The 124,273-nt window shown below is 35.6% G+C and overlaps 2 protein-coding genes across 4 annotated transcripts; both read left to right on the forward strand.

Moving 5' to 3' along the window:
• Positions 1-255: 255 nt before the first annotated feature.
• Positions 256-64,235, forward strand: LOC111505812 (probable peptidoglycan muropeptide transporter SLC46). Of its 2 annotated transcripts, none has more exons than XM_074174382.1 (7): positions 256-412; positions 26,529-27,513; positions 51,037-51,138; positions 51,311-51,448; positions 58,034-58,117; positions 59,562-59,718; positions 63,706-64,235. In XM_074174382.1, the coding sequence occupies exons 1-7, from the start codon at positions 368-370 to the stop codon at positions 64,019-64,021; spliced, it is 1,827 nt and encodes a 608-aa protein (XP_074030483.1). In that variant the 5' UTR covers positions 256-367; the 3' UTR covers positions 64,022-64,235. The 2 variants fall into 2 exon arrangements, with proteins under 2 accessions (XP_074030483.1, XP_074030484.1); XM_074174383.1 differs by lacking the exon at positions 256-412 and adding an exon at positions 9,367-9,533.
• Positions 64,236-68,844: 4,609 nt separating this feature from the next.
• LOC111507234 (probable peptidoglycan muropeptide transporter SLC46) lies at positions 68,845-98,858 on the forward strand. Of its 2 annotated transcripts, none has more exons than XM_074174385.1 (7): positions 68,845-69,012; positions 86,212-87,197; positions 87,960-88,061; positions 89,047-89,184; positions 92,145-92,228; positions 97,631-97,791; positions 98,170-98,304. In XM_074174385.1, exons 2-6 carry the CDS (start codon positions 86,234-86,236, stop codon positions 97,789-97,791), a joined length of 1,449 nt encoding a protein of 482 aa, XP_074030486.1. In that variant the 5' UTR covers positions 68,845-69,012; positions 86,212-86,233; the 3' UTR covers positions 98,170-98,304. The 2 variants fall into 2 exon arrangements, with proteins under 2 accessions (XP_074030486.1, XP_074030485.1); XM_074174384.1 differs by having other exon boundaries at positions 68,847-69,012; positions 97,631-97,787; positions 98,170-98,858.
• Positions 98,859-124,273: the final 25,415 nt, after the last annotated feature.

Below are 124,273 nucleotides of genomic sequence, written 5' to 3' on the forward strand. Positions count from 1 at the left end.
ACTTATTCACTTTTGAGGAATTCTTATTACACCACACTTTCCATGATGAACCTAATGACACACAATTATCCATTTCTCTAAAGGTCAATCGACGACAAATTCCACACACGAGCTTGTCTCATCAACTTGTTTTCGTTTTCCTTGAACGTCCAGAAAATCATCTACCAATTACCCATTATGTAAGTTCCAAGCTTCATAGGAAGTTCGCTAATTCGTAGGACCATGAAGCTCAATATCTCCATCGTACAATCACTCACTGTGAACTGGCCGTTTAAGGCCCATTCGTGATGTGAACGGTGTTTAACGAATAAGTGAGGAAGTGGATTTTTAGTGAATTAAGTTTTCAAACGGGCGGATTTGCATCACGATGAGGCAGACGCAGGCTAAGGCCGTAGCTGGCGTAACGTCTGAGGTAATAATTTGACTTTTTCTTAAAAAATCTGGATTGAAATTCCTTCTACCAACTACATCTTTGAGACAATGAACAATCAAGTTATATCCGGTTCTTTTTCGTTGGTGGATTCAATACAGAAAGTTTCGGTTTGTTGTAATGAATGTATGGAGTTTCTAAAAAAGGATCTGGCATTCATTTTCAGTACTTTTCGGGTCCCTCATTTGAACCCTGAAATCATGGTTAGAACACATTACATCAATATCCAGTGATCTCAAGTTTTGTCCTGGTCGGGTACAAAAGAAGCCGTCTTCACTGTTTTTGATCTCATTCTTCATTTGTTTTCAAATGAAGGAAGTTTCCTTTCTCATATTTCATGATGATCTCCAACCACGTAGTAACGGCTACATCCATCAATTTATTTTCATAACAGGTCTCTGAGAGAAATAAACGATAGATTTTGTATTCCTGTCCGTCGTTATTTATTTTTCGAAGCATCCTCTTTTACTTATCTGCTGAAAAATATGTCCTCAGAGTATCGTAATTTATTTGCACCTACTCTGAAGAAAAAAGGCTACCCTGAATGGGCAGCTGAAATGAATAAATTTTGACAAATTCTGACACTGCCAGTTTTTAACCTGTTTTTAGGCTAGGCAACTTGTTTTTTCGTGTGTAATTCATGACACAATAAATACTTACTATTATTATTAAAATTATTATTCCAAAAATCTTTCCAGTACATGTATTTCGATTGTCATATTCGTGAGTACATAAATTTGGATTATCCTCGAATCTAACACTTCTCATTCTAAATGGAAAACGGTTTATTTTCCTTTGAATACTATAATCATTCTCCACTAATTTTCTAGAAAGTCTAATCGTGCGTGTCCTCATATATATCATCCAAGTACTCTTCATGTTTCTGATTAAGATATTTTTTGAATTTGCTCCATATCATAATTTCTGCTACAGCTGGTTCAGGGCCTACATGTGAAGTTGATGATTCATCTTCAGGACACTCATCAGTTTTTTCGTGGCCTATGATCCTTGATTATCCAATATAGAGTCAGTCCATCCCAGTCGGCTAATTCCAAAGCGTTTTTACACATCTCTTGATGGTACTCAATGTCTCCAAGAATATTGATCTCATTTCAATAAGAACTCAAATCAATATTGTTTATATTGCAAGATTGCTCATACCTCCACCAGGAAGAAGAAGAGTATTGACTAAGAGGAAAGTTATAATGAAAATTTCTGATCCCATTGAATATGCCAACTCCTGCTCTCTCTATATTCGGTATTCAAATCGACCCTATCCCGGGTTTGACCGATACCTTGGAGTTTGGTAACGTTATTACTGAATGTGAAGAGGGTATACAGGGTGATTCAAAAGTACTTTGACAAACTTCAGGAGGTGATTCCTCACAATATTCTAATATGAATTGTCTAAATAAATAAATGTCCGGAAACGCTTCGTTTCCAAGATACAGGATGTTGAAGTTTTATTTTTATTTTCGTTTTTTTCAAATAACTTTTGAAATACTGAACTTAATTAAACGAAACTTGATAATAGGAGGTTTTTGAGGTGTCGAATTCGAACCTGATGTTCTTATTGCTCTTACTCGTAGGGGGCGCCACCTACACGTATTTTTTTAAAAAATTCATAACTTTTTTGGGCGTACTTCTAGCACATTTTTCAGTAAAAAAAATTAATTCCTCTATCATATCTACGTAAATAAGCTACCCTTGTTACTAGTCGCTGTAAGCAACCGTTTTCTAAATATTTGGACTTGAAAACTTCAAGTCGATTATTTGATAATCGATGCATGTTGAAGTTATTACGAATATTTTGCATTTTTCACAAGAATGCTTTGGAAATAAATTTGACGTTTGTGAGTAGTTTTAGTAATTACATATTTTGTGACAGTTAGACGTTTTGTTGAAGTTTCCGTAAGTAGAAGTAGAAAACACTTATTTTGAAAAAATGGATTATTTAAACAATAATGCTCATTTAGCCGATATGCATTTCGTTTATGGCCTTGCGGATGGCAATGCGCGCGAAGCAAGACGTATTTACCAGGAGCGATTTTCTAATCGAGTACTGCCTTCAGCTCCAACATTTGTTAGTCTCCACCGTCGTTTGGCAGAAACAGGTTGCTTTAAGAGGGCAGTTGATATTATTGGAAGACCACGAGCAGTCCGAACCCCAGAATTGGAAGAAGCTGTTTTGAACGCTCTCGAGGAGAATCCAGAAACAAGCACAAGAGTAATTGCTGAAGCTGTCAATTCTACTCAGTCCACAGTTTGGAGAATTATCCACGATCAACAGTTTTATCCATACCATATTCAAAGGGTACAAGCTCCTTTGTCACGAGACTTTTCCCAACGCATTACTATGTGTCAATGGTTTTTGAGAAAATTGGCTGGAAAAAATCAATATTTGAGATATGTACTCTTCACGGACGAGGCAAACTTCTCCCGAAATGCTATCACAAACTTTCATAACAACCATGTTTGGGCTCTCGAAAATCCGCACGCAGTTAGTGAAAGGCATTATCAGTATCAATTTTCTGTAAATGTATGGGCGGCAATAATTGATAATTACTGAATAGGTCCTTTCTTTCTTCCGCTCCGACTGAATGGCGCAACTTACAGACACTTTTTAGAAAATGAATTGCCGGGACTACTTCAGAATGTACCATTAGAAATTCGTATCCGCATGTGGTTTATGTATGATGGGTCTCCGGCCCATTTCAGCGTTGTAGCCAGGGAATTACTTAACACAGTCTATCCAAATCGATGGATCGGTAGGGGTGTAGAAGAACCTAACCAGGCGTGGGCACCAAGGTCCCCAGATCTGAACCCGATAGATTTTTATTTTTGGGGACATTTGAAGTCACTAGTTTATCAGACTCCAGTAGTGAACGAGGAAGATTCAAGAAACCGAATAGTAGACGCCTGTGAAACAATAAGAAACACACCAATAATTTTTGAGCGGGTACGAGATTCAATGACTAGACGACTGACTGCCTGTATCTTCGCTGAAGGTGAACACTTCCAACAATTTATTTGAATACAATTTAGTTTCGTTTATTTTAGTTTATTCTACATATTCAAAATTTCCTGAAATAAAATGTTAACATTTCTTGCAAATTTTATTAAAACAAATACTGATTATGCACCCTTGATACAAAAATAACTATTTCGCTCAAGGATGTCATAAAGGAACGTACCCAACAGTAATTACCTCTTCAAACGAGTAAAACGTCAAATTCATTTCCAAAGCATTCTTGTGAAAAAAGCAAAATATTCGTAATAACTTCAACATGCATCGATTATCAAATAATCGACTTGAAGTTTTCAAGTCCAAATATTTAGAAAACGGTTGCTTACAGCGACTAGTAACAATGGTAGCTTATTTACGTAGATATGATAGAGGAATCGATTTTTTTACTGAAAAATGTGCTAGAAGTACGCCCAAAAAAGTTATGAATCTTTAAAAAAAAAGACGTGTAGGTGGCGCCCCCTACGAGTAAGAGCAATAAGAACATCAGGTTCGAATTCGACACCTCAAAAATCTCCTATTACCAAGTTTCGTTTAATTAAGTTCAGTATTTCAAAAGTTATTTGGAAAAAACGAAAATAAAACTTCAACATCCTGTATCTTGGAAACGAAGCGTCTCCGGATATTTATTTATTTGGACAATTCATATTAGAATATTGTGAGGAATCACCTCCTGAAGTTTGTCGAAGTACTTTTGAATCACCCTGTACATTCAAAGAGTGTCTCCAATGCAGCTGTTGGTGTCACTCTCCAACGCTTCCATTACTCCCTCCTAAGCAAGTGCTTGTTCAAATTTTATCAACAAAACAAAATCCTGAACTAAAATCGCTATGGTTGATGTTGCGTCGCTAGAAATAATTTAGAATTAAGCTTTCATTTCGGGAGATTTTAATGGAACTTAGGTTGGGAATTCCATGGCTTGAGGGCCTGCATTTTGACCGCCACTTCAATGAAATAATGCAATTGTCCAGACAGATTGCAAAAGGCGACAGCTGCAGGCTCATATAATCCTAAAGTAGTGAGAATTTCAATCTTTTTTGCCTTATTATTCACCTAATCATTCTATTTAATACCTTGTTGTAATGCCTATTCAAACAAGAAGAAAAACATCTTTATTATTGTGCAATTTCAATATTTTTCTTGAAAGTATACGGTCTGGGAATTTTACCCCTATATTATAACGCTCTGCCAATGCATTTTCTATACAAGTAGTGGGTTTTTCCAAATGCCCATGCCCCAGGCCCAATCCTAAATTTTGGCTTTTCCCACTTATCATACCTAAGACCCAACCACACTTTTTGAAAGCTTGGAACATTTTTGTATTGTAGTCACAAGTCAATTGTTCGTATATTCATTTGGTACAAGTCTTATTACTAGACTTGTACGTAAGTGACCTAAAAAGTAACTCCACAATTCTCATGCACAATTGTCGGTTTTGGAATAAAATATAATTATTAATCTTATTCATAACATCACAACTGGCCATAAACTAATAGTGAGTCAAACAAAAATACACATGAGGAATTTCTACATACATTATGCATGTGAAGTTACCCACCACTCATTGTCTGTCAATTCTTGCCTCTTCATTCACTTTATTACTATTATCCCATTTGCGCTTCTCCATACTTTTAGTTTCATCTATGGTATATTTGGTCTTACTTGCTGTTTCATTTTCTTGGTAGCTGCTTTGTTATAGGTTTTTTGAGCAATTTTGCGATGTATCTGGTTCATTTTCCGGTAGTTTTTTGACTTCAGAAAATAATCGCATTCATTATTGTTGGCAAAAATGCATACGCCCAGGGCTGTACCCGATGGAAAGTACGCTTAACAAAGAGCTAAATCCATTCAAAAAATTCTTTGTTGACCCAGCCATTCTTTGATATTTCATGTACAGCAAGTATTTCATTATTGTCCTTCCAAAGATGAATATAGTGGGAAACATAATCTCCAGGTGCATAGCTCAATATCAACAAGGCGTCTGGCTCTGATGAAGTGCCCGTCATCGTACTTAAAAAGTGCGCAAATGAACTCGCATCAGTAATTTGCAGACTTTTCAACCTGTCTTGTTGGAAGATTGCTAGCGTTCAGTCTATTCCCAAAAAGGGCAAGAAAAATCCTCCAAATATCCATAAAACTCGCATCAGTAATTTGCAGACTTTTCAACCTGTCTTGTTGGAAGATTACTAGCGTTCAGTCTATTCCCAAAAAGGGCAAGAAAAATCCTCCAAATAACCATAGACTAGTCGCTTTGTTATCACTGATATCAAAAATCATGAAGAAAGTCGTAAACCACCGTATCCTCAGATATTCAAAAGGCTTCAACATATTGGGCGATCATCAATATGGCTTTCGGAAACAAAGATCAACAGGCTACCTTCCATATTTGGAATAACGCAATCGAGAAACATGGAGAATCAAGAGCTGTTGCGCTTGATATTTCTAAGGCCTTTGACCGTGTGTGGCATGAGGATTTGCTGGCTAAACTTCGATGTTATGGCTTGTCGGATCATTTTTGTGTATGGCTCTTCAGCTTCCTGAAGGAACGTTTCCTGCAAGTGGCCGTCGATGGATATCTCTCGAATAATTTCACCATCAACGCTGGTGTTCCCCAGGGATGCATATTGTCACCAACCCTATTTTTATTGTATATCAACGACATCGGCTACGGAGGCACATTTTCTCCGGTAGCAGGAGGTTGCATATCTTAATGAGGATCTAGAAGTGATTTCGAATTGAGGTGAAAGTAACCAGGTTCAATACAATGCCACAAAATCCCAGACATCGGTTTTCTACAAGAAAATAAATGTCTCCGAACCGGATATAATGATGTCAGGTCAGACATTTCCGTTTACTGCTTCGATAAGTTTGTTGGAGGTTAAAATGGACACCAATATGTCCTGGCACAATCATGTCGCTGGAATTGCAAAGGCTGCTTCTCAAAAGATTGGAACACTATTTCGAACACGAAAACTGTACACACCTCAGCAACTTTTGGTACTTTCTAAAGCTCAGATCAGACCTTATTTGAAGTATTGTTCTCATGTATGGAGCTCTGCCCCCAAACATACATTGAAGTTGCTGGATGGAATCCAGCAACTTCAGACGGTAACATATCGTGCAACCTTGATAGCTTGGAACATCAAAGAAATATTGGAAATTTGTCTCTTTTCTATAGAATATTTTTGTAACTTCTGACTCATCTAAACGCACATCTGTATGATAACGTTGGATTCTTCGTGAAAAAATGTTTTTGAACTGCCGTGATAAACGAATCTAAATTTCACTCTCTTGCTGAGCTAGGTTAAAAAAACTAATTGTACAAGGAACGTTCATCACTTGTGACGGTATCAAGTAAGAACAAGTTGGTACCATCACTTGTGATTACAAGAAATGGTACCAACTTGTCGTTGTCACTTCCGCTTCAGTTGGTAAAGAAAATAAAAATATAGTGAAAGCATCACTGAGCCATAACAATGAATTCCAACTAACGGCTAGTATTTACCAAAGTAGAAAAGACGACGTGTCATTGAGTAAATCAGGATTTGAATCATGCCAAAAGGCAGTTACAAATCTAGTTTGAAGTTGGTAAGACTTGCGACAACAGAAGGAGCAATAGTACTGCATTTCTGTAGAGTTCATCATCAGTTGTAATGTTTTGATTTGTTACTGATTCTAGAAACTTTGTGACTGTGGAACTGGTTGCAAAAAAAGATGTGACTGACGAAGAAGATACCTAATTATAGTGGTATATTTCTCTGCAAAAAAACATAAAGAGGGCAATTTACTGAAACACAAATTCTGTATAAATTTGGACTTTGTAGAGCAATGAATCACAATCTGTGAGTGGAAAATCGAATACTTATAGCTAAAGCAAAACACTTATCGCTATACTATTCAATAGTAATCTCATTAATAAAATTTACTGTAATTATTAAAATTCAATTCGATCAACATCATTACTTTTTTTTCAATCTTTTTCGGATATTTACTCCTTCTACAATCTGAATAAATATGAACATTGTAATGGAGAACTGTATAAACGTATAAAAAGGGCAAAACTATTGACCCCGATAGCTTACTGCTTTAATGCAAATAATTTTTCATAAAAAAAATGTTCCAGTTATCGATAACTTGTTTTATTTGATAATTTAGCTTATCAAAAAAAGGGCTAAGAAATTACGAAGATTCCATTACTTCAGACTTCCATTGTCTAATATGATTTAATATGATTCTAAATCCCTGGAACAAAAAATAAAATTGAAAATTAAAATGAATAGCTCGAAATAACAATTATAATGAAGAACTGAAATAAAAATAAAATAAAACTTAAACAAGAAATTAAACAATTAAAATGAAATAAAAATTGACAGATTTCAAGCTAAGTTACTTCACGGCGTTTCGATTGTTAGTATCCACAATCGTCTTCAGGAGATGACTGGACTATTCCTCCGACCACTTCATAGCTCATTCGAGTGCTTTCATCTATCCCCTTTTCCTTCTCTCCACTTCATTTTTAGGGATAGATGACCGTTTGGCGTGAGTTCACCGGTTTCTACTTGATTATGGGTCTCCATATGTTGCGTATCTCTGCGCTAGCATGGCTGAATGTGTCTTTAGACAACATGTATGAATTTCCTCCTAAACCAGTGTTCCTCTCTGAGGATGATCTCAGATTGGGACCACTTGATGTTATGTTGATGAGTCCAAACATGCTCTGCTATTTCCGTTTTGCTAGTTTTCCCGTGCTGTGTGTTTCTTGTGTTCGGCAATGTGGACTTTCAATAGCCTCTTAGTTTCACCGATATATAGGATTTTTCGTACTCATAGGGTATCCGGTAAATGCAATCCTCTGACGTAGCACTGGTTGTGACGGCTTCTCTTCCATGTGAAGCTCTTGCTGCCTTTCAGCTAAAGCCTGTTCTACCATCACTTTGGAGTAACCATTCCGTTGAAGATATTTTTCGATGATGCCCAGTTCCTTTTCGAAACTTTCCTTCGAATTACAGAGCCTCGAAAGCACGGTCTACCACAGTATTGATGACTCCTCATCTGGTCCATTGATTCTTAGATGTATTGGTGAAGATGTCGAAGGAGTTTCGAAATGTGAAATATATCAATGTTGTTGAGTGACTTCTGAAACATTTCATACAGTACCGCATTGGGTGTTCTCTAATATTAAGTCTGTTGCAATTTCGCCACTATCGATGTTTTTCTTCAAGACTGCTAGCCAAGTAAGATCCATTTTCAAGGTCTTTTCGAAATATACTCCTCTACATATATGAGAATATAGGCAAATTCTTTGAGTGAGGTACATTGGCAATCAATCTCGTCTCGTTCCATTCACCTCGATGTTTACTGTCTAATTTCATAATGTGTTCTGATAATTTGGATCCTGGTAATTGTCTATTTCTGATGTAATCTCGATGTTCATTCTTACGCAATTTAAATGGTTTCGAAGTTTCACCAATATAGCTTTCAACACAAGAACAAGGTATATTACCTATACAGAAGGTCGCTGAAAAGTGAACTCCTCCACAAAAAACTACTTTCGTTCAACATTATAATTATTATTATTCCGTTGTTTTGAATTATGATTTCGAAGTTTGATTGATTATCCATGTGAGTAATACAGAAGTAATAAATAATGGAACGTTTATTTATCTGAAAAGTCGCGGCCTCTGGAAAAAGGTGAAATTCAGGTGTTCAATTGATTGATAGAACTTTCTAGATAAGTCCGAAAACCATTTTACATTCCATTGCATCCTTTTTGATAAGAACTGTTCACTGCATGAAAACACCGATAATTGCAATTAGGATTACGTTGAATTGATGACTTCTACAGGTGTTATAGAGGGGGTCGCCGAAAAGAATGGTGGGAGCGCACTGCACTCGGTACCATGATAGATTTTCACCTCATTTGAATTTGTCGATTTTCAGTAAGTTATTCAAACGTCCGGTCATTCAGTTTTACGGTTAGCGAAAGTGAGGGCAACTAATGTGTAGTTGGCCTGTATTCAAGAAATTGTTGATTGGAGATCCATCACTGTCCCTTCGAAGTTTTTGCTTTCATACAAGGTTAGTCATTATTTTTCTTAGCAATTAAGATTGATTGATTTTGAATAAAAAAATTAAATTCTTCATCAATTTAGGAATTCATTTCCACACTATAATGATATATAATAATAATAATAATAACGTTTATTTTCAAAAATTAATAAATACAGAAAAAAAAGGCTATCAAACTTTGAAAGTAGATATGAAACATCACTGAAGCTTTAAAGCTGTGCGTGATATAGATGATAATATTTATATAATATTTATAGGATACAACAGTAATACATTATCAGTAATATTAGAACAACAATTATATATTGTAATATTTACATAGGTACTATTAAACTAATTTCATAATTTTTTATTGTAGAAACTTTAGGTTCATAAGGTTATTGAATATGTTTCTGTTTCTGTAGTGTTCTTCCATTGTTTTACATTGTATTTAAAAGAGGTATAACATTTGATAGATTTGAGATTTTGTGGCAGTAAATTGTAAATAAAGCAAAGGTTGCAAAAACGCGATAATTTGAAAAACTGCCGAACGGATTCTCAAACGGTCTTCTTCAATGGATGGAGTGATTCAAGAGGGAAAGGTTGAAAAAATAATTGAAATTCCAATTTTTCTCTAAATATATTCATTAATTTTTCCTTGTGCCAGCGTTTATTCAAATCTTCCAACAGTTGAATACCAAATAAAGGAATCACCAATCAAAATATAATATACCTATAAATAAAAAAATTAACAAATAAATGAAAAATAAATAAATAAATGAATAAAAATTAATAATATGTTCAAAATATGTTTTCCGTTAACCAGCTGTCGTACCCCTACGAACGACAACTCTCAGAAGTTGAGAAACTTGTGCGAGCTAAGGACTAACGAGGTCTCATCTTTTAACGTGTGATTTCTAACACGGGTTGGACGATAGCAAGTGAAAATAGATCGCTCGATTGAGAGAGTGAACAAAGCACCCACGTCGAACCGTCCGGCTACCAACCTACCAAAAGCACTCCTCAATTCTACTCATATATCCAAAATACCCATATATCATTTTTCAAATCCTCTGACACGATTAGTTTACACCTCTCTGAATATTACACATTTAAAAAAAAACAAAAAAATACCTTTTCTCGTGCAGAAATGTGCACTACGAGCATTCATGCTCAGGTAATTTCAGTACAGGATTATGTAATCTGTAACAACTATATGAATTGTGAAAATGACAATTATGGAATGGATCTCCTCAATCGTCGCAAAACAGCCGTGCTTTCATGGGTCTCTCCAATCTTGGAAAAAGGAAATAGTCACCGGAGGCCAAATCTGGTGAATACGGGGGCCATGAATTGTTTTTTCACAATATCGGACATTTTCTCCATGTTGCTTCTCGCAAGCGGAGCACAACTTCAACACAACACTCCTTATTGAGCGTACGACCATGTGACGAGAACTCCTGATGCACTACGCCACGGTAATCGAAGAAAACGGTGAGCAAAACCTTGACATTTGATGGAACTTGGAGTGCTGTTTTTGTCTTGGCTCTTCATTAGGACGATTGGACTTTGGTTTCGATGTCATAACCATACACCGATGATTTTTTTGTGTCATCAACTGCTAGGTTATTGGCCTCGTGCTTGTTATTTGTTTTTCAAATTTCATCTATTATACCTGCGGCTTTCAAGAATGCCATCAGGTTGCTCAACGTTCGTCCATCATCGCATAAAATTTCATTCATTGTCCCAATTATGTTATATTGTCTCCTGGTTTCCTCATATTCTGAACATTCTACAAGTATATGTTGTACTGTTAGCACTATTTAGCATGTAGGTTAGGTTAGGGTAGGTTCAAAGTGAGTGGGTCCATTCGACCCTCCACCACAACCCACAAGAGTTTATTGTGGCGCACACCTATTCACACTCGACCAAATGAACCCAGATTCTTAACGAGGCCGATTAGTTTGTATGGTGAGTGGTCTTTCAGGTCAGATAGTAAGAGTACGAACTCTAAAAACCTGATTCAGTCCCCAGCAGGGCAGGAACAAAGTATATGCTCTACTGTTTCATCATTAATGAGGTAGTCGGATAGTCAAGGTGCAAGATTCCCACCTTGATACCCGCGACAACCTTTTCATATGAGGGTTTTTCCACGTCAGCTACACCTGACGATGCCTTAGATTCAACGGTGCACGGCTTTTTCGCCTCTTGTTTTGGTGAATCATCACTTGAACGCGAACGTTTGTTAACCTGCTCATGGGGCACCTAAGACAGATTCTGCGTAAGCCGCTCAAGAATTTGGTGCAAGGCGGTTTTATAAGGTATCCCGCTCTTCAGGCGACGACTCAGTCGTTTCCTGGCAGCACCACCAAAGCTTCTTTTAGGTTCAGTTATTGGATCAGAAGTTGGAGAGCTGAGAAGCTCTCGCTGCTGAACTAAATTTATCGGGAGGTCAGTTGGAGTCGTAAACTCGACATCCATCTCCTCTATAGACTCAGCGTCAGAAAAAATGTTAAAGGTTACTCTGTCCATAAAAGTCCCACCAGTAGCTAGGGAAAGAAGGTCAATCACGGCAGAGCCCCGCATTACCGTGACAAGGCGATGCTACGACGAGAGGGCGCCCGAAATCTCGAAGGCTCCGTAGAAACAGTTGATAGGCTCAGTGTCATTCATCCTCTCGGCACGGATACACACACCTTCGGATTAAGCCATCGTTGGGATGCCTTTCAGTTAGGGAAAAACAGAGTGATTCTGTCATTCCCGTATCCAGCGGGGCTACGTGGAAGCAGGCATCCGATGGCCGGTTTGCTCAACCCCCACATTCCAAGCCAATGCACTCGCCAAAAACAGCATGCACAGTGGTTCAGGCAGTGAAAGATAAACAAAGACAGCCAACCCGCCATTTGGTTGTTGTTCTCCTAGGAGCAAGTATAGGTGTGTCATTTTTGTATGGCCAATTCGCAGACGTGTGAGAACAACTTGTTCTTTTCTGGTCAATTTCAATGGTGAGATTCGTTATTTGTACCAGTTATGACACTTTTGAGCAAATCTGGATCGCCGTTGACGTCATTCAATAATTCCTGAGCGATGCACGTGCGACGTAGTCAAAATTCAGCAATTTTGGATCGTACTTTGACGCCACACGCTTCTTTTCCAAAATTTCCGAAAACATTACACAACATGACCCAACTGATATGCCGACATCCTCAGCAACTCCTCTAATAGTAATTCTCCATAACTTTTTTATTACTTTCTCAACATTTGCATCGATTGTTGATGTGCTGGGGCATCCAGGGCTATGAAAAGCTTGTACCACTTGTAAACATTCTTCTGACTCAGAGTACAATCGCCGTATGCCACTGTCAACATTTTAAGTATTTTTTGAGCACTTAATTCCAAATTCGATTCAAATTCTCTGCTCCATTTTGTTCGATAGCATTAAATCTTTGTACACGCAAAACACTTTCAACTTGTATGCCTCTCACCAATAAACTAAACATGCTAAACAGCTGAAACTATGAATATATAATTGAAACGAGTGTACCAACATGAAAAATGGAAAAATCGCTAATCGAATGTATGTAGCCCGCGAAATTTAAATATTCACCTTACTTTTTGAACAGTCCACGTATAACTCTGTAAAGTTTGTAATATGTGATGGAACTGGCCGATGAGAATCCATAACCTCATCAAATATACTTTGATTAGCATTTTTTTGTGTATCAACGCAACATGGAATCTTACATTTTCCAAGTAATTGAAGTGAAAATTTATATAAATTGCTTTTAATTTCACATAATGAAATAATGAATGAATCGAATTCGAGTTTTTTTTGTTTTTTTTTTGTATTTCCTGAGAAGATGCGCAATGGTAATGTATATTTTTTCACACCATTAAAAAATAGAGATCTCAACGAACAAGAAGCACACTGTTTTCACCAAATTCGGCCAAAAAAAATTGTAAGAGATAAAAATCCCAAAAATCTGTTATTTGAATTTCTGGATGAATTTTGAGGTATGTGAAAAAAGTGTGACTACAAAAGTTGTACACCTTTTCATTACCCACAACTTTGCTTTTCAACTTTTTTCCATAGGACCCGTAGTTTTTCCGGAAATCGCGATAAACCATTTTTTACCCTTGAAAACTCATCCTCTTCCACTTGCCGACCTCAGCTCGCCTGTAAATCATTTTTCCTTCCATTTTTATCATATTTTCTTTCTTTTCCAATAATTATTGGAATATGCCATCACAACACAACAAAGTTTTTGTTTCGGGGTTGAAATTAGATGATTTTAATGTATTTCCACGTGTTAAAACCGAAAGTGACCATAAAAATTATATATTAGCTCTTGTTTTCAAGATATAGTATCATTATATTATATATATGTATATTGAGTTTTCAACAAATGAAATATTTCATCACCAACAGTTGGTACACATGTTTGTTTACATAACACCCCTCTCATCAGCTGTTCTCAAGTAGTAAACATAACCTATGTGAGTTTGTCAATTGTACGCACGTGGTTGCTATTGAAATTATCGTGTGAAGTTGATTTTTAAATTAATTTAAGTGCTGATCTGAAATGCCTCGAAAGTGTGTGAATTCTGTCGATAGCTTTTGCTATATATGTGGTGAAATAACATTTAAGGCTCAGAAACGTAAAATGACACCTATCGTTAAGACAGCCTATGAACATTATTTTGGTGTGAAAGTTGGGGACCAAGATAAATCATGGGCTCCTCATATATGTTGTAATTCTTGTTCCGTCATATTGCGAGAGTGGCTGAAAAATAAAAACCGGGCAATGGCTTTTGCAGTACCTATGGTTTGGCATGAGCCTACCAATCATACAGACGACTGTTATTTCTGCTTAACTCCTCCCATTAAGCAAGGTTTATCTATGAAGAAAAGAGGAACGGTTAAATACCCTAATCTCCCATCTGCCCTTCGGCCTGTACCACACTCAGACAATTTGCCAGTCCCTTCTCCACCCCAAAACTATGAAATTTTAGAGGAAGGTGATGAAGACTGTTTAGAAGGAGCAACCCATCCTTCTACATCCTATGACCCTGATTTTGAGGTAAGCGATAGGTCTAGTGATCCGCACAGAATTAGTCAAGCAGAGTTGAGTGACCTTATAAGAGATCTTCGCTTGTCTAAGGAAAAGGCTGAGCTGTTAGGGTCAAGACTACAACAGTGGAATCTTCTAAAACATGATGTGAAAATATCTCAGTACAGACAGCGTCAAAAAGATTTGCTTCCTTTTTTTGAGAAAAAAGAAAACCTCGTAGTTTGTTTTGATGTTAATGGTTTGATGGACTGCTTGAATTTGGATCACACTCCATCTGAATGGAGACTGTTTATAGACTCTTCAAAACTAAGCTCAAAAGCTGTACTTCTGCATAATGGAAATCAGCTACCCTCTATTCCTATAGGTCATGCAGTTCACATGAAGGAAACGTATATAAATATGAAAACACTTCTTCAATCAATCAAATATGAACAACACAAGTGGCACATCTGTGGTGATCTGAAAGTCATTGCTATACTCCTAGGAATGCAATTAGGGTTCAGCAAGTACTGTTGTTTTTTGTGTCTGTGGGACAGTCGGGATAGAAAATCTCACTATAAAAAAATGAACTGGCCTACACGAGACCTAAACCCTAATGAGAAAAATGTAGTTTACGAGCCTCTTGTAGATCCTAAGGATGTTCTCCTTCCCCCATTACATATTAAGTTGGGACTAATGAAAAACTTTGTGAAGGCCATGGACCAGGAAGGACAAGCTTTCAAGTACTTGAGAGCAAAGTTTCCCAGGTTGAGTGATGCTAAAGTCAAGAAAGGCATCTTTATTGGGCCTCAAATCCGTGAAATCGTAAATGATCCTGCTTTTGACATGATTTTAACAGGAAATGAAAAAAGAGCCTGGGAAGCCTTTAAGGGGGTTTTACATGGGTTTTTAGGTAACAAAAGAGATGATAACTTCACAGCATTGGTTAAAGAGCTTCTTCAAGCTTACCACCAACTTGGATGCAACATGTCCTTAAAAATTCATTTTCTTCACTCTCATCTTAATTTCTTCCCACAAAACTGTGGAGCTGTGAGTGACGAACATGGAGAAAGATTCCATCAAGACATTGCCTTAATGGAACAGAGATATCAGGGCCGTTGGAATGAAGCAATGCTTGCAGACTACTGCTGGTCTGTGTGTAGGGATGCTCCAGAAGTGTTTTATAAAAGACAAGCTAAACGACAGCGATCTTACAATGAATCGGATGGACTTAATTGAAATTTGGTGGTACAAACTTCTTTTATTTGTCAAAATACTAAGAATAATGTTTTTTTTTATTAATTTTGTACTTAAAATATTCTAAAAGAAACATAACAATATTGTTTTATGTACTTTCACTTTTCACGTATAGTATAACTACTCTTTAAGATTAAGTACTGTGTATCTCAAAAACCAGAGCTAATAAAAATTTTTCATTGTTATTTTCGTTTTTATCACCCCAAAATTAGTAGAAATTGACTAATTTAGTGTAGGAAACAGTCAAAAAATATTTTTTTGTTGTGTTGAATTTTCATCCTACTACTATTCATCGGCACTGAACTAATACTCTGTACTTGCTTTACTGAGGATCCCCTGTAAGTTTCGGAAGTCTTCATTTGATTTGTTTTCCGTTCATGATGCAGTCATTGCCGGATAACAGTTACCGCAATCGGAATGGGCAATCGAGATTGAATGATTATGTAAATCAACAGCAACCAACTTTGTATGTCAAGGTGTTCCGTGATCATCGGTAATGTTAAGTTCGTGCCGGTTACGGGGGTTTCTCAAAAAGTTTCTGTAATATTTGTTTTCAGTATTTTTCATACAATTATTCTGATTTTCATTTCTGTCACGCAAATTCTCATTTTTTGGTATATGAAACTAACTGGTAACATATGAAGAGACTAATGATGATAATAATAATAATACTAATAATAAAATTGCCTTTATTTGAAGTGGGACAAAAAATGTACTTTGAGGAGCTCCAAGGGAAACATTCGCATCATTGGAAGAACGATATTTCATTACTATTCGTTGAATTCTATTGCATAGAAATAATAGAGAAACTTGGTGTACATCAAGGAGTGGTTTATGATGTCAAATGCCTTGCTGTAGTCGAGAGATGGAAATAGGGTTGTTTCTTCTCCATCCTTTGCTGAAAAAATGCAGTTCAAAAATGCAGTCAATGTGATATAGTTATGCTATAGTCAGATTGTTATTACTGGGGAAAGCATATTTGACTATATGCGACTTTTTCGACAAATCTTGAAATTGCGAGAAGAATGAGGGATTTTCTCCAGCTTTTCGAAAAAGTACATATTTGCATCAGGCATTATTCTTTCGTTATTCAGCTTCCTGTAAGAAAGTTCCGTGCAAGTGGCCGTCGATGGATATCTCTCGAAAACTTTCACCGTCAACGCTGGTGTTCGCCAGGGAACCATCTTGTCTCCAACCCTCTTTCAATTGTAAATATATCAACGACTTGTCAGAAAATACCAAAAATCTAATTTATTGCTTGGCTGACAGCAGCACACTTGTCTCATTATATTTGGACTCCAGGACAATATGGCCCAAGACGTTGAAAACACCATTCTGGCAAGCCATGATGAATACCTCGGTTTTCAACTTCAGTTCACTTGATCTCAGGAACACAAAAGTAAGATTGTTTGAGAAAAGCTTTTCAATGTTCTAACAGAAGACTTCATGCTTCGATTTATCTTTATGTAGTCTTAGGAGAGAGATCGGGTTTCTGCTGAAGCATTTCAACTTGGTGGCAGAATTTTGGTCAACTTGTTCAGTGTTGTAATCCCTGCTTCTTCATGATCACGGACCATTCAGAGGAGAGTATTCGAACTCTTTGATTTTGCTAACTCTATAGACACGCGCCAAACTCAAAAGTACACGGCCTCCTTGTTATGGGGGAATGTGAAATTAACGAAGGGACGATTTAGGATGCAAAATCACTTCGAATTGGAACAACTCCAAAAAAATGAAGTGAGACCAGAACAACAAGCATATTTGTACTATTTGTTCTCTTACGATAGTTCAAATAATGACCAGTTGTTCTTCATTTCGCTGATTGGAACACTTTTAGGAGATGTTTACAAAATTTTGGTACCAGCTAGAAGTAACAAGTTTCTTTCAAACCAGTTAATAACTGAATATCTTGAATTCATGGATCAAAAATTCGTAGCTCTACGATTTCTTTGCAGGACTGGTGTGTGAGAAAGCCTAAAAAATCAGCCTCAAATAGTCTCTCAACTCAGGGAGGTAATTTTCAACTAATTACTGTCTGGACTAGTCAACACAGAAAATCTTGTGATGAGATTACAGAAAATATTGAGTGTGCTATATTGAGTTTCGTGCTTTCCAAGAGGTAGCTGAATGTGATGACGTGATGACAATTTCATGACACAGCTATCTAACGAATAATTTATTCGCACTATGGATTAAATTCATCAGGATTCAAACCAGCGATACTAATTAAACTGCATGCAGTTAGTTACTATCATTAACGTCATCATCGTCCTTATAAGAATCTACACACTGAACTCGCTGTCGATCATTGACAATAGAGATAGTACTCCAAGGTTAGGAAGATATTTTTATCACGTTATTAAAAACACATTTTTCATTCCATTATGCACACAACCTAGAGAATATACTTTTTGCAAACCAATTAACGATTCTAACGAAGTACCGGTTTCTCAATTTAAACTCTATCAAGTTTTATCATATACTGATTATTTCTACGGTAACGAAAATTTCATTTTTCAACAAAATCAATTGACATTCCATCAAGTGAATGTTGATGACGTTTTTGTAATTGATTTTTCGGTATGGAACAAAAGCTATAACCTTGTAAAACGTGATACCTAATGTTTTTTATGGTCTCACAGAAAAATGGTGTACTCGTATTTTTATTGTTCCTGGCGATGCAGGAGTGGAACTGAGTGAGTCTGATTCAATTTCAAATGCTAAAATGGACATTTGAACTGATATTGGGATAATCGTATAAGTAAAAACTACATGTATGATAGTTCATCGTTCAATATTTTTTTGTCACCAGTTTCTTCAAATTCGATTATCCGTAACGATGGTCGTGAAGTCACTAGTATTTGATATGAACTTGGCAACACCATACGTTTACAGAAAAAAACATATTTTAATATAGTCATTGAAGTTTTTCAAACTGTGTATTTCACCGTAAGGTCCCCATTGGAAACCTCACGGTGAAATACACAAGTTCGTAGGGGTGCGAGAGCTGGTTAACGGAAAAACAGATTTTTAGATCAATATGTGCTTCTGAAGTCACGTAAGTTATTGTATTATTCATGGCTGCATATAATCCTTTTTCAATGAAACGAAATTCTAGCGGCAAACCTTGGTTCAACAAGAATTGAGAGCAAGAAGTCGCCTCCAAAAATCTGGCCTACCGGCAGTGGCGCAAAAATCCCAGTGCCGAAAACCGAACTAGGTTTTGTAATACTCGCAACAGCTGCAAACTTAGGATAAATGAAAGCAAAGAACTTCACAATCTGAGAATTAGGGAGAAACTGCTTGCCAATCTCAACGGGTCTAGATCCTCCTGGTCGGTATCTAAAGCTGTCAATCAGAACTTTACAAAATCCACAATTCCACCACTAATACAATCGGATGGTTCAATTGCAAAAACACCCATAGAAGAAGCACATCTACACGCTGAACAATTTGCGTCCCACTCCACAGTCGATTTTCTGGAAAAGGCACCACCCACTATTTCCACACTAGAATTCGCAATGCCGAAAATTGTCTTTGTACTCAAAAAGTACGCAAATAGTCGCACCAGTATTTTGCAGACTTTTCAACCTGCCTTACAGGAAAGGGGTTTTCCTTCTTGTTGGAAGATTCCCAAAAAGGACAAGAACAATCTTCCAAATAACTATAGACCAGTCGCTTATCAAAAATCATGGAGAAAGTCGTAAACCACCATATTCTCAAATATTTGGAGGGCTTCAACATCTAGAGCGATCATGTCATCAATATGGCTTTCAGAAACAAAGCTCGACAGGCGACCTTTTATTGTATGTTACCCAATCAAGAAACATGGAGAATGAAAAGCTGTTGCACTCGATATTTCTAAGGCCTTTGACCGTGTGTGATATGAGGGTTTGCTGGCTAATTGTGTGTTCATGTGTGTGGCTCTTCAGCTTCCTGAAAGAACGTTCTCTGCAAGTGGCCTTCGTTGGATATCTCTCGAATGCTTTCACCATCAACGCTGGTGTTTCACAGGGATCCATATTGTCTCCAACCCTCTTTTTATTTTATATCAACGACTTTTTGGAAAAAACCAAGAATCCAATATATTGCTTTGCTGACGACAGCACACTTGTCTCGTCATTCCATTTCGATTCCAAGACATTCGGATACGGAGGCACAACTTTGCCGGCAGCAGGAGGTTGCATATCTTAATGAGGATCTTGAAGTGATTTCCAATTGGGGTGGAAGTAACCAGTTTCAATTCAGTGCCACAAGCAGTCAGACTGCTTCTCACAAGTTTGGAACACTGTTCCGAACCAGAAAACTCTATACACCTCATCAACTATTGATGTTTTATTAAGCTCAGATCACACTTTCTTTAGAGTATTGTTGTCATGTATAGAGCTCTGCGCCCAAACATGCCCTGAAGCTGCTGGATTTCATCCAGAAAAGAGCCATCCGCTTGTTTGGAGACGCGAACATCATGTACAACCTTGATAGCCTGGAACATCGAAGAAAGGTTGGAGATTTACCTCTCTTCTATAGATACTTTCACGAGAGGTGTTCAAGTGACTTGGCACATTCAATTCCACCAACTGTGGCTGCTCATCGTTTTAAGGTTCAACTCAGTACCTCGATGTGGAATAAACTTCCTGAGAACGTTTTTCCAAATGGATTGAATCTCCAGCGATTCAAATCCAATGGGAATCGCTACTTTCGCAGAGGCACGCTCTGAGGGCGCCTTGAGAATTTTCCTGTAGTGCTTGTGTTCCATCCTGAAAAAAAATTATATCACCAAATTTCATTTTCAGTCATATTGTTATTCGAAATTCATAATAGTTACATTGAATTTGAAGTGTTCTAATTGTCCAAATGATGAAAATTAATATAAAAACTAATCAGCATGACATGAAGCGTACGAAGGAGTAAATTTGTACTAAATTTTCAAAGTTAATGCATTATTTTTCAAAAACGTCGAAAAAAGTCACCTAAACACCGTTGAGGTAGTATTGTATAGCTATTCAATAAATCTCACAATGAAGTGTTTCCTGAATAAACGTACCAAATCATATTTACGTTTCGGAAAGTACGTCCTCATACACGATATTACCTGGTCTAATCAACAAGTTCAAAAACATGAAAAATAGAGATTAAGGTCCTAAAAATATGAGCGATAGCTCATTCGATTCGGAATCACCTCTAGAAAAATGTTTTTGAAGGATTTCGATGCAGGTGAAAAATTGCAATTGTTATTAACAAAATAAGAAAAAAAAATGGTATTGACCTTTTCGTTAATAACTCCAAAAATATTAATATTTAGATAATTTTGAAAAAAGCTCGTTGAAGAGGAGGAGATATCCGATAAAAAAGTCCCAACTCCCGAAACTCTATCTCTATTTATAATTTTGATTTGACGTTGAAAATAGGGTTTCGTGCGGCTGTTACGGCATGCGCGCGCTGCCGCTAAAGAGAGTTTATCGAAAAAAATAATTTTTTCATAACATAAAATGTCATTATAAAAATTTGAAGAAAAAAGTATCTTCTTAACACTAACTATTGCAAAATGAAATATCTAAAAATTGTTGATAATTTTTTTTCAATTGATATTTAGCTAAGTCTGTTTTCACATTGAACCATGGCAGTTATTAACATAGGATATGAATTATTCACGTAATTTGTTTATTAAATTGTTGTAAACAAATAGAGAAAATCAATATCTTCGAAAAAATGTTTTTTGCCAATTTGTTCTTTAGAGATGATTATGATTTTATGAAGAAATATTTTTCTTAATTTTGATTTTTAATTGTTCAAAATCGAATTTTTTATATTTCGATTGTTTGAATGATTAGTTGAGAAATAATTCTGCTTTGAAAAATCATAATTTACACTTCTAAATAGTTTGGCAAAAAAATGTCTTTATCTATTATTTGATTGTTTATTAGTTCAACAATTTGTCATAAACAAATATTGACCAACAATATATTTTTTTCTGAAGCAGAAAAAAATTATAAAAACAGCTATATATAAAAAAGTGCCATTATTTTTTTCATTTATTATAATTCAATTAATTAAATAATATTTTTCTGCTTCAGAAAAAATATAACGTTGGTCAATATTTGTTGATAACAAATTGTTAAACTTATAAACAATTAAATAATGAATGAATTTTTTTTGCCAAACTGTTCAAAAGGGTGAATCATGATTTTTAAAAGCAAAATTATTTCTCAACTAATTACTTAAACAATCGAAGTATAAAAAAATCGATTTTAAACAATTAAAAATTGAAATTAAGAGAAAATTTTCATTAAAAATATCATAATTATCTCTAGACAACAAAATAGCAGAATTTTTTTTTTCAAAAATATCAAATTTCTCTATTTGTTTAAAACAATTTAATAAACAAATTAGGTAAAAAATTCATATCCTGTGTTAATAACTGCCATTGTTTAATGTGAAAACAGACATAGCTGAATATCAATTGAAAAAAAAATGTTCATCAACAATTTTTAGATATTTCATTTTGCAATAGTTATAAAAAATCATAATTAACAAATTGATTAATTTTTATGAACTTTCATTGAAGGATCGTTTGAAGTATATATATCAAAAGGGCTCCACGAAGTTTAAAATTTATAGGCCAATTATTTATACCTTTCATCCTATCATTTATACCAACGGAGATTGGGAAAAAATTTATTAGTTACCAATTGAATAACTTTTCGAAAAATGGTGATAAAACTTTTTTTCTACGGGACTCGATTCATTCAAGTGTTAAGAAGATACTAGATATTTTTCAAATTGTTAAAATGACATTTTATAATATGAAAAAATTATTTCTTTTGATAAACTCTCTTTAGCGGCAGCGCGCGCATGTCGTAACAGCCGCGCGGAACCCTATTTTCAACGTTAAATTAAAATTATAAAGAATGGAGATAGATTTTCGGGAGTTGGGACTTTTTTATCGGAAATGTTCTCCTCTTTAACGAGCTTTTTTCAAAATTGCCTAAATATTACTATTTTTTGAGTTATTAACAAAAAACTACATACCATTTTTTCAAACCCTATATTGTTAATAACAATGGCAATTTTTTACCTGCACCAAAATCCTTCAAAACATTTTTCTAGAGGTGATTCTGAATCGAATGAGCTATCGCTCATATTTTTAAGACTTTTATCCCTATTTTTCATGTTTTTGAACTTGTTGATTAGACTATAGATATACCATTAACTCACCAACTACTCAAATATTTACATTACATATACAACTTTGCAATGTGAAAAAATAATTGTAAAGCATAACGCAGCTAACGCTGAACTTCCTACACCACATACCTTTAGGTCAAATAGATGAAACACATTTTGTCTTTAAGGATAATGGTATAAATTAAAACTCGTATATGAGTATCCGAAGCATGAAATATTATCAGTTCAGATAAGAAACGTGACATAACGTCTATGAGTTGGTAAGTTAGTATCAACTATTAATTTCTTCAGAATCTTCACATAGCATAAACAGGCACTTATGCTACTAGTTTGGGTTTCCAAAAATTAGTATATAGTCGTTTAAATTTATAGACAGTTTTTGCATAACAACTACATTACTATTTCTATTGATTATGATATCGTGCACATATTTCCACATATAATCTATGAATGTAAGTAATAGATTTGAAATAATCTCTGAAGTCAGGAATGACAACAATTGGAAAAATGTTCGATGTTATCAAACATTCAATAAAAATGGCATGTGTTCTATGAATAACACATGATTAATCGATAATGGAAGGCGTACATGTTGTTAAAATGAATAAGTGGAAAATAATGAATTGATCGTTTTGAAAGAAAGAAGATTTTGTAAATATACGCCACTCTAATCAGAATTTTATTTTGAACAACTTTTGTTATAATTATTTTTTGGGTAAAATAAACAAACAATAAACAAAAATCAACCCTTCAATTCAAGATGGCGGATGACGAAAGAAGTCTGATACCATAGTCAGTGCCACTGCCAGTGACCGCCACAAAAGAATTCCAAAAGAAAATTGCTAGTGAAATTGTTTGCGTTGTCAAATTCGAATTCGACTGGGCTAATATTGTTTATTGATAAAGGGAACATGACATCCCTTGGAATTGTGTTTAATTTTATTTTTTGATAATTTTTTTTTAAGTTTGAAGATCTTGCAAGATTTTCCTAAATAGATTTTGAAAGATTGCTCGAGTACAGCCGTTGCCCAAAAAGGGCGAGAAAAATCTTTCAAATAACTAGAGACCAGTCGCTTTGGTATCATTGATATAAAACGTTATGGAGAAATTAGCCTTGAATATTTGGAAGGACTCAACATCCTAAGCGAACATCAATATGGCTTTCGGAAACAGAGATCAGCAAGCGACCTTCCTTCCTTCATATGTCACCTATATTTGGAATAACGCAATCGAGAAACATGGAGAGTCAAGAGCTGTTGCGCTTGATATTTCTAAGGTCTTTGATATTTGTGACATGAGGGTTTTCCGGCCAAACTTTTCTCCTCTAAAATGTGAGAGTCTTTCAGTTCCTTTTGTTTTGGGAAAAAGAAGTTTTTTTCAGTGATCAGCTTCCGAATAGTTGATCAAGGATTCGATTTTGTGAAAAGTTATGAAAGTAGAGAATACTTGAGAGATATATTACCTACTCTGATTCTGTTTTACTCTTTTAGATGTTTGAAATGATTCATATTTAGAGTTATTTTCTATTCCAATGGTATAATTTTAAGAGACAAAACAATATTCTGAAAACACGATCATGAATGGATTTTGTTGGAATTTACTCTGTGAGGATGTCAGGAATAGATACCTCTCCATGTTATTATATCATTTGAGGATTATTATAAAGGATTTCTTTGACTCTTCAATTATCAAAATGAGTTTGTGAATAGTGGGAGAAGATATCGTCAGTTAGATGGTAGCTAGTTGTGATGGTGTCAATGTGAAGAGTTCTGTGTGTACTTTCTGACCCATGCTTGAACTCGCAGGTTGATCTTCAGCTCGAGGAAGATTCGACTTTTGGGTAATATCCTGAGCATTTCACCCAATTCAACTAATGTCAAGAGGTATCGTTCGTTTGAGATTACGAATATAATGAATGTGACCCACCACTCTCTGAAATATTGAAGGAGCATTCGTCAGTTCGAATGGCATTTTTACAAATCGCCGTTTCTTCATCGTGATGGTCTTATTGGTATTTTGGAGTTTTAGTTATAGAATGCCATTAAATGCGTTATGAGATGAAAAATGTTCTAGAAACACATTTGATTGTTCAGTTTTTGCATCAGTCAGATGATCAAACAAGAAATTTTGGATCGATTTGATATCAGTATCACTAAATTCTACATTTTCCGTTATGAAATTATGTATGAATGTGATAAATTTACCTATTCGGAATTAGTGATTACCGTATTATCCAAAATCCGTGGGGAAACTGAATGTATGAAATAAACTCATCCTTCCAGTTTGCCTTGAAAATAAATTGTTGTACATCATCTAAACATTCTTTAATGATATTGGAAATTTTGTTTTATGTGTTGTGGAATTAGCCGCGGTGGTAGTGCACCCGACTCATGATCGGAAGGCCGTGGGTTCGATTCCCGCCTCGACCAGATATTTTTCTCGAGAGAATTTATCTGGTTGAAGCTGAGATGATTCTGCACACGTTAAAAGAAAAGACCTCGTTAGTTCTTAGCTCGCACACGAGTCGTCGTTCGTACGGGGGCGACGGCTGATTAACGGAAAAACGGATCTCAAACAGATTTTTTAAACAGACTAGAGAAGTAGAAAGCAAAAAGATTTCAAATGATTGCCTATCAACAAACGAAACTAATTTCACAAATTCTATAAATACCAGGTTTGAGTCGGAGAAATTTTTACAATGGGTTCGACCTTTTCACAGAAGGTCGTGAAGATGTGAATGATGATGCTCGCCCTGGACACCTCAGCACATCGAAAACCGATGAAAATGTAGAGGAAGTGAACAAAAATGTTCTTAAGATTCGTCGAATCACTATTAGAGGAGTTGTCGAAGATATCCGCATATCGGTTGGCTCATGCCATGCAATTTTTTTGGAAATTTTGGACATGAAGCGTGTTGCAGTGGAGTTCATTTCAAAATTACTGAATTAGGACCAAAAAAACCGTAGCATGAGCATCGCTCAGAAACCGTTGAATGACATCAACGGTGATCCAAATATGCCTGAAAGGGTCATACCTGGTTACGAATCATGGCTGTATGGTTATAACATCGAAACCAAAGTCCAAACGTCACAATGGGAGAGCCCAGGAGAGCCAAGACCAAAAAAGCTCGCCAAGTTCAATCAGATATCAAGGTTTTGCACACGGTTTTCTTCAATTACCGTGGCGTAATGCATCAGGAGTTATTGTCACATGGTCGTACGGTCCATAAGAAATATTATCTTGAAGTTATGCGCCGGTTTCGAGAAACAATTTGAGGAAAATGCCTGGTATTCTGGAAACACGATTCATAGCTTTTGGCTAAGGCATAATTGCGGAAACACCGTAATTATGCCTTAGCCACCACCGTATTCACCAGATTTGGCCCCTCGCGACTTTTTTCGATTCCCGAGATCGTTTCTGTTCTTTTACAATTCCATTTCAATTCAAGTGGAAGTCGTTCAAACATTCAATGCGTCATTGTTTGAGACAAAAAAAATTTGAATATGGAATGAAAAATAAATTTTTGTTTTAGGTCTTGAAACAGAAGAAGATGGCCAAAGCAGCTGAAAAAAAGGAAGCCGAAGCCAAGAAAAACCACTCGAAAAAAGAAAATGAGACCTCCGTGAAATCAGTCAGTATAAACTCGATGACATGGAAAGAACGTTACAGTTTCTTCATTGAAAACATCACAGTCGAGCCTATGTTGGCGTGTTACATAATTCCCAGCGTTTTGGCCAGCCTTGCCACTCAAAACTTGAACCTAGAAAAAGCCTGTAGGGTCAACTTGGGTTACACGACAGAAGTTTGCGACGCTTTAACAGAAAGAAGAACCCAGAATTACACTATGGAGGAACAGCAAGTTCAGCAGTTGGTAGCTTCCATGGGCGTTTGGAAGACAATTCTACAGAGTGCCCTCCCAGCATTCCTCATCATGTTCATCGGATCCTGGAGTGACAGATGGGGCAAGAGGAAGCCTTGTATGCTCTTTCCCATTGTAGGAGAGTTCATGACCGTGGTTGGCCTGATGGTTTGCGTTTTCTTCTTCAACGAGCTCCCGATGGAAGTGGCAGGATTCGTGGAAGGGTTCTTTCCGGCTATAACAGGGGGTTGGTTCACCATGTTCATGGGTGTGTTCAGTTATATAGCCGACGTTACAACCGTGGAAATGAGGACCTTAAGAATCGGCATAGTGAATGTGTTCTGTTCGTTGGGCATTCCCATCGGACTCGCACTGAGCGGTATCTTGTACAAAACAATCGGTTTCTATGGGGTGTTTTCCATTTCTGCAGTGATGTACATTATTTCATTGTATTATGGGTACAAACATATCAAAGAACCCAAAAAAATAGACGAGCCCACTTTACCAGATCGTCCATGTGCCTTCTTCAGGGACTTCTTCGATGTGCAACATCTCATGGACACTTTCAACGTAGCCTTCAAGAGAGGAGAGAATAATAGGCGGACTAAGGTTATGCTTCTCATGTTGGTTGTTATGGTGGTTATAGGACCCATGCACGGTGAGTTTATTAGTTTTTAGAATTCTTGACTTTGATATAGAAATATCGTGAAATAACAATGGAATCAAAATAAGTAGGAAAAAAATATATTAAAAATTGAACATGATATGAAAATTGAAAAGGTTTCAAATCAAATTACTTCACCACGTTTCGACTGTTAGTATCCAGTGATAACTGGACCTATTCCTCCGAGATCTGACTATCTATAGGTCATTCGAGTGTTTTCACCCATCTCCTCTTTCCTCTCACCGCTTCATCGGTTTTAGCGGGAGCTGACCATTTTTTTTCTCAATCAATCAATCAATCAATTTATCCATTGTGAATGAAACATTACAACGTCGTTATTTCCTTAGTATTAAAATTAAAATACATATACACAGGGATGCACAGATCAAAATAAAATAAATATATACAAAATTATCATGCACATGTAAACCTACAAGAGATGTAGTACATGTATTATTCATTTATAAAATCTTCTATTGAATAGAAACATTTTTCTATTAGGACATTTTTCAGCCAGATGGAGAATTCATTCGAGTGTTTCTTTTTTGCAAAGTCTGGAATTTTATTATATAATTTTGCGTTCCAATAATCGCATCCTTGCTGTGTTTTCTTCAATCGATGAAGAGGAACTTGCAGTAAACCTTTATTTCTGGTATCATAGGAATGATTGAGTACATTTTTTGAGAACATCTCTGGATTTGCGTGAACATATTTTAGACAACTATTTATATATGCACTGGGAATGGTGAGGATTCTATGTTGACGAAAAGCCTCTTTGCAGCTATCTCTATATTTGCAAGTCCGCATAGAATTCTGATGGCTTTTTTTGCTGAACAAATATTTTGTTTGAATCAGAACTTGTGCCCCACAAAAGGATTCCGTAAGTTGCTATGCTGTGAAAGTTTGAAAAATAGGTTATTTTAGCCGCTTAATGTGTTGAAATTGTTTTCATTCTCCTTATACAATATATTGCTGAATTAAGCTTTTTACTCATTTTGCTTATTTGTACCTTCCAATTTAGTTTTGAGTCCAAATGTATTCCAAGGAATTTTAGTGATGTCTGCTTCGGCTAGAACTTGCTCTGTCTGTTGTCTTATGTCACCTTCATCTTTGCCTTTAACTAGAAAAGTTGTATCATCTGCATAAGCACTTGATGCATAAACCTTGATATTTTCGAGAAGATCGTTTGTGTAGATGATAAACAGAATAGGGAGTGCCCCAAGGTTCTAAAATAGAACCTTGGGGCACTCCCTGAGTTACCGGAATTGTCTGAGATAGTGAATTTTTCCACCATGTCGATTGGAAACGATTTGACAGGTATGACTTGAGCAGTTTATACGAAATTCCTCTTACTCCATAATATGATAATTTCTCTAACAGTATTTCATGGTCAACAGTATCGAAAGCTTTACTCAAGTCACGACTTAATATCTGGGAGTCCTCTTGATTATCAATGGCATCTATGATTTTTTGAATAATCTCTATCATTGCTGTCATTGTCGATTTTCCTTGCTGATATCCATGCTGAGAGCTGTTGAAAAATGCTGAACTGTCAAAGAACTGGACTAATCTCTTTTTGATTACCATTTCGAAAATCTTTGATATTACTGATAGAATTGAAATGGGTCCAAAGTTATTTGGAATATCTTCCCCTTTTTTAAAAACTGGTATAACTTTTGCATGCTTTAGTTCATCTGGAAACACCCCTTCGTTTATGCATTTATTGATTATTAATGCAATAGGTTGCGCTATTACATTACCTAAGTCCTTCAAAATTGTGGTTGGCGGGAGTTGGTCGAGTTCCGCTTGATTATAGGTTTCCATACGTTGCGTATCTTTACGCTAACTTGGCTAAATGCGTTGTTGGAGAACATATATGTGGCTTCTTTCAATTTCCTCCCGAACCAGTGTTTCTCCTTGTGGAGTTTCAGCTTGAGACCACTTGATGTTATGTTTTTGATTCTGAGCATGCTCTGCTATTTCAGATTTGCTGGTTCCTTCTCGCTATGTATGTTTTTTGTGCTCAGCAATGCGAACATTTAATGGCCTCTTAATTTAACCGATTTAGGATTTGTCCCACACACAGGGTGTTCGGTAAATGCAAAGCTTGGAATCGCAGTCCGCGCTTGCTGGCCTGGTTTTCGTGAGGCTGCTACGGAGCAGGTTCTGCTCCAGATCCGGAAACAGCTGGAAATTGGAACCAATTCTTCTCATCTTTTCCAACAATTTTCTAACGTATAGAAGAGTGAGCACTGGTTGTGATGGCTTCGTTTCCTTGCTGTCTTCTAGCCAAAAATCTGTTCCACAATGGAGAAACCCTTACGTTAGAGATCTTTTTTGATGATGCCTAGTTTCTTCTCGAGATCTTTCTTCATATTAGACAGCCCACAAATTCACCATGAAACATTGCCATTGTTCTAAGCAAACATTATTTCATGTTGAAAAGCAGAACCCAAACACAACTCATTTATGATTCAATACTAAACAGCACTGTTTTGATCAGCTATTGGTCTCATCAGAGATGCTGGGATGAACTATGAATGCGTTGCGGAACTCAAATCTCCTTGAAGGACAAGTCTGGATAAGTAAAGTACTTTCCTCATTTCATATTGAATGTTTCTTCATTATTTCAGAGAAAATATCACTTCATTGATAACTTTTGCAGAAGAGATGTCAAAATATCATAGAATTTTAGAAGAAAGTCAAAAAAATACTCTGTCTATAGCTCCAGTGCAATATTTCCTGTTAGTGCCAATTTGTTTTCATCGGTACTCGTTTTAACACCATGAGGTATGGTAACTTGTATTTATAAGGGCATTATAATTTGACTTTGAATACATTTGGTTTCTTCTTCATGCACATATATGTTCTTTTCATTCATCAAATCAAAAAAGGCTTCGATTTTGAAAATATATTGCTTTCATGGAGTTTGTGTTCATTTGATGAATATGGAATATGAAATCGAACGTGTTTCTATTCATACAGTTTCTAACATCTCTGATCAAACTAAGGTAATAAGCCATACCTTAAGTCTATCCTCCTATTTCAGGAAATGATGAAAATCTTCATAGGGCATTGATATACTTTGTTGAACTCACTGATGAAATCGCCTGTTTTTCGAAAAATAACGACTTGGCCGTGTAGGATAGATCAGAAATATATAAGTTAACTTGTTGTTCTTGTACCAACCTTCATATTGGCCAAACCGGAAGAACACTTTCTCAAATAATGAAAGAGCATAGGCGTAGGTTTTCGAATGTGGAAATCAATTCTACATTTGCAAAACATTCTCTTTATAAATTCCTTCACTGTTGTTTAAATTTCCAAATAGTTCACACCTGAACTCGAGTGAAATTTGTAATCATTTAGAATCAAAAATTTTCTGTTCAGATGAGTTTTATCCCGTTACTGTCAACAAAATTTTCACAAACATTTTAATTGTCTTTTGAGGCTACAGTACAAAATGCTACTGTTCTATGTCAATGAAAAACTGCAATGCCGTTCAACTGTTTACAATGAATGAATAACCAGATGAAATTTATTTTCAAATTTTGTATAAACTGAATATTTTTTGCTTTCAATTAGTGATATATTATTGTATTTAAGGTTATTCCTTTGACCGAGAAGTTTGTAGTATAAAAACCTGAATCGATAAAAGGGGACAATTGTTTATATTTTTGGTTGGATAGTTATTGGAGCCGCATTTTTTTATGAAATATGAATCAATTCATTAAAACTTTTCAAAAATGAAGGTAATATTTATGAAAAGATCGACCCAATTGAGTGTGATTATTTATATAATAACAATGGATCGTCACGGTCAATGGATCATTCAGTAAATGTTAATAATATTGGGAATGAACTAATATTAATAGTGAAATGATACCGCAGTTTTCATACGTCGAATGATCAATGTAGAAAATTATTCAAAATATTTATTTCAAAAAAATACTTCGAGAAAGTTTCATTACTTCAGTTTAGTTTTTTATTACTGAAGAATACGGTAATCTCGACTTTGTCTAAGCATTAACTTCTAAGAAGAATCAAATGATTCAAATATTATAATATAATATATGTTATGAGAATGGGAAATCAATGAAATCAGTGAAGAAATTATTTGTCATCAAGAAGTACCTGAATCCTTTGACTTTATACTCAAAACATCTTGAAGTTACCTTGAAGGTATCCTGAAATTTGAAATGATTTGTTCGATAAAACACTGCTTTTTTTCAAAATTCATATTACCTATTGATAGGACAAGTTACCAATGAAATCTCGTTCACACAAAAAAGCGTGGCTGGTTTACGCATTGATTTAAATACCTTTTCATGATCACATAGAAGGTTCGCAAATAAATTTCATTAAGAACGCGAAACGCGTTCCTAATGAAAGTAGATACAGTTATGACGGTAGATAACTTATTGGATGACTGATGGAAACCGGTAAATAGGTGGATTTTCAATACTGGGTGTTTTTATAGAGGTATAGAACTTTAAGTTGGCATTACTTTTCAAGATGGCGACCGATTTAACAGCTGTCAAGTGATTTATTCTTAGTTTGGTTTGGCAATTCATCATGAATAGACTCACGCCTGAACAACGCTTGCAAATAGTGCAATTTTATTTCGAAAATAATGGTTCTGTGCGGAAAACGTATCGCGCACTACGTCAATTTTATCGTCGACAAAATCGTCCATCAGAGCAGTTAATTCGATTAACCATGGAACGTTTTCGCACCACGTTTACTCTTATTGATAACTCGCATCCCCAGAGACGCCGTACGGTGCGTACAGAAGAAGCTCTTGCTGCTGTACAGCGTAGCATTGAGGAAGACCCGGAGGAGTCCATCCGCCATCGAGCACAGGAATTGGATCTGTGTCCATCCACTTTATGGAAGATTTTGCGGAAGGATCTTGGTTTGCGTGCTTACAAAATCCAACTCGTGCAAGAATTGAAGCCAAACGATCATCAAGTAAGGTGTAGATTCGTCGAATGGGCCCAAAACGAGATTACCGTTGTTCCCAATTTTCATAAGCAAATTTTGTTTAGCGATGAAGCGCACTTCTGGTTGAATGGCTACGTCAACAAACAAAACTGTCGCATTTGGAGTAAAGGTAATCCTCAAGTGTATGTCAAAACACCGTTACATCCACAAAAACTGACTGTTTGGTGCGCTTTATGGGCTGGTGGAATCATTGGTCCGTACTTTTTCAAAAACGATGGGGGCCAGAACGTTACAGTCAATGGTGATCGGTATAGAGCCATGATTACTAACTTTTTCATTCCTGAATTGAATAACATGATGTCCAGGAGATGTGGTTTCAACAAGACGGTGCAACATGCCACACAGCTCGTGCCACAATAGATTTATTGAAAGACACGTTTGGTGACGGCCTAATTTCACGTTTTGGACCTGTGAATTGGCCTCCAAGATCTTGTGATTTTATACCGCTAGACTACTTTCTGTGGGGCTATATAAAGTCATTGGTCTATGCAGATAAGCCACAAACGCTTGACCATTTGGAAGACAACATTCGCCGTGTTATTGCCGATATACGGCCACAAATGTTGGAAAAAGTCATCGAAAATTGGACGTACATTTTCTGCGTCTGGACTACATCCGCGCCAGCCGTGGCGTTCATATGCCAGAAATCATATTTAAAATGTAATGCCACAAGATTATCTTTCGGATGAATAAAATTCATGTCAATCGAATAATCCATCGTTGTTTTATTGCAACTTAAAGTTCTATACCTCTATAAAAAACACGCTTTACAATACGTTGTACAACACAATTGTATCCAATACGTTGTACAATAAGATTGTACCTCAACTACAGTAAGGCACAATAAGATTGAACCTTATTGTTTGATACACTTTGTACCTAATTGTACAATACGCATTGTAACTAATTGTTTATTCGAAATCAAAACAATAGGTACTAGAAAACAAGTATAAATACGTTGTATAAAATTAACTTGTACCTAATTATTTATTCAATATAAAAAAACAGGTAGAACAAAACAATTAGGTACAACACGCTGTAGGATATTGTTGTACCTAATTTAACAATACGTAATGTACCTAATTGTTTATTTGACATAAAAACAACAGGTACCACAAAACAATTAGGTACAGTACGTCGTAAACGTCTCAAATCATACAGAGAAAGCTATCCGAAGACGGGAACCTGAAAGAGAGAACGAATCTACCTATAGAAGTAATCATGGAATTACTAGGATGCTGTGTACGAAACTGTTATTCCCAACTGAAGGACGAATTTTTTACACAAGATGAGGGACTGCCAATGGGATCGCCACTTTCACCAGTCATAGCCAACATATATATGGAGTGGTTTGAAACTCTGGCCATTAAAGAAGCCCACAAGAAACCTCGAGTCTGGTTGAGATATGTTGACGACACTTTCATAATATGGAACCATGAGAATACTGAACTAGACGCCTTCCTGAAACACATCAACAGCGTGAGACCTTCCATCACTTTCACAATGGAGAAGAAAATCCACAACAAATTGCCATTCTTAGACGTTTTGGTGAAGAGGGGCGACACTAAGTGGGAAACATCTGTATACCGAAAACCCACTCATACGGGACAGTATCTGAACTACGAATCCAACCACCATCAATCGATTAAAAGAGGAATCATCAAGACTCTATTAGACCGTGCTTTTGGGCTCTGTAATACGAAGGAAGGTCTCGAGAAGGAACTAGACATCATCAAAAATGATCTTCAACGAAATGGCTACTCCAAAGCGATGGTAGGAAAGACTTTGGCTAAAAGACAGCAGGAGCCTCGCAAGGAAGAGAAGCCGTCACAACCAGTGCTTGCACTTTCCTACATCAGAGGATTATCGGAGAGGATAAGAATGATTGGTTCCAAATACAACATCAGAACCTGCTTCAGATCCGGTAACACTATCCGTAGCAGCCACTAAACGCGGACTGCGATTCCAAGAATTGCATTTATCGGATACCCTGTGAGTGCGGAAAATCCTTTATTGGTGAAACTAAGAGGCCATTGAATGTTCGCATTGCTGAGCACAAGTAACACACACAGCGAGGGGAAACCAGCAAATCAGGAATAGCAGACCATGTTTGGACCCATCAACACAACATCGAGTGGTCCCAAGCTGATATCTGGTGGTTTGGGAGAAAATTCAAGGAAGCCGCATACATGTTGTCCAACAGCGTATTCAGCCAAGCCAGAGTAGAAATACGCAACATATGGAAACCCATCATCAAGCGAAAACTCCCGCCAAAACGGTCATCTCCCACGGAACCAGTGAAGCGGAAAATGGAAAGCAGGGATAAGTGAAAGTACTCGAACGACCTATAAATAGTCATCTCTCGGAGGAATCAGTCCAGGCATCACCCGAAGACGATTGTAGATACTAACAATCGAAACGTCGTGAACTAACGTGACTTGGAATCTCTCCACTTTTTATTTTTATTTTCTTTTTCATTCCTTCATTTTTATTTATTCAATTGTTCTATTTTACTTGTATTTTATTTCAGTAATATTTCATTTCAGGTTTATTTTGCTTAATATAATTGTTATTTTCAGCTATTCATTTTCAATTCTTCTTTTTTTAGTTGTTTCAGGGATTTCAAATAATTTTATATGGTAGACAATGGAAGTCCGAACTAGTGAAATTCAACTCTATAATTATTATCATAGATAGGGTTATCAATTTTCATCAAGGAACAGATCCGAGTAATCATAATTTAAATACCTTTCCACACATAAATAAAATCGTCCATTACATTTTTTGTTATTTTTTAGGATTGTGAAAAGTAAAAGACTCCTAAGAACGTCAATAAAAACTTCACAAAATGGCTTTCATTCGAAAATGTATTTCTTCTAAAGGATAATTTCCAATAAATTTTATGAAAAGTTGATTTGTAACAACCAAGTCTTTCTCAAATCGACGGTAGGTTCAGTTCATATTTGTTTATTGATACGCTTTTCATAACTATAATTGTACACCTCTGGGTTCTTGAAATAAAAGGCAATCCTGATAGTAGTGTAGTCTAATCGGCGCATTCGGCAAAAACTCAAAAAAAACACGAAGAAAAGTTACCAGTTCTCTAAACACAAGAGGAATTGTCGTCTTGGGCAAATCGTCTTGGACTTCAGCCAATCGTGTTCAAATAAGGCATCCATATTACTTCGTTCTGAGTAACACAAATACAGAACCCAATCTTAAAGTAAATAAGGAGACAACATAAATTCATAGGCACAAAAAAATTCAACAGAAAGGAAGAAGAGTGAACGTGAATGAAATCTGCCTACCTGTCCTCAGTTGCATACTCAGGAGGCCTTTCAATCTAATCAATAGAAACGAAGCTACTCTCGACATCAATAGAATAAAACAGGAGATAAATTCCAATATGGTAGTATCAGCTGTGAGAATAAACCCTGTTTTTTTTCGTGGCCTCATCACCTTTGACAATGTCTACCGCAGTCGTAGACGAAACGTAAGCTATGAAACCTGCTGATCAGGGCTAACAAACCCGAAAAGAAGCTTTGACATAATAGGGATACATTTATAACGTAGCATTACTCATTACTTCCTCGTATTGATATATTTGAACAGTTTGAGCTATACAGGGCATTCCAACGAAAAGTTGACCTCCCTGTAAGTCAAAAACGGACGCATAATCGAAAATGTCAAATAACAGGTAATTTTTTTTTCTGGAGGGATTAATTCTGATATGGAAATCATACCCGAAACTTAACTTGGTGGTCAAGTAATACATCATTTGGAGGTCTTTTGTCCCTCTATTACTTTTGTAAGTTTTTTCGAAATTGGTTCATTTGTTATTGAGAAATTAAATGTTGAACGTTTTATTTAAGAAAAAACAGAAAATTCACGCTCATTTTATTGAGGCAATCAACAAAAGTAATATCAATAGCAACACAATCAACGGATAAAGTGTTCAAAATAACCTCCATCTAGTTCCATACAATAATACAGTCTACTTCCGAAAGCGTTCCTTACATTATTGAAAATGTCGGAAGTGAGAAATCGGCATTCCCGAACAATTATCATTCACAGGTCTTCTAGATTTGTAGATATTATTCAATCAGTAGTAAACGTTTTGAAATGGACAACACTGTTAGTTTTTTCTGCACTGGTAATGTTTGTTGAATGTAGTTGCCGCTGAACAAAAAGTAGATAGTTGGCCACTGTCATTTCTTCACGAATTATTATTTAGTCATCCTTGTTCACTCTCTTCCAACATGTTTTATTCTAATGAAGAAAGAATAGAAATTGTTGCAAGCTATTGTCGGAATAATGAATGTGCTAAAGCTGCTGCAAGAATTCATAATACGAATCATCCAGACGACAACGTGAGCCATAATACGTTAAACAGTTAATGGATAAGTTTCGAACTTCAAGTTCTGTTCACAACAGAAAACATGCAGTATCCCGTCCTGTCAGAAATGACATGTACAAATGGATAATCGACAATCTATCGGACGAGTAGCTAGAGCGTCTGGTGTATCAGCTACTAGTGTTTTTCAGATTTTAAAAGTCTACAAATTCAATTCTTTCAAAATAGAGCTAGTTCAGGAATCAAACGAGGATGATCCTGATCATCGACTTCAGTTCAGCAAAAAATTGACCAATAATCGTTATCTATTATACAATACGAAAGTTCTGTCATGTTGAATGGTGAAGTTACTAGACATAATTGTCGTTATTGATGGTGCACCCTCCAAATTTTGATGTTCGGGTGAAAGAGTTTTTGGACGAACGTTTTCGGCAGAAGGAATCCAGTGGAGTAGCCAGCTAGATCACCTGATCTCACACCGATGGACTTCTTTCTGTGGGGACACTTGAAATCGAAAGTGTACTTCACTGAGCCTACAAATCTAGAACGGACATCTTGAATAATGTACGGAACGCTTTCGAGAGTAGACTGTACTATTGTATGGAACTAGGTGGTGGTCATTTTGAACAATTCATGTATTGTTTTTTTGCCACTGATATTATTTGTTGTTGATTTCCTCATTGAAATGAACGACAGCGAATTTTCTCTTTTTTCCTAAATAAAACGTTCAACATTTAATTTCTCAATAACGAATGAACCAATTTCGAAAAAAATCACAGAGTTCATAGAGAGACAAAAGAGATTTCAAATGATGTATCACTTGGCCCCCCATGCTATTGAAAAAAATAGGGGGCAGTTGCTAACGGACGAGGGTGAAATTTTGGGTATGAATTCCATATTAGAATTGATCCCCCTAGAAATAGAAGTTGACGTATTCTTTGAAATTTTCGATTACACGTCCGTTTCTGACTCACAGAAGGGGTCAGGGGGAACGCCCTGTATATTCTCAACTGATCTGGGTTCTAATGAAAATTGAAACAGTTTATTGAACGTAATTTATTATAAAAAAATAGGTACGTCAGTATTTGCTATTAAAATAATTAGAAAAAAAAATTAAATGGCGATTAATCTAACACTGACTAAAAAAACGTATTGATGCTGAGAATCCGTAGTCACCGTGTTTGATACAATTTTCTCATAAAAAGTAACAACTTTCGCTTCCTGATTTCTTAAACACGTTATGTAATTCGAATAAGGTTCGAAAGGATTTTTTAGCTGCGGTCACTTCAAGGAGGCGTTTTTTGATACGTTCTTACATATCGATTGAGGTTCATATCGATTGATATTGTATTAATTTAACCTTCACCAATTGCAACCGCTTGAGAGTGTAAAAAATGCAAGACTTTTAAACAAGTTTTTTATTTGTAAAATGTCTAAACGATTAACTGCCAACTCATGATATCACGATCAAACCGTAGTCAGACATTGCCAAAAAATATAAAGGTGAGGTTTATGACACTCCGCCAACCACACTGGAAAATATGAAAGAATGAATAAGGGCTGCATAGAAACAGTGGATCTTTGTATTCAACAGGATAGTCGTCATTTCGGGCACCTACTTTGAATCAGATTCATTTGTGTTTCATAGTTTGTTGTTGTTTCAGTTTAATAATAAAGAATTGTATGGCCTGTTCATTGATATGAATGTAAATGATAACTTCATTTTCGATGGAGTAAAGTATAACAACTGTCAATGATAAGTCGGAGAGCAAATCAAATTAATGTCATTCAAAGCTATTTCGATTCGAAGAATGCATTGAAATAAAAACTACTAATTGAAAAAGCTGATATCTCAGAAACTATACAGGGCTTTTCATGATGAGCGTTAATTAGCCGTTTCTGGCAAACTATTCAACGGACCAACCTGAAAATTCCACAGTATGCATAAGTCAGTATGACCTACACGCCTAAAATATTTTAGCCGAAGCGACGTTGTCGCTTCTACTATAAAGTAGCGGCTTCTTTGATTTTTCAAATGGAACACCCCATATATAATATCATATTATGATTCATTATCACTTTGTCAACAAATTCATATACAATTTCCCTATACCTATCTATTACCGTTTAGAAGATATAAATTAATTTCGATATTTTTTTTACCAAACATGAACTTTTATAAAAGCTGATAATCTTGAACTCTCTTGCACTAAAACTATCAAATTTGAAATGGAGTGGAGTGATACTATGAGGATCTTCACTCCGAGTCATATTTTCATTTGCCTCACACAGGGTATTCAAAAAATGCAGATATTTTGATCTCATGAAAAAATGAGTGGAACTCAATTTTTTCAAATGGAACACCCTGTATATTTCAACATTTTTGAGCTCTACATCTAATTTTAGATTAACTTTGTTCAGATAATACTATTTCTATTCTGAACCGTTTTTGAGATAAACTGTTTCAAACGGAAATTGACATGGTTTCCTTGTTCATCACTCATTTTTGTAAAACAGATTTTGTTTGATGTTTCTCAATTAGTCCCAGATAATACAATGAAAAGATAATTATTGGAATACTCCTCAATCATCGAATGAAACTTCTCTTCAAACAATAGTTTTATTAACGCTGAAACACGAACTGAAAATAATAAACCCATAAATCAATGAGTTAATTTAATCGTCAGTGTTTTTCAGAATATGTTCAAACACATCTCCACCTCTACTTAAACAAACATGTAATCTCTTCAAAAGATTGTCATATGTAGCGCTTCTGATCAAGGCTGGAGTCAAACTATTGAAAGCAGTTGTAACTCTCGATTTCATATCTTCCATTGTTGTTATTGAAGTAGAGTCAACCATATTTTTAATGAAACCCCACACGAAATAATCTAATGGATTGCCATCTGGTGTTCTAGGAGGCCAACGAAAAGGTCCATTATTACCAATCCATCTGTCTTCGAAGATTTCGGTTAAAGCTTCGCTGACTGAATGAGAATTATGGGGCGGAGCACCATCCATTTGGTACCATACACGTTCTCTTCCTGGTCTATTACTTAAAATCATTTGAATTCCATTCCTCAGTAAATCTTCATATTTTGATGCATTCAAATTATCATCATAAAACTCGATATAAAAAATTGACTCATTCTTTATGGCACAAATACATTGAATTGCCATCTTTCTTGAAAACCCCTTTGGCGGACAACATGGGGATTTTCTGGCGCCCAATAATGACTGTTGTGTCTATAGAAAACTCCATTTTTTGTGAACTTCGCCTCATCTGTCCATATGATATTGTCAAGGAAATGTTCATCCTCTTGAGTCTTGACAAGTAACCATTCAAAGAATTCCACTCTACGAGGTAAATCAGTCTCTTTCAAATGTTGGACACAGTAGAACTTATAGGGATGCCATTTATGCTTATTGAGAATTCGACAAATTGTCAGGTAGGGTATACCTATCTCCCTTTCAGCCTCGTGCGGAGAAGCATTTGGAAATGCATGAAAGTATCCCAAAACTGTTATACCATTATCATCATCATCCACTTTAGTCTTCTTACGAATGATTTTTGGACGAACGGACAACCTACAGTTTTTTAGGAGTCGATTTATCACATTATTATTCGGCTTCGGAAGTTGTGGATATCTTTCATGAAATACTCGGCATGTTCTACTTGCAATTCTTTTGCACTCACCATAAATTATTAATAAATTCAAGAAATCTTCATTACTGTTACCTAATCTTGACATTATTCTATTACAATTGGTAGCTATCACAATCAGTCAAAACCAGCAACGAAAGTTCGATTTTAAATAATTGGTTTATTTATTTTTCCAAAGCACACTATTAAAAAATATTGATGTGTACTGTTGTACGTTAGAGACCAATACCTCAATGTATACAAATTGTAACTTTTTCTAAGGTAGGTACATACCAATTTCGAATTGACTGATCTGAGACAGTTAAAAAACTGGATCAAAAAGAAATATTACTGAGTATTAAAAAAAAGTTGAATATCCAAAATAAGTGATGAATTTAAAAAAACGAGCAAGAAAACTACGTCAGTTTCCGTTTGAAACAGTTTATCTCGAAAGCGGTTCAAAATAGAAATAGTATTATCTGAACAAAGTTAATCTAAAATTGGATGTAGAGCTCAAAAATGTCGAAATATACAGGGTGTTCCTTTTGAAAAAATTGAGTTTCAATCATTTTTTCATGAGATCAAAGTATCTGCATTTTTTGAAGACCCTGTATGAGGCAAATGAAAATATGACTCGAAGTGAAAATCCTCATAGTATCACTTCACTCCATTTCAAATTTGATCATTTTAGTGCAAGAGGGTTCAAGATTATCAGCATTTGTGAAAGTTCATGTTTGGTAAAAAAAAATATCGAAATTAATTTATATCTTCTAAACGGTAATAGATAGGTATAGGAAAATAGTATATGAATTTGTTGACAAAATGATAATGAATCATAATATGATATTATATATGGGGTGTTCCATTTGAAAAATCAAAGAAGCCGCTACTTTATAGTAGAAGCGACAACGCCGCTTCGTCTGAAATATTTTAGGCGTGTAGGTCATATTGATTTATGCATACTGTGAAATTTTCAGGTTGATTCGTTAAATAGTTTGTCAGAAACGGCTAATTAACGCTCATCATGAAAGCCCTGTATAGGTTAGTAAATTGATGGATGTAGCCGTTACTATGTGGTAGGAAAGCATTATGAAGAAAAGAGAATTGAAACTTCCTGTTTTTCACCACTTTCATTTGTAACTAACGTTACTGCAGTTTTTCCTATAAGAACGTTTTAGAACTTATACATTAAACTAAAAATGATTCATTACATCAGCCCTTATGTAACACACTCCAGATACTTAAGCTTATAAGTTCCAGATTTCTCCAGTTTGTCCACTTCATCTTTGGCATTGAAAAGGAAATCAGATAACCTGGCATAAAGTCTGAATGCCACTTCCACATTTTTTTTCTGAAGAAACGCGCAATTATATCTATTCCTTCACCAAAATATATTAGAGTTACCCATTTCTTGATTTCAGATTGTTTGATCTGAGGGTATATTGATATGTTAGTGAATTAACGGCTTTGTTTTCTTACTAACTCCTGGATTGTATCTGCGTTTATGATACTATTATTATAGCCTATTAGTGTGACTATTTTAATTTCCCTAACTAGATTGTTAGCAGAACAAGGCAGTGAGAAAGATCTGTGCAACATTGGGTTGTAGGCTACTAATTCATGAGTGTCTGGATGGAGTTCTATGCAAATCGATAGTCCAAAACCTCGTTTATGCTTGGTCAGAATTCGAAGCAATGATAACAAAACAATTCTATGTTATTTAGTTTCCAATTGTACCTAGCATTTTCATAAAAAAATCAATACCTCGAGAATGGTTCTAGTTAGGTACATAGTACTTTATACGAAATTATATTACTTTTCCTGACTTATTCAAAAGTCTAACGGAATACAGAGTGTTCCATTTTAAAAAACACAATTTTCACCTGTTATACTTTTTTGCCCACCCTGTAGATTCCAAAATAATTTTCTTCCATAGAATGGATCAATATAAATATAATGAAATGGAGAAATTTCTGAAAAAATTATTTGTTTGGTTTACAGGAACCGTATCGTATGGGATGCCCCATCCTGTATAACTCCGTTGAAGAAACATACGTAAGCAGATACGGAGGTTCGTTTTTTGTAGAAGCTCGGATTTGCAGAAGGTATTTTCCGTCAAAACCCTGCTGCTCAGCTTCAGTTAATGTGCCAGACAAATTAACTATTCTCTCGTGACTGGAAGATTTGAATTTTTTGTCTCGTATGTCTATTATCTAAAACAGATTCAGTAAAGTCTGGCCCAAGTACCTTTTCACATATTTTTAAGTGTATTTGACAATATCATCATGGTCAATATGAATAGGACTACCTACTTAGACATGCAATTACATACTTTATGAAAGTATGGATTTGCTAATAACTAGCATACTTTCCTGAACAGAATTCTCATGAATAATTCCATCTCATTTTGAGAGTAAGCGCCAATATGTTTATAAATAATTTTCACCTACATTTACGTATCCTTCCACTAAACCGGTTGCTTTAGTATCAAGTCAATAACCTAGCTTACTAAGATATTTAAATTAAAATTCGTTTATCACGACAGTTCGGACACATTTTTTTCACGTTGGAATTTAACGTGATAATACAGGTGTGCATCTAGATGAGTCAGAAGAGTATTTTGTTGGAAGTTGTAGAAATATTTGGATAAGAAAATCGTGCTCTACAATGTTTTTTTTCCTCGATAGGCTTTCTCTTCAACCCTGATAACTAGCATAATATGCTACTGCGATCATCAAGGTTATTCCATGTTAAATTCTGTAACAACAAAAAATTCTAGCTCCCAAAATTGTATCAGGTTTTTCAATACCATCAACAAATGGAAGAAAAAATAATTTGCTCGATTAGTACTGCTCGAAAATAACAAAGTTCCAGTTTGAAAAAGTTGACATTCATCTGGAATATTCTAAGCTAATTAAATTCGTCGACATAAGAACAAAATATCAATCCTCCAATTGAAACAACTTCATTACTTGAATAACGAGACATTTCAATAGGAACGTTTGTTTGAAATTATCACAGACATACAACATTAGGATTCAATTGTTAAAATCTACACTGTGTCCGTAAAGTACGGAACAAATTCATTTTTAGCTAAACAGGTCATTTTGAGAAATAATCCTGAAACACGTCGATTTTTGATGTTAATTTACTGTATTTTAAAATAATAATCTAATATACAGGGTGAATTAAGTTCGAGTAATGACGTCACCGTCATTTTTTTCAAATGGAACACCCCTATTTTGTCTCAATTTTCGAATTACTCTAGCTGAGCTTATTCCAAAAATGTATCACATGTTGATTCCAATTGGTACAGGGTGGACAAAAATACAGTAGTTGTGTGTGTGCTAATAAAGTAACGCGTAACATTCTTTATTAGGTAAATTAACAATGTTATCAAAACTACTTATTGTCTAGGCGGACAGAATATGCTGGAATACATGAATTTATATCAAATGTTCAAACTGCAGCCCTTGCTGTATTTGACAGTAACCCAAACGGTGTACAAATTCTTGTTGAACCTTGTGTATGGTTTCTTGCATAATATTGTTTATTTCTGTTCCAATTTTCGCTTGTACATCTCCAATATTTGCTGGTTTCGTTTTATCAATAACATTCTTCAGATGGCCCCACAGAAAATAATCCAAAGGATTTAAATCTGGTGACCTCGCTGGCCATTCAGTGGGTCCACGTCTACCAATCCACCTGTTCGGAAAAATTTCATCTACGTACCTTCTAACATCTACAGCATGATGTGGAGGTGCACCATCCTGTTGAAACCATAAACTTTCATCAAAACCTCCAGGATTACGTCTGCTGGGAAATAAATTACGTAAAGTAGGTACGAAATACCCTCTTAAAAACTCAAGGTACTTTGCCCCGTTTGAATTACCTTCGATAAAGTAGGGTCCAATGATTCGATTTCGTACAATTCCAGCCCATACATTTACCTTTTGAGGGTATTGTGTATGATGCACACGCATCCAGTGGGGGTTTTCTTTTGCCCAGTATCTACAATTCTGAAAGTTAACCTCACCATTTAACGTGAAAGTGGAAAATGTTTTGTATCAAGAGAGGGTCTCGGTGACATTTATCCATCATTTCTTCGCAAAATTGGAGTCGTCTATCGAGATCATCTTCGTTTAATTCTTGCACAAGTTTGATTTTATAAGGATGCCATTTTTCAAGCTTCAATAGTTTGTGTACCGTTGTTTTGCCAACACCAATTTAGCGACTAAATTTACGAACAGAAGTGTGCACATCTTCTTCAAAACTCAGTAAAACATCTAATGCTGTATCAGCATTTGTTGGAGGACTACCTGATTTGCGTACATTTGCAACCGTACCAGTTTCTCGAAATTTCGTTTCCAGCTTACTGACTGTTGAACGCGTTATAGGTCTTTCTGGATATTTATCATTAAACAAATTGCACACTTCCATCTGAGTTCGCGATCTGTCTCCATACCCAGTCATCATAAGTATTTCAATTCTTTGTTTTACACTTAACTCCATTTCTACTTCCAATTAAATCTAAGCAATCATTCGAATATTTACGAATACCAAAAATATTGTAGTACTAAACTGTCACTGAACATCAATAAATTACTAAACAAATAATAATATTTCACAAAAAACTAGACGACTATGTTTTTTATAAATGAAGATAAGAAATAATTTCTTTCATATTCTGTCTGCTAGACCACAAGTACCAAACATGTTTGGAAACAGCTCATTTGTATTACTCTAAACATGTAGCAAACTACGGGGTGTTACATTTAAACCAATTGCCGCTAGACAATGAGTATTTTTGATAATATTGTTAATTTACCTAATAAAGAATGTTACGCGTTACTTTATTAGCACACACACACAACTACTGTATTTTTGTCCACCCTGTACCAATTGGAATCAACATGTGATACATTTTTGGAATCAGCTCAGCTATAGTAATCCGAAAATTGAGACAAAATAGGGGTGTTCCATTAAAAAAAAATGACGGTGAAGTCATTACTCGAACGTAATTCACCCTGTATATTAGATTATTATTTTAAAATACGGTAAATCAACATCAAAAATCGACGTGTTTCAGGATTATTTCTTAAAATGACCTGTTTAGCTAAAAATGAATTTGTTCCATACTTTACGGACACAATGTATAGTGCCTTAATATGAGTCAGCAGAGCCGGCACCGTGCATCAACAGTATATCGCGTATTCTTTTCAGCTGCGACTAGAATTTAAAATGTCTTATTATAACAATAAGTTTCGAATAAGATATTGAGATTTCTGAGTATCATATATCAATTGTTGGTATTCGAAGTGGAGTTTGGTTATGTGAGGTTATGTGAATAAGTGACGTGTGGCAATGCGTTTTTCATTTCGGTCTCTTATATCTGTTTGTTGCGTTGACAATTTTCATTCGATTCACAAATTCATTTGAGTTGTCTCAGTGAACAGACTAGAGTCACTGTCATAATTCATAATCATAATAACAAAGTAAACCAGTGAATTTCTGTACAAGATTTAATATACCGTTGATTTAATTGGGATATATATGTATATTAGGGTTAACTATTTTCAAATAAAGATCTATTTATCTTATCACTATCAGCATTTATGCCAATTTTCAATATTTAGTCACAATCCCATTTGAATATTTGATTCCATTGGTTTAATTTAGGACTGTAACATTGATTGAAATTGTGAGATGCATACGAATTGAACCTGTGAAATTATGTAACAGTCTTTTTTTATTAGAGTCTTAAAAGTAGAATAAAAGTTACTTTTAACACAAATATCATACAAAGTTTTTTGTACAACTGTCCTATTTTCATAATGAAATAGATAAATTTGATAATTCTATAAAAAGACATTTTCACAACTCTTGTCAGTTAACTATTTTCATGTTATCGCATTTGCTGTGAAGTGGCCGTGTCAGGTGACGCCGAATCACATGGTTACCAACATATAGCTCACGCGTTTTATTTAAAGTCGCGTTACAAGTTTTTGCTGGTGTTTGAAGTCTTGCATAATGAAGGGCGATAGTGAGGAATTGTGTGTTCCTGACGATATTGAAGAGGCTGCAAAAAGAGTTTCAATTGAATTGTTAGCATAAAAATCGGCTCAGCAGTTGGACATCGCATATTCTAATTTTCTCAGCTAGCGTAGACTTAAAAACGTCGAAAGAAATTTCAGCGATTTCTCTTCTAGCCTATCTAGAAGAGAAATCAAAAATATGGAACTCGTCAACTTTGTGGAGCAAGTTTTCAATGATAAAGTCGAGTGTGCTCGAATGGTATCAATACAAGCAAATAGTTCAAGGTAATAGCATTCCTAAAGCGTAAAAATTAAAGTCACAGGCCCAAAAAATCAAAAACTCTCCTGTTTGAACAAGTCCAAAGATTTATAAATGAGGTGCCAGATGAAAAATATTTGATGATGAAAGTTGCTACTATTTTCGGAATATATGGAGCCTGCCGGCGTGAAGAGCTGTGCCATTTATTATTAGAAGATATCAAATCAATGGTTAGGTCATTGATTGTTCAAATTCTAAATACAGAAACGAAAATAGATCGTTCTTTTTGCATTGTTGAAAAGAACATTGACTATTTCAATCAACAAGTTGCATTACGCCCTTCTGTTATCAATCATCAACGTTTTTTCTGAAATGCTGAAATTATAAATGCAGTGCCAACCCAGTTGGTATAAACACGTTTGGGAAAATGCCATCTACTATTGATGAGTTTCTGAACCTCCCGGCACCAAAGGAATACACAGGTCACTGTTTCAGAAGGTCTTCTGCTTCTTTGCTAACAGAATCAGGAGCAAATATAACGGACATCAAGAAGCAAGGAGGATGGAATTCTACAACAGCAGCTGACGGTTACATCGATCAATCTATTCCTTATAAAAAAAAGGTATTGCTGGAATAATAATCTCAACAGCTAGCTTCAGCATTACAGCATCGTCCTGTTCACGTCAAGTAATGCCCATGAAGTTGTCAGCTCAGCTAGTTCAAACATATTACAGAGCTCATCAACATCGCATGGTCTTGGAGGCCTCAGCACATCAATAACCGATAAAAATGTTGAGAAAGTGAAGGAAATCGATATGGAAAATCGTCGAATCACTATAAGAGAAGGTGCTAAGGAAAAAAACCAAAAAAACCAAAAAAGGATCGCTCAGAATTTGTTAAATGACGTCAACAGTGATCTAGATTTGCTAAAAATGTCATAACTGGTGACAAATCATGTCCAAATGTGTTAATGGAAAAGCCCAGAAGAGCCAAGACCAAAAAACATTCGCCAAGTTCCATCAAATGTCAAAGTTTTGCTCAATGTTTCCTTCGATTACCGTGGCTTAGTCCATCAGGAGTTCTTGACACATAGTATACGGTCAACAAGGAGTATTATCTTGAAGTTATGTGCCGCTTGCAGAAAGCAATGCGAAGAAAACGTCTGGTATTGTAAAAAACATTTCATTGCTTCTGCATTACGATAATGTACCTGTTCACTCGTCTTTTTTTTGTAATATTTTGCCCAAAAGCAACACCGTTATCATGCCTCAGCCACCGTTTTCACCAGATTTGCCCCCCTGTGACTTTTTCTTGTTTCCAAAATTGAAAAGACCTATTAAAGGCGAGCGTTTTGAAAGATAAATCCGAATCGCTATAAGAGCTCAATTACATACAAAAAAGTGCATATCAGAACAGCTCCGAAGATTGAAGAAAACGATGGCACAAGTCTATGAAAATTCACTTCATTTCTCAAAAAGAATACAACGATGTGGACGTGAATAGTTCCCCACTTTCTACAATTCGTTTCCGTGAACAATTTTTTTCTCTCACACATAACAAAGTTTGTGTAACCTTTGATAACTAACTTTGGAGCAGTTTCAGTACCCTTTTGGTTGCGAAGTTACCAATTATCATTTCTCTTAGTCCCAAATCATGCACCAATAACTCCGCAAGCCGATTTTCCAAATTAAAAACAGTAAGACCTTCTTTTTTTTCCTTTGAAAAAAAGTTGATATTGCCCTCTCTGCAGCGAGTGACTTCTCACTATCAGTTTCTTTACCAGAAAGTAATAAAAATGATTTCTTCTCATACAAATTCTGTCCGACTTTAATATGTTGCCCCATTCACCTGTCTTTAAATCTGGAAATAGAAAAGATCCTAGTAACTGTCGACCAATTTCAGTTAAGAATAATTCAGCGAAACTTTTTGAGAAATGTCTGAAATCTAGACTGATTTAGTTTTAGAAATAATCCAAGCACAGAACACGCCATAATTGACCTCAAAAAAGATATTGTTGTCTGCTTAGATAAGTCAGATAGATGTTTATGTATATTTCTCGATTCAGCAAAATCCTCTGATGCAGTGCCTCATGAAATATCAATAGAAATACTAAATGAGGCAGGTATTCGCGGTCCAGCATTGAACATTTTAGAGAATTATTCAAGACACAAATATCAGAGAGTAAAAATTGATGCCACTTGCAGCACACCACTTGAAATAACAACAGGTGTGCCGCAGGGAACAGTTATGGGCCCAACTCATTTCCTTGTGTATATCACGATAGCAGAAATTAAAGGATTTCAAGGATACCTTGTTTTATACGTTGACGATACAAAAATTTTGTTCATTGATGAAAACTAGGATAATTCATTCGATGAATCTGAAAAGGGTCTTATGAAAATCTCACAATGGCTAAATTATGAATACGTCTAAAAGTAAATTTATAACGTTTTCTACAGATGTTGACAGATAACTAAACAGAAATAATATTATGCTTCAAAACCAACTAAACTGCAACTTACATACATTTTAGACAATCAGAACCTAAAACTTAGATACACATCGGTAATTGAACCCTTATTTGAATACTATATAGTAATATGGGCAGGATCATATGATGATGCAAGACAAAATTTGAGAACTACTCAAAACTATGTACTAAAAATAGATTAATAAGAAAAAACTTCTCTCCACTGACAGGCTTTACGGAGACCCATACATATTTAACTTTGATAAACCACATATGCACCAACGCTTGCTATATATACCTAAAAAAAAACAAATCCAACTATAAATACCAATGAAACTATTTCAACCCGATTTATCACGAACCAATCGATTGAAATACCGCTATTTAGGAAAAGTCACTTCCATATAGGTCTGAAAGTATATAATAAACTACCACTTCAAACAGAAAAAATATATGTTTTTTTATCGTTTTATAATTTCACAAATACATTCTCCAATAATTCAAACGTTCAAAAGAATATTATTTTTCCTCGAGCAGAAATATGAATTACAAGCGTTTTTGTTCGGGTAATTTTTGTACAGTATTATAGATAGATAGATAGATTTATTTGACTGTTTTACAATAAGTTTACAGCATGTCATATATAGAAAATAGTTATAGAGAGACAAAATGTGTGATTGATGACTTGTTTACTTTATGGTAATTCATGGTAATTCATTCAAACCCAAAACCGGTCGTATAAATGAAAAAAAACCAGTGGTATTTAGACAAAAGTGTTTTTATTCATTTCATTTAAGTTATAGAGAGACGTTCAATATATAAACTGATAAAAACTTTTCATTAGTTTTAGATTTGAAAGAACGTATAATCTGTAACAACGATATAAATTGTAAAATTGACAGTCATGGAATAAAGTTTATTGTTATTATTATTCAGAAGGTAAAAGGAAGGGGTTCATGAACGTAGGTACTCAATGTATAAGAATAGAATAGAATATAATTTATTCGTGCAATGTATACATAATTCGCATACGGCAATGGGATAAATAGTATATAAATTAAAATCAATGTAACACAATACAGTCAAATAAATAAATAAATATTGTTGTAAAAAATATATCTATTATTAGACACGCAACAAATTTGTCGATGAGTCGAAATAATTAAAATATTCTTCGAATGTGTAAAAGGCATTCTGTAAAAAAATATTCTTAATTTTCACTTTAAAAGTGTTCATACTCATGTCTAAAGTCTGAAACTCACGTTAAAAAACTTTAGAGATACCTATATATAAGTAAGAGTTTTGCGATTTACCTAATCTATATTTGGGTAGCCTTACATTTGTTTTGGCCCTGGTATCATGGTAGTGTATGTCCTGCTTGGTCAACAGACATTCATATATGAAGCAAGATCGCAGAGTTAATATACGGAGATTTTTGAAAAGAGGTTTACAATGATCGTCGTATTTAGCCTGTGCCATAATTCTTACTACTTTTTTGTAATTTTAATAGTATATCTAGATGACATGATGAACCCCAAACTATTAGTCCATATGTCGTTATGGTGTTAAAAATGGCTGATTGATAATTTGTGAATATGCTAAAAGAAATTCAGAGATGAGTCATAATACACGAAAAGCTTGACTGGTTCATTATTTTTTATATTATTCTTAGTTGAGAAATCTAACGTTTTGGTTTTATCATCATTATAGTGAGATAATTGATCATATAAACTGAATAAACCGTTTTTACAGGTGAAATGGGAGTCTCTTACTTGTTCACAAGGTACAAATTCAACTGGGATGAAGTGGATTTCAGCATATTTTCTACCTACAACATGGTAACGAACCTCATAGGTAAGAGTTATTGTTTATTATTATCATTATCATTATTGTGACCAATGACCACTTCTCACACAGTGGGATAATAATAATACATAAGGATAAGTGATCATTGGATCCAAGAATCATACGCCCTAAGCAGACGCAATGAGCTAATTGTTTATTATATTATTGCATTTCTTCACAGGTACATCTGTCTCCGTAGGAGTTTTTAGCCACGCCCTGAAAATTGATGATGCTGTTATAGGCATATATTCCTGTATGAGTAAAATATTGTCCGGCTTTGTTTATGGATTTGCCACCACATCACTGATATTTTATTTAGGTGAGTCCTTATATTTATGAATCGGTAATTTATTCAACATTACGTTAATAAGAATAATGGAAATGAGTAATTATTAGTTGGCATAATTGGTTCATGGAAGTATTTCGCAAAGCCTTTCAATCAGAATGTTCAGACTTCAATTGTATTATTTTACCGTTTAGATAGATCTTCATCAAGTTATATTTCCAAATTGAAGGGGGTATGTTTTTAGGATAGACTAATTTTAGAAAATGAAAGATTTTGGCTTTCTTTAGAAAATTCTCACATTTGTTGTATGAAGATGGATAAGTTAGAGAGTTATATTACCATTACATTATAATTAGGCCGTTTGTAACTCAGGAAAGTGAAGTAGCTAATTTGACCAAGGTCGCCATACGCCATACCGAATTTAACATTTTCTGTGGCTTATAATAGAACAATCTTTCAAACAAGATGCCGCTTCTGTACATAATTAATGAATTATAACTAATGCCCAATCCGGTCGCCAGCCAGGTCGAGTGATTTGTAGCCTATAGACTTTTTCATATGAGGTTATCTGAAGGAAAAAGGGTATGCAAGGGTTTGAATATCTGGATCAATGGATCTGTGGAAGGATTTTCTGCGAGTGTATTTCCATTTTTTTTGAATACTTATTTCAGATAGATATTTCTTGCCACAACATTTTTTCGAGGTAAATGTACTTCTAACACTCAATACCAAAATTTCCTTGTTCCGCATATACAGTGTGTAAAAGCCAAATGGAATGAATTCATTATTTCGCTTACGGTATACATATTTTAACAAAATCCCAAAACACGTCAAATTCAAATCATAATTTGACATACTTCAACGGAAAAATGGTACCCCTGCCTTCAACCCCAAATTTTTTGAACATTCTCTATTAAAAAATGTTATCGCTTTTAGGTTCATTGCAACAATTAAGATAAAATAAATTAAAATCATGTGCTTACCGAAATTCGACAAAATACACTCAAAACGTATTGCAATATACTCAAAACTTATTTCACGTTGAGGTTTTGATAATAAGAAAGTAAGCAAAAACCATAGTAATGTTGTTTTTAGATGGTATCCTTTAATAAACTGTAAATAATATCCGTAGCAACGTTAATTTTAAACGCCTTGCCAACATGTTTTGTATGTTAGAACATTAGTTAGTGTTTTAATTTAAGTTTGAAGTTAATTAACTTCGAGTCTGACAAATGGTTAGATTAACGGAAATGCAGAAAATAACAGTTTTACAAATGCTTGGTTACGGATCTAAAACCCGAACACAACAGCTTCTGGTAAATAGTCATTGGATGAGAGAAAAACACACGCAATACCTTCAAAAGGTTAATGTTTGGGCAGGTATTGTAGGAAACCATATCATTGGCCGTTTTGTATTGAGGGCAACTTGAATGGCGATAATTATTTGGCACTACTTTAAAATGATGTCATTCCAAGTTTGGCAAATTTATGTCCTGATCCAGGAAACTCTCAAGTTCCAGTTAATACGATATGGCTTCATCAGGAAGGAGCACCACCACATTACCAAGTTAATGTCCGGTAATACCTCGATACAACATTTCCCAATCAGTGGATAGGGAGGCGAGGATCGATTGAATAGCCAGCACGTTCACCTGATCTTTCATCATACGATTCAATTTCATGGGGCTATTATGTAAAGAGCGTTGTGTACAAACAAAACTTGATGTGCTATTTTTGGTCTTGGTTCTTTTGGGCTCTTCCATTGGGATGATTGGTCTTTGGTTTCGATGTCATAACCATATACACATGACTCGTCACCAATTATGACCCTTTCAAGCAAATTTGGATCGCCGTTGAAGCCATTCAATAGTTCCCGAGCGATGCTCATACTACGGTTTTTTTGAAAAAAAACCAACAATTTCGCTAATGGGGTTTCAACGATTTTTCCTAACCATTTTCTCCACTTTCTCAACATCTTCATCGATTGTTGATGTACTTGGGCGTCCAGGGCGAGCGTCGTCATTCATTTCTCCTTGACCTTCTGTTGAAGGCTTGTACCACATTTTTCTGACTCAAAGCACAATCACCGTATGCCATTGTCAACATTTTAAATATATTCGATCACCTGATTTAATTTTTCACACAAAATTTGATGCAAATTGATCCATTGTTTTCGATAGCAGAACACTTTTAACTTTTATGCCTCTCACCAACAAACTGAACATGTTAAACAACTGAAACTATGAATATATTTTTGAAGCAAGTTTGCTAACAAAAAAAAATAGAAAAAGACGATTGAATGGACGTAGCCCGCGAAATTTGAACAACATTCACCTATTAGTTGAACAGACTTTGTATTATCAAGAGTGCATGTGCAGAGCAATTGAAATGTCAGTTTTTGAACCGAAAAGAACAGATACAATTTAATTGTCTGAGTTGAAACTTGTGAAACTCTATTTGTTCACTGAAAAAACTATATAAGAAAGTGTGCTAGTCGTACCAGTGTTCAGTTATAATTCGAATTTGATTCCAATCGAAAATCAATTTTTCACTAATCGGGGTGTAACACTGTGGTTTCAAGTCCGCCTATTTTGATAACCAAACGATCCGCAAAAACGAAATTGTTCCCTTCATGCAACAGTTCAAAACTAAGAAAGCAAGGCACAACCCTCCGTACACAAACTAGTACAACTAATTTAGTCATACCGTGTATGTAAAAAAATTGAAAATCTTCATGTGCTTATATCGATTAAAATTAAAATACTCAAAAGGAAAGGTCAGGCACGTTATTGCAGAAAACCTTGTCTCCGTCAAACTTTCTAGACTTGATTTTTATGGCAATTACAATTTCGTCATGAAGGCTGGAATGATTATTTGTAATAACGGTAAAAAGATATTGGAATTTTCCTTGATCTTTGAGATGGTGTAATTTATTAGATACTAGAATATCTTCGAGTACTCTTCTTTACTTTCATCAGAAGATACAGTAGAAGTATCATATAATAATAATAGAGGAGGAAAAACGGATGAAATATCGAGATTTTGTCTTCGAACTCCGCAGACTCTATCCAGATCACTCTGTCAAGATGGTTGTTCTGATTATTGGAGAAATCTTAGCCGGACAGATGCAGAAGGCTGTCATTCTCGGCTCACTGCGATGGCTCAGGGCACATGATTCTCGGACCCAATTATCACTTACCCCACGGTGTGGGGAGTGGTCATTGGTTGATAATGCTGGCGCGCCCTCCCGAATGTATCGGGGCTTCGGGGGATAGGGCCTGACCAGCGCCTGCTTCGGTAAAAAAAATAATAATAATAATAAATCGGCTTTATTGACAATACAAAAAATAATACAAAAATACATTTGAAAATGAAAATAAGTTACAGGAGATTCTAGTAGTCATTGGCGAAGTCTAGCTCAAAGCTACTCTAACTCAACCAATAAGCACCACTCCATAATGCACATGAACATACAGAAATGAAAGACAATTAACAGTGATGGTACCACGAAATGAGAAACATAAATGAAAATAATAATTGTGATTACTCTCTGAAGAGAGTCGATAAATAATTAAATTTAATTGATCTGTTGTTTATTAATTTGTCCAATGAGCAAAAGTTGACATTACTGACTATCATAGATATAATTTTTATATTTGTATATTCTGATATTGAATCTCTTCAATTGCTCGGGCAATGAATTATGATTTACAGCACCAAAAAGAAATGATCTCTGAAACTGTGCAGTGCGATGTTGTGGCATAGTTAATTTGTTTTTATGTCTAATGTTTCTTGAGTGAATATTTTCAGGCAGAATTATTTTTTGTAATAAAAGGGGAGAATGCGAAACGGTAATCAATTTATGAACAAAACAATCCAAAAGATGAATCATACGGTATTTCATATTGGGCCACCGGGAGTTTTCAAAGGCTTCAGAAATTCAATCATACTTACGAAGTCCATAAATTAGGCGGCAACAAGAATTTTGCACTTTTCTGTATTCTCTTTCTATCTGAATCATATAAGTATGGAACATGTATGAAGTCACAGTAGTTGAAATGGCTTAGCACCAAACTATCACAGAGGTTGGCTCAAAATAAAACGATATTTTTCATTAAATTTTCAACATGACTAGTGAATCTGAGATCAGTGTCAAGCATCTTCCCCAAGTGTTTAGCTGTATTGACAGGAGTCAATATAATATGACCTAGTTCTAGATGGAAATTGTTTTCTGTAAATTTACGATTCTACTGCGATCCAAAATGCATCATCATTGTTTTATTAGGAAAAACTTTTCAAATCATGTCCACATAATAGCCCATTAATCAGATCAAGATCAGTGTCGAAGATATTTTGTGCCTCAGCACACTCATCGATTTTAAAGTGCATGTATAATTGTATGTCATCAGCATACGCCTGTATTTTACATTTCTTGATGGACGAGATAATGTCAGTAGTATAAATGATGAACAATAAAGGTCCCAAAATGGAACCCTGTGGTACCCCTGATAGAATATCAAGAGGTTAGGAGTGATGACTATCAACAACAGCTTTTCGAGATCGACCAAGTAAATAAGACTAGATGAGAAATAAGGCAGCATTATCAAAACCATAATATTTGAGTTTCATGCAAATCAGCTCATAATTGATGGTATCGAATGATTTCGAAAAATCTAATAGAACCAGAGTGCTAATCATTCCCTTATCAAATCCCTCAACAATGTCTTGTGTAACAGTAGTAAGAGCTGAAGCCGTACCCTGCCTAAAACCACATTGCGATGGTGATAACAGATTATTGGTATTGAAAAATTCATTAATTTGTAAATAAATAACTCTTTCAAAAATTCTACTCATGGTTGGGAGTATACTGATAATTCTGAGATCAGAATAACTAGCTGGATCATTATTCTTGGGAATGGGTTTCCCAACGGCAATTTTCCATAGGTCTGGGAAATATGAACGTTCAAAACAACAATTGATGATATGTGTGATATATTTATCTATAAACGGGCTACAAAGTTTCAACATTCTCATTGAAATATTATCAACCCCTGAAACTTGACTCTCAATATCATTCAGGATTTTATGAATAGTTTCTTCAGTAGCGAATCGAAATGAGAAATTATCTTGCCTGATCAAATAATTATTGTTATAAAATTCAATATTTTCATCACAATTATTAGAAACATTTTGTACAAATTGGGCAGAATGGTTGTGTATTTCATCGGGATTCGAGAGGTGATTGGGTAATGAATATTGTTTTTTTGAACGAACATTGAGGTTAGAAAGAGCATTCCAGGTTTTGCGTGGTATTTTTTCAGAACAGACAGACTTGAGATATGTCCTTTTTTCAGTTCTAACTATTGAAAAGGTATAATTTCTCAATTCTTTATACCTCATACGATCATGTCTGTCAAAAGTAGAGTTTGAAAAGTAATTGAAATTGGACAATTTATTATTAATATCATTTTCACTTATAATTTGGAACCACGGCAACTGGTGTAAATCTGATAAAATAGTATGCAAAGTGAAATTGTCGAAACAGCGGTACAAATTTGGGTTCTATTTTGAATTTCTTTGTTAAATACTCAACGCAAATTAGCCTGTGATCATCCTGGTTTTTTTATATCTTCAAAATTCTTATTTGTGGACAACTACAATGTATGTAAAATAAAAGGTACAAATTCTCTTATACATAATGTTGACATTAGAGTTCCTCAAGGGTCGGTGCTGACACCTCTAATTTTCTTTTTATATATTAATGACCTTCCTCATATAGGAATATCATCGATAACACTATTTGTCGATGATATATCGATATATCGAACAGAAGAAGCAAATTGCCCCCAATTGAAAGTAAATGAAACATGTTAAAGACTTGCTACTTGGTCTAGAAAACATTGATTGATAGCGTATGCTTAAGAAAACGATTATGCTGCAGTTTTTTCGAACAAAATATATAAAGAAACACATAAATGTTCAAATGGATGATCTATCCATTTGGAGCAACAAAATTTCTAGGGCTACACATTGATTCTGCCTTGATTTGAACTACATATATTTGCGAAAGAATGAATAACAGTTTCAAAAAGTTTTACAAGAGCAATATCTGAGGGATGTATGTCTATATGCAATAGTACAGCCAGTCTTGTCGTATGATATTTCATTGTGTCACAACGGTTAAAATATTGACCGGACTTTTATAGCTGAAAAACAAATAATTCGTATATATTTATATAAATATATATATATATATATATATATATATATATATATATATATATATATATATATATATATATATATATATATATAAATTGATGGATGTAGCCGTTACTACGTGGTAGGAAATCATAATGAAGAAAAGAGAAATGAAACTTTCTATGTATGTCTATTGTATAAGTTTGAAAATGTCCATATAGGACGAAACTGCAGTAACGTTAGTTACAAATAAAAGTGATAATTAGTATTTTATATGGTATACAATCTACATAATCATAGAGCCGTATTTTTTAATATGAATAAATTCTCACAAAGAAATACTTTACATTTGGCACCTGTAAGATAAAACAAAAATCATAATTTTATACTGATTCACATTTATGTTGAATTTTGCAGGATCAATTGTTGAAATATTGAATGGTACATCTTTCATCGCCATGAGATCTATTGCTTCAAAATTGGTTCCAACTGATGAGCTAGGTGAGTATACACTTCAACTATAGTAGATCACAAGATATCAGTTGAAAATGGATAATTTCCTCGGGTCATTTCATAAGGGTTCATATTTTTGTTAAGCCCAATAAGTTCAGCCGAAGATGAAACAAATTTTAGCCTCACTCATTTTGTTTAAGTATTTTACGATACTATATAATTGAGTCATGATACAGGGTCTAAATTGTTTGACATGGAATGACATATTTTAAATGGGATTTTTTTCTATTCACAATACCACAAAAATCCGTTTTGTTGCTTGAATTACTTCGAACAGAGCAATTACCTTTCATGGAGATTGCGTAACCCTATCTGGAATAAACTTTACTTTCGGAAAAAATTAACGTATTTTTTTTCACATACCTATTAGTAAGATGTTTCAATGGGGAATGTTCCTCAATTACGGTTATTACAGCAAATGCAAGTTTTAACAAAATGAAGTTGAGTTTAATTAATGAGTTTTTCAAATCCACTTCGAAAAGTATTCAAATTGATGTTTCAGATGTTGTGTTTCAATTTTTAAAGGGGTTTGTTTTTAATTCACATATTGGCAACAGCGCCTATATTAAGTTGAAATAATTTATACGTACCTAGATATTCTACTTTAAAAAAGAAAAATTATCTTTTATAAGTCAACAATTAGGGCAAAATATAAATTATAGTTCAATACTACCTCCACAAGCCACATTAACAACAGTTGTTTTGTTATTTATTTATACAGAGGAAGATAGGTTAGGTGCAAAAAATGTCATATGTCACAGAATGTCTCGGAACTCGGAACATAAGTAAACAGAACAGCACGCCCCTGAAATATGTCATCTTTGTTTGTCTCATACAGTTAACAGATTCATTGTCCTTTATTAGCTATAACCGATGTTGCCAAATGGTGAAATAGAAACGAATCCCTTTAAATGTTGAATGCAATATTTCATTTTTCTTTTTTGAGTATTTAATTTAATTTTTCAAAAAAAAAGGTTGAAATGATAAGTTTAAAATGCGTTGTTTTAGAGCTTTTTTATGAAAACTACTTGATTTTCGTCAGGAGGAACATTCCCCATTCATTTCAATTGGATACTTTTTCAACTGTAAGACTATTGGATATTTTGAATATAACATTTCAACTGAAAAGTTTAAACATATAAATTTTTTTATTGAATTTGATTTCATCATTCAGAATCATCAATTCTTTGTTGTTTTCGGTCGATTATGAGCTCGCGCGGCACCCACTTTGAACAGAACTTTGACAAACTCAAATATTCATGCACGATAAGTCCAACACGTTCCTTTGATATCTTCAGAGCCTCAGCTATCCAAAAATATTTTGTGGACTTTTTTGATGTTTTCGTCGGTAACAGCCGCTAAAACACTCGTTATTAGAAACAGCATTCATGAAACTCTCTCGATTCAGTTATAGAGTATTTTTCTTTTTCAGGAAAAGTGAATTCACTTTTTGGGGCTTGTGAAGCCCTCATGCCATTGGTATATGGCCCAATGTACAACGCTACCTACGCAGCCACCTTGAACTGGATGCCAGGAGCATTTTACATTTTAGGAGGATTTCTCACTCTGCCGGCAGTTCTCATATTTGCGTGAGTATTATTATTATCATTATTCAAATTATTGTCCCAAACAGAATTATCACTGTGATAAACTGAAACTTCCTAAACTTGCAGAACCTCAAACTAATTTGAATTGAAGGGGTTATATCTTTAGGAGTGATTAATTTTTGGGAAAGAAAGTTTTTGGCTTCCTAGTACTCCATCTCGATACAGAAAAAAAAGATGAGGGAATCTTCCAAAGAAAGGAAGGAAGTAATCAATTTGAAAATAAGTAACTCTATACATGGATGTGTAGATCATGCAAAGAAGTAACTTTCAGACACAAACTGAAAAAAAGTCCTCCTGAAACAGCTACTTTCATATAAACATTGAATTACACGAAAGAAAAAAATCTTTCGAAACAAATACTTCTATATGAACACTGAATTATACAGAAGATACTTTTCTTTGCTCAGTTTGTATTTCAAACATTCGTTGTGGAAAAAAAATCAAATATCATTCACATGAGTTCTACTTTGAAAGAATGGTAACAAATTGCACTTACATGGAACACTGTCATCCTCACTGGTATACATCGATGTTTCGCCGTTATTTTACCACTTCGACACGTTTTTCGATCACCAAGTGATCATTTTCAAGAGGAAGATCAAACTGAATATTCTTACAAAATCATCCTTATTTATACTATTCCAAATTCTCGACTTTGTCTTTTGGATTTCCTGAAAGGCATTCATTCCGAACCTAAACTTTTTCTTCATTATTATATCATCTACAATACCCCTCGACAAACCGTTAGTGGCTGCTATTTCCTGTATTGTATGTTTTTCTTTTGTGAACCTCTCATATGTAAGAGGAAAAGTCAAAAGACAATGCACTAGAAAATTCAGCCCAGCACGTTTGTGCTGTCCACAATGATTGAACTGTCAGGAATATACCTGTACGTGCTTGTTTCTTTTCTAAATACATCGTATTCTAACCCTCCTCATTACCAAAACGCCAAGAAATTGTCCTTTATTTTCTAACTCATACGTGAATTTTATTGATGGAAATATGTTATTTAAAAAGGAAACAAAATCCTCAATATTCGATTTTTTTGTTATCGAATATCGCGAAAACATCATCAACATACTTTAGCCATATCGATGAAAAAGAATTCAGAAAATTTAAAATGCCTACATTAGACTAATATTCAGCCCGAATCACAGACATCATGTGACCTCTTCAATCAATCAACTAAATTTGTTAAAAATGCAAAACAGAAGAGACTTGCATTTCTCTCGTTCCATTCACGAGCTGATTCAAAAACAACAACCCATTTATTTGGTAAAAAAAAATCTTCGTAGACCCCACTACAGCACTATTTATGAACGATTCTTCACGTATGATCTTTGAAAAATGTATTACTGCTACTCAAAAGTTAAGTGAAATTGTATTGCTCAGTTACTGATCTGTTGTATTAATTTTACTATTGTCCTGAAATTGGTTTATATCAGTGGTCGCCAACCTCTTCAATGTGTTGAGCTACTTTGTTAATTTTGGAATAAACAGCGAGCTACCCACACGGAAGCCACGTAACGCAACGTAAATGAAATAATCCACAGTTAATTTATCATTATATGTATTTATTTTACTATTTAACTGGTAATACATAATACATAGGTACTAATAATAAACTAATAACAAAATAACTAATATTACTAGTACGTACTTGTTCATAGCTACATTCCTACCTATCAAACGAAGGTGTTTGAAAAATGAACACAAACGTTTATCCAGCCACAACGGCATGTCACGTATGTTTTAAAAATAGTTAATAATAACAACAAAAAAATAACGCACTATCATGAACATAAACATTGAAAAATAAAAAAGCACGTTCAATGAGAAGGCTGACACTCAGACTCATCGATAATTTTTTTAATGTTTGCAGTATAATTTGATTCAGTCATTCGAATACAATTATCCAAATGTTCATCTGTAAGTAGATTGCGATATTTGTTCTTAATAAACTTCATATTGGAAAAAGAAGATTCACACAAATAGGTTGAACTGAATAATGCTTTCACTTTCAAGGCAACACGGCATAGAACTGAATATTTGTCTTTACTTACAATAGGCCAGATACATTCAGTACTTGAGACTAACGATTTTAAGGCTAAATCATTTTGAAACTCAATGACTTCCATTTCTGTTGTAGCGATGTCTTCGCCAAAGTTCTGCATAACACAAGTTGCAAACTGTTGGATATCAATTTCCATAAAGGGTGAAACAACAAACTGCGCTACTGAAGCCATTTCATTGAAATCCTTAAAACGATTTTTGAAGTTATTCTTCAGGGTAGAAATTATTTCTACATGATATTTGTTGTCATAGGGTTATAATGGATTTTGACATATTTTTTCTGAAAGAATAGGAAAATGCTTGGCATCGTTGTTAATTAGGTTTTGTTCCCAAAATTACAGCTTTTTGATAAATGCTTTTATATCAGTAATCATTTCCGATAGTTCTTTGTCTCTCCCCTGAAGCTGCAAATTAAGTTCGTTTAATTTCTCTGTAATGTCAACGAGAAAACCAAAATCTCTAAGCCAGATTGAATTTTCTAGTTCCGGAGTCGGTTCATCGCGTTGTTTGAAAAATTGAACTATGCCAGATAGGACATCATTAAAACGTTTCAGCACCCATCCTCTACTTAACCATCGGACTTCAGAGTAAAGGAGTAGGTCCCCGTATTGACAGTCAACTTCATCGCCAAGGTTCTGACTAATCTACTTTGTAACGCTTGAGCTCTTAATCTTGTTCACAATTTTTACCACCAGTTTCATAACGTTGTTTAGTTTCAGGAAATTTCCACATAATGCTTGCTGATGGATAATGCAGTGGTAACAGAGAAATTGCGGAAAAGTTTCATCTTTACGACATAACGCCACCAGACCTTTATCACAACCCACCATAGCTGGAGCGCCATCGGTTGTCAAGCCTACCATTTTCGATATTGGAATTTTCTCGGAAGAAATAATATTTTTTAAATGAGAAAACAACTCATGTCCAGAAGTGTGTCCTTTCAGTGTAATGAACTTCAAAAGATCTTCTTTAATCGTAAAATCACTAAAAACCATCCTGACGAACACGGCCATCTGGGCAGTGTCAACGACATCTGGTGATTCATCCAGTTGAAGTGACTGTTCTTAAAAATATTGATTGTTGTCCAATTAACTGCTTTTTTAACTGTTTCAGTTTCTTCTTTCTGACGGCAGAATGTAGTGGGAATGATTTTCCAAAATTAGAATGTACAGTTTTATGATGTCTCTCAATATTTCCTTTTTTAGCAACGGAGACTGAAGTATTACATAACAAACACACATTTTTATCTTTAACTTCTATTAAAAAGTATTGTTCTTCCCATTCCGAATGAAAGTGGTATGTCTTTACCTTCTTATAACTGCTTGCCATAATATTATTTTTGTTGTTCTCTACTAACCCAACCACTGGATGTTGGTTACGCGTTCAGTTTAAAACTAAGCGCAATGTCGCCGCGCCGTGCGTATTTATCTCGTTCAAAGCAATCCAGATCGTTCTCGAACACTAACGCGCTGGTCCGGCTGGTCGGTTCTAGCCGATTCTAGCTTGATGGCGTCAGCGGCAGATCGCTCACCGCAACGTTGCCGCTGTTTATGTTTAATATTATGACAATTAGATTTTTTTGTGGAATTTTCGGAAGCTTCTCTGATTTTTGCAGTTTGTATTTTTTAAATTAAAATCGTTGTGAGAGCTACCAGAATTGCCTCCGCGAGCTACTGGTAGCTCGCAATCGACAGGTTGGCGACCACTGGTTTATATTATGCCATTTATTCTGTAGTGTTTTTTTCCAAAGTGGCTGGGTGGAAGAATAGCGCTTTGCCAAACTCCGCCACGTGAAATAAGGAACATTCATTAATATCATCAATAATTCTGCTGGCATATGTCGCATATTACTCCAGAGACTATTGCTTATTATTTAACACCAATACCTATTTTCAGATGGATGTATGTTCAACACCGTAAGGAACGAAAAGAAGTTAAAATCGCCAGTCTTGAAAAAAGATCCAGCATTTCTATTGTAGCTGACGTCATCCTGTCCACTGTCCCAAAAGAGGCTCAAATAGGTTCTCCAATAGGTTCTCCTATGATGAACGGTTACAGAAAAAACGCGAACAAAGCAACCTTCGAAAGAAACGGGGTTATCAGTGGAACAATGGACAATCACTCCATGGAAGTGACAGATCATTCGAAATCTGAGACCACCGGAACTAACAAAGATGGAATTGACAATGCAGCCTTCAAAATGGAGGAATGAATCAATGGCACCATTCGTGTCAGTTATTTATTTATGTGATAATAGACTTAAGTTATATACCTAATTAGAATTAAGTTTTATGTATCTAGAATATACCAGCATTTCTCAAAGATAATCCGATACAATGCATATTTTTTCTTGTGATATTTTGATATTCTGTCTGTATTATTCCTGTTCGTCACTTCTGTAGAGATTAAATGAACTGAATTCAGTATACAGTGACGTTTTAATGCCTTATTATAGTTTAATAGTAGGAGAGCCCACGATGCAAAATGGGGATTTACTCGAGCGTCATAGAGACATATCATCTTCTTATCATCTAAGCAAAGCTTAGATGATAAGAAGATGAAAAATTTATATAATATACACCTTTTTATCTGTGGGGGAAGCGGCTATAGATTTTTGAATATGTATATGCGGGTGGTTGTACGTAAGGGTTAAAAGTGAAAAGAAAAAAAATTATTCGACGCGTCAGATTTTCTAAAAGGGTGTTAAGTGCAACAAAAAAAAGCTCTCATTCAATAATCTGACGATTTCGATCTGAAGCAAACTCGCGGCCATTATTATGATGTGCAAAAAATTCGTCATTTTGAAATACTCAAGCGCGTCAGATTAAGATATATATGGTTCATCTTTATATTCTAGACGTGTTGTCTCATAGTCTAACGATTATCTAGAGGGATTCGCCTAATATGACGGAAAAATATTTTTTTTTATTTTTTTTAAATCATTGAGAAGCTCAGGAAATAGCATACACATAAATAAGTGTATGTTTTTCAAGTAGAATACTTGAAAATCATTTTGAAAAAATGCTCAAAAAAAGTTATTTTTTTATAATCAATTGATTCATTAATCATCATCTTCATATTCATCACGAACGAGTCTCTGTGATCAGCTATGATGGCGTCATGTCAACAGAATTTAGAGTGGGGACGGAGTGAAAGAGTAATAGATAGAGAAAAAGTGAAAGAGGAATAGAAACTCGGAGAGGGAAATATAGGTTTCACACAGCTGCACGCATTAAACTTTCTCGAAGAATTTTTGTTATTTCGGCTTACGGAAATCGTCAGGTTATATATTTTTCGTGATTCTTGAATTATTTCCTTCAAAATAAAAAAAATTAGCTCCGCTCGAGTATATCGAAATGACGTTATTTTTTTACAACTTTGCTGCCCTCCCCTTTCTTTACGTCACTCTCAAATTGTCAGATTACTGGAATACACACTTTTTAGCATGTAATTAACTCACCCTACCTTAATCTGACGCGCTCGAGAATTTTTGATGATAATTTTTTTTTACTAATCTGATCCTTTATCCTTCGCGGGCGGCCTAATATATAGGGCTCATATTTGGTGGAGGTACTTAACCGGGTACAAGGTACCCCCTGTATATTAATCTGCCGCGCTTTGGTAAATCTCCAAATTTCCGCTTGGGCTCTCCTATTACTAGAAAAAGTGTTACTATTACAAGATGATAGCTTTGGTAGGAGACCAATTTCTTTATTTATGCAGATGATACACAAATGATACATCTTTATCAATATTTGCCAGCAAAAACTTTAAATGTGGCTCCAAATCAGACGCGTGAGCTGTAAACAAAACTGTAAACAATTCAGAGAAAATATGCAAATTTTTTATCAAAGAATAGTATTCACAATCTGTCTTAATTTTATGGTAAATGTTCGAGTCATTCGTGTAACTGTGTGTACTTTTACTTTAGGTATTAGGTTAAGTATGATGACTATTTCTATACAAATTTGAATCGATGAAGAAAATACTTACTACGTGGTAGGAACGCATTATGAAGAAAGTGATGCTATTACTGAAATATCATGATGATCATGCCAGCAGACTCTTGAAAAATAATTTATTCCTACTTAGGTGACATTGTCTGAAGAAAGGTGGTCTATAAAATTTCTTGAAAAATGTTTTCCCTGTTTTCGAGCACCTCAATACTTTGTGAGAATTTGAAGATCATTAAAGCTTCGAAACGAGTGAATTTAATGCTTATATAGTGTTTATCAAATATTTTGTCATTTTTTTCATACAACAATCCTTATATTTCTCATTTTTAAATGTTCGGTAAGACTAGTTGTCAGAATTTTGAAAAAAAAAATGACATTGGTTTGGTAAAACAAACGAACTAATAATTCCAAAAATGATTTGCTGAAACAGAATTCTGATCGAATTGTTGCATTTTTGGTCACGTGAATTTAATCTCCAGTGATTCAAATCTAACGTGAATCGTTACTTTCTCACAGGCACCGCTCTCAAAACACCTTACGCATTTTCCTGTGATGCTTTTGTTTAGTCCTTATTAAAAAGGAACCAATGATCAACATTACAATGATAATGTTTCAAATGAAGAGTCTTACGAAATGTCAAATGCTTGACAGTCATTATTCGGATTTTTCCATTGTTCTTTCAGTATCAGATGTCTTTGGCAGTGATTCGTAGGTTAGGTTGTCAGATGGATAATCAATAAGAGTTATTGACTATTCTTTAAACGACATTTTTTATGGAGGACTCAATATTTTATACTGTTTTTCTGGGTTCATATCCTACCACAATCTGAAAAAATAAAAGATAAATCAAGTTGAATCTAGTATGTGGGATTGATGACATGTTTATTTCATGGTAATTCATGATCACTTCAATGAAATGAAATAAACTTTTTAGTCTAATTACTACTGGTAGATTCTATTTATAGGACCGGTTTCGGGTTTGACCCCATTATCAAGTATAAAACTGAAACCTGAAACCTCGGTTATATAGAATTTTCAGGTATGCTGCAAGGACAGGTATTTGAAAGACAGTTGGGCGAACCAGGATGTCAACTTTAAAATTCCACACTGAAAATTCTAAGGGTTGTTAAACTTATAAATTCAAGAGAAGATACCTACATAAATCGAGTTGCTCGCTCAGGGGTATATATTTCTGGCTTTTAATTTCCATGGCCTCCAACAAATTCATTTTTTGGGGGGGGGGGGGAATTTGGAGGGAAATTTTCATAGTTCTTCACCAATTCTTTATCAGTGGGTTTATACCACGACACAGTAAAATGAATATTCATTGAGGTATGGAGCTACAAAAACACACAACATTGTAACAACCATAGACTGAAGTATGTTATACCTTCTGGAAAACAGACAAAGCTAGGTGATACCGATCCTGCATATACAAAAAATCATTGAAGGTTGGAAAAAGCTCTTGGTATATCACTTCAATGTTGAAGATCATCATAAAAATTGAAATTCAATAATCATCAATAATGGGATGAATATAAATGAAAAAAAATCGAAAGGTCTAAGGAATAGCGCTAAGAAAATTTGCAACAAATTGAAACCCAAAACCAAAATCATTGGAATGAAAGTGGGAAATGCAACTATCATTGCAAAATATTGCAAAGGTATTTAATGAACTTTCTAGAAAAACAGGAAAAAAGTATTCATTCCATGTTTTTATTCTCCACAAATGTCGATGGAGTTTTATACACCATCAAACAACACATATAATCATTCGATGTTTCGGGAATGAAATCTTCCTAATTATTTGTAAAACCAGTGTGTTGAAACATTTATATAAAAATAATGATAAACTCCAAATTGTCAATTATCGACCCATCTCACTTATTGTTAATGTAGCCAAAATATTGCAAATGAAGAAAAATTCACGAAAAAACAAGATCTTATCTGTAGTACCAGTGATAGCAAACTATAGTTCCCCACTTTTTTGAGATATCTTTGACGGTGGAGTTATATTTGGAATTGTTGTCGAAGATACTAGTTGAGTTATTGAAAGATTACCTTTCGAATATTCTAGGAAAACATCAGTATTTATAATGATGGAGCTCCGCCACATCGCAAAACTACGAGTATTTGCAGAGATTTTCTCAATAGGACTATGCCAGGACGATGACTAGAAAACAATGGTTCCATTGAATGGCCACCACGTTCTCCTGACCTGGCCCTTCTAAACTTTCCAAGACAAGGAATTCGGCTCCACCTTTGGAAGTATTGCCGAATTTAAAGAAACAATAAGGAGGGCTGGCATGGCTATAAAACCACAAATGCTGGAAATTTGCTATAGAATAATATTCCAAGAGAGAATGTGTGTTTAAAGAACTATGGACGGCAATTTGAACATTAAATGAAATATCATGAACGATGTAGACGGTTAAGAGTATTTCGACATCAATTTTTTTCTGTATGTTACTTTGTATATCACATGATTTTCCGATATGTGGAGTTCATGTATAGCTGTGAGTTCTAGACCCAAAAAATGTGGTCCCTACTTCTTTGAAATAGCTCTGACTAGGAATTGTATGACCATACATTGATGATGAGAAAGACGTCGATAAGCATATGTATTGTAAATTATAGCTGAATTTATTATTATAGTGCCTTTTTCATTTCATTCGAAATAGAGGCGGTAGAGCTGAATAACAAAATTCGAGCATTCTAATTTCAAAACAACCATCGATATTCTCGATCTGAAAAGAGATTCTTCTAGTTCCCAAACGGTTTCGAAGGTCTCACTATTTCTGGCCTTATTAAAAGTACAAGTTTCTGTTGAGTGAAATAATCAACAAATGTATCAGCTTTTTTATATATCAATAAACATTCCAAAGTTCAAAATAATCCAGATCCATTCCATTAGAACGACCATGTATATAAACAATAAACGATGCATTACATAACAACAACAATAATGTACAATAAACATTTGTTTGAAGTTGTTGCGATCCGGACAGGGATTTCGGTGGGGAGTTTGCAAAAATAATGGTGGGAGCCTTCGAATCGAAACATTCTGGCGAATTTCAACTTTATTCAACCTCATTCATGTTCCATCATTTTCAGTACGTCGTACAACTTGTCCAGTGCACCTCCAGTTTCAACGAAAGTCTCGTTCAATCATGGGTAGTGGGTCCACGACAAATTGTGTGTAGGTGAAATTTCAGTACCACAAAGTACTGTTGGAATTTTTAATAAGGTAAATATTTTTTTCGAATCAGGTTCAACATTGTTGGATTGATTCAGTCTATGAAGGTTCTGATGAATTTCAAGATGGTAGCATTCAGCCACATAATTTAGTGGTGAACCTTATATCTTCCTTCTCGTTAGTCCACAAGAAGCGTCTCAGACTTTCAACAGCGACTTTTAACAATCAAATTTTCATTTTAAACATACTGCAACTGAAGAAAACGAAAAAGAAGTTGAAGAAACACCAATAAAACAACCTAGAACTGAAATAAGTTTTCAATAATTTCAACAGCAGATAAGTACGATTGTATACTGAGATAAGGCTAGTCTTATGTTAACAACTACACTCCCCCTACGAATGGCAACCCTCAGAAGTTGAGGTTTATGTAAACTAAGGTGTAACAAGGTCTTCTCTTTCAACGTGAGAGTCGTAGCACGAATAGAAAGTGGAAATCGATCGTCCGGCCTCTGGGCTCAAACCAACGGGTCACACAGCAAGCAGTCGATTGAATGAGTCGAGTGAATCACTTACGCCATTCCAACTGGATATCATCCCTCTAAAGTTATAATGGGTCTTTGCCCATAAATCAGGCTGAATGGCATCGGTTATGTTAGCTTTGAGGTTTGGTTTGGTTGTGGTTTGTGGCTCATTCGCATACACCTGTGACTTGAGAAAACCCCCAAAAAAGAAAGTCAAACGGGGACAAATCGCATGATCTCGGTGGCCAGTTGACATCACCTCCACGTGAGATTACCATGCCCTTGAATCGCTCGTGCAGAATATCCAATGTGACATGAGCTGTGTGACACGTAGCTCCGTCCTGTTGAAACCACGTGTCATCCAATTCAGGCCAAAAGAAGTTGGTAACCATGGACCTATAGTGCTCGCCGTTGACATTTATGGCCTGGCCAACGTCGTTCTCGAAGAAATATGCACCGATGACTCCGCCTGCCCAAAATCTACACCAAACAGTGAATTACTAGGAATGCATTGGATCTCTAAGGATTGGTTTCGTCCCAAATTCGACAATTTTGTTTGTTCACGTACCTATTCATCCAGCAATGGGCCTCTCCGCTGAAGATGATTTTTCGATGGAAATTAGGGTCAGTTGCCAACTGCTCCAGAGCCCATTCAGCGAACACACGTCGTTGTCTATAGTTGTTTACCTTCAATTTCTGGGTCAATTGAATTCTGTATTGGTACAGGCCCAAGTCACGACGTGAAATTCACCAAATTGTGGTCCGTAGAAAGCAGAGTTCTTGTGAGCGACACGCCATCGACTAGCTTGGATTCTCCTACAGATTCTCACAGCCAGCGACGACGTTTTCGGCGGACCTTGCGTTTCGTCGACGTACGGGTGTCGGTCAATCGTTTACTGAAACAGTGCGAATGGGCAAAGCGCGCGGTAGGTTGCCCGAACAGAACACCCATTTTGATAAAACAATTTTATTAATCTTCAACAAGATGGCCGTTATCAATTGTCAATTCGAAAGTCTTTGTTGGAAGACCCTATACATTAATTCTCACGGTGGTAAAAAATAAAGGAAGTAATAAATATCATCGACATCCTAAGCACAACATCCATTATTGTGACTTGAACTGACTTCAAGAAACCTATTCTTGGTTAAATGAATTTTGCGATCTATTTTGTCGGTTTCTGCAATTATTGTAGTGGCATCTTTTTTGTCCAAAGTTGGCAACCGTTAGCAGCAGTGGGTCTTCCGGAATAAATTAATCTACAATGAGAAAAACGTTACTGGATATGAAAATCTGCAGCTTGAGGAGGGTTTATGGGGACTTAGCTTTCCCCATAATCAAAATAATATCACTAGTACACCATTCAGTCGTTTTATCACGCCTGCCCAGTTCAGATTTGGGTGATTTTCATAGACTTTCCCTTTTACTTGATCCGCCGCTTGAGATGAACCTGCAAATTTGTTTCTCCTCAGAAATTCTTCTGAATCTGCTGTTTTGAGAATCTAGGAAATACTGTTTGTTTCATTTTCTTTCATTGTTTCTTGACACCCAGTTTAACTTCTAGTTTGAAGGTTTCTTGTTAGTTGTGTGTCATATTCTTTTCAACAGAAGTTTTTGGCTTTCCATCAGTTGCTTGCCCTCTGTTCGCCTTGCCCTCTTTCCATAGGTAGAATTGAAACCTCTGGTTATCCAAGTTGGCATCATCAGGAGATGACTGAAATTTTTATAGACATCTTGTGATGGTCCTGACCTGGTTAGCGAGAAACAGTATTTTTTTGCTTTGGGAAAGGTGTCTTCGATAGATTCTGTCGCTTTGTTGCATTGCTGTCAGTCCATCATAAGTCCCTATTTTATTCAGGTATATCATTATCTAAATGAATAGTTTCTAGTGAGTAGCCCCTATTCCTAATTGTTGTTCTTTCGAAGCAGTTCTCTGGTTGCAGACAGTCCTTTGGACTCAGTTATGGGAAAAGTGTTGGCTTTCTACTGCTCCGTCTTGATACAAAAATGTGGGAATTGTTTAAAGAAAGGAAGCTAGCAAATTATTCCAAAATAAACTCTTTACAAAGATACGTCAATCATACAAAGATGTAACTTTCAGACACAAACTAGAAAAAAGGCCCTTTCGAAATAACTACTATCATATAAACAACTAGTTTTTTTATGAAAATTGATTTTTATCGACCTTTTTTTGGGTAATTGTTACCTTCCACAATCTGAAAAAATATAAAAATTATAATGGAGAACTTTATACAAGTGTAGAAGGGCAAACTTTTTAGTTTACCCCGATAAGTTACTGCGTAAAAGTCAAAGTATTTTTCACAAAGAAAAATCTTCTATTTATCAGTAACTTGTCGTATTTAACAATTTTGCCTATCAAAAAAATTATTAAGAAATAATACTTATCTTTTACGTTTCGGAGGCCAAAATCTGCCTCCGTCTTCAGAAATGGATAAAAATTCGAATATATACGCAGTTATTCCTTTTTTGAGAGCTTATTTCTTTACTTCTTCTACGACAGATGACATCTGTCATAGAAGAAGCGTATATATTCGAATTTTTATCCATTTCTGAAGACGGAGGTAGATTTTGGCCTCCGAAACGTAAAAGATAAGTATTATTTCTTAATAATTTTTTTGATAGGTAAAATTGTTAAATACGACAAGTTACTGATAAATAGAAGATTTTTCTTTGTGAAAAATACTTTGATTTTTACGCAGTAACTTATCGGGGTAAACTAAAAAGTTTGCCCTTCTACACTTGTATAAAGTTCTCCATTATAATTTTTATATTTTTTCAGATTGTGGAAGGTAACAATTACCCAAAAAAAGGTCGATAAAAAACTGATTTTTTCCTTCACAAAAAATGACTTTCATTGAATATGAAAATTAAGTTATATAAAAAACACAGGATTCCTACATAATATGATAACATGGAACACTGTCATCTTCAATGGCGTATATCGATGTTTCGGAATAAGACACTTGTCTTATTGCCTTTTAAGCACCAATCTGAATAACATTACAAGTTGAATGAATGAATTCATTCATAAAAATTATGACTTTTTGTCTTGAATATTTGAATATACTATTATATTATCATATGATTAAATCCCAGCCAAATGAATCAGGTTTGAATTGAAAGGGATATTTTTTCAGAGAAGATTCATTTTTGGGTTTGGACTTTATACTTCTCTATCTTGCATACAAGAAAATGTTTGGATTGTTAGATTCTGTTAGATAATGGGGTAGTATCGTGGACTGAAATTTTATGTGTATGCACAAAATCTTGTACAGGACCATTTTTGAATTAGATGTCACTTTTAGAAAGCTGTCCAGGTGAAAAGCTTTACTTGGTGTAGAAGATATGAATTTTGGTTAAGGGTATGTTTCTGTCGTACTTGTCTATCCGACAGGTTTCGCACATATTTATGTATTCTTCAAGGGTAGCTGGTGGTATTGTCTTCATTTACTTGATTCTGTTTTGTTTATTGCTGAATAGTTTGATCTCCCCTCGTGATAGTTCCAAATTATTATGAGTTGTTGGTCTTCGTTTTCAATATTTTCAGGATGTCGTAGCATTTCACCAAATTGATGACAGTGTTTCTGAATTGTAGGTTGACTTATATATAATACGATGTAAATTAGTTTTTGATTCACAAATGCTTGTTCTGTACAGATTGGCCCTGAATTGCCATGAACAAATGTCAGTTTTATTTGATTATGGTAATAATTGAGAGGTTTTAGTTTAGGCTGGTCAAAATTATCGTCAGTTGTGTCTTGGTTGGCCGAGATCGGAATTTTCATCAGCTGTCTCTGTTCATGATGTCATTTCCTATTGACGATGGTTCTTTCATCTGCAGTATTCGTAGCAGACGCCTCTCCGCTTATTCTTCTTCGAGGTTTGTCAGACAATGTATTTTTTTGTAACGAAGTCCTATCTTCGAGTTATTTGTTGAGAGGCTTCTAAAGATCAAAAAAATTAATTTTATTGAAACCTCGTAATACAACTAAGAGGTAGTAAGTCAGACTGAATATTGGGTATCAGAAACATCCACTGTTTCATAAAAATGTTACCAAAAATGTCTATATGTGTCTGCTGAATTCGTTTCTGAGTTATTTGATAGACAAACAATAGGAATTCAGATCGATCAACAATCAGAGAAGTTTCATTAATAAATCATTTGACCGTGAACATATATATCTGCTAGTGTTCCATCAACGTATTTGTAAAACAAAAATACCGAAATGTTTTTACACTCAGGTGGTTACTTCTGTCTTGAAATCATGGACGAAAAAACAAGAGTTTTCTTACAGTAGACCTTATTCTGTGGCAACACTTACATTCGTGGTACCTAAGTGTAAGATAAAACGAACATCATGGATTCATGAAGAAAAGATAGATGATGAGATTTTAGATATGAGTAGTGAGACATAATTCAAAATTAAATGATGTGAAACCAGTCTGAGGAACTGAAATGAACCATTGACAAGGGACGCCACGATTCAAAAAAATCTGTAATTTTTCAGTATTTTCAGAGAATCAAAAATAAATTTAGTCTTATAGGATCACTGTTTAACAGATTTGTTTGTCCAAGCTAATTGAGTCAGTGACCCGTATTACTGAAAGTGATCCGATTTTTTTTTTGCTTGGCCTTCACTTTTATGAACGGTTGTTGATCTCGTTTCACTCTTTCACTCCAGTTTTCGTGAAGCCCATTCATGAAGATACTCCAACTGAAATATTCACTTTTTTATGAGAATATGAACAGTGAAAACGATTATAATACAACTTGTTGATACTAAATACCGAAATAATATCCATATTAGATAATGTACCAGATCTACCCCGTCCTTTCGTGAAGAAAAACTTCATCTGGAAGTTTATCACAAACCAGTAAATAAATGATCATAAACCTACATCATTGATAATCACCTTGTGGAAAGTGAGGATGAAAAATGTTCAAACAAGTGGGAATACTACACGAAAAATTATTATTAGCCCGTAAGGCTGCAATAAAATCATCGTTGGCAAACATGATTTGTATTTTATATAATATTATCGAACCGCCGCGGCTCCGCACGGGTGCAATGTTGATACTAAATATAAATTCACCCACAGGAAATTTGAGGACATGAGAAAACAGTGATGAAAAGATAATTTTGTTTTATGGACGCACCTTTTTTCCCTACGGCTGGCACCCCAGTTGTAATGTTTGAAAATCCTTCCTTATTGCACATCTACAACATAGAACGAAACTTCATACACCATGTCAGCCTCCGAAATTATAGCGGTTCGGAGAAACAGTGATGAAAGGGTAATTTTCAAATGTAAACGCTCCCTTTTATTCCCAGTGGGGACGCCCCAGTTGGAATATTCAGAAATCCTTTCTCATTGCACATCTACAACATAAAACTAACCTACATACAAAATTTCAGCTTCCGAAAATATAGCGGAACGGTGAAACACTGATGAAAAGGTAACTTTCATATGTAAACGCGCCCCTTCTATCCCCAGAGGCGGGACCCCAATTAGAATATTCAAAAATCCTTTCTTGTCGCACATAAAGCAAACCTATATACAGGGTGTAACTAAATAAGTGTAAAATATTCAAGGAGGTGGTTCCTCATCAAAAAAAAGATAGGATCTTTCATATAAAAAAATTTCATTGGAACATCCCTTGTTAATATACAGCCTCTTAAAGGGGGTACATAAAATTTTTATAACAATTTTTTTCACAAGCACTGAAAAAGTTACAATATTGAAATCAACCTGACGTTTTGTACAACCAAAAAGACACTTAGCCAAAAATTTATTTGGTTTACCCCATGGTTGTAAGGGGTAGAGAACGCAACCCCTAAAATTTATTTCCAATGTAACTTTTTGTTTTATTGTGTGTTTACCATTTAAAAATTCATTTCCGATAGCCTGTTTCATTGTAAACAAATAATGTCTCTTGAGTTTTTTGCCCAAAATAAACCAGTTCGCAGCTAAAAATTATTTTAGGAACAACTACAGAGATACATCGTCATAAATGCGAAAATACGAAACTAATCTATCTAGTAGGTAGCTATTAGCGATAGTGACAATTAAATTGATGACGCTGTCAGTTTGTGAATTTTCGAAATTGAATTAATACTAATTGTGTGTTGTTGTTCCGTTCTTAATTTGTTACTTCAATAATTCACTTGTTATTAAAATCGCATACACAAATGAGGAAATGGCTGATATGCATTACGTTTGGGGTCTGTCGCAGGGTAATAGGTTAGAAGCTTCTAGAAGATATGCTGAAATGTATCCTCAACGGCAGCATCCTTCACATAGAGTACATAGAAATATTTGCTCGACTTCATCAACGATTACGAGAATGTGGTTCATTCGACAAAAGAACGCAGGATTGTGATCGCCATCAAGAAGTACGAACACTACAGCTTGAGGAAGCAGTACTTAATTTGATTGAAGAACAACCTACTACCAGTACTAGAAGGATTGCTTTTCAGCTAAATGTTGATCATATGACGGTATTTTGAATTATGAAGGAACAATTTTTATACCATCTGCAACGAGTACAGGCACTGTTACCGCGAGACTTTTCGAACCGTCTTGAATTTTACAATTGGACGCTGGAAATGATTAGAAGGCATTGTGACTTTCTGAAGACGATAGAAATCACAGACGAATGTAGTTTTTCTCGGGACAAGATTATTAATTTTCATAATTATCACATATGGGCTGATGAAAACCCTCACGCTATTGTCGAAACTAACCATCAAGAACAGTTTTCTCCTAACGTGTGGCTCGGAGTTATTGGGGATGATTTAATTGGGCCTCATTTTCTACCTCCTCGATTGAATGGTGAGGCATACGTTCAATTTTTGAGGGGAGTGCATCCAGTACTGCTGGAGGAAATTTCTTTGGGCGTCAGAAGAGATATGTTTTTTATGTAGCACGTCAGCATTTAACTGAAACATATTCAAATTAGTGGATAGGTCAAGGAGGACCACAGAACTGGCCCGCTCGATCCCCGGATCTCAATCCTCTCGATTTCTCTATTTGGGGCCATTTACAGCATTTGGTTTATCGTACTTCTGTTCGCGATGTAGAGGACTTTAGAAACCGCATCATCGATGCGTGCAGGGTGATTAGAGAGACTTCAGGAATATTTGAGCAAATACGTGGCTCACTGCGCTGATGTCTAGACGCATGCGTAATGTCTGAAGGTAGACATATTGAACATCTACTGTGATTTCTACATGTTGTTTGTTTTGTTATTAATAAATTAGTTTTGTTTATTACCCTTTAATCGTTTAATGCAGGTTCTAACTACAAAATAACAATAAATCCAGTTCGCCTTTATGACGATGTATCTCTGTAGTTGTTAGTAAAATAATTTTTTGCTGCGAACTGGTTTGTTTTGGGCAAAAAACCCAAGAGACATTTTTTGTTTAGAATGAAACAGGCTATCAGAAATTAATTTTTAAATGGTAAACAAATGATAAGACAAAAAGTTACATTGGAAATAAATTTTAGGGGTTGCGTTTTCCACCCCTTACAACCATGGGGTAAACCAAATAAATTACTGGCTAAGTGTGGTAGTACAACGGGAATGATGCTCTCAATGAAAGACCCTTTATAGTAGAGGAGCCCACGATGCAAAATAGGGATTTACTCGAGCGTCATAGAGACATATCAGGTTGCAAAGCTTAGATGATAAGAAGATAAAAAATTTATGTAATATACACCTTTTCATCGGTGGGGGTAGGGGCTATAGATTTTTGAATATGTAAAAAAAAATACTGTTGCATGGACATACTCGAGCGCGTCAGATATTGATAGCATCAGTGTCCCACGTATTTTTAATAATGTTCGTATGTTAATCTGATTGTTTGCATTATGCGGATGGTTGTACGTAAGGGTTCAGTGAAAAGAAAAAAAAATTAATCGAGCGCTTAAGATTTTCTAAGGGGGTGTTAAGTGCAACAAAAAAAAGCTCTCATTCAATAATCTGACGATTTCGATCTGACGCAAACTCGCGGCCATTATTATGATGTGCAAAAAAAATTCGCCATTTTGAAATACTCAAGCGCGTCAGATTGAGATATATATCGTTTATCTGTCTCATAATCTGACGATTATCTAGAGGGATTCGCCTAATCTGACAAAAAATATTCTTTTTAAAATTATTTTCAAATCATTGAACCTAATTAATTGAAAAGCTCAGGAAAAAAGCATGCAAATAAATAGGTGTATGTTTTTTAAGTGGAATACTTGTATTTATAAGAAAGTTATTTCAAAACAATGCTCAAAAAAATTTAATTTTTTATAATCAATTGAATAATTAATCATCATCTTCATCTTCATCGCGAACGAGTTTCTATGATCAGCTGTGATGGCGTCATGACAACAGAATTCAGAGTGGGGGCGGAGTGAGAGAGTAATAGATAGAGAAAAAGTGAAAGAGGAATAGAAATTCGGAGAGAGAAATATTGGTATCACACAGCTGCACGCATTAAACTTTATCGACGAATTTTTGTTATTTCGGCTTGTAGAAATTTTCAGATTATATATTTTTCATTATCTTTGAATTATTTCCTTCGAAATAAAAAAAATAGCTACGCTAGAGAATGTCGAAATGACGTTATTTTTTTACAACTTTGCTGTCCTCCCCTTTCTTTACGTCTCTCTCAAATTGTCAGATTACTGGAATATACAGTTATTAGCATGTAATTAACTCATCCTACCTCAATCTGACGCGCTCGAAAACTTCTGATGATCAATTTTTTTTTACTAACGTGATCCTTTATTCTTCACGGGCGACCTTATATATAAAGGGCTCATATTTGGTGGAGGTACTTAACCGGGTACAAGGTATCCCCCTGTATATTAATCTGCCACGCTTTAGTAGATCCCGAAATCCCCGTTTGGGCTCCCCTATTATTACATATTTAGTCCGTACGTTGTAAAGGATAGAAAGTTGAACATTTTACCATTATCGGCAATTTACATTATTTCTTGAACATCTTATTAAAACAACGATAAAAGTAAAATAAAAACAACAATAAAAATTAAATGGCGCTCCGGGCCGACTTCATTGATTCCAGTGGCGCATTTGCTTTTTCAGCTGCAGGAAAACCCGGAAAAACCTGCAGCAAAAATCCATTTTGTACATTGGATATATATTGGATATATTGGATATATATGAGTGTTATTCAACTCGAAAATATACAAAATTGGATTCCTCATTACGGGGTCAGTGATAGTAGTTACTCTCAAGTTTTTTTATGAGAACCACGCGGATGATATTCGATAATATTCTCGCATTAGGAAGTCATTATCTGTTACTAGTATTTGCGCGTTGAAATATTATTGTGCTGATAATGATGTTTTAATGAGATTTTTTTTTCACAAATTAGCTCTGAAGCAGCGAATAGATGGACTTTCAAAATTACCGCAGGCGTCTTTTTTATACCTATATTTATCAAAAGTTTATTTGCTGAATTCGCAAACGATGATGAACTCAGTTCACTTACCAGTTAATTGCAAAAAATCAATTAGCATCATGTCCGCAATACTTTCATTTTTGTATTTCACTTTACCACAATACAAAATTCGTTGAAATAGTCAAAAGGAGGAAATATAAGTCTGCCTCTTTTGAAAAGAGATTTGAACGAAATACATTCATTATAATTAGATAAATTATTGTAGAGAACGTGAAAAAAATGGTTCACGAAGTTCATCAAGCATTCTCGCTGTTTTTCAAATGGAAGTGTTGCTGGAAAAGTGTATGAGGTTGAATTAAATATACCTATCTTGCAGGAATGAAATAGTCGAAAGCTTTCTATGAAAGTGTCTGCAGAAGATAGATTAACATCCAACATTTTACGGTGTTAAACTATTGAGTTGATTAGGACATGTGCTGAAACTGGTAGCAAGTCCATGCTGATTTATACGGGATCAAAAATGTATGATAAAGTACAGTGGGAAGTTGCTTAGTATCCGAGTCATATGAATATATCTACGTTTTTTCACCTGTGACAATATTGTTTATAGATTTTGGAGTCCTCAAGTTTCGCACCAAATTGTGTAAAATCCATCTGTAACAGATCTTTTTCATACCCAACACTTTTTTTCATATCTGTGTGATATGCAAATAGATACTTTATTCCACAATTTTTCACACAGGCATCGATGGGTTTCAAAATCGTAACCGATTTTGGTCGCGATCAGGATGAAACTATGTAAACCAGTTGTTGACAGTCTTTCTAATAGTGTCTCATTGCCCAAAGTTGAAGAAAGTGTTTCTGTACATTTCTTGAAAACGTAAACGTCACTAGTGATTCATAATTTTCCACATATTTGTCTTTCTCAACATACAATGTGTTACCTTTGTATTCTTCTTTCTGTTTGTCGCCTGCTTTTACTGGAAATAGAAGTATATTCAATAAATTGATGGATCCAGCCGTTACTACGTGGTAGGAAATCATAATAAATCATAATAAAAAGTAACCAGAATATAAAAGTACAACTCTTCATCCTTCACCTTGACGAATGACGAATGCCACAAAAGATTGATGTTACACGAAAATTATGTACCTACTGATTATGTCATTACAAACAATAGAGGTAATAACTCATTTTATCCTACCGCTGATAGTTCCTGAAATTTTGTATATACCATATGAATATTATGACTTGAATCACGAGTTTTTGGGATGCGGTGCATAAAAAAAACGTAATATCTTTATGTAGAACTTCATGATGAACAAACAAGTCAATGACTCAGGTTATTCATCAGCATAAGATAGAAATTCAAATCGAAACAAATGTAGAAGGATAATTTTGCTCATTCAACATTAAAATGGACAGAGAATGTATTTCTAACATATTCAAAAAACACTTCATTATGAGATTTTCACTAAACAATTTTACAAAAACGCAACACGTGTTTCGCCATACAATGACTTCTTCGGGTGTTTCTTTACACATAAGCCCATGTTTTACACCTATCTGTAATATATTTGCCAATACTGTTAAATTAATTAATTGAAAGTGAAATATTTTTAAGACGGATACGTTTTTGGATTTCTCTTTCCCATCCTCATACAAAAAGCATTTAAATTGAAAATAAATTCTTTACAAACATGTGTAGAAGTTACTTTCAGACTAGCACTAAACAATAGTTACAAATCCTTATTGTAACTTAATATGACGTTAAACTAGTACATCATTACCTACTTTGTTTAATCTATAGCGATTGACTGAAAGTGAAACTTAGCAGTCAAGTTTGGAAATAGAATTTGATTAATGAATTTGACCCGTGCCACCCTGCATTTGATATGGACTGTTGCTTTTTAATCAGCCCAAAGCATTTGATATTGACCGTCATCACTTTCGTGCTTTCATGCTAATAACTTTCTCCAAGATCAGTTGTAGACAGTTAGCTGATAAATATTTTCTTAGCCCGATTCAATTATTTCATAAACATCTATTTCTAGAAATATGTACAAAATTTCAATTTAATGAATTATATTACCCAAGTCTCATTTCATTTCACATGGGAAGTTTAATACTGTTCATTTTTATAGTTCAAACTAGATTTAGATTGAAAAATTTCGAATATCATGATCTAAGAGAGAAATTGATAGTTTAACAGGAAAATATTGATACAGTTTCAAAACGAAAAGGAATACGAATAAAAAGAATGAAATAGAATATTATTACTTTCTAAGTAACTGCTAGCTGACCCTTCACACAGTAGAAATGAAACTGAAATTTGGAAAAACCAATTTATCATTGAAAAGATATTGTGGAAATAAATTGAGAAATACTACTGTTTGGTCTTCAGAGCATATTTTTATGTTATAGTTGTGTTTGAGAAACTGCATAACTCTCAGTTGCTGAGCAGTCTTTTTCTAATTTCTTTATTCGACTATCTTCCATTATATCTTGAACATTCACTTAAAATAATTGTAAAGAGAAAACCTATTTTCTGCAAAAAATATATTTGCTCAAACTTGCGAATAGCAATGGTTCTATTCTGTATTCAGAAAAATTCTACGTAATGTTTTTTTCTTGGAAATGGGTGGAAATGTAATTTTTTTTTCATATGACCACAGAATTCTTATATTTGCAACGCATGAAGAAAAACAGTATCGTGTGATCTTCTTCAGTAAGCGCGTGTTCCGCTACTGCCGATTTGTCTATTGGACCTAATCTACAGTTTCTCCGATGTTCATTCAGCCTTGTACCCATGGATCTTTTGGTGGTACCGATATAAACTTTTTCACAGGTGCATGGTATATGATATACCCCCGCAGCTGATAGTGGATCTCTTTTATCTCTCGCAGATCTAAGGCTTTGTAGTATTTTCCTGATGGGCTTGAATAATAATTTAATTTTATGCTTCCCTAAGATGTTTCCGATTCTGTCTGTACCCTAGGGATGTACGGTAGAAATGCACGTGCAACCGTTTGAGATTCCTCCCTATTTTGACTTGTGGAAGCCTTCAGTTTCATGGCCTTGTTGATCTCGGTTACACTGTATCCATTTGATCTCAAATTCATTTCAAAATGGTCCAATCCTTCTTGTAGGTGTTCCGATTCACATATTCTACGGGCACGTTCCGTCAGGGTGTTGATAATTCCCCTCTTTCGACTTAGATGATGGTTGCAGATATATGTCCGTATGTGTCGGTTTTCAGTACACTTTATGTATCAGTCGTGTGCCACGCCGTTCGACGAATACATCTAGAAAAGCAAACCGTTGTTCCAGTTCAGTCTCCACGGTGAACTTGATGCTAGAATATTGAGCATTTTTGTGGTCTAGGAATAGGTTCAGTCTGTTCCTTCTATGTCTCTAGATGATGAAGGTATCATCCATGTATCGTAGCCAAATGGTTGGTTTGAAATCGAATCCCTGACGTACGAGGTTGTTTTTCCAACATGAGGTTGGAGGAGGTGTTTTGACAAGTAATATGTAAGCGATCCCGGTGCATTCACTACGGACGGGTCAAGAGGTTATTCAATTTTTCCGATATATTCTTCTGTTTTCAAGAGCACCGAGGCATTTCCCTTGTCAGCTAGTGAAAGGGTAATCTACTCATCTGAGTACAGGTTTTTCAAAGACACAATTCATCCTCCGCTACAGTTCTGATTGCAAATTCCGTCTTAGCTATAATTTCTTCATTTGGTACCCGATCTGTTAGGTTCACGACTACTTTGGACTTGTCCAAGAATGGAGGTTTTGGGCTTTGGCCACTGTGAAATTTGTCATATTTCTTCCTGTGGTTTTCTCTTGATCTGTTCCGTTCACTCCTCTTGTACGAGTAGGATATGCCATCCAATTTGTTCCAGTCTTCAGATTCCATTCCATTGCTGATTTCCAGGGGTAGTTTCAGCAAGGCAATGTCCACCTCTGCCAGTTGACTCCGTGTATTGTGAGGGACTCTTAAAGATATCAGCTATAGTTCATTGGCTTCAGGATGATATGGAAAAAATATGTTTTTTGGGAAAGAAAGTTTTTGGCTTTCTACTACTCCACCTGATACAAAAAAAAGGATGATAGAATCTTCCAAAGAAAGGAAGGAAGTAATCAATTTGAAAATAAGTAACTCTATACATGGATGTGTAGATCATGCAAAGAAGTAACTTTCAGACACAAACTGAAAGAAAGTCCTCCTGAAACAGCTACTTTCATATAAACATTGAATTACACGAAAGAAAAATTATTTCAAAACAAATACTTCTATATACTTCTTCTCTACTCAGTTTGTATTTCAAACATTTGTTGTGTAATAAGAATCAGATATCATTCACATGAGTTCTACTTTAAAAGAATAGTAACAAATTGCACTTACATGGAACCCTGTCATCCTCACAGGTATACATCGATGTTTCGCCGTTATTTAACCACTTCGACACGTGTTTCGATCACCAAGTGATCATCTTCAAGAGGAAGATCAAACTAAATATTCTTACAAAATCATCCTTATTTATACCATTCCCAATTCTCGACTTTGTCTTTTGGATTTCCTGAAAGGCATTCATTCCGAACCTAAACTTTTTCTTCATTATTATATCATCTACAATACCCCTCGACAAACCGTTAGTGGCTGCTATTTCCTGTATTGTACGTTTTTCTTTTGTGAACCTCTCATATGTAAGAGGAAAAGTCAAAAGACAATGCACTAGAAAATTCAGCCCAGCACGTTTGCCGGGCTGAACTCATTCACATGAGTTCTACTTTGAATGAATGGTAATAAATTGTACTCACATGGAACACTGTCACCCTCACTGGTATACACCGATGTTTCGCCTTAAGACACTTGCCCTAAGGCTCTTCAGTACCAAATTGGATAACATTATAGAAAATACACACACTTCATCCATGAATTACGATTTTTCAATGTCACGGAATAAACTTGGTCTGCTTATGTATGTGTATTTTCTATAATGTTATCCAATTTGGTACTGAAGAGCCTTAGGGCAAGTGTCTTAAGGCGAAACATCGGTGTATACCAGTGAGGGTGACAGTGTTCCATGTGAGTACAGTTTATTACCATTCATTCAAAGTAGAACTCATGTGAATGATATCTGATTCTTATTCCACAACGAATGTTTGAAATACAAACTGAGTAGAGAAAAGTATCTTCTGTATAATGCAGTGTTCATATAGAAGTATTTGTTTCGAAAGAATTTTTCTTTCGTGTAATTCAATGTTTATATGAAAGTAGCTGTTTCAGGAGGACTGTTTTTCAGTTTGTGTCTGAAAGTTACTTCTTTGCATGATCTACACATCCATGTATAGAGTTATTTATTTTCAAATTGAAAACTTCCTTCCTTTCTTTGGAAGATTCTCTCATCCTTTTTTTGTATCAGATGGAGTAGTAGGAAGCCAAAAACTCTCTTTCCCAAAAATTAATCACTCCTAAAAATATAACCCCTTCAATTCAAAGGAAAAAATATATTCTGAAGATTTCATAGCACACAAAAAATTGCAATTTTCGTAGTGAATAATATACTTTGTGAATGTTATTTGCTACAAAAACTTTACTCAAGTGGTATCCTGAGAGACAATTGAAAAAGCCACTGTAATAACGTAAATATATTTGTGAATGAAGTTTTTGAAGATGAAATCGTATCTGGTGTAGTTTGTGAAATGTAGTTTTTCGTCAATAACTCAGAAATTATCAATACTTAATGATCAAAAATGAAAGATTCTGCAAGAGGAGGAGATTTAGAATGAAAAAGTCAACCGTTACAATATTTCGGGTTTATTTGTAACTGAATTCTTGGATAAAAAATAATCAAACTGGATAAAAATCAATTGAAAAAGAATTATAAGTGTGAGAGAGAAACTCGTTTATTCGATTATTGACATATTAACTTTCTCACCATCAAAATCTGAATAGAATGAAAAAACTAGATAAACTTTGCAACAACAAAGACGAATTTCCGAAAGTGTATTTATTTTTTCCTAATAACAGATCCACGTGGGTAATTTCTGGGTAAGATATGACATCGAAGTCTCGTAGTCATCAAAACTATGGCATTTTTGGAAACATTTACGAAAAATGATTTTTTGGTGATTTTCGAAAATAATGTCGAAATTGACAGGTTTAGAATAGTATATGATGAAAGAAAAAGAGCAGAATAATCCTGGTGATACCCTAAATCGAATTGAATTCATTTCAATCCATTGTTTAATACTCACTGAAAAAATCAACAGATAAATTGGTAAAATCAAAGTCTCAATATAAAAGAATCCAGAAAACACAGGTGAAAACTTAGAAAATGATGAAATGAAATGCAATATTCTTAATCAGTGCCATTGTTCACCGTTTTGTTACAGTTGCATTCATATTATGAGATACCTTATCTGAAAAGTAGTTAATATTCGATAATTATCACATATTCAAGCAACGATTCGGTAATTCAAGGCCTCAGAAACCACTGTTCCGTGAACTAACAATTACTCCAAGGTGAAGAGGATATTTTCCTCATGTCAACGGTAAAACATTTTTTTAATTCATTATTAATAATTACAAACATGACGTTCAAAACTTTTCGTAGAAATATTCACAATGGTAATGAAAGAGATGAAAAAATTCACTCGAATCTTATGTTATGATTTCAGTTAAGCTTTTAAACTCCACTACGTCTCTCCATTTGGGCATCGTCAGACTTGTTATTTTTTTTAAGTCTCCGAAAAACACTACAACCTCATTATATATGTTTGTTTGAAGGCGATTGACAATGTTTCATGATGAATTTCACTAGTTCGGACTTCCATTGTTGGGCTGAGAGTAAAAAACATAAATACAGACATACATTACAAACTTTACGCATCCGTAATATTAGTAGGATAACCAATGTATATCATTCTAATCCTTTCAGTTTTTTTTTGCTGATACTATTCAAGTACAAGTGGGTACCAATTGATTGACTAACACTTGAAGCAACTTGAAGCAACTGAACCTAAAATCTTGAAAATGCAGGTAGGTTCTTTGTATAGCGTAAATAAGCATCAAGAAAGAAAATCAAGAATTTTCACCGCCAAGGGGAAAATAGGGGTTTGAAGATTGTATTGAATTTCGTCAGTTTTGGAATGGAAAATCCGAAATTTTTGGCTAATAAAAAAACATTGTAACTATTTGTTTAAAATGTAACGCGGGTGGAGCCGCAGGCAACAACTAGTAGGCACCTTCATAATTTGGTCGATTTTCTGTTACAGGATCTCAAACTGACGAACGAAAATGAGCATTCCTCCCGCAAAGGAAGCCGAATCACAGAAAAACCAAACGTCACAAAACCATGACACCATCATCGTCAAATCCAAAACAGTTTCATGGAAGGACAAATGGAACAACTTCTTCAAAAACATCACAGTGGAGCCGTTGATGGCATTTTACATTGTACCATGCGTTTTCGCCAATCTAGCCACCCAAAACTTAAACCTAGAGAAAGCCTGCAGGGTGAATTTGCGATACCCGCAACATGTTTGTGATGCTTTGACAGACAGAAGGACAGAAAATTATACGTTTCAAGAAAAGCAAGTTCAGCAACTAGTCGCTTCCATGGGTATATGGAAAACGATCCTACAAAGTTTCTTGCCGTCGTTCTTCGTTATGTTCATTGGATCTTGGAGTGACAGATGGGGTAGGCGGAAACCCTGCATGCTCTTACCCCTCGTGGGGGAGTTTATGACGGTGATCAGTCTGATGGTTTGCGTTTACTTCTTCGACGAGATCCCAATGGAAGTGGCTGGATTTGCGGAAGGGTTTTTTCCAGCCATAACGGGTGGTTGGGTCAGTATGTTCACAGGAGTCTTCAGTTATATTGGCGACATCACCACCTTGGAAGAAAGAACATTGCGAATAGGCATAGCGAATTTGTTTTTTTCACTGAGCATTCCTATAGGGCTCGCCCTTAGTGGAATCTTGTACAAAAAAATTGGTTTCTACGGGGTGTTTTCCATTTCTGCTGTAATGTATATTATGGCTTTCATCTACGGGTACAAACGCATCCAGGAATCGGGAAAAGCACAAAAGTCGACAGCGACTCCACCAAGTGGTCCATGTGCCTTCATCAAAGACTTTTTCGATTTCCACCATATCACTGAAACCTTCAATGTAGTTTTCAAAAAGGGGGAGAACAATAGAAGAAGTAAGGTTTTGGTGCTCATGTTTGTCGTTATGGTTGTTGTTGGACCATTTCACGGTGAGTCAATTGAATATTTTTCATTCAGTTTCAATTTTGAATTTAGGGTTACAATTTAGGGTGATATCCTCTCTTTCATAGATACGGTGATATTTGAAATAGTAATGGTATATATTTGCTTTGAATTTAGGTAGATCCAAAGTGTGTGGATTAACAGAAACCTCCACTGAAGACCTCGAGAATTTATTGTAGCTCTCACCTATTCCAACTTGACCAAATGAATCCAACTTTCCAATGGAACTGTAAAATAACAATGAAGATCACACCGCAGTCGCGTGATGGGTATAGGAGTTCCTGACACAAGGTGCAGAGCCTAACACAAGGCCTATCAGCATGTCCGGCATATACGGCAAATATCCATCGACAAAACGCACCCCTAAGAGTGCTATTTACGGCACTTCTACGGTATTGACGAGACACCGATGTTGCCCTACGCTCCGAGGATATTGAATTCGTTGTGGAAAATGAGGAATACAACATTTATTGGAACTATTCATTCCCAACTCTTGAGCTCACGCAAGCTAATGAGCCAAATGTAGTTCTTTTCGACCAACATAGCATAACGATATTTATTGTCGATGTTATTATTTATTCGTTTCTTTCATCATACAATGCAAACAAAAAAGTTCGCAAACACCCAGATTTAATCTCACTCTCCAATATCTCCCATTAATTGGATTCCAATTCAAACCACATTGACTGTTTTTCGGCTGAACAAAATTTGTGGCAAAAAATCAAAATTTTTTATTCTTTTTTTTTCAGGTGAATTGGCTGTATCCTACTTGTTCACTAGGTATAGGTTCAACTGGGATGAAGTGGATTTCAGTATATTTTCAACGTATAGTATGTTGACGAATCTTCTAGGTGAGAATGATTATTTTTCAACAACCAAGATAGGGTTAATCCAATTGATGAATGTAATTCTGATGTATTTTTTCATGTCAATAAACACTTATAGCAAGACGGCAGGAAGAAGTAAATATTAAGAGCAGATAGTTGTTGGTTCATAGATGGATCAACACCATCTGGTTCTGGTGCAGGTGTTTTCAGTCGCAGATCCAGGACAGAGATATCAACCTGCCTAGGAATTTATGTGACTGTATTTCAAGCGGAAATTCACGCTATTGAATTGTGAGAGAGATTGGAAGTATCCAACCTCATGTTCATGTCGATAAAAATATTCTCGGAGAGTCAAGCGGCATTGTAAGCTCTTGGCTCTTACCGAGAAGTGTCTAAATTGGTAGCAAATTGCCAAAAACGACTCTCCTCAATAGGAAGACTTAACAGATTGTCGCTGGTCTGGATTCCTGGCCATACTGATTCGGACGACAAGCAGCAAGCAGCTTCATCGGACCAGAACCTGTCATTGGCATCGCTTTAAGCTTTGCCAAACAAAGATTAAACACCTGGATGGCAAGAAGATTCATTGACTTCTGACAGAATCTTCCAGAATTGGCTCACTCCAAGGCGTTCATTCACCTAGTTGTTGAATAACGGTAGTGCAAAAGTCACTGTCCAATATGGCAAAAAAGGGTTTCGTTCTTGTAATGACGAAGCGTCTATTCAACTCATTCAATTCATAGATTATGGAAGTAACAATTGACAAATCAAATGTCAGATTATTAGTGGCAGATTTGTTAATCGATAGTAATATATTTCCAATTCTACACTGAAAACTACCTGAACTGTATTCTCAAATTCTCGAAAAAATATTATCTATTCTAATAATATAATTCGCAACAATGCTTTGCTTCTATGCTTTGAGTAAATCGTTCAACCTTCACCTGAAACGAGCATTTAGTCATTTTGAAATTGATAGAAATGGCTGATCCATTAACTGTATTTTCAGGTTCGACGATATCTGTAGGCGTTTTCAGTCACATTTTGAAAATCGACGATGCTATTATTGGTATTTATTCCTGTATGAGTAAAATCCTTTCTAGCTTTGTCTATGGATTAGCAAAAACTCCATTGATCTTCTATCTAGGTGAGTAGGTAATCCATCTATATATGCAAGTAAGTATTAATCTCAGAGTAACAAAAGACAATAGAGATGCCTTTTGCATCCTTAGATTGAAGGCAGCATAACTTTGTTTGTAAGTTGGACTATAAAACAGTGGCGGTTGGTTTAGTTGATAATCGGAGGGATAGTATATATTTATAAAATAAATCATTTCAGGTGAAAATGTATTCTGTTCAAATATTTCCTTCAGGAAATCTGATTTATCATTAATGATTATGAAAATGAGGCCAGTTTTTCTACCACCTACCATTCATTTTCATTGTTCCAATCCTATCCGTATTTTGATGGAACGAGCCGTGCTATGATGTCCCGGACAAATGAGCGACACACTTTACGCAGCCGTAATATGCAGTCATCGGAGATATTAATTCATCTTCAGTATGCTGGTTGTAGCTGGACAAGTGGGCGATGATACTTCCATGCTGTGCTGTGCCGGACTAGTTTCGCGCTAGCGAAATGGAAAATAGTGACAGTGATATCGGCTGCGAAAGCCTTTAGTTTGTCGCCCACTTGTCGGGCACAGCACAGCACGGCCCGTCCCATCAAAACACGTATAGGATTAAAACAATGAAAATGAATGAACAACCGCCCACTAGCCCGGCACGGTGCAGCCAAGAGCGTTCGCCGCCGGATAGGATTCCAGATCTTGCCACCATCAACTTGTCCAAAAGTGCCTGGGGAGTTTCTGTCTCTCTGTTTTGCTGTTCCATCAGTTGACAGCACAGTTTCAGATGGTGTCTATGAAAATGGACGAGGAAAAATTGAGTTGCTCGTTAAGGCAGACTCTAGAAAATCCAGAAGTTCTGGAAATTCGCCTGAAGTCATTCAGAAATACTGAAAAAAATTCTCCTCGTCTTCTTTCAGGTCCTTGAAGAAATGCTGGAACTCTCCTAGATTTGCCCCCTTTTGATTAATGGGATGGACCCACAACATTCTCTTTTCTGACTATTTTCTTCTACATTCAATAATGCGGCCACTATAATGACGACTTCGTCAGAACTGCTATTGATAGAAATGTTTCTGTCACCGGTCGATGTCAACCACAATTCCCATGATATCTAACAAACAACATCTTCAGTACGCTGGTTGTAGCTAGACAAGTGGGCGATGCTACTACTCGTCGCCAAAAGGTGACGGACAGCGTCGTGCTGTGCTGTGCCGGACTAATAGGCGAAAAGTTTTAACAATTTTTTTGAGGAACGTTATAGAGGCCGTTTGTTTCCCAAGAGGCTCCTGAGCATCAGATAAAAACCTTCGCAGATCTCTCAGCGATCTCAGCACCTTGTCCACATTAATCAGCGCCTTGACTTCTGCAAAAGCAGAGAACACATCTGATTCTTGTTGGGTCAACTCTGAAGGGTTACGATGGCGCGCCTTTCAGGTGGGGGATCTTGGTTTGACTGCAATCGTTCTATTTGGTGTGGTCTTCCATATTGTTGTTCTCTATATTGCTGAGTATCAAGCTGTTGTGGTTGTCCTACTAGCTGGGAGTTGCCTATCCCGGCATTGTTTTTTGGTGGTGGTGCCGTTATATATTCTTGGAGGATTCACTTCCGTGCGGAGTGTCAATTCCGCGAGTTCATCTTTATGAGCTGACAATCCGCGCTATTCGCCAGATGTGCCTCTATACAGTTGAAGCATGTTCTTTCCTGTACATTTTGGGCAACTGCCCTATTGCAATTAGCCGTAGCGTGTCCCGATATTTGGCATCAATGGCAATGTACCATCTGCCTAGAACGTTTCCTCAGTTACCAAGTAATCCTCAAACGGAGGATAGACGGGCGTTGCTTTGTAGAAGTCGCCTTTGATATGTTTTCCAGTTCCAGCTGGTGTTTTTTCTGTAAATCGTCCATAATATCTTGTAGAGGTGGTTTTGCGTCCAACCCTCTTATGACAAATCCATGGGTTTACTGGTTTACTGAGTTGCAAAGTCTCAATTGATGTTTTGTGGTATTTTCTACATTGTGTGTAAAATATTGTTGACCTTCTATTATAATTTACAGCAAAGTCTTTGCGGTATGCAAACGTAAATGAAATAAAAACTGAATTGAAAAAAGGATACCCGACCGGGATTTGAATTCGTCTTTCCTGATCTTTCGTGGTATTAGTGCGGGCCACATTTTTTCAATTCAGTTTTTGTCTCATTCAAGTATACATACAGCACTCTTTCATGAAACACAAGTAACATCCAAGGAAAGCCACAAATGTATGTTATTCCTCTAGAATGCAGGGACATAGGAATTAGGTAAAACACATAATCTAAACCCAATGGAAAATAAGCCAACGTAGATTTTATTTTGGGAAAGAGATTTTGACTTCGAGGTAGAATTCGAAATACCTCTGTTAGTTATGTTCTTCAGATCAAAATCAACTTTGGTGTTGCTTCATTAGATAAGTGGACTGTAAGTATAACATAGGATTGTATGATTTGAGGAAGTTCCCAATAGAATTTTGTTCAGGACACAAAAAAAGAGCGAGAGAGATTACGTGGCTGTGGTTCTCACCTGAGTGTATGTCGGCTTGAGTAGCGGCTTGTAGAGAGACTTCTGGTTCCAGAAGGATGATCGTAAGAACCCTTTGAATCACACAACACTAGCTGGCCAGCAACTTTCTTAATTAATTGAGTAGGTTGTCGAATCATCTGAGATACTTTCTGTAGCGAGTCTATATATCGAATCCCTGTTGTTCTACTGCTGTTTCAGCGATCGACCAAATATATTGGTACGAGGAGCGCTTCATATATTTAATCAGAATAGGAAACAGCCGAATTTTGCGATTGATACAAATTTTGCAAATTGAGTGAATATCATCAATAGACAAATACACGAAGAGAAAAAATAAAAAAAGGAAACTGGTGAAGACGGAACATTTGGAATAATTCAAACTTGAGTTACAATGTTCTTATTGATATTTTATTTTTCCAGGATCAATTTTGGAAATACTGAATGGTACATCACTTATAGCCACTAGAGCCATAGCTTCAAAACTGGTACCGTCTGAGGAACTAGGTTTGTATTTACTGCTATAAATTAGAAAAAATATAACGTCATATTTGGGGAACTTATTAAAGAAATCAATTTCCGCATATAATTGACTTACAAATTGGTTTTTATGCATAGGAATCTCGTAAACGGTGAGAGAGAGAGTCGGTTAAATTGTAGCAAAAGTGACTATTTCAAAGTACTATTGAACGATGCCAAAAATCAATTTCCGTTTTTTGGTTCCAAAATGTATAAATTATATTTGAAGATATGTTCATACTCCACCAGGGGAACTCTCAGTTGACTATCAGCATATATTCATCCTCAACTTCAACGGTAGCTCAAAAATAATTGGGAAAAACTTCAACTATCATGTCTCTCCCCATTTTGGCTTTCGCAGTACTCAGAGACCAACATGTTTCGAAGAAATTAGGAAAATAGAACCAACTTTCAATTTCTGTATCTTTTATTTTGATGAATTTTTCGAATACTATTCAAAATTTCACTCTCAAGAAATTTATTCAGAAAAAAACAGAATCAGTTAATAACTCATTGTTCTAGAAACCGATTCATATGTAATTCACAGCAGTTTAATGTGGAAATTTTATATTACCATTAGAGTTTTGTATACACTCTTTTTAGTTCGTATATATAATGAATATAATATCAATGTTGTAATAATGACCAACGTTCAGCTCAAAATCAGTAAGAATTTCAATCCGCTTTCAATTACAGTTCCTTTGCTGCCATAACACAATTTTCAAAGAATAAAAATTAAGTACAGGAACTTAACCTAACAGGGAGGAAGAAACTTCATTCCTGCTACCTTGTTCAATCCCTTTTTCTCTTCTTGAATAGAATTTTTCCCATCGTTAACCAGCTCACCACTTTGTTTACTCAAAAATCCATTCGTTACTTCAGTTTTTATCTGCATTTTGGAATTCAGAAATTTCAAGAACGCACATTGTTTAGAATTGTTTTGAATAATCCTTTTTGTGTGATACATTTTCAAATCAGTAATATAAAATATGCTCAATTATCTTCTGTTGCTCTTCTGTTGCTCTGCAAGAACAACGGAACATGTTTGTTTCTGAAATACATTATAAAAAATATGGAAATAAAAACTGTTTTTGGGTGCTTCGGTATAATTTTTTTTAGACTTGGCTAAACCCCGGAGGCCTCACTAGTTTTTTGTTATACTCTATTCGTTTCATGATCTATCACCACCTCACAAATTGTTAAAGCTGTGGAAAATAATTGAAAAACGTTCAAAATGCAAATTTCTGACTAATTTGGTAGTGCTTTCTTTAGTAGAGGAAATCGTTTAGAGTTTATCTGTTTCTATACTCATATAGAAGTGAGTAGAGATATGAAGTTAGGACCTGGAGACATACTAGTGGGCTTTGACGTGGTCTCCTTGTACACAATGGTTCCGATCAGAGATACGATACGGCTAATTGGCGAAGTATTTCCAGCAGATATAACCGCCCTCTTCGCTCATTGTTTATCATCAACTTATTTCCAGTGGGATAATGTTTTTCACGAACAAACGGATGATACCGCAATGGGCAGTCCATTAAGTCCTGTTGTGGAAAAGTTCGAACAATGGTCCTCAGAGTAAGCGACCGTGAAACCATATTGTTAGCTGCGTTATGTAGATGACATCTTTGTAGTATGGCAAGATGATGAAAAAACACTAAACAATTTTCTATCACATCTAAACTCTCTCGGCCCAAAAATTCACAATGTAACGAGAAACCCAAGAGACTCTAGCCTTCTTGGATGTTCTTGTGAACAGATGTGAAAATGGTATATTGGGCCACATAGCGAACAGGAAATCAACACACACAGACATGTGACTGAACACTCTAACCACCAGTCACAACAGAAGAGAGGGGTAATCAAAACGTTGGTTTAAACAGCACGACATATCAGTGAACCTGAGAGTCTTCCTGAGGAACTCAATTACCTAAAGCGGTGGTGGCCAACCTGTCGGTCGCGAGCTACCGGTAGCTCGCGGAGGCAATTCTGGTAGCTCTCACAACGTTTTTAATTTAAAAAATACAAATTGCAAAAATCAGTGAAGCTTCCGAAAATTCCACAAAAAAATCTAATTGTCATAATATTAAACATAAACAGCGGCAACGTTGCGGTGAGCGATCTGCCGCTGACGCCATCAAGCTAGAATCGGCTAGAACCGACCAGCCGGACAAGAGCGTTAGTGTTCGAGAACGATCTGGATTACTTTGAACGGGATAAATACGCACGGCGCGGCCACATTGCGCTTAGTTTAAAACTGAACGCGTAACCAACGTCCAGCGGTTGGGTTAGTAGAGAACAACAAAAATAATATTATGGCAAGCAGTTGTAAGAAGGTAAAGACATACCACTTTCATTCGGAGTGGGAAGAACAATACTTTTCTACAGAAGTTAAAGATAAAAATGTGTGTTTGTTATGTAATACTTCGGTCTCCGTTGCTAAAAAAGGAAATATTGAAAGACATCATAAAACTGTACATTCTAATTTTAAAAAATCATTCCCACTACATTCTGCCGCCAGAAAGGAGAAACTGTAACAGTTAAAAAAGCAGGTAATTGGACAACAATCAATATTTTTAAGAACAGTCGACAAAAATAAGGCTGCAACTGAAGCATCGTACCGTGTGTCCCAGATAATTGCACAAAAAAAGAAACCTTATGAAGACGGGGAAATGATAAAATCGGCGTTTTTAGAAGCTGCTGATTCGTTATTTGCCAACTTTAGAAATAAAGACAAAATAGTTTCAGCTATAAAATCTATGCAACTTTCTGCTAATACAGTGATGAGACGTGTAGAAGTAATGAGCAATGGTATTTTTTTACAGTTAAGAACTGACTTAGATAACTGTGTTTATTTTTCACTTCAACTGGATGAATCAACAGATGTCATTGACACTGCCCAGATGGCCGTGTTCGTCAAGATGGTTTTTAGTGATTTTACGATTAAAGAAGATCTTTTGAAGTTCATTCCACTGAAAGGACACACTACTGGACATGAGTTGTTTTCTCATTTAAAAAATATTGTTTCTTCCGAGAAAATTTCAATATCGAAAATGGTAGGTTTGACAACCGATGGCGCTCCATCTATGGTGGGTTGTGATAAGGGTCTGGTGGCGTTATGTCGTAAAGATGAAACTTTTCCGCAATTTCTCTGTTACCACTGCATTATCCATCAGCAAGCATTATGTGGAAATTTCCTGAAACTAAACAACGTTATGAAACTGGTGGTAAAAATTGTGAACAATATTAGAGCTCAAGCGTTACAAAGAAGATTATTCAGAACCTTGGCCGATGAAGTTGACTGTCAATACGGGGACCTACTCCTTCACTCTGAAGTCCGATGGTTAAGTAGAGGACGGGTGCTGAAACGGTTTAATGATGTCCTATCTGGCATAGTTCAATTTTTCAAACAACGCGATGAACCGACTCCGGAACTAGAAAATTCAATCTGGCTTAGAGATTTTGGTTTTCTCGTGGACATTTCAGAGAAATTAAACGAACTTAATTTGCAGCTTCAGGGGAGAGACAAAGAACTAGCGGAAATGATTTCTGATATAAAAGCATTTATCAAAAAGCTGGAGTTTTGGGGACAAAACCTAATTAACAGCGATGCCAAGCATTTTCCTATTCTTTCAGAAAAAATATCCCAAAATCCATTAGAACCCTATGACAACAAATATCATGTAGAAATAATTTCTACCCTGAAGAATAACTTCAAAAATCGTTTTAAGGATTTCAATGAAATGGCTTTAGTAGCGCAGTTTGTTGTTTCACCCTTTGTGGAAATTGATATCCAACAGTTTGGAACTTGTGTTATGCAGAACTTTGGCGAAGACATCGCTACAACAGAAATGGAAGTTATTGAGTTTCAAAATGATTTAGCCTTAAAATCGTTAGTCTCAAGTACTGAATGTATCTGGCCTATTGTAAGTAGAGACAAATATTCAGTTCTATGCCGTGTTGCCTTGAAAGTGAAAGCATTATTTAGTTCAACCTATTTGTGTGAATCTTCTTTTTCCAATATGAAGTTTATTAAGAACAAATATCGCAATCTACTTACAGATGAACATTTGGATAATTGTATTCGAATGGCTGCATCAAATTATACTGCAAAAATTAAAAAAATTATCGATGAGTCTGAGTGTCAGCCTTCTCATTGAACGTGCTTTTTTATTTTTCAATGTTTATGTTCATGATAGTGCGTTACTTTTTTGTTGTTATTATTAACTATTTTTAAATCATACGTGACATGCCGTTGTGGCTGGATAAAAGTTTGTGTTTATTTTTCAAACACCTTCGTTTGATAGGTAGGAATGTAGCTATGAACAAGTACGTACTAGTAATATTAGTTATTTTGTTATTAGTTTATTATTAGTACCTATGTATGATGTATCACCAGTTAAATAGTAAAATAAATACATATAATGATAAATCCACTGTGGATGATTTCATTTACCTTGCGTTACGTGGCTTCCGTGCGGGTAGCTCGCTGTTTATTCCAAAATTAACAAAGTAGCTCAACACATTGAAGAGGCTGGCAACCACTGCTCAAAGAATGCCTCCAAAGGGAATTGGTATAGCGAAAAAGAATTCGAGAGGGCCATACAACCCAGGAGAGAGAACGACAAAGTTACCCCAGCTAGGCAAGGGAAAAGATTTCCTTCCATACGTTGAAAAAGTTATAGACCGGACTGGAAGAATATCAGAGAAGCACGACCTGAAATCAATATATATGTCAATCAGAGACAGAGATCAGCTAAGGACCCCAGAGAACCTTTAGCAACACCCCGGTATACCTGCTGGTCGGTCTACATTGAAATTACGAAAAAAAGTATAGGTACCACTCTCTGAACACAAGAGAAATTGTCGCCTGGGACAAACCGATAAATCAGCTGAAGCCCAATATGCTCTCAAAAAAAGGCACCCATATTACCTCATTCGAAATACTCGATAATACTCAAAATTACTATCCAAGATAGGCAATATAGAGAGGCAATATTAATTCAAAAACATAGGGATAACTTCAATAGAAAAGAAGAGGCAATGAACATTGATAAAATCTAGCTACCTGTCACACAAACGAAATCAGGGTAATCCACGCCACGCTCACCTCCAATAATATGATATCAGCATTGTAGTTGTAGCACCAGCTCGATCACCTCGACCGTTACCTCATTATCTTTTACCAAGTTCACCACAGTAGTAGACGAAACGTCAGGCAAAAAACCCGCTGAACACGGGCAAAAAACCTGGAAAATAGCTTTGACATAGGTGAGAATGTTTCGTTGAATTTTCTGAAACAACCTGAGGTGTTTTCCGTTGTTGTTTGATCAAAAGTTTTCGAGCCCTTCATGCTTTTATGGAAATATAATGTGTCCATTCTCTTTCAGGAAAGGTAAACTCAATATTAGGCGCCTGCGATGCTTTAATGCCTCTTGTATACGGTCCGATGTACAACGCCACGTATGCTGCCACCATCAACTGGATGCCTGGAGCATTCTATATTCTGGGAGGCTTTCTCACGATACCCGCAGTTTTCATTTTCATGTAGGTATGGTCTTTCGAGAAAAGTCTGTTAATTTTCATTTAAAGCTTTTATTCTACTTACAATGTTTGTATGTATGTGTATATGTATGTATGTATGTATGTGTGTATGTAGGTGTGTATGTATGTATGTATGTATCAATCAAGTTATTGTCTGAAGATAATATCTTATTGACAAAGTGATTCATAAACGTGAAAGTAAAAATATAATATCTGGAAAAATATTCAAAATTTTCGATTTTCATAAAAAGATCCAGAAAGTGAAAGTAAAAATATATCTCAAAAAATATTAAAAATTTTCGAATTTCAAATTACACATAGCACATTTGGACTTCAAAAGATCACGAGTAGGTACTTCTGCATTAACACAAAGCTGTATTTTCAGTTGGATGTACATTCAACATCGAAAAGAAGGAAAAAACAAGAAAATAGGCCCACCTGAAAAACGGACCAGCATTTCCATCATAGCAGACGCAATCCTGTCTACAGCACCGAAGGAAATTCAAATTGGGTTACCAATAGAGCCCCATGTGGTGCAATGTGTGGAGAAAACTACAAAGAAAGAAACCGTAGACGACAATGGTGTGATGAATAAAGGTTTTGATGAAACCATGGATGTAACATTCGGAACGTTAACGGAGAATAAAGAAACTACAAATGAGAAAGATGGTATCAAAAATCTTTCATTCAAAATGGAAGAATGAATTTCTGACATATGTTGATCAAAGTTTGTGATAATGAAAATGAAACTCCAGCTATATTATATCTGTTATATAGGAAAGTTGTCATGATGTTATCAAATGGTATTTTGATATTTGGTGGCAAAAAACAGTATTATTTTGAATTCTTTTTTTTAAAGTAATGAACAGAATGCTCTGATATCATTCTAAAATAACTTAAGAGCTATATTGGAAATATTGTTAGACTCATTCATAGTAGAAAACTTGCCTCTCATCACACATAAATTGAAAACATGTAGAAGTATTCATTTCATCATACCTGAAATACGGGGTTCCTACGATCATGATTTGTTCTGAAAATGTTAAGGATAGTAATAAATAATTTTTGAATGTATCGGTTCTCATTCAATTTTCTCCTTGAATTCCAACTTGGAAGCATAATGGTGGAAATGTTCTTCACTATTATTTGAATTCATTATTTTCTCGTCGAACAGGAATATTATAGTTCCTTCATTCCCCTCAGTACCTTCAAGAAACTGTCCTGCTGAAAAATAAAATATGAATATTCATTAATTACATATTATCCTTTTTGAAATTGGGAAATTCTGGAGGAGAAATATGAGTATGAAAACTATTTTAATAAAGGAATAAATTGAGAAAATCTGGATCAGAAATTATGAGTATCAGAGGTATTCTTCAACATTCGAGTCAAATAGTTTGAGCTCATATTCTGAGTCAATTACAAGCAAAGAGTTGAAATTTTGGTCTTATTAATGCATTTTTTGAAGATGGTTGGTATTTGTACTATTTCACCACTTGATACAAAAACTGTTCAGAGTTTCAAATGTCTGCTTCATTTCCCGAACAAGATGTAAAATCCTATATGTTTTCTAATTCTTCTCAATTTGGTAGAGAAGCCTGTCAAATCTATGAGATTAAAAGAGCTTGAAGAATCGATTTAGGGATTCAGAAAAATCCGTCATACTGAGATACTGATTCTTGAACTTTTGACGAAGTTTGAAAAAGCCTTGAGAAACTGATGAACTTGCAGATACATTTTTGTGGCTGTCCTGTCACATTGGCTGATTGAACAATACTTTTTTGATTCACCTATATATTTTTGTGGAAAAATAACATATGTAGATAAAACAACGATGGTTTGTCTGATTTTAACTACGGTTTCTCATGGCAGAAACAAATATTGCTTTATGTCTGACAATACCTAGTCTCCCACTACGTGATCCTCAGAAATATGAGTACGTGGACTGTTCATAAAATGAGGTGAATGTTATGATTAGCGAGTTTTCATTTTTCTTCATATTGGTTCACTCATCTCGAACAGATGTTCATAGTTTCAGCTGTTTAGCTCGTTTAATTTGATGGTAAGAGACATAAAAACTATCGAAAAAAATGGATCAAAAAATCTGCATCAAATTTTGTGTGAAAAATGAAATTGAGTGCTCAAAAACATTCGAAATGTTGACAGTGGCATTTGGTGATTGTACTCTGAGTCAGAAAAATGTACAAGCTATTCACAGAAGGACGAAAAGATGTGACAACACATCTACAACCAAAAAAAGGCTGAGAACGCTAAGAAAATTGTTTTGGAAAATTCTCGAATCACTATTAGAGAAGCTGCTGAGGATGTTGACATTATGGTTGGTTCACGCCATGCAATGTTTTGTAAATTTTATATATGAAATGTGTGGCAGTGAAGTTCGTTCCAAAATTGCTGAATTTCAACCAAAAAAATCGTCGCATGAGCATCTCTCAGGAATTATTGAATGGCGTCAACAACTATCCAGATTTGCTTGAAAGGGTGATAACTGGTGATGAATCATGGGTATATGGTTATGACATCAAAATTAAAGTTCCATCGTCCTAATGCAAGAGCCCAGAAGAGCCAAGACCAGAAACTGCTTCGAGGGTTGGGAAAAAGTTGGCACAAGTGTATTATATCTGAGGGGAGCTACTTTGAAGGGAGCGAAATGGAAATTGATACGAACAATATGAATATATTTTAAGAAAAATGAAAATTTATATTATTTTTTGAACAGGCAGCGTATATTTTTTCATTAACGCAACATCTGTAATTGCAATCACGAAACTAAAACTGTATATCACCTAAAATATCGTTTTTCACTCTTCAAACAACGGAAATATTCATATGTAGGTATATAATTTGGTTTCCCACTACTAGAGGGCACTAGATGAACTCTGTTAGAATAACTGAAAGAACTATGTATGTAATTCAAATACAGTTGTAATGGATATTATTTACAAAATTTATCGGAGTAGGTATTCAAAACTATAAGTAATTTTTCTGTCATAAACACATAACGAAAGTTTTTGTTCAGAAATATTCATATCTACTGATATTATAAATGTAAAAGTTTGTTATTTGGATAAATGTATGTATGTACAACTGAACGGAAATAGATGAAACTTTACATAAATACAGCTTATACATTAGAATAACATATAGACTACAATTTACAAAGGTTTTGTGTATTTTTGGTCATAATATAACGATAATTATTAAGTAACTCGGATAAATTCTGGCTCGCTGAGAGCTATCTTGGCGTGCATTGCTCACACCATTCGAGTTACATGAGGATAGAATACCGTAAGATTGTTTATCTTGAATAGTACTACATAAAAGTCTGCGATAGCATATATATCTTCTACTTATGTGGTTGTCTACTATATGCAAAATACTGAGCCATACTCAACCTACAACTCAAAAACAACCCAAACAATTTACGACTCAAAGATGAGTATAAAAATTACAAAAACACGCTTGAAAAGATAATAGAAAAAACAAAAAATGCATACTATAAAAAAAAAATTAATGAAAACAAGAATAATGCTGCCAACCTGTGGCGAAACATAAATGAAATGTTTGGTGGAGATCAGAAAAAAGTTGAAATAAAATCTATAAAAAATGAAAATGGAAACATGGTTAATGATATGAATGAAATTGTAGACATTTTTAACAGTACCTTCATCAATACAAGAAAAGAACTTGCAAAAAAAATCAATAGAGCATCAAACCATAAATTCACTGAATATATAAACGAAAAATCTAGGACTTAAAAATCAAAAAGCACCTGGAATTGACAATTTAAAGGGTGAAATATTAAAATTAGTTACTGAATTCATCGCTGAACCGATAACGCATATTTTCAACAAGGCTGTAGAAACTGGACACTTTCCATCATGCTTGAAAACATCGATAGTAACTCCAATATATAAAAGTGGAAGCAGAGATGAAGTGGTTAACTATAGGCCAGTTTCATTAATAACAGACTTCAGCAAAATTATAGAAAAGTTAATTAAATCCAGACTAAATTCATTCATCCAAAAACACAAAATATTATCAAAATCACAATTTGGTTTTCAGGAAGGGAAATGCACCCAAAATGCACTATTGCAGCTAACTGATAGCATATACAAAGCACTAGATAGAAGCAAACCGTCAATAGGAGTTTTCATCGATCTATCAAAAGCATTTGACACTGTTAACCACTCCATACTATTAACCACTCTGGAGAACATTGGAATAAGAGGGAACGCAATCAAATTATTGAAATCATATTTGACAGATCGGAAACAAATCGTGAGAATTCAAAATATAAAAAGTACTGAAAGGAAAATTGAATATGGAGTACCACAAGGAACGGTTTTAGGTCCAGTACTATTCTGTATATATGTGAACCAATAATTTTCTATAGGATCTTCAGGTGAAATAACTAGTTTTGCAGATGACACTGCGGTTTTCTACTCTAGGGAAACCTGGCTTGAGGTCAAAGAACAAGCAGAAAAATACATGGAAATGATTAAAGATTGGTTTGATTACAAACAACTTTCCTTAAATTTCAACAAGACATTTTTCTTACCTTTCTGTAATTATAAATCTTCCTTGCCACAATATCAATTCATAACTATTCAAAATACATTCAGAATATCTTCAACGACAAATATAAAATACTTAGGAGTTTTATTAGATTCTCATTTGAGATGGAACTTCCATATAAATTATTTGGTGAAATAATTAAGAACTATTCTTTATAAGTTCCGCCAACTTAACAACAGATTGGATCTGAAACAAAAAAAAATAGTTTATTATAGTCTGGTACAAAGTCATTTGACATACTGCCTAATAGGATGGGGAGGAGTACCTGTACCTGTATCCATTAAACGTAATACAGAGGAAATTCTTAAAACTAATGTTGAACAAGTCTCTCCGCTATAGTAGTGACAAGTTGTATGAGGAATCTGGGATGTTCGACCTAAGACAATTATTTTATAAGACACTTGTGCTAAATCAATTCAAGGAAAAGAGAAAACTAAGTCGGCCGAACCATGAGTATATCACACGTCACAAAAATAAATATATTATACCATATGCATCCAAGAATGTAGGTCAGAGGTCCTATAATTTTCTGGGACCAACTGTATTCAACTCCCTACCAGATAGCATACATTCCCTAGAATCATTTTCACATCTGAAAAAAGCGGTCGATAAATTAATTAGAAGCCAACCTCGTGAGAAAATTGGTCAAATATTTGATGATGCCATTTGAAATGTTCTATTCAAATAAAAAAAAAATTACTCACCGTTACGCTCTCGCAAGACAATTTCCAACTTGTAAGAAATTTTATTTACACCTCCCATGTGATCTATTTCATCCTTACACGTGTCCAATTGTTTTGTGATCCGAATGATTTTTCTTATACATGTGATTCATTTTATATATAAAAGTCTCGGATGTTCTTATGATTGTTATAATGGTTATTTTAATCTATTTTATTTATACCACATATGATTAATTTTATATCTACTTACACGTCTACAAAGTTTTTGAATGTTCTGTATATATTTATTTCACCCTTTTGTTAACCTTATACTCATTATTAATTTTAGTATCTGAAGTTATAAAAATTTATTTACACCACGCACAAGCAACACCTGTTGCTTCTGTGGGTTTCCCAATGTTTATTTGCAAAATGTATAGCCTTATTATGGTTGCTGTTTTTCTTTTGTGTAAATAAACGATGATGATGATGATGATGATACCTAAGTATAATTAAATTGGATACTTTACAATGCACATTTTAGAATATCTGTGAAATTCTTATAAAAATTGATACAATTATCGTTTAAAGTATTTAATATAGATAAGATAAACTTTGTCTTTTACACAAAGTAATTTGGACGCATTGTTGAAAAGTTATAACGATAAGATTAACTTGACTAAACGCAGTAGGCCATTACGCGTCGCATCTACTGTAAGACGACGGGGGACGATGAGCAGAGGATGAGAGGCGGTCTAAGCAATGAAGCGCCATCACCGAGAACGCGACCCGAACGCGGACAGATGCGTGAGGGCAGACGTCATTGACGGTGGTGTTAGTTTTGCGAAATTTCCTTATAGGTAACATAATTCGATTCTTGAAGCTATTCATTAGTTAGTTCAGTTGGAATATTTTTTTAGTAACTGTATTTTTAAAGTAAAACTATAAATTACTAGCTGTTGCCTGCGGCTTCGCCCGCGTTTGTCACATTAAGTTTCATGAGAGACCATTTCAAACAAATAGTTACAATATTTTTTTATCAACCAAAAACTTTCCAACTTCAAAACTGACTCAATTCAAAACAATGTTTGAACCTCTATTTTTTCCTTTGGGGAAATTCCTGATTTCCTTTCTTGATGCTTACTTACGGTATACAAAAAACCTTCCTGCATATTTCAAGATTTTAGGTCCAGTAGCTTCGGCTGTACGTTAATATAAGAGAGTCAGTCAATCGATAGGTAGGGGATACCGGGGCAGGTTGTAACACGGGGTAAGGTGTAACAGTCGCAAAATCTCCTGAAAGTTTATTCTGGCAACCCCGCATCATGCACTGGCTTCTAGGGAATGTTATCAGTGCCAGTTTTACTCATGCAGCCAATCGCTATATATCGGTGTTACGTTTATTTCTGAGATTGTTGATATTTTGAGCACGTAAGTAAATTTTGATCTAGCACTTTAACTCGATTAACTACTATCACAAACCGATCAAGCTTTCGCTTTTTTGACACAAACTAGTCATTGCACATTGGCTGATCACAGTGTATACGTATTTTAGTGATATGATGTTTTCTTTAAAATTTACCGAGATAATTCTTATAAAATCAAGCTCGGGGTAAATTGTAACAAACTGCCCGGGGCAAAACAAACATGCAGTTTACTGAAATATCACTTGCTTTTAGGATGAGAACGTATAAGAAAAAAACAAACAGAGGTTCTACTTTTAAATAAGACATGGAAAAGGCCTTACACAGAGTTATATACAACAAAGAGTCAATTCGCTCAGTGGCAAAAGCTTTAGATATATGTCATGTGACTCTCATGAGGTATGTTAAAAAGGCAAAAGTTTCGGAGGCTCTTATCAAATTCAACAGAGTAGGCTATCACCGAAAACCAGTTTTTAACGATCAGCAAACCACCAGTCTAGTAGAATATTTGAAAAGTGCCTCAAAAATTGACCTATGAGTGTGCCTTGCATTTTGATATTGAAGTTCCAAACTCTTGAAAGGAAAACAAGTGTGCTGGACAAGATTGGCTGACAGATTTTCTAAAAAAAAATAGGGAGCTCTCCATTCGGACCCCAGAACCTACAAGCTCACAAAGATCAACGAATTTCAATAGAGTTAATCTGTTCCTATTTTTTGATAAGCTAGCTAATGTTAGAGACAGATACGGTTTTACTGCTTCCCAGATTTGGAATCTCGATGAGACGGCTCAAAAATACAAATTCCACATACCAAAACCATAAAAATTCGTCTTGATGCGTTTTACCAAACAATTTAGCACCAATCAATCTGGAGATGAACTATACATCCATACATTCACATATGAAAACCGTAAAATGAATGAATTTCAATATGTGTGATAGGAAAATTGATATCTATTACGGATGCCGGATGAGAATTTTCAACTGAAGTGAATGGTTAGGAGAAGAAAAAAACAACAAGAAAAAGAAACGCCAAACAGAAAGAGACAGTCAGAATTCAAAGAAAAAAATCAGTTACTTCGATGATTAAAAGCACAACTCTAACAAAAAAAAACAGAAACATAGTGATTTCCTGTAGCCATTATCAATTACTTGAATGCAAGACGTACTTGAACCTAAAATTGAACCCAAAATTGCACGGGCACATAAACGCTCGATCAATAATGTATATATCAGGCCTTTTTCAAGGCCACAACCTATCAGAACTGAACTTTTCAGTTCCACTTGAACTCGTAGGAGAACCAAATGAACTTTTTGGCTTAACGAAGAATCCAACCAAACCGATCGGAACTTCTCAGTTCCAACCAAATTCGAACTGCCTTCGTGGATCCAGCAACCAGAGGCCGGGTGTGGATTTGATTCATTGCAGCGAGGCTTCTTCGACGTGTTCACCAAGAACCACAAGATATATACACAGGGTGATACGCCCACTCGAGTTGATTGAAGTGCCTTTTAGGTTGAAGGCAAAGTAGCAGTAGCACTTGGTGGCTCAAGAAACCATTCCTAATCTCCGGAGGTTGTTAACATCCTCGGGTATGGTCATGACGAGGTGGGAATTTCTCCTAGGTAGGGTCGTTGTGAACTCAAACTTTCATCAAGCTTGGTTATCTTCTAGGGACATAGTAATAGTTTGGCGTCTTGCTTTGAAATCTGCAGACAGACAAACTGTGGCTGCTCATCGTCTTGAGGTTCAACTCGGTACACCTCATACTTCACTGTTTGAGAACTCTTTCATCTGGAGAATTGCGTTTATGATAAACTTCCCGAGAACGTTTCTCAAAATGGATTTAATCTCCAGCGATTCAAATCCAATGTGAATCGGCACCACTCTTAGATCGCCCTTAGGATTTTCCTGTAGTGCTTGTGTTTTGTTTTTAAAAAAATAGGAGCGATGCCTGTTTTGAACCTACTCGCCTGGTGGAGCATTACAAATTATGTTCAGAAATCTGGAACGGCTAAAGGAGTTGTCTCCAAATTTATTCCATTGGTTGAATATTTGTTTGATTTGTATGCAGGTAACCAGATTTACTTATGTTAAATATCTCTTCATTTCAATTGAAATTGTCTTTCTATGAATTTGTATCGTATCAGTATACAGGGTGTTCATCAAACATGCTGCAAAAATTAAGGGATGATTCTGAGGATATTTTGTCCTTCGATGATTTTTAGATAGGGCGCTTTGTTTCAAAGATACGTGGCGAAAAAAAATTGGCAATAACAATTTTGGTAATTTTAAAATTATTAACGAGCATAAATTAAAGTATAGCTTACTACACTGGACCTACCAAGTAATAAAAAATCTAAAAATTCCGTTAGTACCTATCAACAACATTCCGATTACAGTGGAGGATTTCAGTAATCGAAAAATTGCTGGGTGTAACGCAATCAGAAACGATCCTGATGTTTTTGAAAGAGTTCTGGAGTCGAGGATGAGGAAATTCGATTCTTGTATTCGAGTGGGGGTTACGTTAGGTTAGGTCTGAAGTGAGTGGGTCTCTACGACTCTCCACCGCAACTCGCAAGGGTCTATTGTGGCTCACTCATATTCACACTCGACCAAATCGACACAGCTTCTTGACGAAGCTGATTAGTTTGTATAGTGAGTGGTCTTGTGGTCTTTCAGGTCAGATGGTAAGAGTACGGCTCTGCCGAACTCTAAAAACCTGATTCGGTCCCCAGCGGGGTAGGCAAAGTATATGCTCTGGCGTTTCATCATTTTTCAAACAGAGGCGACACACACTGTCTTCCGACAGTCCGAGTCTCTGCATATGATGATTCAAATGACAGTGGCCTGTAAGAAGGCCTGTTAGACATCGTAGTTCATCCCAACAGCTGTTTGGTATAAAGCTCCGAAGGGTGAATAAACGCCTTGGAGTAAGCCAATCTTGGAAGATTCTGCCAGAAGTCCATAAATCTTCTTGCCATCAAGGTGTTCAATGTTTGTTTGGCACAGTCTAAAGCGATACCAATGACAGGTTTTGGTCCGATGAAGCTGCTTGCAGCACCCTCCTTTGCAAGGTAGTCAGCAGCCTCATTGCCTTCCAGGCCAGTATGGCCAGGAATCCACACCAGAGACAATCTGTTAAGTCTTCCTATCGAGGAGAATCGTATTTGGCAATTTGCTGCCAATTTAGACGTTGCTCGGTAGGAGCCAAGAGCTTTCAAAGCCGCTTGACTGTTGAGTTTATCCAATCTCTCCGCACACAATTCAAAAGTGTAAATTTCCGCTTGAAATACGGTGTAGCATGAATTCCTAGGCAGGTAGGTATCTCTGTCGTGGGTCTGCGACTAAAAACACCTGCACCAGAATCGGTGGGTGTTTTTGATCCATCTGTGAACCAACAACTATCTGCTCTTAATATTTCCTTCTCCCAGAGGATCCAATCCTCTCTACTCGGGAGTAGTACTTTATAAGGCACTTTGTAGTTGAAAGTTGAAGACATAAAGTCAGAAGTCATTTCCAGAATGCTGTGACTTCCAGTGTCAATCAATAGTCTGTAGCACTCTGCATTACATTGATTTGTGCAATTGGCAATGTGCACAAGTCTGTATATAGTCCGTCTAGCCTCTCTCTCCAGAAGAATGTGGAGAGGAGGTAGATCTAGAAGGATCTCTATGGTCCTGACGGTGTGGTACTTATGGCACCACTAATACCCAGATAAGCCTGTCTCTGTAAGCCAGAAAGCTTCGCTTGGGCCGTTTTCTGTGAAGCCTTCGCACCAGGCAATTGCACCATAAATGGTCATTGGTCTGACAATCATCACATAAATCCAATGAATTTGTTTGGGATCTAAACCTCAAGTTTTACCACATATCCTTTGACATTCCATAGAGACAGTCTGGCTTTGTGTGAAACTTTTCCCAAGTGAGCGTTCCAGGTAAGTCTTTTATCAAGAACAATGAAATGATATTTCACCACCGTTCCAAATAGAATGATCTCACCATTGAGGGAAAGTGGCGTTAGATCGTCCAAGTTTCTCCTTCTGATGGAGGAGAACACATTTTTGCTAAGGTTGACAGACATCTGCTCCCTCAGGCACCAACTGTGAACATCGTCCAACGTGCTTTGGAGGATCTTGGCAGAATGACCTTGCCAGAATGACAAGGTCATCTGCGTAAGCTTGCAGATCAACTTTTCTTCTGTCGAGGATATCAAGCAGACTATCCATTCTTGAGGGCACCCCCGGTGACCCTGAACCTAATGGCCTCTCCTTGAAGTGTTGTAGTTGCTTTTCTGTTTACCAGCATGACATAGATCCAGCTAGTTATGGTCGATTCTATACCTTTTCCAGCCAGAGACAATCCTCTAGATTTAGGTAGTGCAATATCAAATGCACCTTCAATATCAAGCAGGGGGTTGTCATTTTCAATAGTTCTTGTAGATATGAAAACAGCACATGTAATTTTTGGTAAGAAACTGTTATTGTCGCTTCGTATCTTCGAAACAAAGCGCTCTATCAGAAATCATCAGAAGACAAAATATCCTTAGAATAGTCCAAGAATAGTCCCTTGAATTTTTGCCACATGTTTAATAAACACCCTGTATATTCTTGGATGATGGTCTCTGTATTTATGTATCTTCGAATGATATCACAGATTATACCTTCAGGTAGCTGAGTAACAATTTTTATATAAAAAAATACTTTTTCTATAATTTGGATGGAGAGTTTTCAATCTTCCATTCTGACTCTTCTAAAAGTAAATAGTATTTTGAACAAAACAATACATTTCACATACACGATTGCACACATTCATGATTCGCTTTCAACAAATTCGAAAGCGTTTATAGAAATTCAACATCAATTACAAAATGAGATCACTATCATTAAAGGAACACAATTTCCTAACAATGCACGAGGATTTGATTGTTTGAGTATTTCTTTCGATTGTGGTCTGCAATTACCAAAAATAGTTTCGTAGTACATTCTTTACTGTAATAACCCAGTCATTTGCATTGTTTTCATTATTCATTCAATTTTCATTCAAATGAATTATTAGTTTCTAGAGACTGTATGTTACAAATTGGTGATAACAAATACTATAATGCGTGTTTATCAAATACTGAAACAACGTCAATTTCATCATCAAGAGGGATACATTTAATGAAAGAGAGTGAATACAAAACCTTGAGGTTCAAATGGAAGAAGTCGACTGATATGTAGTGCGGACGTAAAAAGGTCCTTCCAAATTTCAACTTTTTAACGAGTCAAAGTCGGAAAAGGTGTATGTGAAACTGTAAAACAAGCCGTTGCAATATTGATAACAACATACCACCATCTGTATCTGTAGTGTAGTGAGGGTGAGTGTAGGCCAGCACTTAGGCCACATGTGACCCATTGTACATCCTCCCGAGGAGTTGTCCTTTCCAGGAAGGTGGACAGGTCAATTGGAGACATCTCCTTTATATCGGCAGGTGTAGGCCAAAACTCGCCGAACACACACTCTCTTATTGACGATAACTCCGGACACTCGCATAGGACATGCGAGTGTCCGGACTTGGACTTAGTGATTTAGAGTACACTTCACATCCTGGGCCTTATTTGGTTTTAGAGCCGTCTGTACATATACGTATTGTATTTGTAGCATCTGACTCTGTGTTCTGTTTTATTTGTATTTTGTAGGGTTTCTTTTATACAAACCTGGTTAAATTGCATCACTGATTGCCTATAGAAGAGGTTGCGCAGTAAGTGCTTCTCGCCATTGGCTCAGCCTCGATTGACCCATTCCTATTTTGAGGTTTACACCAGCAGTGCGCAATCGTATCATGGCCATTAACGCAACCGTCTTAACGTACAGGTCCGGAGGGGTCAGACCAGTAATTAATTCCATTGCCGCGGTTGGTGTTGTTCTCATAGCTCCTGTGATGTTCAAACAAGCCAGTCGCTGTATTTGATATAATTTTTGGATGGCCGTTGCTTGTAGAACTTTCGGTCCCCATGCAATAACTCCGTTCGTTAACATAGGTCTTATTATTGCAGTGTAGATCCAGGTGATCACACGTGGTGAAAGACCCCATGCGCGTCCCACTGTTTTCCGACATTGCCCATAAGCCACATATGCTCTTTTTGCTCTACTCTATAGGTGAGAGTTTCATGTTAGCTTCCTGCCGAGGACAGTACCAAGGTATTTCACCTCTTCGGAGAAGTTTTGTTTGCTTTTGAAGTTTTTTGAGGTTTTAAGGCCGATAAACTTCTTTTCCTGGTGAAAAAGACCATCTCAGTCTTCTTGGGATAGATCGACAGTGAGTATTCCTTACACCATGTTTTTATTAATTTGAGCCAATTCTGGGCTCTATCGCACAGTGTGTTCACGAATTTGCCGGTCATCTGCATATGCAATTGTGTAGAATCCATTATTGTTGAGGGATTAATCAGAGTATCCAGAACTAAACATACCACCATATAGATAAATACCATTCTTTCAATATTTTCGAAGATTGATTGGTCCAAATGTTGATACATGGTTTTCGTCAGAAAGTGTATCGATTTCAGATAGATCACCATCTATATCCTCTGAAACGTCATTCCCATATTCCTATTCCGATACAGTGTCGCTATCCTCATCATCTAAATTAATAATCAGATCATCCACAATGATATCTATCAAGAAAACTATTCTTTGTCGTAATATTGCATGTCATTGTTGAATTTGCCACATAATCTTCCAGTTCAGCTCAAACCAACACAATTGGATTCAAATCCTGTTAATATGGCTCATACGGTTAATATGGCTAATATGGCCACCATGGAATCAGTCCAAGCAAACACTCTAACAAGTTCATTTACATAGGTGTCAGAAACACATTCAATTAAGTCAGCTAACAATACTGCTCCACAGAGCTCGAAACGGGCTATACTTATAGACTTCATGGGAGCTACTTTGGACTTGGCAGAAATAAGAAATACCTTAAGGGTTTCATCAGAGACTAGGTAGGTAATACCTAAGAACCCTAAGTAGCCTGAGAGCTGATCTATTTCATACAGCTTCAATTTTGGCTTCTAGTCTTTTATGAAGGCATATAATTCAGGTTCCAGCATGTTTTGTCGAAATAGAATACTTCTCTCTGATAGCCATTATTGCTTGAAGGCCTGATTGGCGAAGGTTCTGCCGGTGGAAAAGTTATAGAAGTACTTGAAAAGATGGTAATCGGTTGGCGGGTGGTCTGGGGAGTATGGTGGGTGGGCCAGAACTTTGAAGCTCAACTCCTTAGATTTTCAGAAGGTAATTTGTGGACCGTAAGGACGGGCGTTGACGTGAGGCAACATCGGACCTCTATTGTTGACCAGTGCGGCTGCTGCTGATGCAACCTTTAGTACATTTCGTCGATTTCCTCATAATAGGATTCTGGTGTCATGGTTTGACTCAGCTGCAGAAAACTGTAGTGAATGGCACCAGCCGCTGACCACCATACAATAACCGTGGTCTGTTTGTGGTGATATTTCAGCTTTGAGAAGTGCCTGGGTGACTTATTGGTGTCCAACCACTGCCCTGAACATCTCCTGTTCTCGTAGAGGATCCACTTTTTATCACACGTGACACAACGTGTTATCTCAGGGCTAGTACTAGAGTGCCACCAAGATATAGCCAAAGCCTCGGTAGATAATAACATTATCCTGAGATGGGTTGAAGGGCACGACAGGAGTGAAGGTAATCGCATTGCCGATTCTTTAGGCAAGGAAGCGGCTGAACTACGAATTTCAGGACCCAGTGACACCTACGGTCTGACGACTTCGACAATTGCAGAACTAGCCCACATATGCTCAGTCCCTAAATATACGGGATGGAATCAAAGTAAGCAGTCTTGGTCATCTAGCAATGACCAGAAAAAAGCCACGCTTAAAAGTAGGATTTCTGACTGGCCACTGTCAACTAAGGAAATACCTCCATATTATGGGGCTAGTGGACACACCTGTATGCAGGATGTGTGAACAGGAAGATAAAACTGTCAGGCATATCTTATGCGAGTATCCGAATTTGTCGTCAATAAGAGAGTGTGTGTTCGGCGAGTTTTGGCCTACACCTGCCGATATAAAGGAGATGTCTCCTAGTAACCTGTTCACCTTTCTGGAAAGGACAGGATGGACGATGAACTAGGAGGAATACTCCTCGGGAAAATGTACAATGGATCACATGTGGCCTAAGTGCATTGAGCTTACACTCACCCTCCCTACTCTACAGATACAGATCACAAGTGACGTTCTGATTTTTGACGCTTCCAATACGTTTCAAACTGTCAAAAACCGTATGGAAGCTAATGCTCATATCCTCCGCCATCTCACCACAATGGATCAGTCTCAACCAGGGTCCTGGAATCTTCGTCCTGGAAGGTCGACCACTTCGAGGCTGAAATCTCCGGGACGAAATTAGGCAAACCAACGTCGAACAATGCGTAACACCATCATTGCCAAATAATAATAATAATAATAATGTTTATTTGCATAATAAAATAAAATCTTACAAAGCAATGTAACACATATAAAAAACAAATGAACAGAAAAATCAGAGAAGCAATTCAAATTGCTTGTACGTGATATAATGACACATCCAGGTAAAGTCATATTTGGGTTTTTTGATAAGTTACATGTAGAGGAAATTTCACACTTCGGTAAATGACATAATAAAGAGGTAAATGACATAATCAGGAGGTACCCTTTTTTTTCCAAATACTTTATCATATTACTTAAATGATTACGTCCCGACTTGAGAATCCACTTGGTTAAAGAATTTTCTGAATTCTTCAATATTCTGAATCTCATGAGGTATTCTTGGTGCCAGGAAATTGACACTTCGTTGCTCAAAATGCTTGGTTAATTTTTCGGGCTGTCTCGACAGTGCTTCAATTCAATTTGAATTCGTAGAAATTGGCCCAGTATAATAGCAATAAGCTGAAAAGTGGCGAAAAATCAAAATTTGGAGAAAAATGAACATCAATGTATAGAGTACAAAAATTCTCTATCATCAGTAAATACTATGAACACGGACAAAACTAATAGTAACCGAGACTTCACCAAATGAAACACTTAATGTGAAAACGGAGGTTTTTGGTGTCACAATTTCTAGTATTTAGATTCAGAAGGTTTTTTGAAAACGAGGAAGTTGAAAGTGAAAGAGAGTTCTCTTTTCTATGGAGTTCGAGAATAGCGGCCGGGATATGATTTCCTTTTCTGTTTCCTATTTCAATTTCTGTCACTCGAGATCGATGGAGTTAGCAAAATAATCCATTTATATCGTTCTGTAATAACAATCGCTCAAAAATAGGCTTTTCTGAAACCATGGCCAATATTTGTCACTTCTTTTCAATATTTCAACCCCCAAAAGTCAAGAATAGCGTTTCTAATTTGATACGGAAGTAATAGCTAGGCAAATTTGAAATGAAAACTAAATATTTTTCCGAACAGTCGGCATTCTGGGAAAATATTCAGCATTGATTCAAATTAATATGGCGATTTTCAAAAAAAACAATTGACTATTTCAAGATGATTTTCTGACGCTTCATGTCAAATTTCACATTTCGACTTACTAATGAATAAACTAGTAAGAGAGAGTTTGTAAAGGTTTCGATAACCAAATGTGCATGAAATTTCGAAAAAAAATCTATTTGAAAAAAATTATCATTAAAATCATTACTGATAATAACCCTAATTGGATATTTTCAGGTTATTGATTGAGGTTGTACTGATTTCGATCGCATTAAATGAAACGCTAGCACGTATCTATTTCTATCACATCTAATTATAATTTAATGCTCACTAATGGTAGCTCAATTGATCCAAAAAAGTATTGCCAGCAAATTAAAGTGAAATATATTTTTTCTTAAGATGTCACCAGACTTTGGCTCGATTCGCAATTTTTGTTGCCATGACCCGATTGCGGTAAAAGTGTATGAAACTGAAAACAACCAAGATACTCTGATTATACTACAGACACATTTTTGGAGCCGTAATTACATTGCGGGTGGAGTAATTATTTCAACTCATCATTATGGCAATTAAAAGGGTTTTCACATATTCTATAATCGACAAATATACTTGAAATTGAAAATAGTTTCATAAGACCCAAGTTCAGTTTATATTAAGACAAATTTTAGCTTTCATTGTATCCAGTAGTTCAGTGTAGATTTTGTAATTTTATTGATACTTATCTATATCTTGCGGCCTCCAAATTAAATACCTTGTTTGATATTCTTTACACTTTTTAATACAAAGGTGACATCTGCAATGCTGCCTGAAGTTTTCTTAGTGAAGCATGAAGTGGAACCAGATTCTTCGCTAAACGTGAAAACAATCAAAAACTACCATATGAATTTCATTGGTTCGAACCTCCATTAACCGATATTATATAAAATGATTTGAAATCCCTGTAAGAACTAATAAAAAAAGAAGAAGAAATAAAAAAGAATAGCTGAAAATAAAAATAATATTAAGCGAAAAACCCTGAAATGGAATAACAGTGTAATAAAATACAAGTTAAATAGAACAGTTGAACAAAAAATAAAAAATGAAAAATTGAGAGATTCCACAATCATCTGCGGGTGGTGACAGAAGTGATTCCTCCGAGAGATGACTATTTCTGGGTCATTCGAGTACTTTCACTTATCTCCGCTTTACTTTTTCCGCTTCACCTCTTTAGCGGGAGTTGGCCATTTTTCGCTTGATTATGCGTTTCCATAGCTTGGCTTAATACATTGTTAAACAACATGTACGCGGCTTCTTTGAATTTTCTCCTAAACCAATGTTCCTTCCTATGATCTCAGCCTGGGACCACTCGAGATACGCAACATATGGAAACCCATAATCAAGCGAAAAAGTGAAAGTACTCGAATGAATCATAAATAGTCATCTCTCGCAGGAATTAGTTCTCTCATCACCTGAAGATGATTGTGGACACTAACAATTGAAACGTCGTGAAGTAACTTGGCTTGGAATCTCTTAATTTTTTATTTTTTGTTCAACTGTTCTATTCTACTTGTATTTTATTCCACTGTTATTTTATTTCAGAGTTTTTTTGCTTAATACAATTTATATTTTCAACTATTCGTCGGATCTTGTTTGATATACCCCTATAAATGGGTGGCTCCACTCATAAAAGAGAGGCTCCGAATGGTCTATAATATTCCAGAACTCCCACAATAATCAAGACTGTTCTGGAATATTTGGCAATGACACGTGATATTCCAGGATGTTTTCGAGTTTTCTTCCTTTCTTTGAAAGATTCCTACCTTTTTTTGTATAAAGAAAGATTCCCAAAAATTAATTTCTCCTGAAAATATAACTTTTTCATTTCGAACAAGATTCCTATGGCTGGGATTGAAGCAAATGAGTGAATGAATCTCATTACGTATAGTCATTGATGACATAAGTAGATTCAACTCATTCGTGACATAAAGTCTTGATTTTATGAATTGATTAAGTGCTTCATCTTGCAATGCTATCCAGATTATTGGTGCTGAAGAAGCACCTTTTTCTGTTTGAACAAGATCCCTATGGCTGGCATTGAAGCAAATGAGTGAATGAATCTCATTACGTACAGTCATCGATGAAATGAGTAGATTCAACTCATTCGTGGCATAAAGTCTTGATTTTATGAATTGATTAAGTTCTTCATTTTGCAATGCTATCCAGATTGGTGCTGAAGAAGCACCTTTTTCTGTATGAACAAGATCTCTATGGCTAGGATTGAAGCAAATGAGTGAATGAATCTCATTACGTACAGTCATCGATGAAATGAATAGATTCAACTCATTCGTGACATAAAGTCTTGATTTTATTAATTGATTAAGTGCCTCATCTTGCAATGCTATCCAGATTGGTGCTGAAGAAGCACCTTTTTCTGTTTGAACAAGATCCCTATGGCTGGCATTGAAGCAAATGAGTGAATGAATCTCATTACGTACAGTCATCGATGAAATGAGTAGATTCAACTCATTCGTGGCATAAAGTCTTGATTTTATGAATTGATTAAGTTCTTCATTTTGCAATGCTATCCAGATTGGTGCTGAAGAAGCACCTTTTTCTGTATGAACAAGATCTCTATGGCTAGGATTGAAGCAAATGAGTGAATGAATCTCATTACGTACAGTCATCGATGAAATGAATAGATTCAACTCATTCGTGACATAAAGTCTTGATTTTATGAATTGATTAAGTGCTTCATCTTGCAATGCTATCCAGATTATTGGTGCTGAAGAAGCACCTTTTTCTGTTTGAACAAGATCCCTATGGCTGGCATTGAAGCAAATGAGTGAATGAATCTCATTACGTACAGTCATCGATGAAATGAGTAGATTCAACTCATTCGTGGCATAAAGTCTTGATTTTATGAATTGATTAAGTTCTTCATTTTGCAATGCTATCCAGATTGGTGCTGAAGAAGCACCTTTTTCTGTATGAACAAGATCTCTATGGCTAGGATTGAAGCAAATGAGTGAATGAATCTCATTACGTACAGTCATCGATGAAATGAATAGATTCAACTCATTCGTGACATAAAGTCTTGATTTTATTAATTGATTAAGTGCCTCATCTTGCAATGCTATCCAGATTGGTGCTGAAGAAGCACCTTTTTCTGTTTGAACAAGATCCCTATGGCTGGCATTGAAGCAAATGAGTGAATGAATCTCATTACGTACAGTCATCGATGAAATGAGTAGATTCAACTCATTCGTGGCATAAAGTCTTGATTTTATGAATTGATTAAGTTCTTCATTTTGCAATGCTATCCAGATTGGTGCTGAAGAAGCACCTTTTTCTGTATGAACAAGATCTCTATGGCTAGGATTGAAGCAAATGAGTGAATGAATCTCATTACGTACAGTCATCGATGAAATGAATAGATTCAACTCATTCGTGACATAAAGTCTTGATTTTATGAATTGATTAAGTGCTTCATCTTGCAATGCTATTCAGATTATTGGTGCTGAAGAAGCACCTTTTTCTGTTTGAACAAGATCCCTATGGCTGGCATTGAAGCAAATGAGTGAATGAATCTCATTACGTACAGTCATCGATGAAATGAGTAGATTCAACTCATTCGTGGCATAAAGTCTTGATTTTATGAATTGATTAAGTTCTTCATTTTGCAATGCTATCCAGATTGGTGCTGAAGAAGCACCTTTTTCTGTATGAACAAGATCTCTATGGCTAGGATTGAAGCAAATGAGTGAATGAATCTCATTACGTACAGTCATCGATGAAATGAATAGATTCAACTCATTCGTGACATAAAGTCTTGATTTTATTAATTGATTAAGTGCCTCATCTTGCAATGCTATCCAGATTGGTGCTGAAGAAGCACCTTTTTCTGTTTGAACAAGATCCCTATGGCTGGCATTGAAGCAAATGAGTGAATGAATCTCATTACATACAGTCATCAATGAAATGAGTAGATTCAACTCATTCGTGACATAAAGTCTTGATTTTATGAATGGATTAAGTGCTTCATCTTGCAAAGCTAACCAGATTGGTGCTGAAGAAGCACCTTTTTCTGTTTGAACAAGATCCCTATGGCTGGCATTGAAGCAAATGAGTGAATGAATCTCATTACGTACAGTCATCGATGAAATGAGTAGATTCAACTCATTCGTGGCATAAAGTCTTGATTTTATGAATTGATTAAGTTCTTCATTTTGCAATGCTATCCAGATTGGTGCTGAAGAAGCACCTTTTTCTGTTTGAACAAGATCCCTATGGCTGGGATTGAAGCAAATGAGTGAATGAATCTCATTACATACAGTCATCAATGAAATGAGTAGATTCAACTCATTCGTGACATAAAGTCTTGATTTTATGAATGGATTAAGTGCTTCATCTTGCAAAGCTAACCAGATTGGTGCTGAAGAAGCACCTTTTTCTGTTTGAACAAGATCCCTATGGCTGGGCAAGTATCTCATTCCGAAATATAAAATGTCCGCCTTTGAGGATGACACTGTTTCATGTAAGTGAAATTTTATCTCTTAAATTAACCATATTGTGTAGCAATCGTGTGAATGATATCTGATTGAATTCCATAATGAATGTTTGGAACACAAACTGAATAGGAAAAAATGTTTTATTACCTCTTTGCATAATCTACACATTTTTGTAGAGTTCATTTTGAAATAAACTGCCTTCTTCCTTTCATTGGAAGATTCCCACATTTTTTGTATGGAGATGGAGAAGGAGGAAGCCAAAACTTTTTTCAACAAAAAATGAATTATTAATATAGACATAATTTCAGAAAATCTGAAACCAAAAATCATCTCCCAATAGATATCCAGCCTCTCTCAATGAGTAATTATTTACCTATGGTTAAATATACCTATCGAAATAAAGATTTTCATCTACATTTTATGAGTAGTCTCACTCTTCAGAAGACAGATTCTCAAATCATTTAGATGTTACAAGCATATTGTATTTCATCGTTTCATTATAGCGATTCAAACTGAACATTTTTATGCAGTGAACTCATAAATTTTAAAATTTTGCAATAAGTTATTCAACCCATCATACCGTGCCTACAATTTTTCGAATACTTGCACTCCCTATCACTTTCTAATATCTGAAAAAAGTTTAATAGTTACATTCATGAGAGCAAGCACACTTGAAACGGGTGAGTTTTACGACTAAATCAATAATTTATAGCACGATAGGAGCATTACCTCATTCGTTTGTTTATTACATGACTGTTTTCAGGACCGTATCGTATTATTTTAAAAACATACTTGGTCGAAAGACCTCCCGCTGAATATCAATTTTTCCAAAGATGTTTCTGTGCGTGCATTACGAAACTATATAAAAAACTGTGGACACGTCCACACCAATTCTTTTAAATCTTGATGCCCAAAATTGTTTCCACAAATTTGGGCAAATTGTCACTCAAATTATTGAAAAAAAATTTCGCCACACTTTGGAAATTAGAAGCTATTCTGTTAGATACATTAAAATTACAGCTACTCGCTTGGTCAGTGAAAATCCATTTTGCAGGCGGGTGAGAGTGAAATAGTACAGTTTGCAAGGATCATTAATTCGTATCCTCAACAAAGTAAGCTTAGTTCCTTATAGATGGCCAGGATGTACGTGGATTATTGATGAATCGAAGAGTGAAATCAAGACTAGTCTAGGAATAATGTAAAAAAATTAAGGAATCTCCAATACCTTCAGGAAGTAATAAATTGATGGGTGCCAGAATACTCAGGAATCGAATAAACTGAAATTATGATTCAATAGTATCAAATATAATGGATAAGTTATAAGTTATATAAGATATTTGTGATATACTGTTTGGAACCTTTGGTGTAGTAATGAATATTGTAAAGAATGTGTAGTAATGAAAAGTATTATAAAACAGTTTTATCTTCCTCTCGAAGATGATCACTTGGTGATCGAAACACGTGTCGAGGTGTAAAAATAACGATTTGGTGTTGGGAAAAAACTCCAGTAATATTTATATAAGATATATTAAAGTTGAATAAAATTGAAATCTGATTCGAATGATTGAAATGGAATTATATCAATGGGGAAAAAAGTAGTAATTTGAATCTTGGGATTTATCGACTGGATGAGGAAGAAGTAGAAATTATTAAAACAGCTGATTCATTTTCCGATCAGTTTGTGAACCAATCAAAGCAAAGTATGATTTATATCATGATTATGATAAAGTTTTATTCAACAACATAATTTACATTGATGAAATTACGAAATCTGACTATGATAAAGCAGTTAAAAAGCTCAAACCTAAGAAATCAGCTGAAATGAGCGTAATTTCAATAATTTTATCGAAGTAATGAAAAATTACTCAAAATAAGGGGCTTTCATTGTTAAACACAATGGTGATTCCTCTAAAAAGTTTTGTGCCCACTCGGGAGTACCTTAGGGCTCCAATCTTGGACCCCTCTTTTTCATCATGTTTGTCAATAATTTGGCTTCGTACTTCATCACTCAGATTGCTTGCTATTTGCAAATGACTTGGGGATTTTCAAAAAAATATCATCTCTCCCACCGCGATTCCCTGTAGTCTTTGAAGTCCACTAGATACTCGTTGGGACAACAAGAGGATTGCTTCGAGTTCTTGGGGTTCTTGTTGAATACTCTTCGTGAGCAAAAAAATAGCAGAATCAATACTCCTGACCGCTCTGGAATGAATGATTTCGTACAGTCTATCTCGTCTTGCGTTTGTAGATATTTTGCTGGAAAAATCCTCACTTGTTTACTTCGTAGTAAATGTTCAAGAGGTAGCAAAAACATATGTGATTTTCTAGAATTTCAACTAGCGTTTCCTAATATAACTGATAACCAGTCCGTGTAAAGCTTATTGTTAAATAATCTGAAAATGGAACTTGTAACAGATGATGATCAACTGTATTGCCAAACATGCTCCAAAATGACTGACTTTTATAAGAAATCAAGTATAGCTGAGGCACCAGTCAACCTAATAATAACACTGATGAACTTTAAACATGACTCAACCTCTGACGGAAGCACCAAACTCTTACGAAGGTTCGAATTAGATGAACACTTCAATCTAGCAGACCACTATTATAATCTTCATGCAGTGATTGTTCACTGTGGTTCTAGCTTTCAATCTGGCCATTATTACGCTTGGTCAAAGACGAAACGGACTGGTTTAAATTCGACGATAGTTGTGTCACGAAGTGTTCTGGCGATGTCTTGTATTTATTGGAGCCTATGGAGATACCCTACATTTTGTTTTACGAAAGATCTTCAGATGATGTGGTGCTGCAGGTTTTTTAGGGTTTTCCTGCAGCTGAAAAATAAAATGCGCCATTGGAATCAATGAAGTCGCCCCGGAGCGCCAATTAATTTTTGTTGTTCCATGATTTCATGATTTGTATCACTTTCTTCTTGAATATTGTTTTGTGTGGAAAATGTTAGAGACTGCGTCAAGTTACAAAAAGATATACATAATATTCATAGGTGGTACTGTGAAAATAAGTTATTTTTCAGTATTAAAAAATGTACCACAATGATTATATCACGCATAAAAACCCTACTGAATTTGAATATATAATAATTGGACTAGCTCTTGAAAGTTGCCAAGAAGTCAAAGATCTAGGTGTAACATACAATAATGTCTTGTCGTTTGCAAATGATATTCATGGAATCATTTGTTTTTCAAATCTTATGTTGGGATACTTGATAAAACAAACTAAAAAATTCAAGAATAGTAATACAATCAAGTGTCTTTATTATACACTGGTTAGAAGCAAATTAGAATTTGCTTCAATAATATGGTCAGGAGAAAGTCGGACAATACTACAAAGAGTTGAAAAAATACAAAACAAATTCCTGAGTTATTTTGAAAAACATCACCCTAGAGCAGATTATAATACAGTACGAACAACTAATTTGGGAAATGAATTTAAATTTCTGTCTTTGGAACATAAGCTTACCCTTTGCATGTTGGTTTATCTCTACAAAATTATCAACAATATGATAGATTCTTCTGAACTGTTACCTTTGATAAAACTTTATATATTTAAATACCTTTTCGTAGAACTCGATTGGTAACAACTACTAGGGCCCCTTATGCTACCATGTTTTGACTAGTCAACAACTTCAATACAATGATTGATCTGAATTGGACTCTCACAAAGTGAATTTAGAAGCATTCGTTTACATTATATCTTGGATATCACTGTATATGTGGGCTATTACTGCATTATGCGTTTTTTTAAATGTTAGATTTAATTTATTCATGTAATAAGACCGATAGGTCTGTTTGGTTATAAATAAATAAATAATATTGAGAAGTAGAGTTATCAAATCCAAAAAAAACCTGAAATATTGTTAATCAAATAATGCAAATCTAATTGAAACTCAAATTATGAAACTGATATGAACATAACTTCTTTGAAAAACAAAAAGGGTTACATTCAAATTGAATGCACAAATGAAAACTGAATGGAATTAACAATATCAAATCACCTTTGAAATAGAATACTGAACAAAAAATGAAACATCAAAATTCAAAACCGGATAATTTATTGAAAGAAAGTCATTTTTGTGGTGAAATTCATAGTGTTTTATCGACCTCTGAATATTTTTACCGTTCACTTTCAATTGTCAATTATCATTGATAAAATCTGTTCTAAGAGAGAACGCCTAATTAAGGTCAGTTCGTAAATTGAACAATAAATCCGAAAGAAAATTAAACAGTCATTTAAAAACCATCTATACGCACATATACCAAAACTCAACAACACAGAAGAAAGAACAAGATACCTTGTTCGTTGGTGAAACTTCAAGACCATTGAAAGTGCGTGAGAATGAACATTGAGATTGAAAATAGACAATCATCAAGATCAAACTTTTCAGAACACATTTTGAACATCGAGTTGAATGGAACATGACGAGAATGATTGCTAGTAGGACGGTAGCCCTTCGGGTTGATGTTGGTGGTTTGCTCCACTCACTCAGTCGACCGCTGTGTGAGCCGAAGGTTCAAGCCGCAAGGCCGGCGATTTTCACTTCCTATCTATCGTCCAACCCATGTTAGGAATCACACGTTGAAAGGTAAGAGCTCGTTAGTTCTTAGCTCGCACAAGTTTCTACTTTTAGGAGTCGTCGTTTGAAGGGAGGCGACAACTAGTTAACGGCAAAACAGATTCTAAAATTACACGTCAGCTCATAGAATCAGCGTATATTATTCTTATACCTGGAAAGTAGTATATTTCCACCGTTATAGATAAAACCAAAATCTTCAGAATTGAAGAGGATTATAAACCGTGAGAAATTGTGCCTGTTAACAAAAACCAGAGATATTTTTCTTGTTAAAACAGTTCAATTATTATAATAAATTCGTTAAAAAATCGAACAAAGAAGCAAAACAAAAATTTCAGATTTTATAAGAAAGTGCCGTGGAGGTTTGAATTTGCTGAGGGCGCTGTACAACACAACTTGGGATGCTGACACAACTACACTTATTCAATTCTACAGATCTTCTGTCAGGTCCAGAATCGACTACGGATCGATAGCAAATTCTTCTGCAGGCCAGTCGACAATCCAAAAACTAGACGTTGTTCAAAATACGGCATTTCATCGAATAAGTCCAACAGAAAGCTTATCCTGCGAAGCAAACATTAACATTAATTAATAGAGTCATAGTTACGACCGCACCGGGGGGCCTGGGGGACCGGTTAGGTCCCCCAGACGCACCCTGGCGTTGGATGCGATCGGGTGTGGAGGGGTGGATTTTCGGGAAATCCTTGCGGGTACCGCCCCTCACCCCACACCAACAGGATTTCGCAGGGCTTCCTCCCGCTCACCGAACCCGGAGTTGCCTCCTTACATCTACTTAGTGTGGCTAACCAAGAGACAGGACCATCGGCAGCGTTCGACCGAACGTTCGTACAAGTTAACTAAGTTCTTCTTTCGCCAGAGAGTGCTCGCGTGGCACACCTGCCCCCGCCAACCATGCCAAATCAGTTGGGAATATGGTCCTGGAAGTGGCCGGTCGAGGTCCTAAGCTCGGATACTAGTAGCTCCGTCCAACCGGGGTCCGACACCTCAAGCGTCTGCCTTGGTGCCCTCCAAGACTAAACTCGGATACTAGAGCCCGGAAGGACCGCGAGACCCGACACCTCGAACGCTCGGATCCGTACAGAAGCAGGCGAGGATCACGGAACAGCATAAGCCGTCCAGTGCCTCGGTATGGGGCTGCAATGCACCCATGAATGGATTACCGCAACCCTGTATCCCTTTACCCACTAGTGGAGCCGCTGCCCCTAAGAGGCCAACGCCAGTTGGAGATGA

The sequence above is a fragment of the Leptinotarsa decemlineata genome, unplaced genomic scaffold (genome assembly GCF_025532065.1).
Source record: "Leptinotarsa decemlineata unplaced genomic scaffold, Ldec_3_MD MMD2_tig00000576_RagTag_RagTag, whole genome shotgun sequence".
Classification (NCBI taxonomy): Eukaryota; Metazoa; Arthropoda; class Insecta; order Coleoptera; family Chrysomelidae; genus Leptinotarsa; species Leptinotarsa decemlineata.

Bases quoted from the DNA above. Each gene is read 5' to 3' on its own strand.
- LOC111505812 (XM_074174382.1), top strand. From the start codon at position 368: ATGAGGCAGACGCAGGCTAAGGCCGTAGCTGGCGTAACGTCTGAG. The intron at 51,139-51,310 runs GTAAGAGTTATT...ATTTCTTCACAG, and splicing joins CATGGTAACGAACCTCATAG to GTACATCTGTCTCCGTAGGA. The intron at 59,719-63,705 runs GTGAGTATTATT...ACCTATTTTCAG, and splicing joins CCGGCAGTTCTCATATTTGC to ATGGATGTATGTTCAACACC.
- LOC111507234 (XM_074174384.1), top strand. From the start codon at position 86,234: ATGAGCATTCCTCCCGCAAAGGAAGCCGAATCACAGAAAAACCAAACG. The intron at 87,198-87,959 runs GTGAGTCAATTG...TTTTTTTTTCAG, and splicing joins TGTTGTTGGACCATTTCACG to GTGAATTGGCTGTATCCTAC. The intron at 89,185-92,144 runs GTGAGTAGGTAA...TTATTTTTCCAG, and splicing joins TCCATTGATCTTCTATCTAG to GATCAATTTTGGAAATACTG.